The sequence below is a fragment of the Microtus oregoni genome, unplaced genomic scaffold (genome assembly GCF_018167655.1).
Source record: "Microtus oregoni isolate MIOR12 unplaced genomic scaffold, Mior012 000026F_ref0000081, whole genome shotgun sequence".
Classification (NCBI taxonomy): domain Eukaryota; kingdom Metazoa; phylum Chordata; class Mammalia; order Rodentia; family Cricetidae; genus Microtus; species Microtus oregoni.
In genome coordinates, this window is record NW_024543085.1 from 24,399,184 (window position 1) to 24,543,362 (window position 144,179).

The 144,179-nt window shown below is 46.2% G+C and overlaps 3 protein-coding genes and 1 pseudogene across 4 annotated transcripts; 1 reads left to right on the forward strand and 3 right to left on the reverse strand.

The window, feature by feature from the left end:
* Nucleotides 1-9,729: 9,729 nt before the first annotated feature.
* Nucleotides 9,730-11,354, forward strand: LOC121463213 (leptin). Its single transcript, XM_041675323.1, has 2 exons — nt 9,730-9,873; nt 10,995-11,354. The coding sequence occupies exons 1-2, from the start codon at nt 9,730-9,732 to the stop codon at nt 11,352-11,354; spliced, it is 504 nt and encodes a 167-aa protein (XP_041531257.1).
* A 27,347-nt stretch (nt 11,355-38,701) lies between these two features.
* LOC121463278 lies at nt 38,702-39,122 on the reverse strand (annotated as a pseudogene).
* Nucleotides 39,123-68,734: 29,612 nt separating this feature from the next.
* On the reverse strand, nt 68,735-105,151 carry Rbm28 (RNA binding motif protein 28). The gene is made up of 19 exons (XM_041675539.1): nt 104,831-105,151; nt 99,755-99,913; nt 99,397-99,491; nt 98,698-98,773; nt 98,220-98,312; nt 96,872-96,943; nt 95,405-95,588; nt 95,155-95,294; nt 93,329-93,401; nt 86,916-87,025; nt 83,931-84,004; nt 83,113-83,248; nt 82,127-82,191; nt 80,316-80,474; nt 77,634-77,783; nt 77,057-77,131; nt 73,688-73,944; nt 71,619-71,721; nt 68,735-69,208 (listed from the first exon to the last, which is right to left on the reverse strand). Exons 1-19 carry the CDS (start codon nt 104,946-104,948, stop codon nt 69,074-69,076), a joined length of 2,274 nt encoding a protein of 757 aa, XP_041531473.1. The 5' UTR covers nt 104,949-105,151; the 3' UTR covers nt 68,735-69,073.
* Nucleotides 105,152-109,402: 4,251 nt separating this feature from the next.
* Prrt4 (proline rich transmembrane protein 4) lies at nt 109,403-118,193 on the reverse strand. 2 transcript variants are annotated; one of them, XM_041675689.1, is made up of 5 exons: nt 117,542-118,193; nt 117,330-117,434; nt 116,877-117,002; nt 111,443-111,669; nt 110,206-110,408 (listed from the first exon to the last, which is right to left on the reverse strand). In XM_041675689.1, the coding sequence occupies exons 1-5, from the start codon at nt 118,191-118,193 to the stop codon at nt 110,334-110,336; spliced, it is 1,185 nt and encodes a 394-aa protein (XP_041531623.1). In that variant the 3' UTR covers nt 110,206-110,333. The 2 variants fall into 2 exon arrangements, with proteins under 2 accessions (XP_041531624.1, XP_041531623.1); XM_041675690.1 differs by having other exon boundaries at nt 109,403-111,669.
* Nucleotides 118,194-144,179: the final 25,986 nt, after the last annotated feature.

Consider the following 144,179-nt stretch of genomic DNA (forward strand, 5'->3'; position numbering starts at 1 on the left):
AAAGGCTCCTGTCCTCTGTCCACAATCAAGGAAGCCTCCCCAACAAAAGAAAGCATGGTCTATGCAGAGCAGGAGGCTCTGCAGTCCAAAGGGATGGACCAGCAGCCAGGCATCCGCATAGAGAGACTGGCAGGATGGGGACGGAGAAGCCAGTGCAGGTGCATGCGTATGTACGTACGTGCGTGCGTGCATGCGTGCCTGTATTTTGGAATTTGCAGGTTAGCAAACAATTCCTGTTTCGAAGGTCAAGAGGGAAAGAACACTACCTCTGTAGGGGCTTACACAAGAGAAAACAAATTTTGAAGACCAAATTCAGACCTTTAATTGTAGACACTAAAATTTAAATTTCTTCTAATTTCCACATCAGAACTATTGTTCTTGTTTGTTTTCCAGCCATTTAACTAGGTAAAGGTCATTCCTGTTTCTTGGGTGGTACCAAACCAGGTCAGGTCAGGCAGGATTTGGGCTGGTCTGTGTCCTCTTACCCAATGTGACTGTCTGGTTTTTCCTGAGGGTGAGTGATTGTTTCCAAAGTTGTTCTCAATTGGGGTGACCTCCATGGGTCTGATCAATTGTTCGCACCTGGGTCCCTGGCTGTCTCTAATCCATAACAGCTGGGGTTATAAAATGTAAGCCCCGGTACCTGTTTCCTCCTCCTGGGAACCCAAGGATATTCCTGCCCAAATGAAGAAAATATTGAGCTGGAGCAGGCTCCTGTCACCTGTCCCCAGTAACTGGTACAGAACGTTCCTAAAGGCAAAAGTGCTTGGAATAGCGTTCTGTGTCGTCCTAAGGGCGGACATCTCATACCTAGAGATCCGGTGTCTTTTCGGGTACTAAAGAAAGACAACCGTCCAAAGCGTGGTACCTAGTTCCCCCTCTGAGCAGCCAGGTTGGGTATGTAGACTGTCGAAAGCGCAGCCAGCCAAGTCCTTGCTCACTAGCCACCCTGTCCCCAAGCGGACTTCCGTAGTCACCATCCCGGCTTTACTCCCCGCGGAGCTGGAAGTGCCATCCCAAGGGACCGATCCTTAAGCCACCGCGGCGCAGGAGCCGCTGGCGCGACCTCGAGGATTACTGGTTCCTACCAAGAGTCCTCAAACTTGCACTCGAGGGCGCGGCTGAAGTCGTCCCTCGAGGCGCCCACAACCCGGGCTCGTGCATGAAGCACTAGGCCGCCACCAGCACCGTCGCTGCCCGGCGGGGCGGGGCGGGAATTGGCGCTCGCAGGGACCGGGGCTGGTTCGGCAGTTGCGCAAGTGGCACTGGGGCAGCTATAAGAAGGGGCAGGCAGGCATGGAGCCCTGGAGAAATCCCCGCGCCAGCAGCTGCAAGGTAAGGCCCTGGGCATGATTTCTCCTTCTCTGTCAGTCCTTGGTGCACCACAACACCCCACCTAATTCTGAAACCCAGAGAAACTGAGGCAGAAGGGAGGTAGTGTGGACGGCTTGGTGCTTTACTTTAAAGTAGGTAGCTTTACTAGACAGAGGGAAGGCGGCTGGGAGTCGAATTCCGGACTGGACCGGCCTGTGCCCACAGGGCACCAACCTGTTCTTGCAGAACCAGCCAGAACTCTAGGAGTGTGTTTGGTCTACAGACTTGCAATGGTTAGGGAACCGAGATGATCAGATCCCACATCTGTCAGATGGACAGAGCAAGGCTGGGACATGCAAGGACGCAGCATTTCCGGGCTCCGGGCTCCTGGAGGCTAGATACAGCCTGCTTTGCCGTAAAAGTTTATTTTCCAGTGAGGGTCTTGACTGGGAAATGGGCCTACCCACTACTAAAACTACTGTGGGTAGAAATACTGTCAGGAAGAACTCACTCCACCTACCCCCACCTCTGCAAAAGGCACCCGAACTCACTTTATCTGCCCTCAAAGTCATGCAAATTGTCTTCTTCGTGGACTGCCTCCACGAAGAAGCAGATCATGGGAAAGACCTATAGCCAGCACGTTTTTTACTGTTAGGCATTTCACCCAAGATGGTCAAATGCACATTGCCGGCCCGAAGCTCCAGCGTGCCCCTCCTTCAGCTGTCCTTCTCTCTAGGGTTCCTGTGGACTGGATTGTGGGTGTGGCGCTCCTATACTCTTCTGTGCCTCACTGGGGGAAATGGTGCCTTAAAAATGGTCAGATATCAGGCTGTCTTGTGTGAACAGCTACATGAGAGAGGATGGAGTAATTGAGTCATTATGGTTAGAAGCATGATATTCTGGAGAGGGAGACGGAGAGCAGGGACGTGGTAGCACCATCCAGGGAGCACAGGCTCTCTGGGTGCCCTTTGCAAAGTGGAAATGGACTTCCGGGAGTGACAGTAATATATATTACATAATATATATATATATATATATATATATATATATATATGGAAGAGTTCTTGATGGGCAGTGGTCAGCTGGGACTGGGGGAGCATTTCCAACCTTTCCCTAATCTGTATGATGTGTGCAACCAAATTTCAAAGGAGGAATATCTAAACGGCTACCTCACTATCCTGGGGGTGAAAAGACCGCAGTGATTGTGTATCTCAGTGAGGCATGAAGAGAAGCACACACACGCACACACAAACACACACACACACAAAGAATTCTTTTCAGTTCTTTCTTTTCTCAAGCACCCAAGGATGCTGGGCTGAGGGGAACGTGTCCACGTCAGCCAGAGGAGCATCCTTCTCATATTTGGTACATCTTATAGCCAAAATAACAAACTCTTCTCGGTATCTGCGAGAAATACTTTCCTCCCTCTCTGTTCCAGGAAAAAATAATAATAAAAGAGTCAGGGCCAGAGCCAGGGAAGTTGCTCCTTCAGCCCCAGGCAGATGCCTCTCGTGGCTGAGTGACCCATGTGCCATGCAGAAATGGCCGCCTGAGGACACTCTCTTTTCAGAGCCTCAGTCATTCTTCTAGAGGCACAGGGGGCCAGGGAGGGAGACGGAGTTGGGTTTTCGGTGATGTGGAATTCCTGTGGGGTATACATGAGCTTTCTAGCCCTTGGACACAGCCTTGAAATGCTTCCCTGTCCATACAGTTGCCTCCCAGAAATGCAGAGAGAGAGAGGTTAGGTTCTATGGAAAAACAGGATGTCTGGTGCTCAGATACACAAGGCTCCTTTGCACTTGTTCCCCACGCAACAACAGGCATGCCCTGCCCTCCAGCAAACTACATGCTCCCATCTCTCCTGTCGTCTATGAGCGCTCTGAATCTATAATCATGTCCATTCACCTGAACCGCAGACTCAGCCCCCAACTGTGTGCACTCAGGAGCACCAGAGCTCTGCAGGGGAGTCACAATGCTGGTGGGGGGTGGGGGAGCTCAGCATGGGTCCCCAGACAGTGCGGGGGGGGGGGGGGGACAGGCTCCTGAATGGGTCAGGAGTCACTTGCAATGACAGTCCACAGGAAGCTAAAAGACATCAGAACTATGTAGGGGCTGGGGACACAGAAAGTAAACAGAGACGATCCAAAGTGTTGGGAAAAGAGAAAGGTGGACACCAAAGCATTTTAAGACAACTTCGTAGGCATTTCTGTGGGGGCAGAAGTGAAGTCTAAGACAGCAGCATGTACCTGTGATCTCAGCTAGAGGAAGGTAGAGGCAGGAAGACCGTTGAAGGTCAGGGTGGATAGCATGGTGAGTTCAAGGCCAGTCTGGGCTTTATGAGACTGACTCAGAACAAAGAAAGATAATTTTTTTTTCCCAGATGGAAGCCTCCTTAATGATAGGTTAACCTGTTCAGCCAATGGAGATCAAGGATGGAGAATACTTTACTTATTCATTCAACAAAAATTGAATAAGCCCCTGCTCTGTGTCAGGCCCTTGGGAGATGCTGAACCAAGTGCGGGTGTCGCTAATGGATTGTGGCACCCTCTTTCCTCGTGGCAGGAGCTCCAGTTCCCCTCCTGACAGTGCTCCAGGGAGCCACTGAAAATTGATCAGAGGTGATGCAGGAGTTGAAATCTATTTGCTTTCCCTGATGGGAATGGAGAGAGTATGAGCCCCTCACCCACACTGTGCCTACCAGCTAAGAACGTCAGCATGATTTCCCAAGCAAGGCCTTTGGTTGCAGAGAAGAGAAAATTGTTCCTGCTAGTTTAGTGATTTTCAAATCGCTTACAGAGGCCAACATTTGAGGAACGGGCTGAAATCCCCAAGACTGTGTCACCTGCAGCAGAGGCGAATCTCTAAAAACATTTTTTAACACACATGCACACACGAGAGTGTATGGGAGTCAGAAGACAACTTGCAGGAATCAACTGATTCCTTCTACCGCATGGGTCATCGTGGGAATTGATCTCAGGTCATTATTCTCGGTGGAAAGTGGTTTTACCCTCTGAGACACCCCACTGGCCTTTGTTTTTCTAGTTTGTGTGTGTGGGGGGGAGATGCACATGTACCACAGAGAGCATGTGTAGTCTCCGGCATTTAGATCCCAGGGATAGAACTCAGATCATCAGTCTTGGTAATAACTGTCCTTATCCACTGAGCCATCTTGCCAGCCCAGCAGAAAAGCTTTCTAATAATCTGCACTTCAGTAAGGTAACTATAGACCATAATTAACTGGGCAATTCAAAATAGCTAATAAAAAACCATTATTGAGAAGGCAAAGAGATGTCTCAGTGGGTAAAGTGTGTGTGTGTGTATGCTAGTGAACACATGCATTAAATATGTGTAAAACATTTTAAAGATTTAGTTTAAAGAAATAAATGTAGTAAAAACCCCAGTTTTGCTACGTTTAACAGAAGAGAAGAGATGAGAGAGAGAGAGAGAGAGAGAGAGAGAGAGAGAGAGAGAGAGAGAGTTAGGTGCCCTCATAGTCTAGAGGCGTCTGGTCTTCCTGGATCTATAATTACCAGAGGCCTGTAAACAGCTTGGCATGGGTGCTGGGAACTGAACTCTGGTCCTCTGGAGTAGCAAGCAGTATGCTCTTTTAACCACTGAGCCATCTCTTCCACCCCCAGAAAACATTTTTAAAGAAGTCATACTTCCTAGCTAACATTCCCTGTACTCAGTTGCGGTAGCCATCTTTCCTCCCCTCCCCACACTCCTCTGAGCATCTGAGAATTGCTATTCTTCTCTCTCTGCCTTGAGATCAGCATAATGTCCTCCTATTCTATCCGTGTTGCTGTGATGACAGTATTTCATTTATTTTATGGTGAATACTATTTCACTGTGGATACGTACCACGTTTTATTTATTCATTCATACCTCAATGGGCACTTAGATTGATTCCATATCTTGGTTATAAATAGGGAAGCAAAATATCTCTTTCACATACTGGCTTCTTTCCTCTGGGTGCATACCTACCCAGAGAAAAGAACGGGCTGGGTCATAAGGTAGCTCTATTTTTAGTTTCTAGGGCCATCTCCACACTGTTTTCCATAGGGGCTGTATTCACTGACGGTTTCACTAGCAATGTACGAGAGTTCCCTTTCTCCACACCCCACCCCCGGCATCTGCTATCTTTTGTCTTTTTGACAGAAGTCATTCTGAGGTCCGAGATGATATCTCACTGTGGTTTTGATTTGCATTTCTAAGATATTTTCATATGCTCCTTAGCCAAATATTATCTGAATTTAATTCATAGCAGCATACCAAAGATTACCCAAAAAAATCTATAAAAATCTCATGACTCGAGAAGAGAAGAAAGAAGGGAGTGTATTCTGGGTCTCTTGCTAACCTCTAGTATTGGAGAAGCTAGGCTGAGCTCCCTGGTGGCAGCTTAGCCAAGGATGCCTCTGTCACCCAGTGCTCCCCTGAATGTCGTTTCCCCCATTGCTGCATAGTGGGCAGGCCTGACCTTCCAGTCTGGATCTGAAGAGGTGACCAGCAGGTGTATCCATCCCTACCCATCTTGTCCTAAGGGGTCTGCCCGGTTCCCCGGACGGAAGGAAGGAAAGGTTGTTCACATCTGAGGCTACCATATCTTGGGGGAATTAGGGTGGTCTTGTCTGCAGGGAAGGACACGGTAGACGGTGGGAGCATAGAACTGCCCTGCAGGGATGTCGTTGGAGAATCATCTAGCTAAGGTGGGGGTCCAGGACCCAGGTGAGATCAGAAAGAGGAAACTGGTGGGCCGATGATGTAGCCCGCACGTCTCTTGGACCAGTCTTGAGGCTGTTTTCTGAAGACATATGTCAATGCCTGCAGCTGCCTCTGGGCCTCCCCTTTCTGTCCTTTTACCTTTCCTGTGTGCCCCACTGTGGAGTCGCAATCAAGAAGGTAGAATGCGGCAGGGTCTAGATGGCAGGGGAAGGCGGAAGGCCCTCAGAAGAGCTATCAAGTGAGATGTCCTGAGTGTGAAGCGGAGATAGAGGGTGGGGATAACCTATCAGTGCCCAGCCTGCCCTTCTGCACAGTCCCTCCTCTTTCCAGACTCTGCTGCCACGGTCCCCAAGCGAGGGACACAGTGTCCCTCAGCATTTTAGCTATTCCTCTGCCAGCTCTTAGACTATAATCACTCTCAAGTATTTAAACCCACTTAGGAAACTTCTAAAAAGGAAAGGGTTTGTGGCCTCAGCTCCCTGGAACTACACTCATGGCCCCTATCCCCTAAGCTCCAACCACCCCCCAATTCTAACTGATCACACAGGTAATGTCCTAATGTCCTTAGAGTTGACCAAGGCCCTGGAATCTATTTAAACGGTCCAGCTTCCATTGTAATTAATGACATACATTCCTACACCAGAAGGACACTGTTTTGTTCTTTAATTTACTAACACTATTTATTTATTTAGGGTTTTTGTTTCTCTGAGACCATGTCTTGCTCTGTAGCCCAGGCTAGCCTAAGATTTACAAGAAACTCTCCTGCCTCGGCCTCATAAATGCTAAAATCCCAGATATGCATGGGCCACCATATAGTAGCCAAGAGCGGTCACGTGGTACTGCTGCTTCTCTTTGATTGGTCACATTGGGCTGTGCGACCGCACCTGATGGGAGAAGCTGGCAAGTCTAGCGGTTCTTTTTCATGGCCGCACACCTCCCTTAGGACCCAGGAAAGAAAGAAAAATCAAGACGCTGGGAACAACTAACATGGGCATGCATGTTGGTGCGTTTGTGTATGTGCGTGTGTTGCATAAGCGTGTTATGTGCTGTTGGGGTCATCGGTTCTCACCATGGCTTTGATCATGGATGGACCTGTGACCACTTCTCTCTGCAGCGCCCCCCCCATACGTGTCCTAGAAGCCTGGCCTCTCATCTTAGGCCTCCTTACTCAGCAACGGCATCTCAATTCCTCGTTTTCAAAGCACTGCAATTTATTGCCAGAATCCACTGGGGCGTATTATCCATGCCGAGAGAGGGCTTGTAAACCCGTTTGTCCATTCCCATGGTTCGGGGTGGTCATTATGTGAAAATAGCTATGCTATGGCCATAGTTAATCTGGTAGTAAATTTTGTAAGGAAGGAGGATGTCGTCAACACATAAATCTTAGAAATGAATGCCGCACACTCTTGTGCTGCAGGGGAAAAGCCACAAGCACCAGGTACCCCGCTAGGATGCCTGTGGGCCAAGTGCCTGACTCAGAGTCGGCTGCAGGTGTGGTTGCCCAGAGCGCTTCAAGCTCTGCACAATAATTACAATAATTTTTAAGTAGCTGGCATTTACTCCCTCAACCCTGAACCAGACCCAAGCCAAGATAGGCAGGGATATTGAAAATTAATCTCATTTAGCCTTTGGAGCCAGCGCAGTGTGTTAGCTCCATTTTACCGGTAGGATCAGATATTTTGGGACGTTGACTATCCTGCCCAGAGACACAAACAAACAAACACAACAAAAACAGAGCCTGCCATTAAAGCGGGGGGCCTAAGTATCATACTTGGTTCTTTTCATTGAGATGTCAGGGAACTAAGTGGGAGATATCAGCTGACAGCCCCACTAATCTGTGGAGGATACGGTCGATGACTTCCAGGGGACACCTGAAATTTCTGAGAAGGCTAAGCCACTTACAGCCAATGATTCTTCCTATGCCTCGGAGCACAGACCCATAGAATGCAAATTCTTGAATGTTTATGCATCCTTTGGTCCCAGTTCTTGCTTTCGGGTCATTATTAAATTAAATAAAGGTTAACAGGAACACACTGTGATTCCATGATGGTTGATCTGATAACCAAGCAGCTATGTATACAGTGTGGATGCCCTGAATGAGGGTGCCTCACATCCCAGGAGGCACAGGAAGAGACAGTACAAGACTTCATAAGACTACTCAGCATGGCACAATTAAAGGGCGATGAATTATTCATTTCTGGAATTTTCCATCTAATATTTTTGGGTCACAGATGACCAAGGATAGCTAAAACCTTGGACAGCGAAGTTGTGGGTGGGGGCAGGAGGATGCTGTATTTCAATCTGTCCTTCACACATCCCAGCCTGCCATTTATCTTTTTGACTTTGGAAAAGTTGGCTCATCTTTCCGAGCCTCATTTGTTTTCTCTTCTGTAAAGCTCAGATTAAAAAGAGCGTACCTTTAAGCAAGCACTATAAATAATATATAAGCAGCGTGCTCATTTTTGCTGTGCTGCCAGCAGGTGAGTTATACTAATATTACCCGACGGATGGCAGTGCATTACCCGTCCCCACCAAGACCCAGATGAGGAAGGGCACAAACAGGGAAAGGCAGTTTTTTCTACTATCTCTACACTCGGCATCCTAATACTTACGGATATCATTATTATTCCAGCTCATACACACACCCTTAGCGTGGATCACTGGCTACAGACTTGCAGACATTTAACTTTATTACCGTTTTGCCTCATGCATCTCATCAAGCCTGTGTTTTTTAATCAAGAATCTGCATAGTGTTAATTTAAAAGCCCATGGTTTCATGACTGAGATTTCCAGCATCCTAAGTAGACTTGCTGTGTTCTCGCCTTCCTCCACACCGTTACACTTCTGGTCTCTTGGACACATGGGGACACTCTATTATTCCAGCCCCTTCTTGGTCTTCAACACCAGCCAAGGCGACCTCCTCTGGGCTCCTGTGATGTCTCACACTTGCCTTCCTGCACTGAGGCAGCCTATCGCTTGTCTGTCCCTCTGTTACACTGAGGCCCGGAATGTGGGAAGCATCTTCCATCCTTGGTGCACTGTGTGATGGAGAAATGCTGCTAAGAATCAGGTTCCCACTGGGAGAGGAAGGAATTTATAAGTCAGTAATGAAGGTCAGTCAAATGGGACGGCAACAGGCTGTGAGGGAAGAACCAGGCGGCACAGAGTCCCTAGTAATGGAGGAGCGAGAGAAGCACTTCCCAACTCCTCCAGCTCCTTCGCATGCCTTAGCTAAGACGCTTCACTACAGCTCGCTTCACTACAGCTTGGAGACAGGCAGAGTCTCGGGAGAGAGGTGGGGTTTTGAGTGGGTAGGTGATACACCTTAAAGTTAGGCAAACTGCTACATTCAACCCAGATCTTAAGAGTTGGTTTCCCTTGAAACAAGCAACGAAGCCCCCATCATTGTCACATCTATCTGCCAAGTACTGCCCTATAATCTATAGGGCACATCGCTGTGGTTTTATTGATCTATCAATAGCCTCCCCAAGGGGATGCGTTTCATTAATCTAGCTTCCATAATGAACTGTCTTTGACGTTGAGAAGATGGTAGCTGGCTAGGGAAGAAAGCAAATCTTACCCGTCCACTTCGGACAGCAGGCGGGCAACAGGGCGGGTGGATGGATTTACACGGGGCTCTTGAAAAGCATCATTTCTTCTGTTTGCAGGACCAGGAAGATCCCAGGAAGGAAAATGTGCTGGAGACCCCTGTGCCAGTTTCTGTGGCTTTGGTCCTATCTGTCCTATGTTCAAGCTGTGCCTATCCAGAAAGTCCAGGATGACACCAAAACCCTCATCAAGACCATTGTCACCAGGATCAATGACATTTCACACACGGTACAGAAACTCTGGAGGACAAAGGAGAAGTGGGGCTGGAACCAGAGAGAGAAACCCGTTGAACACTTTCTGGGCGCCAGGCACATCCTGGAAGCTGAGAATTTATAAGCCTAGGGTGTCCATTCATTCTGGTAATGACTGTTGACCCCTCTGACTGCTGGAATCCAGAGTTAAGTGATTTTAATTCTAAATCCAGCACCTAGACAGGTAACTCACTGTGGCTCTAATTCTCAGCCACTTCAAGGGATTTGACTCTGTCATATACTCACATGAAGAAATTATAGATTCTGTGATATCATACGGATACTCAGTTCATTTTCACTCTGCCACAGGAAACCCCACCCTCAGTAGCTAGCTGAGTGTGTAAGGCTCACATCAGGGAGACCCATGCTCCCCCTGCTCTATAGACCACTACCTCCCGGTCCCCTCAGCCTTTGGTTTCTGGTTTGTTCTCCTTCCTTCCTGAAACTCCTTCCTGGAATCCTAGTATGCAGGACCGCAGGAACCCCTAAAGGTTCCGGTGTTGCACTGACGGCCGGCCAGACTCCCAGTGTCTCCACTTCTACACAGCAGGGTCATAGGGCTCTAACAATTTTAGCTACAGCTCTCCTGCCTGTTGCTCACCCTCCTTTCAAAGTCACACAGAAGAGCAATCTTCATCATCTTTCCAAAGTAGTCATCAGGGCCACACATGGGAGACCCAACTACCGAAATGTGGGCATCAATGAGAGATGTCCACCGGGGTGGGAAGAGCCCTCCCTGGAAACCAGAGTCAGTGGAGTGGGGAAGGGGCACGACTTTGCCCCCAAGGAGGGAGAACTACACAAGAATCTGACCGGGAGGGTGAGATCCGGAGTGGGGATAAGGAGTAGAGAGCCATGGCGGGTCCCTCACAGATGTCCTTTGAAGAAAGGATTTAGTTAGAAGTGATGGGAGGGGTGGCTGGGAATGAGCAGGAGTCTGGGAGACCAGCTGGGTCAGCTGAACAGAGGCTATAAGGGCCCAGACCAGGAAGGTGAGGAAGAAGGGAGGCAGTCCAGGCTCACAGACGGGATGGAGGGCTTTGGAGATGGATTCCCCTGCCATTTGCTGAGTATCTGCTCTTGCTCTTCTCCACACAGCAGTCAGTATCTGCCAAGCAGAGGGTCACTGGTTTGGACTTCATTCCTGGGCTCCACCCCATTCTGAGTTTGTCTAAGATGGACCAGACTCTCGCAGTCTACCAGCGGATCCTCACCAGTCTGCCTTCCCGAAACGTGGTGCAAATATCCAATGACCTCGAGAATCTCCGAGACCTCCTCCATCTGCTGGCCTCCTCCAAGAGCTGTTCCCTGCCTCGGACCAGTGATGTGCAGAAGCTAGAGAGCTTGGACGGCGTCCTGGAAGCCTCACTCTACTCCACAGAGGTGGTGGCTCTGAGCAGGCTGCAGGGCTCTCTGCAGGACATTCTGCGACAGTTGGACCTTAGCCCTGAATGCTGAGGTTTCAAGGACCATGCTGAGGGAAGAAACCTTGGCTTCCAGGTATCTCGGGGAGAAGACAGCCATGGGTACACACCCTCATCCATGTGTGCACATCCCACATCTGGGACTCTGTCCATCTCTCCTACTCCTCTAGGCCACCCTTCCAAAGGCATGACTCCACAACGCTTGACTAGAGATACACACACAATTCCATGAGCACTAGGAGGGGCCAGTCTACAGAGGTGACTCTCAGTCAGTTCTTCAGCAAGCATAGATAAGAACCGTCCCGCTCCCTCCCTGTACCTGCTTCACTGTGGCCCAGGGGACCAGAGGAAGGGGTGGGTCGAGCCTTTGGATTGTCTCAGAGTCTCTGGGGAGCACCATGAAGGCTGCATCCACACACAGCTGGAAACTCCCAAGCAGCACATGTTGGAAGCACTTATTTATTTATTCTGCATTTTTCTTTGGATGAATTTGAAGCAAAGCGTTGGCTTTTTCAGGTTTTGGGGGTCAGTCAGGGCTAGGGAGGCTCCTGGGGTGCTGTTTTCAACCCCATTGGTGGGTCTGCCTGAGGCAAACCTATTTTGAGAGACTGGAAGGTTGGGCTTTCCTGAACAAGAGCCAGCTGAGGTAGCTCTCAAGTCTGTCCTCTGGTGACTGGTTTTGTTTCTATTGTGACTGACTTTATGCAAACACCTTTGCAGTGGCATTGCCTGGAGCATAGGCTAGGTTATTATCAAAAGGAGATGAATTTTGTCAAGTGTAATATGTATCTATGTGTACCTGGGGGTAGAGGATGTGTTAGAGGGAGAGAGACTCAGAATGTGTTTTCTGAATAATGTATACGTGGTAGCCTTTTCTGACAGGGTGAGGCAATTGCTTCACCTTCTGCAACCACCTAATATGGGTTTTGTGGAAAGACCGGTTTAGAGCACACCAGGCACCCTTGGAGGGGGTTAAAGCCACAGGCCATTTTATTGGCATATCGCTGAGCTCAGGGAGTGAGGGTCCCACAGTCGAGACAGTGATCCCAAAAAAAGGGTCCCTGGTGTGGCCCTCCAAGTTGTCCAGGGTTGATCCCACAATGGGTTTCTTAACGGGGCAGTAACCCTGGTAGGTGTCTGCCTGCTACTAAGCAGTTCTCATCTGATTGGCTCTTCCGAAGTAAAGCCATGTTTCCCACCCATTCTGCGGGGAGTTTTGGTCCAGTGGGAATGAGAAATCATTCAGCTGATGGTCCTGAGGCCTGGGCCAGCACTGCCGAGGAAGTGCCAGGGCCCCAGGCCAGGCTGCCAGAATTGCCCTTCGGGCTGGAGGTCACGTTCCGGAGGATGAACAAAGGGGCTTGGGTTTTTCCACCACCCTGCACCCTTATGTCGCCAGCACTCTGTGTATGGCGGATCAATGCAGGAAAACTTGATCAAAAGCAATTCACTTTAAGACTGAGCGCTACTCCGTGCTCAGCCCTGACTGGTGCTGTGGGCTTGAGAAGCTCACCAAATAAACACAAAATACAGGGGCTCACGTCCCTGCGGTAAGACCCTACTCACAGGTGTGCCAGGGTGGATACTGTACCAGGGCAGCACCACACAGCTGTCTTCAATGGGTGGAAACAGCCTGAGCTGAGGGTGACAGTGCTCAGGGTGACCCCGCTTGCACTCTACAGCATCGGCATACTTTTCGGGGCACGGTAGCATCTGCTGCTATTGTCACACATCCGTTGACACAGGGTGACTGGGATCATAAAGAGAAGAAAATACAGGTTGAGGAGCTCTTATCCAAAATGCTTGGAACTAGGAAGTTTTGGACTTTAGAGTCTTTTCAGGCTTAGGTATCTTTGAGGACATATAATGTGATATCTTGGGGGTGGGACCCCAGTATAAAATAAAGTTCATTTATATTTCATAATATCATATATACACAGCTTGAAGGTGATTTTATACGAAGTGTTTAAATAACATTAGGCGCATGAAACAAGATTTCACGGTGTGGAATTTCCTACTCGTGGCATCTTGTCATTACTCAAAAACACTGGGTTCGGAAGCATTTTGGATCTTGGATTTTCTGTGAAGAGTTATTTAAACTGTAATGTCAAACAGGTGACAGGACCAGACTAGAGACCAGTTCCTCAGCCCTGAAGGGTGTTCCTCCAGCCAGGGAATACACTCTGGAGGTGAACTGGACCCGGATTTGGGGTGCTGGCTAGAAGAGAGGAATCTGAGGCAGGTTTTGAAGGAGGTGAGGGATGTAGTTTCCTGCTAGAAGGACGTCGTTTTACTGGACGTCGGTACATGGAGGGTGGAGGTGTGAATGGGAGGGAGGTGAAGGGAAGACAGACAAGGAAAAACGGGAGAGAAAGGAAAAGGCTGGAAGGAATTTATGGGCCACAAAAGTGGGTATCGAAAGAGTCCCAAGTGCCACAGTCTGGAGCAGGGGCGTGTGGCGGCTGGCGTCCCACTGCTCTGGGGTCCATGGTATGTCTGATCAAGCTGAAATGTTCTGAGCCTTTGCTCAGAAAACCCCGGCACTATGGCTCATTCCCAGATTGTAAAACTTCCCATATGCAAAAATGCTTGGTTTTTTGGTGTTTTTATATGGCAACAACAAACTTGTTTTATTTTGTGTAAACTTAAATAAATTAACAATGCCTCCTTGCTTTGTTTTCTGTCTCCTGTAGTGGAGGGGCTTCAAGGGAGCTGTTTGTGTGTGACAGGGCAAGGCCTGGCTGGCGTCCAGCCATCACCCGGGTCAGCTCCACCCGGGCTTGGCCACAGCCAGCCGCCAGTTATTCAGGCAAAAGGATTACCCTAAAGCCCAGGGCTGGTCAAGGAGCACATTCTATACCAGAGGCTGTGCACTTCTGCAAACCAGCCTTGAGAAGCACCAGGTTATTTTTTAAAAAATCAGAGTCAAAAGTATCAGCAACAAGAGCCCAAGCAAATAATCAAATGACAACCACCTGAACTAAGAACAGATCAGCCGAGCTCACGAGCAGAAACAATGACCTGGGCCCATGGTGGCGGCAGAACAGTGTCCCCTCAGCCCACATCGGATCTGACCTGCTCAGTTCCTGTCCAGAGGGACTGTGGGGCTGGCTCTCAAAGACTACCATTTCCATGGCAACTCAAAAGACCGTTTCCCCACCACAAAGATCAGTGGTGTCTCTGGAGATGAAATGCTAAGGAGGACCCCACAAAATCTGAAGTTAAGCCCTCTCCTCCCTTGCCGTCACAATCAGCAACACCCTTACTTGTCAGTCGTTTGCTGGGGAGTACGGGGTGTCAGCTTACCTACCAGCTGCTACAGCCAAGGACTGCGGGCTGGGAGGTGTGAACAACAGACATCTTCTCTTCAGAATTCTGGGGACTGGATGTCAAGGATAAGATCTGACATGATCAGGTCTAGGGAGGGCTATCTTACAAACTGTAGCTGTCGTCTTTGTTGTTGTTGTTGTTGTTAGAGACAGGATTTCCTGTGTGTAGCCCTGGCTGTCCTAGAACTAGCTCTTGTAGACGAGGCTGGCCCTGAACTCACAGAGATCCACCTGTCTCTGCCTCCCGAGTGCTGGGATTAAAGGCGTGTGCCACCACTGCCTGGCTGCAGCTGCCATCTTAATGCGGTACCCTCACATGGTAGAAAAAGAGGAAGGGGCCTCTGAGGAAGTCCCTTTTAAACAACACTAGTTCCACTTACAGAGCTCTTGTGAACTAATCACTCTCTCAGACTTTCTAATGCCATCAGCTTGGGGGCTAGGATTTCAATATATGAATTTGGGGAGATGCTATTCAATCCATGGACTTGTATGCAACTTAAGGGGGCAATGGGACCCCAATTTCCTGAATGAAGATAGACCACAGAGGGTGGCACAGATGTGGCTTTGGCCTCCTTAGGTTGCTTGAGAGTCCAGGGACGTGGCTGCCAATTGGAATCTATTTATCTATTAGTGTCTAAAACCCAAGGCAAACCCTTAAGGAAAGAGATTAAGGGTAAGAAATCCAGGCCCAATCCATCTCCAACACTTTCCCTTCACTTCTGTCTTCCTCCAGCAGCCTCGCTCTCCCCCAGGGTGTAGCAAAGATGGCCTTCAGCATCTCCGGGCTCATGGGGTCCTTGGTGACCATCATGACAGAGACAGACATCTTTATCATTTAGTGGTGCCATTATCATTTAGTGAATACTGTAAGAGGGCTCTTTAGCAAGGCCTGAGTCACATGATCACCCCATTACTAAGGACAGGGGAAGCCCTGTGTAAACAGCGTTGTCTGAAAATGAGTGAGCATAGGTATAATCCACAGAAAAAGAGAGGAATGGACAAGAGAAACAATTTGGTTTAAAAACAAGGAGACAAGAGCTTTCAAGGTCCAAATGAGGAGCAGAAGGAGGGAGAACATGAGCAAGGAAGTCAGGACCCCAAGGGGTGCGCCCACCCACTGAGACAGTGGGGCTGATCTAATGGGAACTCACCAAGGCCAGCTGGACTGGGACTGATGGAGCATGTGATCAAACCGGACTCTCTGAACGTGGCTGGCAAGGAGGGATGACTGAGAAGCCAAGAACAATGGCACTAGGTTTTGATTCTACTCCATGTACTGGCTTTGTGGGAGCCTAGTCTGTTTGGATCCTCACCTTCCTAGACCTGGACGGAGGGGGGAGGACCTTGGACTTACCACAGGGCAGGGAACCCTGACTGCTCTTTGGACCGGAGAGGGAAAGGGAGGGGGAGGGGAGAGGGGAAGGAAATTGGAGGAGGTGGAAATTTTTAATAAAAAATAAAATACATAAATAAATAAATAAAAAATAAAGATCAGAATAGGATCAAAAAAAGAGATAAAATAGAAAACATACCTGCTGTAGCATTTCAAGCTCTTTCCAGTTCCATCATGTGTATGTATTGACTTGGCCAGGGGAGTCCTGAATCCGAGCCTCTCACTCCTGTTAGGTCACCTGTCATTTTGTACCGCAGGACCCACACCCCGTAGACTGGATTCAGCAACCAGGCCTAAGCCATCACCACACACAAACGCTCTTGAAAGAAAAGGTCATTGGAGATTCTAGTTCTCCATCCTGTGGATTCCTGGAGGTGACATCTCAGGCGGGGAAGGAGTCTGCATGGCAAGATGACAAACTTCTGGTGGCACTGTCTGAGGGTATAAAGCTTCTTGGCCCCAGAGGCCTAGAAAGGTTCAGATATAACATGCCACCATGGGGTAGGTACAGGGACCTGGAGTTGATGCATCAGGTCCTTGGTGGCTGGGATAGGCTAAGGCTATCTTGTTTCTGAGCAGCCATGAGCCTAAAAGGCTCAACCAAAAGGGCTTGGGAAAACTGTCTACACCAAAAGGGGTCCCCAGAGCAAAGGCCTGGAGGTGTTGTTCTGCTCTGTGTGATGGCACTGCCCAGTCCCCAGGAGGAGAGATTACCCTTCGAATTCTCCTTTCTGATTCTTTTCTCCCCTTGGGCATTGTGGTTGAATGAGAAGGGCCCCATACAATGGTGGACGTTCGAACACTTCATCCCAGCTGGTGTTCCATTTGGGGAGATTTACGTGGTGCAGCCTTGTTAGAGAAAATATGTCAGTGGAGGCAGGATTTGAAAGCATAAAGCCTTACCATGTCCGGCTGGGGCAGTTTCAGATGTAAGCTGCCCGCTCCCTGCTCCTGCTGCTATGCCCGTTGCTTGCTGCCATGCCTTCGTACGTCCACTGCAGACTCTTCTCCCTCCAGAGTTGTGAGCCAAAATAAGCTCTCTTCCTTAATTTTTTTGGTTGAGGTGTTTTGATCGTAGCATCAGAAAAGTAAGTAATACAGGTATTTTGTCTGTCTCCCCCAAGACAATAGCTCACGTGGTCACATGCCACATGCCAAACATGTGGCAGAGACTGCAGACATTGGCCACAGAGACCAACCAAAGCTAGGCCTTTTCCCTGCCACATCTCGTGGGAAAAGGCCAGACCAATTGAGAAGCACCTTGCAGAAGATCCTATCCTGAAATGTTTCTGGTTGTCTGTATAGAAAGCAAGCGACCGTCTTCCAAAAGAAGTTTAGGACAATTCACTTCAAGTTTTTGGTTTGTTTCCTTTGGTTTGATGATATGGAGTTTCTCCATGTAGCCCTGGTTGTCCTAGAACTGCTATTGGCCTGGAGCTCACAGGGGTTTACCAGCCTCCGCCTCCTGAGTGTTGAGATGAAAGGTGTGCACCCCCATGCCCAGCTTGACTCCAGGCTTTTTTTTTTTTTTTTTTTTTTTTTATTTTTCGAGACAGGGTTTCTCCGTAGCTTTTGGTTCCTGTCCTGGAACTAGCTCTTGTAGACCAGGCTGGCCTCGAACTCACAGAGATCCGCCCGCCTCTGCCTCCCGAGTGCTGGGATTAAAGGCATGCGCCACCAACGCCCGGCTGACTCCAGGCTTTTTAACATCCGCATCCAAGTCTGCTGATGTCCATCTACACAAATCCAGCCGAGTTCCCAATTCATTATCATCCTCAGCCCCAGGGGGTCTCTTACCCAGGAACTCCACCTCTCAGACTACCAGACTAGGGAGGGCAGAACCAACTGAAAAGACAAAGAGACGTTATCTGCCCCAGGTGCAGCCCCTACTTCACCCCCATTCCCCAGCTCTTACCCGAGATCACTCAACACGTAGGCCAGTTGTCATCTACACAAGGAGATGGGTCTGCAGGCGATGAGATGCTTGGGGAGCCACAAGGTCAGTGACTGAGTACAGGAAGCAGCCGATATAGTATGCTGTCATTAGTGCTAACAAGTCAGCTGCAAAAAGAGTGACATTGCTGCCAGGCGGTGGTGGTGCACGCCTTTAATCCCAGTGCTCGGGAGGCAGAGGCAGGCGGATCTCTGTGAGTTCGAGACCAGCCTGGTCTACAGAGCTAGTTCCAGGACAGTCAGGGCTACACAGAGAAACTGTGTCTCAAAACAACAACAGCAAACTACACATACACACACAGAGAGAAAGAGAGAAAGACACACACACACACACCCTGAGTGAAATTGCTGCAACAGATGCTCTCAGAGCCCTGGCGGACCCATGTCATCGCAGTTGGGGCCAGTGGCTCCTCTGCTCAGTGCTCTCCATGGCGCAGCAACATTGCCCTGGAGCCCTCTCAGCCCCCACACAACCTGAAATCCAGAGTATGTCTCTGAGTAGTAACCACTCAGCTTTCTTCTCTCCCTGGAACAGTCATGGGGTACTGGAGGCATAGAACTGAGCTACCCACTGCAGTAACCAGATTAGTAAAGTACTTTCTTACTGACCTCACTCTCCCTGATTCTCACTCCTGCCTCCTACAGACACTTGCCTAATCCACTTCCTATACCAGAATCGATTCTCTCTCTCCCTATCTCTCTCTCACACACACACACACACTCTCTCTCTCTCACACACACACACTCTCTGACTCTCTCTCTCTCTCTCTCTCTCTCTCTCTCTCTCTCTCTCTCACACACACACACACACACACACACACTACCTCCAACTCTATTACCAGAGTAACCCAAAGTCAGAGAACTGCAGGGAAGTGGGAAAACCAGGAAGCAGAATATCCAGAGCGTTGCAAGGACCACACCCTGGCGCTAAAGGAAAGGTCCCTCATCTCCTGAGGGAAAACAAAAAGAGGGTTCTGGGGAAGGAGGGAGTCCACCATGGCAAAGAAGTGCCCACAACACAGCAAAGACCAAAGAGAAGATAGAGCAGCTGCAGGGGAATGTTTATAAGAAGGATAAATGGGTACAGACTCCTGCAGAAAGTCACACCGTAGGAAGTCACCACAGCAGATCGGGCACCGAGTGCTGCACAGCCCAAGCCTTCTGTCCTCACGCGGTGGCCTAAAGGGCTGAGATTTACCTAAGAAGCCTAACAGCACCTTCCTCAAGGAGTCTGACAGCAAAGCTTTAGTTTCGTATTCAAATTCGAATTCTACTCACTTTTCCTTTTCTCAGAGACCTCCGAGTTCCAGATATTAGTCCAAGCCAGCTGCAGAAGGCAGTTTTGAGAGGAGGGCAATTTGAATCTGAATTCCATTTTAAATGGTGATTAGGTGTGATGATAGCATGGTGTCCAGTGATCTCCAAGCGCCACCGTATACATTAGTATCCAAACTGATGCAGTTTAGATTGAATGGACATGAGGTCTAAGGCTGTAGCAGTCGGAATGAGAATGGCCCCCATAGGCTAATACAGTCTAATGTTTGGTTCCCAGATGGTGGACTATTTCTGTTTAGGAAGAATTGAGAGGTGTGGCCTTGTTGGAGGAGGTGTATCACTGGGGGTAGACTTTGCAGTTTCAAAATCCCATGCCCTGCTCATTCTCCACCTTGTGAAGCAGATGTAAGAGCTCAGCTACTGCTCCAGCACCATGTCTACCTGCCTGCTGCCACGCCTCTGCCATGACGATCACGGATTAGACTTCTGAAACCGTGAGCAAGCCCCATGATTAAATGCCTTAGTTTATAAGTCGCCTTGGTCAGTGCACTTTGTCACAGCAGTAGAACAGTCACTAAGACAAGGGCTTACTTTTGATATCTACTTCAGAAAAATACAGACTCGGGCTTAGATAAACAAGATCAACACAATGCTAGCTGCTGATGAAGCTCAGTTACAGATCCAAGACTGTACTGTGGGGTGGATTTCCCAGATAAAAATTTTCTGGAGAGGTTCCTGGCTGCCTGAGCATCCTGCATTTCTGAGGATAGAGCAGACGGGGGAGGGCAGAGACAATGGGAGTATGATGAGGATCTGAGCTGTGTTTAACTTCACATTTGATTTCCCTGCCTGGCACATGTCCCAGGGCCTTGAGGGGGGACAGCAGGCTGTCAGAGGGGGTGTGAAACAGTGAACCAAAACAGAGATTTAGCAAACCAAACAAGGAGAGAGCAGTGGGAGCCAGCTGTGAGATGCAGCAGAAGGGACGCCTGCAGCTCCCAAGAAGAGTCTACCCAGCAGCCCCCAGGGCCTCAAGCTCTCCCCCCCCTTCTGCCCTGCCAGCCCACTGTGCCCCGGGTGACAATGGAAGGCAGCTCCCCCTGCCCAAGGGGGTCACGATGACCACTTGGCAGCCACCCTATCATATTAAAACTATACAGGAAAGGAACCCCTCAGAGCATTTGTGGGGCGCGGAGTCCTGCCTCCTGTCCTGCTTAGACCATTTGTACAACAAGACATTTTGCCTCCTTTTCAGGTCTTACCCATGGTGATGTGGTTAAAACCTGGGGCAAGCTCCTCCCCACCCCCATCCTGAGTGCTTTAGCTGTTCTCAGTGCCAGAGCAGGTCATTACTCACCCTACCCTCGAGGGAATTCCCTGAAACTTGGGAGCTGTGCAGATTATGGGCTAGGGCAGGCCAAAGACCTGATGAGAAGATGTGTGAGCCATCCATCTTGGGCTTCCCCTTGGTACTGACAGCCGCTAAACCACAGAGAGAAGCTCCCTTACAAAGACCAGTGTACCTTGTCAGGTACACACCTCTGGGAAATACTGGAGATCAGAAAACCTCCCCTCTGCTCAGCACCTCACTACACACACACACACACTTATATCACACACACACACACTCATATACCACACACACACAACACATACACATACCCCAAACATACTTATATGTATCACACATACACATACAACACACACACATCACATCACACATATATAACTCCAAACACACACATATATATACACACACTCATATACAACACACACGCACAATACATACACATACCACAAACATACATATATGTATCACACATACACATACAATACACATCACATCACACAGACACATACAACTCCAAACATATATATACACATATACCACATACACACTCCAAATACACACACACACACACACCATACCACATACAGACATAAACACTCAGGGATTCATGAGGCAACACCTGCCCTCAGGGTATATGTGTGTATAAAATGTATGGATTTCTCTAGGGAGAATAAGCCATAGGCATAGGAAGCATAACCTTTCCACATCGGCCTGTGATAATCAAGACCCCGGCTGCCTCCCTCTTACAGCATTAGACTGTGTTATAAAATACTTGAAATGGATCTGCACACCAGCCCCCCCCCCCATACTTCAGGAAGGCAGGGTTTGTGATCCTTGCCACCCTTGGCAGAACATGGCAGGGTGTCTTAGTGTTCATCCCAGCTATTGGATAACAGAACAGAGGCCTAGAGGCCTTATAAGGTTTGCCCCATAAATCATATCAGAGGATCTGACCTGAGCCTTGTGTCCTATGTCCAGGCCAAGATGAATCCATGGATACCTGACCTGAACCCACCTCGTTCCCGCCCCAAACACACAACCACATTCCCATTAGTTTTCCATTGGGAAACCATTCTGCTTCCCAGTCAGAGCATCAGCTGTCAGGAAAAGCACGCGCTGGCCCCGTCACCATCCTAAGGTTAAGGTCTAGGCCACACACTCACAGTAGGTCAATACTTGTACTGTGGTCTCCAGGTTCATGCGTAGGTCTATCACCTTCCTCACTGGCATGGCCTCAGACTCGCCGCCGGCCCAAGGCTACATCACTTGGGTAAAGAGCTCTTTAATAATTATTTTAAAAACTTTATTGACATCGTGTGCTTATTGTTTGTTTGGGTGGTGTAAACATGACACAGTAAGCCTGTGGAGGTCAAAGGCCCAGTTGGTTCCCTCCATCAATCTAGGTTGTCAGGCATGCACTTCACCTGCTGAACTACCTTGCTAGCCCTGAAGAACTCTTTAAACCTGGTCACTGATCCCCTCCTCCCCTGTCCATTTCCCCCTACATTCATATATTTTGTTAACTGATAGTTCCTCATATACGTGTAGGAAGTCAAGGTTATCTTTTTGACCTGTTTTGCTTTCTTCCATAACCCCAGCCTCTAGGACAGGTCTTGGCACAAAACAAACATCCGTGGCTGAAATGAGTGTCCGACTAACTCCGTGCACCCCCTTCGCATCCAGGCTATTAAGTTTAAAGGCAAAGCGAAAGGCACAGGAGGAGGCAGAGTTGTGGACAGTTTGTCCCCTTAGGCGATCCCAGGGCAGCCGTGGTTTCCAAACCTTTGTCATGTGGACAAGATTAGGGGAATTCTATCAACAGGAGAATTCAGCAAGAGGCAAACTTTGCTTCATCTCACGCTTGCAGAAGCCCCGCGATGGAAAGCTTTTGGTACGTGGCAGGGCAGAAAGACAGAGAAGATGCAGGGGGCATGGAAAGAGAAAGGAGCCCTGGTCCCAGGCTCTTGGTTACACTTCTCCCTGGCTGAGAGTCAAAAATATCAACACAACCGACAAATCACAGAAGATAGCCTGCAGGGACAAAGCCTTTCTCTGGGAGAGATGTCAAACAAGACTTTTATAAGAAGCTGTACTTGCTTAAGGCCAGAATGCGTGCACGCGATGATCTCACTCCATCAGCCCTCCTGTCCCAACTTTAAACCTAACCAAGCACTTTACACCCCACAATGTGTAAAGATGAGGAAAATCAATTCATCCATATTTTAAGACAGCCAGATGTCTCAGGCTGGTCCCAAAGTTGCTACGATATAGACAAGAACAGTCTTGAACTCTGATTCTCTTGCCTCTGCTTCTGGAGGACTGGGGTTTCAGGTATATGCTATCAGACCTGGTTTGTGCCGTGCCGGGGATAAAATTCTGGCCTTTGAATCCTGGGCTTCATGTACATTAAACAAGCATATCACTAACTGACCTACATCTCCAGCCCCTCTTTTGTTTCAAACTTAATTTGTTTCAACTTTTCTTTATCTTTAAACCCAGTTTAAAATCTTGTCCTTTATTGTATCAAAAGCCATACGGTCATATATAGAGATGTTGGTTAGCCATTCGGGATCACTCTTGAGAGAGCTGAACCTATGCCTTGCCTTAGGTGTACACTATCATCCTTTTCTTTTTTTATATATTTATTTATTTATTATGCATACAATATTCTGTCTGTGTGCATGTCTGCAGGCCAGAATAGGGCACCAGACCTCTTTACAGATGGTTGTGAACCACCATGTGGTTGCTGGGAATTGAACTCAGGACCTTTGGAAGAACAGGCAATGCACTTAACCACTGAGCCATCTCTCCAACACCCTCATCCTTTTCTTTTTAAATTCTGTTTACTTCTTTAGAGCCAGAGTCTTGCTATATAGCCTAGGCTGACCCTAGATTTATAATTTTCCTGCCTCAATTTCACACATGCTGGGATCACAGACAAGTGTGTCACGATCTCTGCGTTCACTCATCCTCCCTGGCTCCGTTTAAATCTAATCTTTTGCTCTCCTTTACTCTCATCTTTATTGAATAAACACAACTCTGTTTCAGACTGATCCATCCTGAAATTCTTCTCTGCAATGTAGTCAAGGCCACAGCATGGAAGTCCCTAAGATGGGAGGGGGATGTCCTTGGGTTGCAGCCAGCACCAGGGACTGCACTTCTCCAGTGGGCTAACAGGCAGGTTTCTACAGTGATGGGTTCCAGACAAAGAACCCTTCTGAGGTACACTCCAATCCCCACCGTGTAGCCTGTGTGCTTGGATACGTGACATGCTTTACCCCACAGGACAATGGCCAACAATAAATAACAGAAGCCAGAAAAGTGTTCATACCTGGAGGCTTGTCCTCGCTTGCTGCTGGGACGCTCCACCGCTACCCTGTGAACAAGCCCAGACTGGCCTCTGAGAGAATGAACAGCCATTCTGGATGCGTTCATCATGGTTTTTAATTTTCTGAGGCTTTGACACCTTGAACAACTGATTCTCGTAGAGAGCAAACAGTTCAAACAAAGACCAACCAACCCAGAGCACACGCTTCCAACCACTTCCTCTATTGTGTTCGTCCCCAACCGCCCAGGGCTTCAGGTTAGCCAATCCCCAACAGCCCAGGGCTTCCCGCTAGCCAATCCCCAGGAGCCCAGGGCTTCCCGCTAACCAATCCCCAGAAGCCCAGGGCTTCCCGCTAGCCAATCCCCAGGAGCCCAGGGCTTCCCGCTAACCAATCCCCAGCAGCCCAGGGCTTCCCGCTAGCCAATCCCCAAGCAACCCAGGGCTTCCCGCTAGCCAATCCCCAGGAGCCCAGGGCTTCCCGCTAGCCAATCCCCAGCAGCCCAGGACTTCGTGCATGGCTAGCTAAATTCTGCACCACAAAACTACCACATCTCTAGCTCTTTTCTGACTTTTTATTTAGAGTCAGAATCTGATTAAATTACCAAGGTTAATCTTAAATTCACTCTGTACCCCCAGAAAGTCCTTGAACTTGGAATCTTCCTACCTTAGCTGCCTGGGTGGGTGGGATTTTAAGACTGAGTCAACAGGTCCCGCTTACCGGCAAGGCTCTTATACTCAGGGCCTCCCTCCAGCCACAATCTCGGGGTTAGTTACCAGATAACCAGCTAGGAAACTCTTGTGTACTCTGGCCCACTGAAAACGCTTTAGTTATTCAAGCTAGCTAATCCTAAACCTGATTATTTTATATGATAATGAATATTGTCAACGTGGGAGATGAGTCCTAGGCGTTTTTTGTGAGGGTTTATGTAGATGGGGTTAGCCTGTAGGGAATAATCTAGATTACACTAGTGGAGACAGGAAGACCCACCTAACTGTGGGTGGCATCAGGCCATGGGCTGTGGTCTCAGACTGAACAGAAAGCGAGCACCATCACTCTCGGCTTCCTGACTGGAGACGCAATATCACTAGAAGCCATAAGCGCCTACCGCCATGCCAGACTCTACCCTCAAACTGTGAGGCCAAAGAAACCATTCCTTGCTTAAGTTGCTTTTGCCAGATACTTTGTCAGGCCAAAGAAAAGTAACTAAGACCCCTGGCTTGCCTCAGCTTTCCCCTCCAGCTCTCACACCACGTCACTGCCTCTCTCAGCCCTGATTCTTTCAACGTTAGTTGTACTTTTAGAAGTTTCAAAAAAAAAAAAATCTCTAAGTATTTGCTGTTTGCTTTGACAACTTTGCAGGAGAGAGAGAAACTGCCCTTCCTAACTGCGCCAGCCAAATCAGTCGGACTGGCTCTCATTGGTCTGTTCGGACTTCCTGTCTACTGTCGGAAACCAATCACCCTGCCCAGAAGAGCATAACATTCTGATTGGTCAAACCAGGGCTAATCCCAACTGGAATGAGAAACAAACAGAAGATTTTTGTTCCAAAGCATGGCAGTAATCGTTCCTGCCTGTGCGTCTTCCTGAGCCTGTGCAGGGAGGTGACTCACTTTGACCCACAACTTTCACGTGGATACCAAAACCAACTCTCCAGCTGGATGGTATTAAATAGGTGACATTTGAAGCGGGGCGTGGTCACTCACACCGGCAGGCTCAGCACTTGAGAGATGGGAGGCAGGAAGTTCAGGGACCTGGGCTATAGGAGAGCAGATCTCAAAAAAACTAAAATAATGTTTGATCCCAGAGTTAGGAAAGAGAAGAACAATTGTTCTTGATTCTGACAACTCTTTCTAATGAGAATAAAGAACAGTTTAAAATTTTTGTTGTGGGGGCTGGAGAGATGGCTCAGAGGTTAAGAGCATTGCCTCCTCTTCCAAAGGTCCTGAGTTCAATTCCCAGCAACCACATGGTGGCTCACAACCATCTGTAATGGGGTCTGCTGCCCTCTTCTGGCCTGGAGGCATACACACAAACAGAATATTGTATACATAATAAATAAAGAAATATTAAAAAAATTTTGTTGTGCATGTGTGTGTGCGTGTGTGTATATGTGTGTGTGTATATGTGTGCGTGTGTGTATATGTGTGTGTGTGTATATGTGTATGTACATGAGTGTGTGCACATTTGGAGATCAGAGAATAGTTTGAAAAAGTCATTCTTTTTCTTCCACCATGTGGGTCCTGGGGGTAGAACTCGGATTGCCAGGCTTGGTGGCGCGAGCCTTTACCCACTGAGCCACCTCACTGTCCCTGTTATTGACGATACCTGAGTGGGCCTTATTATTAAATCCTCCACATTGTTCTCCTCTGGGATTATTTATTGATCTCCCTGTTTAGTCTGGGGTCGCTCTTCCACTGGGAAGACGGGCTCTTTTCTTTATCCATCATAATAGAGTTCGTCATGTTGCTACAGCCTTGCTAAGAAATAGCTATTCTTGTCCCTTTACAATAGACGGTGTGATTACAATGATTCCCTTACAGCAGAGCTGCACCTGTCATCGATCAAGGACTTTAATACACATCATTAGTTCTGATCCCCTACAATAACCTGGGTGGAGGAAAGCAACTTGTATTACATTCATTTTCTATAGCTATGAGCACAGATTCAGAGAGGCTAAGCAACTGACTAAAGGTCACAGAGCTGTGTAGCCTTGGGCAGCAGGAAAGTATTGGCAAGGAGTACGTTATTCAAGGCTTTATTTAACAAGATTAGATTTTACTGCCACAAAGCTGGTTAGGGCCAACTCCCCAGCTCCAGTTCGTACTGCAGTACATGGACTCTGATAGCTCAGAAAGAGAAAAACCCAAATACTGTGCCAACCAGAGCCATGAGAAGAAGGGAACACTTGAGCTTGGCCACAGCGGGTACACGAGCTGCAGCGCCAGAGCCCTGGACTACAGCAGGCACCAGGATTAGCACCTCTGGTTCACCCTGATGTCCAACTCTTTGACTATCTATCTTTAAAGGTAGGGCAGCCAGGAGCCATAACTAGTAGGGTTTTGTCACCATCACAAAAGGGACAAGCTGGATAAGTCCTAGGAGGAGCGGGGAGCTCTGGTTTGAAGGGGAAAACATGGGCTGACACACAGGAGCTGCCCTTGTTGAGGACTGTCATCTACTTCCCTCTCACCTCACCCCTGTACCCAACCTGGATCCCATGTTACCTTCCCAGCATCGTCCCGGGCGCATAGGACAGCCCTGCCCTCCCCTGCCCACGAGAAGAGCCCAGTGGATGGTCAGATGTTTACTGCTCTGAGATTTCTATTCCAGAAGGGCCCTCCAGGCAGTGGAGAGAAACACGAATGCCAAAAACTCATTCATCTGTTAAGAATTGTTTTCCCCCCTGAGGAGAAAAGCCCGAGCATACTTTCTCCCAGCTGGAGTAACTGCAATTACTCCCTCATACCCTGAAGTGGGAAAAGACTGTCATGGCCAATCAGACGACATCAACCTGGGAGCCCAGTGCATCCCAGCACCAATCTTTTCGCAAAACCCCGTATGGGAAGCTGCAAATTCAATTTGTCTTGTCTAGAGGGAAAAATGAGGTTTAAATATGTTGAATCAAAAATGATATCTCATGTACCAGACATTAGTGATCTGGAACGAATGCCTTGGGAGAAAAATTACCCTGAAAATGTCAAGTATTCAGGTTACCAAAGAACTGGGAATTTCGGCAGTGACCCAAGCACAGAGAGTCCACACCAGACACTACATGTTCCTCAGTGGACTCTGGAGGCCTGGGTGCCTCAGACAGAGCCCTGGTTTCTGAGGTTTCCGGCCTCAGCAGTTTCCCTCGGGGATACTGCCTACCTGCCTCCTGGGAAACTTGCCACCTTCCTGCTGGGTTGGGCTGCTAAGGCCAGCAGGAAGGAACTCAAGTGTGCCCAACAGAGCCAGCCTTACCATGTGAGCTGGGGGCTTAACGCAAAAGTGAAGGACCAGCTCTCAAGGAAGCCAGCGAAAGTCAGCTTCCTGGAGGGATGCGCACCTGAGACGGGACGTCCAGAGGTCTGAGTCCTAACCCTCACCTCTGCCGGTGCCAAGACTCGTCTCACTAGACCTCCGTTGTTGAAAAACTGGGAATAGGATTTGAGTGATGTCCACTAAGCATCTCGATTTTATGACTTACAAGCTTTTCTTCTTTCTGCTCTCTCTTTCAAGAGTCGATAGAGCATACTGAACAGGAATAGAGTCGTTTAAAGCAGCCTGCCTCAGTTTGAATCCTACTTCAAACTCTCTGATGCTGAGAAGTCCCGTGACCCCTCCCTTCTCACTTTCACAGCATGGAGATAATAATCTTCATCCTCCAACCTGTGAAAGAATAAGAACTCAGAATAGCATAGAGACGGTGCCTGGCTAGTCTTTGAGTGAACATCGCACCCGGCTCTATAGGAGACACCATGGGTACGGAAATGATCTGGCCTCAGACACTTGCGGGACCAGAGCAGGAGGATACCTTTAGTACAAGAATTCAAGGCCAGCCTAAGCAACACAGCAAAACCTCATCCACAGGCAAAAATGACAACAAAAGTGGGGAGATTTCTCAGCTAGCAAAGACACTTGCTGCCAAGCCTGACAAGCTGAACCCTATAACCCAGGGGGTGGAAGGAAAGAGAAAACCAATGGCTTCAAGATGCCCTCTGACCTCCACGAGTGTGCTGTGGCACAGCCCCCAATCCCCACACAAACAAAACAAACAGAAATGGTCCATAGAGCATGTCCCTGTCCTGCAGAACACTGCTGTCTCTTAGTAAGATGTTGCCCAGAAAGTCCCTTCCTGACAGTCATGAGCTTGCATTCCCCAGGGTGTAGTGATCCTGGCACCCCGTCTCTGGCATGGAGTTGGGCATGGTGCCTCTGATGTTTTTTTATTTCCTGCTTTTCCCCTCTGGATACCACTTGAAGTCTAACTTCAAAGAGAATTAGGAAAAACCAAAATCTCTCCAAGAAGTTCCCTCCTCCAGAATCCTCCTCTCTCTAATCTCTTCCACCCCTGTTTATTCTGTTGCTTCACTTGGGCTCACAGCCTCGCCCCACTTGCCCTAATTAGGGAGCCCTGTGATCCCTCAGTGCCTCCCTGCTCTCCTAAGAATACATTCTGGCCTGACTCTTCCTAGAACCAGCCCCAGCCATGATCTCCTTGGCCAGTAAGCACTGGCTGCAGGAACATTCAATTGTTTTCCCCCAGGGGCTGGCTGGGGAAATCACTCAATTCCTGCAGTCAGCAGGGAAGGCAATGAGGAATTATCTGGGCACTGCAGTAGGCAGATGTGTCCCCAACCCAGAAGGGAGAACAAGCAGGTGCTGCCCGAGGAGCCAGCTGTGGTGGGTAGAAGAGGCCTAGCTAGGTAGAGGAATGAGGGGCCCTGGCACAGAACAGGCAGCCCCAAAGAGTTATGGGCAACATTCTGGAGGTGTGGGGCTGCTCCATCCAGGCTGGCCAGGAGCCGAGTGGTGGATGCCTTTCATAGACGTAGCAGAGAGTTGGTAAGCCAAGTGTTTTCGCCTAAATCCATACTAACTGTTTAAGGGATTTCCAAATTCCTTTGCCTGATCCCAGATTATACAAATAAAATAAAACAAACCACCCCTAGAGGAATCCTGAGGCCTTCCTTGCCACTGTGCACATCCCAGAGCCTAGGAGAGAAGGGAGGATGGAGGGAAGGAAGAAGGGAGAGAGGGGGGAAGGGAGAGAGGGAGGGAGAGAAGAAGAGGGGGGAAGGGAGAGAGGGAGAGGGAGGGAGGGAGGGAGGGAGAGAGAGAGAGAGAGAGAGAGAGAGAGAGAGAGAGAAGAACCCTGTGACCAATCCCAGAAGATCTTAGGCCAGGGAGGCTAAATTATAGTCTATGAGGAGCTGGGACGGGTTCTTGATCGACAAACATTCTCTAGTGCCAGGCAGTGTACTAGGGTTCTAAAGTCCAATCAAATAAAGAAAGGCAAGGCCTGGTAGGTATAGTGGAAAAAGGTTATCCCCCTGAGCTACAGAAAACACTACAGTGATCTTTGGGGTTTGGGTGCCTCTGGAACTTTCCCCCTACAACCCCCCTCCTCTCTGCAGGTGCTTTAATCCTCCTGCAGGGTTTGTGGTTAAATGAAGACTTACTTCTGATTGGTACTGGAGAGACGGTTCAGTAGTGAACAGCATATTCTGCTCTCCCAGAAGATCTGAGTTGTGTTCCCAGCATCCATATTGGCCAGATCACAACCACCTCTAAACTACAGGGATCTGAAGTCCTCTTCTGGACTCCACAGGTACCTGCATACTCTCGTGCACGTACCTGTGCAAAACAGCCATATACACACAAACATTTTAAGAAAGAATAACAAAAGTAAAAATAGTTACTTTTTCATGTTTTATGAGGAGATTCACGAACTGTACTATTACCGAGATGCTAAGAGCTGGGACAAGTCAGTGAGCTCTCCAGTGCTCCAAGGGTGGTGTTTCAGTGCCGGTGTGGCATGAAAGAGCTTGGGGGAGCCAGGGCAAGTGGAAATAGTGGGGCACAGCCACTGCTACCCTACCCACTCATTGGCTGTGCCCCCATAGGCTGTGTGTACCTAAGGAAGTGCTTGCTACAGAGTCTGATATGGCCCCACTTCACAATCGTTAACATGTTTCAATAAGACCGTGTTTCATGAGGCTAAACAGAAGACACACTTGTGCATGGTGAACAGTGTAGGAGCCTTTGTAGCACCCACATTTCCTGATGATGTCCCCCATCGGGCCAAGACACTGCAAAGGCAGATTCAGGACAATCTAAAGTCAGCAAGTCAAAACCTAAGTGTCCTCAGCACCGAACAGGAGAGATTATGGCACGAGGCAGCAAATCCTTGAAGCTGTTCTCATCTCGGTTTGTGCCCAGTGCCTGGTGGCTTCCCCAGAAACTGAGACCCATCTTTCTCTCCAGGAGCTGAGGAGCCTCACAGCCTCTGTGGCCTTCCACTTCCGGGCAGTGTTCAGTAAGGAAACCCAGTCCTTAAAATCAGCAAAACACCTGACAACAAACACTGGCAAAGTTATGGAGAAAGAGGAATGCTTGCCCACAGTGGGCGGGAATGCAAACTGGTGCAGCCACTCTGGAAGTCAGTATGGGGAATCCTCAAAACAATTAAAATCAAGTTTACCGTGTGACCCAGCTATACTATTACGGGGCATATGCCCAAAGGAAGATCCTACTCCACAGATACTTGTTCCACCTCAGCATAATAGCCAGGTCGGAAACAACCTAATGCCCTTGAACATGAGGAGATAAAGGAAACATGATACATATGCACCATGGAATACTACCCAGCTGTAAAGAAAAATGAAATCATGGAATTTTTGGGTAAATAGACAGACCTAGAAAAGATTGTATTGAGTGAGCCAGAAAGACAGGTACTACACAGTCTCTCTGCAGCTCCTGTCTCTAAGTCCTCGGAAATAGGTATAGCTCTCACCCCTCATCAAGGAAGCCTTTGTACAGCAAATAGGAAGCCACGACTGGACGGAACGCAAATACCAACATATCAACAGATGATGGAGGCCCAACCCCAACGGATACCTCTATATCGTATAGCTCCTGTGTCTATGACTCAGGGAACATTTCTGAAAAGGATGTGGAAAGATTGTAAGAGACTATCAATTTGAGGAGGCTATGGGAGGGGTTCAAGGGACGACATCTGGGAAGGGCTGGAGAGAGGGAATAGGATGTGATTCTATTTCAATTAAAACATCTAAGGAAGAAAGAAGGAAGGAAGGAGGGAAGGAAGGAAGGAAGGAAGGGGGAAAGAACAAAGAAAGAGAAAGGAAGAAAGAAAGAACGAAAAAGAAAGAAGGGAGGGAGGGAAAGGAAAGAAGGGAGGGAGGGAGGGAGGGAGGGAGAGAGAGAGAGAGAGAGAGAGAGAGAGAGAGAGAGAGAGAGAGAGAAAGCCTGCTGCCAGGTTGAGCTGAGGGTTCTCTGCCTACACAGGGAGATTTTCTCTAGCTAGGCTCCCAGCATGGAGCTGAATGGTGTGGGAAAGTTAACCTGTCCCCCACTAGGAAGGACATTCACTCGCCTGAATTGTCACCCTGATGCCATGTTTAGTTCTCTAGGCTTCCGTTTTCTCCCCAGAAAAAATCTGAATCCTTCACTTTATCGCCAAATTCTCAGTCCCGTATTGGGCCATCTGAAGCCACGTGGGTTCGGACAGGTGATCGGACAGTCAAGGGCTCAAAGATGATCACTGAGAAAGACATTTGCAATCCCAGCATCAGCAATTTACGAGTTGCGATTTTCGCCTGTTTCAGCTGGGTTTCGTGGTAGAAACGAACCGCGAGATTGTTCAGAAAATTCTCACGCAGGGTTTAGAGAGCAGTGGATAACCAGAACGGTCTGCTAAGCGAGTGGAAATCAGGGAGGAGAAAAGAGGCCAATCCTTCAGGTTATCTTTGTCTGAGCTCCCAATCCATCCCAGCTGCCTGCCCAGTCTCTCCCAAGGGGAGGGACCAGGAATTGCCCCGCGACAGAGAGAAGTTGGTGGAAGACACACTATCTAGAACCACACAAGCTGCCGTGCATCTGCGTCCTCCACTCGCTACCCTCAGCTCCATTCTCAGGACTAAGGACCTCTTCTCTAAACTGGAATTGGAGAGATCCTGTTGTCACCAATGCGAGTCTCCCTCCCGTCCGATTCCAACCTACTGCGCGGGCATGTTATCCAGAACGTCGGCGCTACTGCGCGTTGTCTCTGAATGCAGTTCCATGGCTCAGTAAACGTATAATGTTTAATTTTTTTTTCTGTTGGTGTTTTCCAGCCATCTTTTCCTTCTTCTGAGACAGCGATGTGATCTCGGAATAGCAGATGGAGCAAAGAGAGTGAATTCTCGCCCGAGGCGCGCCCAGTTTGCTGTTTGGTTCAGTACCAAGAGACCCAACCACTTTTCTGCCAAACACTACACTTTGAGCCCGCGGTCCGAAGAAGGACAACGGGTACAATGCACCCACTGGGTGGCGCGATTGTCGATCATTGTGTCCATGTCACTTTGCCGTGACGCCTTTTCACTTCTAAAATCCCAGTTCAGATAAAGGACAACTTTGTCTTTTTCAGGAGGACTAGAGTTTTGTTTTGTTTTTGTTTGTTATTTTGTTCTTTTCTCATTTCATTCCATTAATTTATTTCATGGGCATCTCCTTTCTGCGAGTAGATCCTGCAACTCGATGTTATTATCAGTAGCCAGACTAAACAATAATAAAAGTATAAAAATAAAGTATAACAAAGACGGGCTGAAGGTATGATGCTAAGAGCCCTGCAATATTTCCCAAGGACTCTGGTTCGATGGTAAAACAACCCAGCCTCGCGGGCACCAGCTCACATGTTCACATATGCATGAATAATAAATTATTTTTAAAAGTATAGGAAATCCAGCAGTTCTTTAAAAATATGGCATTGAGATTCGAAAAGGAAATTGGAAGGTTTCTGACCACAAAAATGCTACTAACAATTAGGTCTAAACACCGACTGCTTGATTCCTAAGTTTGGATTCATTGCTATCCTTCCTGTCAGGCTTGGGAAACAAGCCTAGCTGCCTGGAGATTATATCAGTGTAAATATATTCCACGTAATATTAGGGATATAGTGAAATTCAAAAGAACCTATTGTTTATCTGACTGCTGGGTGCTGGTCGCACACACCTTTAATCCCAGCGAATTCAAGGACTGACAGGACTTCACAGAAAACAAAGACTATGTTTAAGACAGCCTGAACCCTGGGGCAGTGCTCTGTTGGGGCAGAATCAAGGTTTCTAGATCCCGTACCCTTTCCACTGCACCCCACGTCACCTCCAGCTCCTGTTGGCTAGGAGGTGAGTGCTGACCTGTTGACATTGTCCTGGTGGGGCAGGACAAGGGTCAGACACTCCCTGCTTCTCTGTAAAGTGGCCCCAACTTGCCTCATTACAGTGAGAGTCAGGTAAAGGAACATAAATGTTCCGAGAAAACCTTATGGGTAAGCTCTTCCATGGTTCTGTCTCTCTCCCCTATGGCTAGTAGAGCGACTTCACAGGCAATATTTTCACTCCATGAGAGATGTCCCCAGGAATCCTTCGATAGAGCCTCATACAACAGCATTCAATGTCCAAGCCCCCCCCCCATGCACACGGAACTCTCTGGAAAGAAAGCCTCCAGTTTTGCTTTCTGAGTCATTGCTAACTGACAGAGCAGACATCTCCCCTCTAGGAGAGTTGTGGGGGTTAGTTACATCCTCAAGGTGACAACTGCCTTCCTAATAAAGGGCTTAGGGGGGCCTTAGTCAAGTCTCTAGCATCCCCACTTCTGTTCCTTGTGCCCCAGCTCCTCCTGGATACAACCACAAGGTCCCAGCACCAGAGCAGAGGGATGAAAACCCCAGTGCTGAGGCTGGTCTGCCTGTATTGAGTTCTTCACCAGGCCCTTATAGGACACTTCCTTCTCCACCAGTGCCAGGGTTGGAGTGACAAGAACACACACAGGCCAGCTGGCCTTCAGGAACAGGGCTTAGCCTGAATTTCCTGAACCAAGCACCCTCTTATTCCAGTTGTTCAGAATCTCCAAAACACAAAATTGTGTTCAAATCCCTTTGCTAGCCCCCGCTACATTCAACCTAATGTCACGGAAGGGAAAGAAAAAGTGTCACACTGAAAGACTTCAAGGGACCAGTGCTGAATCAGCTGTACATTCCGCCCAGAAGTCAATGTGCCAATGCAATGTTTGCTGTTTTGGTTTGTTAGTCTGCTAAGATAAACTGTTTCTGTATAGCTCAGGGGATACCTCCAACTCTAGATCCTCCTGATTCTGCCTTCCTGATGCTGAGATTTCAGCCATGTTTTACCCACATCTCACGAACAAATAAATATTAATGCATTTTTTCACATAGTATTTATTTACTGAGGGGCCCTTCCACTGCAGGCATGGATAAGGCTCTGGGAAGTAGGAGTGAGCAGGGTGGCAAGTGCTTTTCTTGGCGGGAAGTAAGCTCGATGAGAAACAGTGATGTAATTTGATGAGGCTTATGCTGGGGGAAGCGGGGCTACCATGACCTAAACAGGGGTCTCATCCCAGCATAAATCTGGGTAAGAAAAAGGCTCTTTTAAAAATGACTAAGACCTGAGAGCTGAGACACTCTGAGCAGACAGGGGGGTGGGTGACACTGAGGGACGGAAGCCGTGATGTTTTTGAAACTCGCACAGAAAAACCAAGGCTCTGGGAAGCATTGCTGAGTAAAAAAATCCAGATCGAAGAGCCACATGCAATGTGACCCCATATGTCAGAATCCAGACTCTATGGAAAGAGATGACTGTTATGAGCACAGGTGTCTCTTGAGGGTAACAGAGGGTTGTGGGATGGGTGGTACACGTCCATCGCAGGTCTAGTGATGATGATCCTGGGGAACAAGCAATGCAGTGGCATTGAGCTTTCCAAAGGGTGAATGAGGTCTAGAGGACGGCTCCATGGGTAAGAGCAGCTACTCTGTCAGTGTGAGGATGCATCTGAGTTTGCTTCTCTGTTGTCGTGACGAAACTCCAACCAATACCAAGTTGGAGAGGAAAGGACTTGTTCGTCTTACACTCTGGGTAACAGTCCATCGCTGAGGGGAGTATGGGCAGGAACTCAGGCAGGAATTTGGAGGCAGGAACAGAACCCTGAGGAACACTGCTGACTGGCTTATTCTCCATGGCTTGCCCACTTGCCTATTTACACAACCGAGGACCATTTGCCAGGGATAGCAACTGCTCACAGTGGCTGGGCCCTCCCACACCAATCATTAATGAAGGAAATGCCTGACAGACATGCCCACGGGCCAATCTGATAGAAGCAATTCCTCAACTGGGGGTTCTCATTCCAGGTGACTCTACTTTATTTCAAGTTGACAAAAAATTAAGCAGCCTATGGCTGGAACGTGAATCCCCAACACTAACATGAAAATTCAGGCATCGTCACAGGATCACAGGATCAAATGCCTGCGATCCCTGGCTAGGGAGGGAGAAACGGGGGATCCCAGAAGCTTGCTGACTACCTGAAATGACAGCCTACCTGAAATAACAAGCTTCATGTTCAGAGAGGGACCCCATCTCAAGGGAGTAACTTGCACACACACACACATGCCACACACAAAGGGATGAATTGTATGTCGGTGGTAGCATGCAACTCTGTGGCCCACTAAGCGACTGAGCAGCGAAGGGCAGGTTGGCTTCTGATAGACCCGATCCTGAGAGCCATGGAAACCAGCACGTGTTAATTCAGAGAGTGACATAGTCAGACTTTCCCTCTAGGAAGCTCACATGGCTGTCACCAGGAGGATACACTACAGAGGGGGACCAGTGGGAAGGCTGATGCTGCTCTCCAGGTGAGAACCAGGGACAGCAGTGAAAGGACAAAAGCAGGGTTCAGAGAGAAACCAGATACTGGGGACTGGAGGGGGAGAAGAGGGAAGAGCCTAGGATGATTGAGGTGTATGGGGCTGGGGTGAGGGTGCCAGAAGAAATGGGATGAGGAGCCACTTATCAGGATGGAGCTTGGAGTGAGGGAGCCACCAAATTGGAGACATCTACATGAAAAACAAGAGACTCATATGATGTGGGAGTGATTTCTTATTAATAAAGAAACTGCCTAGACCCATTTGATAGGCCAACCCTTAAGGTAAGCGGAGAAAACAGAACAGAATGCTGGGAGAAAGAAGCTGAGTCAAGGAGTCGCCATGGTTCTCCCACTCCAGACAGATGCAGGTTAAGATCTTCCCTGGTAAGCCAGCTCGTGGAGCTACACAGAGTATTAGAAATGGGTTAGATCGATATGGAAGAGCTAGCCAATAAGAAACTGAAACTAATGGGCCAGGCAGTGTTTAAAAGAATACAGTTTACGTGTAATTATTTCGGGGCATAAGCTAGCCATGCGGGCGGCTGGGTGCCGGGGACACAGCCCACTGCTCCTAACACAACAGAGTGGCGCCCGACGTGATGAGCTAAATCCACTTAAAAACCTGAGAGGGCTTAAAAATAAGGGAGAGTTTAACACAGATTTTTGCTGTTTGTTGGTGGCGTGCTGTAGAGAGATTTCCTGATTCGGCAACAGCAGCAGAAAAAACACTGTGTCATTTTAAAGCGCAGCTTCCTGGAGCTGTGCTGCCAGTGTGAACTCTGGCTTTAAAGCATTTCAATGGATTTTATGGGACTGGATGTTTGTGTTCCTGCTTGGGATCGGAGGAGAGTGCTCTGAGACTGTGCTGATGGCTCAGCGTTCCCTGCCTGCACCTGGGCAGATGGCCGAATCAGGCTTAGGCAGGCGGAAGAGCATGGCGGATTCCTGCCACCATATAGTGACATGTTTTCAGACTGTGCAGTGTTCTGCGTTTCAGATTTGGCTGTAACTTGGATGAAAAGAATTTCTGTGCTGCACGCTCAGTCTCAGAATTAAAGTGCTGAGTGTCGCTCCTACCTGGCGGCCCCAGAGCTAGCACGAAATGGTACGTCTTCCATTTTGAAATTTTCCTGACTCAGCAGCAGGATAAAACTGGCTGTTTTAAAATGCCGGCTTTCTGGGCTGTACCGCCATTGCAATCTCTGTCTGGCTCCTGCAGGAGACAGAGCTTTTGAATGGAGCATTTGGAGTAAAGTGCTACAATTTGTTTGATGGCAACTAGACTCGCTGTGTGCCTAAAAGGAAGTCATTGTGTGCTGTGGCTCAGAGGCACAAGCAGCTCCACCATGCTACTGGTGCAATGTGCAAGGATCAGAGGCACGAGCGGCTCTGCCATGTTGGACTGGGCGGGGTAAGCAGGCAGTACATGTTTTTGACCTAGGAATTGTCACAGCTTAGATTTTTAAGCGCTTAGTGATTTAAAGGCACAAAACAAAGTGCTCCTGGATAGTAAAAAAAAAAAAATTACAGATTCATAATAAAACAGATTCAGACACTGTTGGATGAATGTACGTAGGTTTGGGAGAGAGAAGAAAAAAATATAAAGAATAAAGTTAATGTCTTTAAAAAAGGGTAAAGTCTTTAAAGAGACAGAGTAAAAGAAATAAAGAAAAATAAGCCACGTGAAAATGGAAAATTCACAGAGAGTCTGGATTCTTTGTATTGTTGTGTTTTCTTTGAATCTTTTGACTGTAAAGGAGCTAAGTACAGAGAGACATTTCATTATATGGGCTGCCAAGTGGAACCAGGACGGATATCATGAGGGTATGACTTCAAAATTTGGGTCTAAGGATATGATGCTTTAGAGAGGGTCTTCTTTTGTTTTCACAGAGGACCAGACCCTGTGGATTGATTCTATCCCAATATGGTATGATAGACCACGACCTCCCGAAAAGTTGCCGTGAACACCCTCAAAAAATTACTTCACTCAACTGCCAGCTGAGATAAACCTGGCACACAGGTTACACCCTAAATGATCTGATTAACAGCACCCCCATTCAGCAGGAAGCAGTTTGGAGAGAAAAAACTGCGCCCATGTTCCCAAAATATTGTTTATGAATGTTCTTTTACATTTAAAGGGGGATATGATATAGATATGAATAATTTACATTCGTATGGATTTTTTTAAGTGAATCCCAAAAGTTTATTTTATTGGTATCTGACAAAGGCAGAGCCTTGGGCAGAGGTAGGAACCAGCCTCTTACTCTCCCAGCAGACACTCCCACTTCACCAGGCCTCAGAGAAAGTGAAATGACTCAAGGACCGGATGTGCTGCTTTCAGGGGAGTCTGCTGATGTTGAGACAGAGGGCAGGGGGCATCTGGAGTTCGGCCTGTTTAGTTCCACGAAAACAAGCACGGGCCAGAAGAAGAGAGAAGACACCGTGGGCTGCACCTAGCTGGGTCTTTATTGCTGTGTCTCTGGATTTGTAGGCCACTCCCCGACTTTTCAGCTCCCGAACAGTTCCTTGGGGCAGGTGACCAGTGACTGACACAGCATATACACCTGGCTTAAAGTTACCCATCAAATGAGGAGCTGGTGCAGTCATACATCATCTCTCTGTTGCCCTTCATTTGCAGGTACACTTCGCAATTGTCACAGCTGTCATATTCAAACTGGCCTATGGTCTTGACTAACAAGCACAGCAAACAAGCCCACAGATGCCGCAGGTCTTTCGGCACCGTCTCCAGGGCCATCCTCACCAATGAGACAAATCAGCCGCAGGAAGTAAACAGATCACTACCCAGAATCCATTGGTATGGATTTTAAGGTCAATTTTGTTATATGTATATGTATTTCTGATATTGATTAAGGTATTGTGATTGTGTAGTTCATTTTTAAAATGTAACGTATAATTAGGAAATACAGGTTGTTGATGGATAATCATAAATAATAGTCAAGTTTGTAGTCATGTTACTTAGATATTCTAGATATATAGAGATATATTTCAGATAGGCATTCTTCATATCTCTCAAAGGCTGCAGAATATGGCATTTAAAATATTTTAATAACTTAGGACTTTTCATGACAATGAGACACTCTGCTCCTGGCAGCACCAATCTACTTCGAGAGGAAGATGGGCATCGAAGAGGCTCCTTATGGAGTTTGATAGCCATTTGGGCAAGAAACTGCTCTTGCCTGGACTGTTGCATAAACTGGACAAAGAGAACCCGCAGAGAGAGAACTGCTGAACTTGCCTAAAGGTGAGATGATCTTTCGGGGTTCCTGATTCATGGAAGAGTCTGCAAGACATTCTGCAGGACACAGCAGATAGTGACTGAACTGCCTTTGAAATTTCCTGCTTCATGGAAATGTCTGCTGGATACTATGGGCCTGTAGGCCGAAGATGGATGCCCCAACGGTACAAAAGAACTTTGGGTAACTGTACAGGCAGCGAGATGTCTCTGTCATTTCTAGAGTTTTCTTATTTCTTGTTTACTTAGGTAATATTATATCCTTCTGGAGTCTTTGATGGAGTTGAAGAATGGATAGATAATCATAGTTTCCTTAATTATGATAAAGGATAAAATAGATATAAATATTTAACTGTAATTCTTGTGTAATAACTGTTTTGCTATATGTAATTTTACTATGTTAAAGTTAAAGCCTTTCTTTTTTGTTTAAACAGAAAAAGGGGAAATGATGTGGGAGTGATTTCTTATTAATAAAGAAACTGCCTAGACCCATTTGATAGGCCAACCCTTAGGTAAGCGGAGAAAGCAGAACAGAATGCTGGGAGAAAGAAGCTGAGTCAAGGAGTTGCCATGGTTCTCCCACTCCAGACAGACGCAGGTTAAGATCTTCCCTGGTAAGCCAGCTCGTGGAGCTACACAGAGTATTAGAAATGGGTTAGATCAATATGTAAGAGCTAGCCAATAAGAAACTGAAACTAATGGGCCAGGCAGTGTTTAAAAGAATACAGTTTGCATGGAATTATTTCGGGGCATAAGCTAGCCATGCTGGCGGCCGGGTGCAGGGGACACAGCCCACTGCTCCTAACACAACACTCATATCTAGGCAGAACCATTGGATTTTCATCACCAACGCTTTGGGAATGGGCGAGCTGCCCTGAGTGTGGAAGGCAAAAGTGAGAGAGCCAAGCAGTGGTCTAAAAACCTCTAGCACGTGAGGGATAAGAAGCCAGGAGTCAACCTGAAGAAAGGGGGGACATATGGGGGCCCAGGAGGGAATGTCTTAAGAGCATAGTGGAGTGAGCTGGGAGATCAATGGAACCTGGGGAAGGATTTGGGAAGAGGTCAGGTACTGGTGAATCTGCATTGGGAGATCCCCAGTGCAGGGCTAAAAGGAGATGGGACAGATTGAGGAAAGCAGGGGGTGAAAGAAACTGAATCTTGGAATGAGTCTATGCAGAAAGAAGGGATGTGGAGGGCAGGGTTGAATCAGGAGAGAAACAAATTTGTTTGAGTTCTGAGGGCCTAGAGAGGAGGGTCACCAGTTGGGTTGAAGTTTCTAAAGGAATGAGTAGAGTCAGAATTCTCAGTGCCAAGTACTCTGGCCTTGGATGCCGGGTGAGGATGCCTTCCTCTGTAGATGAAGGACAAAAGACAAGGCAGGACTGAGATATTTTATTATGGCTTTTATTTTGACACTGAGGCAGGAGACAAGATCAAATACGGAGGCTGCAGGCAAAGCTAAAGGGACTTGACAAAGCACATGTCAAAAGCTACTCTCAGAGAGGCAGCTGTTGAATTTCCAAGAATCTGAAGAACAAGTTGTTAAACACAGCTATTGAAAATCAAGTTCGAATAGTTCCACACAAACATCCCCAACTCCTTTGTGAGGATGATGATCCTGGGGCAGCCAATCTTAAGGCACAGACATGGTGGAAACGAGAGCAAATAACACATGACAAACAGACCGAGCAAGACTCCTCTACGGGGGGGGGGGGGGGGGGGGGCCTTCGGCCTGAGCTTGCCAACCGAAGCCCCAGGCAAAGGAATTCCGCAGCAGTGGAGAGGGGTCAGACGGCTGCGCTCAGCACAATAGACCAGCCAGCTCTTATTGATTTTCTGGGCTAGGCTAAAGTTTGGCAATTGTCCCTTGGTTGTGGGCATGGTTTTAGAAGATGTTTTTCCTTCTTGTGGGTAAACATTCTGACCTTGAGGTTTGTGGGCTAATGGACAGTGACTTGACCCGATATCAGCTGTGTTGCTCCCGTTGCTGGGAATCGTTGTCTTGCAGGGAAGTTCAGTTTATGTTTTGCTTTAGACGCAAGCACAAGGAAGGGGGGGGGTGGGTAGAAGAAATACAGTCCAACTCCAGCAGACAATAGGTCAGGCTAACCCTTTATTGTTATGGTTTTGGATCAACCATTTCTCAAATATTCGGAGCTCAGTGGAGCCTGATCCCAAGGGCGCAGCTGACCAAGGGGACAGACAAAATATGAAGACAGAGATGTCCAATACCTTCGTCTCCCATCAGACATCTGTGGGTTTAAGTGAAGAGTCGGTGCTTTTAGAGAAAGCAGGCTTCAAGTCACTGCAAAGTAACCAAGGCAACTGTTATCAGAGCCCACACATCAGAGGCTTTATCTCTGGCAGGGCTTGTGGGGAGCCAACAATGCGGTGCTCAATTGTGACCTCCGGAATTAGTGATTTTGAAGCCAACCAAAAGCAAATGCTGTGATTCCACTCTGATAGGTGAGCTGACATCTGAGCCGATGTCAGGATGTAGTAATACGGGCGGCGGGGCTGCGTCCCCAGCACCCCGGCTGCCTGGCTAGCTTATGCCCGAAATAACAACACACAAACTGTATTCATTTAATCACTGCTTGGCCCATTTCTATCTAGCCTCTTCTAGGCTAATTCTCACATATTAATTTAGCCCATTTCTAATAATCTGTGAAAGTTTCGGCATGTCTAACCTGGCGGCTTGCTTCATCGTGTGCGTCTGCCCAGGAGAGTGGAGCATGGCATCTCTCTGAGGCGTCTGCTCCCGAGAGGAGAGCTGTGGAGTCTGAGCTCACTTCCTCTTCCTCCCAGCCTTCTGTTCTGTTTACTCCTCCCACCTATCTTTTAACCAATGAGGGCCAAGCAGTTTCTTTTTATTTAACCAATGACCTTCCTCCATCATCAGGAGCTTGCCGAGGGCTTTGGGTGGGATAAGGCTTGTCCTCAGTAGCGTGTATCCTCTGTCTTTGTCACTCGGATGTCCCATCTCAAAGGCCACCGGTTCTAGCTTAGTCCAGTCGCAAAGGCTCCTCGTGTCTGTGAACATTCTGGCCTTGTGACCATTTAATCTGATGTTTTATGACAGAGCAGTTGAAGGCATACCTTACTAGGCAACAGGTCAAGAGCTCAGAATCTATCTGCCTTTTGGACCCTGTTGCTTCCTGTCTCAATGACTCAAATTGGGTGAAAGTTTAGCCTTTTCTGCAAATGGCGTAGCCATTGGACCTCAGCAGAACTGAAAACGTCTGCTCTTGAAAGGGTCTGCTGAGAACGAGGACATGTTGATCATACATCTAACGAAGGACTAGTTTGCCAGAGTTTATGAGGAACCCATAAAATATATCAGTGAATAAACAAACCAATTAGGAAAAGGGCACAAGACATAAGCTGATATAGATGGCACGTGGCATAGGGAAAATGCTCAATATCATTAGTCTTCAGGGAAATGCACAGTGACATACCACAGCACCTGCAGAGGCCAAACCGAAATAAAACATAATGAAAACCCCAAATGCCAGGAAGAACACACAAAGACTGGCTCACTCATACAAGGCCATTAAAAATGCAAAATGACAAGTCACTCTGCATAAGAGTACCAGTGACCCAGCAACTACACTCCTAGACATTAGTCCGAAAAAGTGAAAGTGAATGTCCACGCAAAAACCTGCACTTCCATGTTCAGGGGCTCTTTATTATCGTCAAAACCTAGAAACACTCAATGTCCTCTGACGGGTTAAGTGTTAGTGACCTGTGGTCTTCACCTCATCCATACCTTTAGAACACTACTCAACAAGGACAGGTTTGTAGAGGCACCCACTTGACAACCAAAAAGCCAATCCTAAAAGATCGACAGGTCATGAGATTTTGTTCATCAACCTTACTAAACCAGCGTGATTAGAGAAACGGAGAGCAAACCGGGTGGTGGGGGCACACACCTTTAATCCCAGCACTCCCGAGACAGGCAGGTCAATCCCTGAATCTGAGGCCAGTCTATTCTACAGACTGAGTTCCAGGACAGCCAGAGCTGTTATACAAAGAAACCCTTTTCCGAGGGGGGGGGGGGGAAGAAAGAAAAAGAAAGAAGAAAGGGAAGAAGAGAAAAAGTGGAGAAGAGATCCATGGCTGCCAGGCATTGGGGATGGAAGGAGCAAAGAGGGAGGACGGCCTTGAAAGCAGAACGGGAGGAGTCCCTGTGGCGACAAGCCCTGCGTCTCACCTGTGCCTGATGCCACCACGGAGGAAATGCTGTGTAAGAACATAAGGTACCTCTTTGCATTATTATCACCTGTCTTTTCAGAGATAGTCTCACGCTGTTCTCCAGGATTGCCTGCAGCTCTCTCCATCTAACCCAGGCTGGCTTCAGACTCAGGGTAGTCTCCTAACTCCACCTCCCCAAGTGCTGGGATTGCAGGTGTGAGCCATCACACCTCATTCTTTGTATTATATCTTATGACTCCAGGTGAATCTGCAATTATCTCAAGATCTAGTTAAAGGCATAGTTAAACTGGGAATAGAATTTGATTTATATAGCATACTTAATTGGCAAAATTATATCTTCAGTTCAGCAGAGGTGCAGGGTAGTGGAGGGCAGTAACTAGATCATCAGGGCACAGCCAGAGGGCTCCTTGTGGCAGAACTGTTCCACTTCCTGACTATGGAAGTCACAGGAATCGACATGTGTGAGGACCACACGTTACATACACAGATGATGGCAGATCAAGCACGAGTCTCAGCGAAGTGGATGAGCACATCACTATTAGGCTCCTGGATGTGACTGCTGCTATCCAATGCCATCCTTAGCTAAAGACATGAGACCTCGCCGAGTTCTTCTGTTTTCAGTTTTAATTTATGTGTATGGATATTCTGCCTGCATGTATATATGTGCATCTTATATGTACAGTGGCCTCAGAGGCCAGAAGAGGACAGCAGATCCTCTGAAACTGGAGGTTGTGAGTTACATGTGGGTACCTGGAACAGAACCCTGGTCTGGTCCTCTGGAAGAACAGACAGTTCTCTTACCTGCTAAGCCACCCCTCCAGCCTTCTGTCCTGTTTCTTACAGGTATATGTGAATATATGAGTACCACAAAACTTAAATAGCAAAAATCACCAAAAAATGTGTTTTTCAAAAGTTAGCACTAAAAATACTAAATCTATGCTGTGTAAGCTGCCTCACTGCAACAATGCTGCTGTAACATCTGTAACATCTGTGGTGGTTGGCTAATGCCATACTGGTAGCTTAAAACAGACCCCCAACAGGAGTATTTACACCATGAGAATGGGCAAACACCATGAATCAATACTTTCTCCACAGACCATTGTTACACATTTACCCGTGCACCAAGAGCCAGCCCACCGACCAGAGTCTGAGGAGGCAGAGTTCACTTAGGGTACAGAAACAAGTGTAGTGGGATTAACTGGACACTGTCCATAGTCTGTTTGGTGGCCTGGCCTGCCCTGCCAATCACTATGCACCTTTTGTAGAAGGGTTTGGGGAGGAGCTGAGTTTGAGCTAAGGAATACTCAGGCCATGGGCATCTGAGGCGACTTTCTTGTCCTTCATAATCGACTCTGTCATGCCCACTGACTGCTACAGAGTTGGCAGGTACCCTACAGAGAGTCTGCCTTGCCTGTGAGCCTGTAATCCTCTCTTCCACAAAGAAGTTCGCCAACCCCAGGGAACCAGAAACTCTAAGCAGGGCTTCTGCTGGAGCTACATGTATCACATTCTGTATGGTGGGCATATGTTAACTAAAGGGCTAAGCCTTTGACCCTTGATTCCCCTTCTGCCTGAGACTCAGCCTGACTGTAAGCAGAGATATGGGCTGCACCAGTTACATGGTGTAGGGCACTCTCCCAAAGCTCCAAAAGCAGACGCCCACACTACCTAGTGGGTCTGAATTGTCCTCCCAGTCTTTATCATGTTACTATCTGTCTATGGTGTTAATAATTCTCCTACGAGAGACAGGCAGATCTCTGTGAGTTCAAGGTCAGCCTGGTCTACAAGAGCTAGTTCCAGGACAGGTACCAAAGCTACACATAGAAACCCTGCCCCAAAAAGTTTTTCAATGTGGACATAACAACAGACAAAGAGGAAACCCAGAGAATTTTTAGGTCATATTTTGAAAACCTGTACTCCACAATTAAAGGAAATTGACAATTTTCTGGATAAATATCACTTAACAAATTTAACTCAAGACCAGATAAACAAATTAAACAGACCTATAACTGCTAAAGAAATAGAAACAGTCATCAAAAGTCTCCCAACCAAATAAAAGCCAGGGCCAGCACCAGATGGTTTCAGTGCAGAATTCTACAAGATTTTCAAAGAAGAACTAATACCAATACTCCTCAAATGGTTCCACACAATAGAAACAGAAGGAACATTGCCAAACTCTTTTTATGAGGCTACAATTACCCTGATACCCAAACCACACAAAGACATTACTAAGAAAGAGAATTACAGACCAATCTCACTCATGAACATTGATGCAAATATACTTAATAAAATATTGGCAGACCGAATCCAAGAACACATCAGAAAAATGATCCACCATGATCAAGTCAGCTTCATCCAAGAGACACAGGGATGATTTAACATACGAAAATCTGTCAATGTAATCCACCATATAAACAAAATGAAAAAAAAACCACAAAATCATCTCATTAGATGCTGAAAAAGCCTTTGACAAAATACAACATCCCTTCACAATAAAGGTCCTGGAGAAAGCAGAGATACAGGAGCATACCTAAATATAATAAAGGCAATACACAGCAAGCCAACAGCCAACATAAAACTAAATGGAGCGAAACTCAAAGCGATCCCACTGAAATCAGGAATAAGACAGGTTGTCCACTCTCTTCATATCTATTCAATATAGTACTCGAGTTCTAGGTAGAGCAAGACAACAAAAGGAGATCAAGGGGATACAAATCAGAAAAGAAGAAGTCAAACTCTCACTATTTGCTGATGATATGATAGTTCACATAAGCAACCCCCCAAATTCTACCAAGGAACTTCTTTCTACAACTCATAAACACCTTAACTAATGCATCAGGATACAAGATTAACTCAAAAAAAAATAGTAGCCCTCCTGTCCACAGATGATAAATGGGCTGAAAAAGAAATCGGAAACATTACCCTTCACAATAGCCACATAACATAAAATATCTCAGATTAACTCTAACCAAACAAGTGGAAGACCTGTATGACAAGAACTTTAAAATATTTGAAGAAAGAAATTGAAGATGACACCAGAAAGTGGAAAGATCTCCCAGACTCTTGGATAGGTAGAATTAACATAGTAAAAATGGCAATCTTACCAAAAGCAATCTACAGATTCAATGCAACGCCCATCAAAATCCCAGCAAAATTCTTCACAAACCTCTAAAGAACAATATTCAGCTTCATATGGAAAAGCAAAAACCCAGATAGCCAAAACAATCCTGTACAATAAAAGAACTTCTGGAGGCATCACAATCCCTGACTTCAAACTCTACTACAGAGCTACAAGACTGAAAACAGCCTGATATTGGCATAAAAACATACAGGAGGACCAATGGAACCAAATCAAAGACCCAGATATTAATCCACACACCCACAAACACCTGATTTTTGACAAAGAAGCAAAAAATATAAAATGGAAAAAAGAAAGCATATTCAACAAATGGTTGGCATAACTGGATATCAACATGTAGAAAATGAAAATAGATCCATATCTATCAACATGCACAAAACTCAAGTCCAAATGGATCAAAGACCTCAACATAAAACCAACCACACTGAACCTCATAGAAGAGAAAGTGGGAAGTACACTTGAATGCATTGGCACAGGGAACCACTTCCTAAATATAACCCAGTAGCATAGACACTGAGAGAAACATTTAATAAATGGGACCTCCTGAAACTGAGAAGCTTCTGTAAAGCAAAGGACACAGTCAACAAGACAAAATGACAGCCTACATAATGGGAAAAAATCTTCACTAACCCCACATCAGACAGAAGTCTGATCTCCAAAATATACAAAGAACTCAATAAATTGGTCATCAAAAGAACAAATAATCCAATTTAAAAAATTGGGTACAGATCTAAACAGTGAACTTTTCAACAAAGGAATCTAAAATGACTGAAAGACACTTAAGAAAATGCTCAACACGTTTAGCCACCAGAGAAATGAAAATCAAAACAGCTCTGAGACTCCATCTTACACTTGCCAGAATGGCCAAGATCAAAACACTGATGCTGGAAAGGATGTGGGGTAAAGGGAACACTCCTACATTGCTGGTGGGAGTGCAAACTGGTACAGCCCCTTTGGATATCAGTATGGAGATTTCTCAGAAAATTAGGAAACAACCTTGCTCAAGACCCAGCAATACCACTTTTGGGTATATACCCAAAGGATGCTCAAATGTACCACAAGGATATGTGTTCAACTAAGTTCATAGCAGCATTGTCTGTCATAACCAGAATCTGGAAACAACCTAAATGCCCCTCAACCAAAGAATGGATAAGGAAAGTGTGGTACATTTACACAATGGAGTACTACACAGCAGAAAAAATGACATCTTGAAAATTGCAGGCAAATGGATGGATCAAGAAGAACATCATATTGTGTGAGGTAGCCCAGACCCAGAAAGAAAAATATCATATGTACTCACTCATAAGTGACTTCAAACATAAAGCAAAGAAAAACCAGCCTACAATTCACAATCCCAGAGAACCTAGACAACAATGAGGACCCTAAGAGAGAGAGACATGGATCTAATCTACATGGGAAGTAGAACAAGACAAGACCTCCTGAGTAAATTGGGAGCATGAGGACCATGGGAGAGGGTAGAAGGGTAGAAGGGTAGGGGAGAGGAAGGGAGGGGAGCAGAGAAAAATATATAACTCAAAAAAAAGCAATTTAAAAATAAATAAATAAAACTGAAAAAAATGCTTTTAAGAAATCTCCCCCCCCCAAATAAAAATAACTAAATAGAAAACAAATGAATCTCTTATCTGATACAACAATCTGCCTGGGTGCCTCCCCTTGAATACCACAATCTGAGACATTACAGGGGTTGAAGCAGGGTCTCACATAGCCCAGGCTACCCTCAAGATCACTGGTTAGCTGAGGGTGATCCTAAACTCCTGATCTGCCTGACTCTACTTCCCAAGTGCTGGGATTACAAGTGTACAGCATTGGCCTGCTTAGGCTCATGCAAAGTTTACAGCTGTTCTTGTTGAGGCCAGGGTTCCTCCAGGTGCCTTTGAGGGAAGGTCAAAGGGGAGGGGGAGTTTGGGGCACTTAGGATATGACAGTTAGTGCTTGGTGCCAGCCTTTGGAATCTGAGCTGAGAGAGGCGTTGGTGGCAGCAAGGCTAAGGACTGAGAATAGCATGGTGGCATCCACAGGCTGGTGGCCCCAAGAAGCTGGGCCATCGTGGGTACTAAGCTAGTAGGAAAAGCAGAGGGATGGTGGTCAGAAGCACACTCTAGAAATCACAGCATGGCCCTGGGGATGTGTAGAAGCAGCGAAGAGACAATGAGCCCTGAGGGTGAGGTTAGCAACATCAGTCAGGATCCAGGATCCACTTGGTTTCTTTCTACAGAGCCTGATGCCTCCTCTGGCTGAGGTAGGATTTGGGGTAGACGCTGGAAAAAGGAACAAGGAAAGTAGAGGAGGAAAAAGGACAGTGCAAAAGAAAACACTAAAGAAAAAAGTGTTCATTCTCAGCATAGGCAAGAAAGGAAAATTAATGTTGAAAGCTGAAGGGAGTTGGGGACACCCTGGTGATATTAAATGTCTCTATTTTAATCAAAAAGGCTAAAGGTCTTAACTGAGAGTCTAAATCACCCCAGAGACCAGACTAAATTGCAGCCTTTGTAATTCTTAAATTGTCATAAGAGTCTGAAATTATCAAACTTCTCAGAACACGTCCCAAGTTACAAGACAAAGGTCACCTAGAAAAATGAAGAACGGCCAGGATGCTCTTCTCAATTCACGGGGACCAGCCCCGCTGACTTCCCTCCAGAGCTCCTTGTCCTTGGTGGCTGTGGCAGGGCAGGAGGCAGGGCTGGAGCCGCGGCCCCATGCTGCCACCTGTAGTAACCTCCGTGCAGGTGAGGCAGGATTGTCAACTTGGCTGCAGAAAAGAATTGCAGGAGAGATGGAAGGAATTAGAGAGGGTCTGGGCTGAGCATGGTAGGTTTCCCAAAAGAGAGTCACACGTCAGTGTCTCGACAGTGGCCATGAGTGGCTTCTGAGGTCACATCTCAAGAGGTTCTGGAGAAACTTCCCCTGCCTTTTCCTTGTTAAAGACACCATAAAATGCTTTCTTCTATGCGCTGACTGGGACTGCAGCTGATGATGCAAACCCCGGCTCACAGGGGATGCATTGAAGAGAAGGGGTTTCTACTTGGAACAAAAGTTAATAGTCATATCTGTTCCAGAAAATACTTGGGAGGAGAGTGAAGACATCATACTAACCTTTAGCACGGTTCACAGCTATTTTAACATTCTTGTTTGAAACTCTCTCTCTCTGTCAAAGGAATACCGTCTCTATGTAGGCAATATTCAACAACACATTTTGGTAACTGTGCTGCAGTTCTGATGCTCAGCAAGCCAGAAGCTCCAACCGGGCTCCAGAGTGTGGGGACCCTTTACTTTCCCATGTGCCTTTCACTTACTGTGTCCAGCTGCTCCTGGATGGACTAGTGCAGAGGAGGAAGCTTCCTAGGCAAAGGGGGTTTGATCTAGAAGGCAGGAGGCTGCCTTGAATCTCAGAAAAGTCTGGGTCCTGTGGAGACCCAAACATGGACGCAAGAATTGAAATTGCTTGTGCCTAAGAAGAGAAAGAATCGTGGCAGTCCCTTCAAGGCACAGGAGCTGTGTCTTTCTTCCTCACAAAAGGACTGTGCCCTGTCTCACACGGTTAGTACTTAGTAAACGTCCGCAGGCTAAAAATCCTTAGCGAAGGTTTACGGAATTAAATGGAATATAAAGATAAGAGACAGAGATTTAACCAATCCCCTGGGAATGTGGTGAGCACCCCAGGAGACAGACTCTAAACTCAGTGACCCCCACACCTCCACCCCACCCTGCCTGGCAGGTCACAGCAACCAGCCACGCATATATATAATCATCGCTAGTTACCTCATGAGCACCGGGACCACTCAAGTGTGTTCCCACTAGATAGCCTCCCTTGGAGGAGAGACTTCTGCTGTGTGCAGTGTAAAACCTTGGAGTTCAGAGAGGCCCTAGGGTGACACTACAGGCCCGATGTGGGCCTAAGCCCATCACCTCCCAACTGTCTACCACACACGCCAGCTGAAGCCACCAGGAGCCACTCCCCTCCTCTCACTTTCTTGGTATTTGTGCCCGCTGATCCTTTTAGACGAACACCTGCCCTGTCTGCTCAGAAAGCTTGTGCCAAATCACCGTCTTGTTCTGTAGGGGGAGGTGGAGAGTGGAAAATTCCATAGTTCCCATTTTAAAAAGCGCTCTGTTTTTGGGAGCAAAGGAGGGGCAGCGGGGAGAGAAGCCGAGAGGAGATGATTCCGAAACAGCTGAACTTTGAAAAACGGAAGAAAAAATCTCTTGTGCGCTGCAGAAAAGCGGCTTCTTCAATGAAGCTGAGCCAGGGCCCCGAGAAACTGCTTATGAGCAGAGGACATCAGCTGAGGGAGCAGCCGAGTGACAGGGAGGCCTGAAGAACTGCTGGGAACATGCTTTCTTCAGAGGCAGCAGGGGACACCAGGACATGTGACCAGTCACCACTCTGCAAGAGGCCACCAAGTCCTGCAATCTCTGAATAATGTGACCACCCAAAAGGATGGGTTCCAAATGCGATAGACGCCAAGCTCCACGGCCACTAAATACTGAAACTAAATATTATGTCTCCTAAATACGAAGATAGCAAATGTGCGAGGCCCTGGAAATTCAAGACCTCTGATGTGAAATATTACAGGCAATAAAGAACACTGGAATTAGGTACTTCTGATAACAAGTACTGTAAGCTCTATGTACCACTGAGACCAAATCTCCAGGTCTGGAAGACTGTGTGCTCTAAGTACTACAGCCCCTGAATCACACAGCCACTAACACTGTAGCAATGGAACCCCACAGTGGACTAGTACTGACCCGTTAGTATCCTAATATGCCAGACCTATGGAAAAATCAAGACTATTTGTGAAGAGAGTAACAGTCTTGGGCCCCTGAAGTCTCCTCTTGGGTGCATTGTCTGAATTCAAAGCACAAAGTCAGGAGCCTGGGGTGTACTTGGGACTGGAGGAAAGTAGGAAGAAAAGGCACTAATTAATTCTCTTTCTTGAGAGGGCGGCCTTATGGGGAGATTAAGGCTTCCCTCCAGTATGAGAGCTCTGAACTGGCAGCCGCTTCATAAGCCCCAGCCCTAAGGGTGCGGCTGTGCAGAGAAAAGACTTTCTGAGTAAGGATGGGGGCACATCCCAGGCTTAGGGAACTGAGACAGGAGGATCTCAGGTTCAAGGACAGCACAGACTACATAACGAGACTGTGTCAAAAAGCCAAGGACTGGGGATATAGCTTCGCTGTAGAATGCTTGCCTATCATTCAAAAAGTGCGGAGAAACGCTCGATAAAATATGACTTTCTGTAGTGATAGTTCATGTGTGTTTTAATAGATATAAAGCTTGCCTGAAGATCAGAGGGTAAAACAGCCCCGCTGGTCAGCCTTACCGACCAGGCAGTGGTGGCACACATCTTTAATCCCAGTAGCCACACTAGTTTGCCATAGAAACCAGGCGGTAGTGGTGCACACCTTTAATCCCAACACTAGAGAGGAATGGAAGATGCGAGGAGACAGCTCTCGGACACAGTCTCATTCTGAGATTCCTGGAGGCAGGATCGCCATTTCAGACTGAGGTCGAGGTAAGAGCCAGTGGCTGGCTGTTTTGTTTTTCTGACCTTCATCTTGAACCCCAATTTCTGTCTCTGGGTTTTTATTAATTGTGCTACAATTTTCGGTTATTTATTTCTCATGATTTTATGGATCAAGAAATGGTGGGGTTTTCATCCATACAACCTTGCCAAAGGTTCATTTGCTTAGCTGTACTCAGCCATTGGTCAGGCTAAAAGGCTTCCTCCCCATGCCTACTGCCTTGGTTCTTTCCCATGTCCTTTCCACAGCATGGTCTTCGGATAGCTAAACCTCTTTATTGGACTGGATTCTCAGAATGTTGGTCAAAGAGTCAAAGGCAGATAATACCTGTCAAGAGCATCCTCAGAAATTATCCAAAGGCACGTCTGCCACATTCTCTTGGCTAAAAGAAGGCACGGAACTATCACATATTTAACAAAAGGAAGGCTGGGCCTGGTGGCGCACACCTTTAATCCCAGTACTCAGGAGGCAGAGGCAAGTGGATCTCTGTGAGTTCGAGGTCAGCCTGGTCTATACAGAGAGTTTCAAGACCACTAAAGCTGCCAAAAAAGAAATAGAAAAAAGAAAAGAAAGAATAAAAAAAGAAAAGGAGAGGGACGCTCTATTTTTTTTTTTTTTTTACTAGAAAGAAGGGGTAGCAAAGAATCTGTGGTCATCTTTAACCCAAGGCGCAGGTGCAGTGAACACGTGACTACCTGTATCCTCTGGTGGATGGAAGCATTTGCTTCTCTGAGGGAGTACTGGCTGCTTACAGCTGGACCTTTGCCCAGTAATGGTTTCCCTCTGAAGGGAAGACATTTCCTGCAAGAGTAAAGCCCAGTTCCCTTAAGTCAATTTATGACCACTAAGGTGTTGTGCCAGCTCTGGAGTCCCCGAGATCGGTCACAGTTGATAGGAAATTTCTGCTTCTTCAACTTACCCTAGAATGTGCTCCTGAGAATCTTCCACAGCCGCTTCCCACGTTTGGATCTCTGCCCTAAGCGTTTACCGAGCGCCGAACCTCAGCCATAGGCCTGCATCATAGTGGAACACCGAGTGGGTAAGACAGCGAACAAAATAGGACCGGGCTTCAGCAGGCAACAGAATATATTAAGGATAAGGCTCAATGGAGACGAGCGGGCCTTGATGGAATGAGCAGAGCGAGAGGCAGCTGAGGCCCGATCCAGGCACTTTCTTACCCAACCCGCAAACGCGAATAATCGGGACATTGTCTGCAGCTGGCATCATTATAAACACAAAGCATTGCGACGCATGTCTTGAGACTTTAATTCTTCTACTCACAGCTCTGGTTGCTTATTTCGGGATGGATTTTGAGCAGCAAACACGATGAATTGAAGAATGTGACCGTACTTAAGGCTATGGGGATGCTCCGAGCCCTCCCCCACCCGCCCACGGTTTACGCCGCCTCTACGTGGTGTTCTCCATCAGCCAAATTCCTTCCATTTACGAGAGACCTGATTTAGGTGAGGTCATTGATTCAGCCGCAGAGTTAATTATTCATTTGAATTGGTTTGTGCAAAAGGCTCCAGAGAGCCCACAAGAATAAATTGAAAAGCTATTAGAACTAACAGGAGAATTTAATAAAGTGGCTGGATACAAAATTCAATAGCTTCCTCATCAACTAGCAACAACCAATTAGAAAACACAATGGGAGTGAGAGGCAGAGGGACCGAGATAACAACAATCACAAAAACACCCGGGACGCACTGGCCCAACGAGGCGGGAGCCAGGAAATCCACGGCTCCAAAGTTTTTAACTGCGAAATCTCGTGGCGTGATTAGATGGGAAAGCTTGTCATGTTCAAACATGGGAAGATCGAATGAAGATCCCAAGGAGCTAACACGCTCCAATCAAAGAACAAGGGAGCTGAATAGGAAGTTAATAGGGAGTCTGGCATGATAGTGAAGCACACCTTCAATCCCAGCATTTGGGCGGCAGAGGCAGGTGGATCTCTGAGTTAGAGGCAGTCTGGTCTGAACACAAGTCCAGGCTAGCCAATGCTGCCTAGTGAGACCCTGTCTTAAACAAATATCGATGGAAATAATTAAGGAAAACTAACAAAGGTGAACTAGAAGGACCCTCGCCTTATCAAATTAGATACGCAATGATGTGGAAATTATGAAATCGCATGATGCAAGAATTGGCAGACACACTGGGGTGATACCTACCAGTGGTGCCAGAGTATGAGAAGATCCTGTCCAGTGCGGTTGGAATCATGGCCCTGTGGTCCGTTATTTGTTCCATGGTTAATGACAATCGGTTTGTGATTGAGAGGGAACATACCCTCTCTCACTGTCTCAGTGAGGGTTTCTGTGGCTGTGAAGAGACACTATGACCACGCAACTCTTTTTGATTTTTTTCTTCCGAGACAGGGTTCCTCTGTGTAGCCCAGCCCAGGCTGGCCTCCAACTCAGAAATTTAATCCCTGCCTCCCGAGTGCTGGGATTAAAGGCATGTGCCACCACTGCCTGGCTCCATGGCAACTCTCATAATGAAAACATTTAACTGGGGCTGGCTTACGATTCAGAGGTTTAGTCCACTATCATCATGGCAGGAAGCCTGCCAGCATCCAGGCAGACGTGGTGGTGGAGAAGTAGCTGAATTCTGTGTATGTATCTGAAGGCAGCAGGAAAAGAAAATGACAGTGGACCTGGCTTGAGCTTCTGAAACCTCAAAGCCCACCCCCAGTGACACACTTCCTCCAACAAGGCCACACCTCCTAATAATGCCACTCCCCATGAGTCTATGGGGGAGGGGGCAATTTTTATTCAAACCACCAGACATACTATAAGCCCAAATAAATCAATTCTGCGTGGATTGTGTCATTCCCTCAAGGAACATGTCAAAGTGCTAGCACACCCAGCACTGTGGATGTGACCTTATTTGCAACAAGGTTGTCACAGATGTAGCAAGTAAATCTAAGATGAGATCATCCCAGGGTAGATATGATGGAAGAAGAGGCATATTGAGGCATATCAGGCTGAGGAGTAGCTGAGTTGGTAGAGTGCTTGCTTAGTGTGTCTTAGTCAGCATTCTGTTGCTGTGAAGAGACACCATGACAGCAGCAACTCTTATAAAAGAAAGCATTTAATTGGAGTTTGAACATATATGATGTTTTATAATCAGAAAAAAAAGATCTTTTTTTTTTTTTTTTTTTTGCAGACTGGAGGGGATGCTAGATGTCCCGCTCTTGTGCTTGAAACAGGGTCTCTCACTGACCCTGGAACCAGGCTGGTAATCAGTAAGCCCAAAAGCACTAGAATTATAGGCATGCGCACACCACATCCTGCTTTTTATGTGAATGATGGATGCTGTGGATTTGAACTCAGGTCCTCATGCTTGTGAATCAAGCACTACTACTGAGCCATCTTCCTAGTTCCTCCCGCTTTGTCCTCGCTTTCTTCTTCTTCCCCTTCCTCCCTCCCTCCTTTTTTCTTCCTTCCTCCCTCCTTCCTTCCTTCCCTCCCTCCCTCTCTTCTTTCTTTCTTTCTTTCTTTCTTTCTTTCTTTCTTTCTCCCTTAGAGATTCACGGTGTAGCCCAGGCTAGAGCTCCTGCCTGAGCACCCCGGGTGCTGGAATGACAGGCATGAGTCAGCACAGCTGCTCACCCATCTCCCCCTGCTCCCCTATTCTGTCCTCGGGATCCGGAGTCAGAGTGGCTGTATGCAAACGATGTGGGTGCTAAAACCAACCTGGTCCTCTGAAAAAGCTGTGTATGCTCTCAGCTGCAGGACCATCTCTCCAGGCCCACAACTGTGTCTTCTAAATGAAGGCTATTATTTACAATCTCCAAGAAAAGAGTCAGCTCAGGGCCAGATGGGGACACGCAGGGACACACGTGAGCACGGGAAGCAGATAGAATAAGAGAAGGCATAAGCCAGAGGCACACACACACACACACACACACACACACACCTCGGAATGACTAGCTGGAACAAGTTCAACTGGCTCAGACTAGCAGGATAGCTCCTAGAAGTCAGTACCTAGCCTTGGGCAGGGAGATTTGGGGCTGGGAGAATATTGGCTTAATGCGTGAGTGTCAAAGGAAGTGACTGAGGACCTGACCTCAGAACTGATTTCTGTATACGAAAGGCAAACTCACAGGCAAGTTGTTTAGTCTCTCAAAGTCAGCAGGCTCTCAACCTGTGAGTCACAACCCTTTTGGGGATGATCACAGAGGTCGCCTAAGATCATCAAAAAACAGATATTTACATTATGAATCACAATAGTAGCAAAGTTACAGTTATGGAGTAGCAACAAAAATAATTTTCTGGTTGGGGGATCACCACATACACGAGGAACTGTATTAAAGATCACAGCATTAGGAAGGTAGAAAACCTCTGCTCTCGGTGTTAGCTGGTCAGGTGGGGGTTATCTCCCCAGGATAGCAAGATACCAGATATCAAAGCACAGTAAATAAAAACAGGTGGTTAATATAAAGATACATGTTCAAGGTCATTCTTCACAGAATTTCTAATACCAAAGGCCAAAAAGTGTGATGATTGGTGTGTTGTCAATTGGACAAAATCTAGAGCCAGCAGAGATGGGTCTCTGTGCTTGCCTATAAGCGATTTTCTTGACTATGGGTCTTTGTGCTCGCCTGTGGGGGATTTTTCTTAACTGGGCTCCTTGAGACAGGAAGACACATCCTACCTGACAGAACTGCTTCATGGGCTGGGTCCAAGACAGAACGAAAAGGAGACAGTGAGCTGAACCCACCATGCACGCATTGCTTGGTGTAACAGCGCTGGCCGCCCTCAAACGCTCAGAGATCCACCTGCCTCTGCCTCCCAAGCACCACACCTGACTGTGGAAATATTTTGCCACAGCAGCAGGAAATGAAAGCTGAGACAGCAACAAGGAAATATCTAGCATAGATGGAGCTGCTCGAGTAGATGATGGCACAGCAAACCCACCTAGTGTTGCGTAGCCACAGAAAACAATGTATTTTTAAGTACCCTTATTTATAGCTTTGTTTTCTCATTCTGAAAAACTGTTACCACACAGCATTTGGAGCAACCAATATCTATGTGCCCAAGGCACTGTTACTCATATTTTGTTCCAGAATAAACTATGTCTTATTTTCCCCAAGATGTGAGCTATATTTTTGCACTGACAGTATTTCACACCCAATATGGGACCTCAAGCAGATCCAGTTCATCAGAAGAATCACCTAAATTATTATCAGGTACCCACATGAGGCACTGTGCCCATTGTTCGCATTGCCTCCTTGAGTAGATATTGATGGGCTCTTTCTGGTGGTCAGACCACCCTTGGTTTAACCCCTGGCCCGCTGGTTTATTCTGGATGGTTACTTGGGTCTTATTTTATTTTAATGTATTATTGTCTTGCTTTCAGAGCATTTGGTTTACTTTTGTTTTCAAAAAGTTCATTTGTTTGCTAGCATTCGATCTTTCTTCTGCTACTCCTCCAACATACAATTCTGCATTTGAATAAAGATTTTTAAAATGATGTATATGTGCGTGTTTCTGTGTATGGGTCTATTGCAAGTGAGTGAAGATGCCACAGAGACCAGGAGAGAGAGTCAGATCCCCTAGAACTGAAGTTCAGGCAGTTGTGAGCTGCCCAATAGGGCTGCTGGAAACTGAACTCAGGTATTCTGGAAGAACAGCTAGTGCTTTAAACCACGAGCCATCTCTCCAGCCCCATAAGTTTGCATTTTTCTATAGCTTTTCATGCTTATTATAACCTTGCTGCATAGAATTACATCACCAGATCATAAAGACACTAAAGGGGCATTTGTTCCCTCTAGTCTAAGAATACGGAAGCGTCAGAACAACCCATGGTCTGCCTCGTAGAGAAGCCCAACAAAATTTATCTTTTCTGGGCTGGAAAGAGCTTACTGGCCCAGTTGGAAAAAGACACACAGGGTTGGTCATCCAGTGTCTTGAGCTCCCTTATGTTTCAGTAATGTGCAGGACAAGTCCGAGACACAGTGGGAGGACCTGACCTCAGGATGGAAGACAAGGATGTCACTCCTAATGGCAGCGTACAAACCAGACCCCATGGCAGCATAGCTAACCATCTGATCTTCAGGAGAATGAAATACAGAGATTCGGGGAAAGAATGTTTGGAGAAGAACCACCATTTATTTTAACTGGTTTTATGCTTGATAATTTGTGTTATTTCATAGTTGAAGTATTTGGAAAATGAGGAAATGTAACTAAAGATAAACCTTGTTTTACACTTGCCTCAGTAGGAAACCTATGACATCCCTAAATTGGGTTTGGCATGCTACATTAAACTTTTTAGGTTGTGCATGGTGGTGCACGCCTTTAATCCCAGCACTGGGGAGGCAGAGGCAGGCAGATATCTGTGAGTTCAAGGTCAGCCAAGTGAGTTCCAGGACAGCCAGGTGTTATACAGAGAAACCCTGCTTTGCGAAATCAAAAACCAAACTGAAACAAAAAAAAAGCAAGCAAACAAACAAAAAACATTGGTAGTAGAATTTATTTTTATTTTTTTCTTTTGTTTTTCTTGTTTTTGTTTGTTATTTGTTATATAGAGTTTCTCTATACAGTCCTGGCTGTCCTGGAACTCACTGCGGAGACCAGATTGGCCTCAAATTCACAGAGATCCTTTTGTTTCTGCCTTCCAAGTGGATCAAAGGCACGTGCCACCACACTCACGAGGGAACAGAATTTAAAGATCTTAAATGGGCATTTTACAAAACAGTGAGAGTTTTATAAACTAGATCTAAGCTGAAAAGCAATGTTAAAAACAAACAAACAAATGACTCAGCAGGTAAGTCTGCTGCCAATCTTGAGGGCATGAGTCCAATGCCAGGGACCCATACTGTAGAACAGAACCAACTCTAACTGCTTGTCCTTGGAGGAGCTCCATATGATAAACACACACATACACGTTCACACACACTCACCACACACACACACACACTTTTTAAAATAAACAAATAAATAGGAAACTATTTTAAAATGTAGATGTTGTATCAGAACTTGAGAAAATTAGTTTTTTAAAAGGAAAGCTCAGATGCTATCCCCACTACCGCAGACATGCAATCGAGTCTCCTGCACTAGGAGAGATCGCAGGAGCCAGCATACCCAGAGTGCCCTGGAGGAGCATTGCCAGGGAGCCATCACCTCACACTCTTCAAGCAGAGGTAGGCACATTTGCCTTGAGCCCAACTTTTCTGACCAATGTACTTGCTAGCAACATCCATTTCTGGACCTTGTGGTGAAGATAAAAGATGCCAATGCCGGGCTGGAGAGGTGGCTCAGAGGGTAAGAGCACTGGCTGCTCTTCCAGAAGTCCTGAGTTCAATTCCCAGCAATCACATGGTAGCTCACAACCATCTTAATGAGACCTGGTGCCTTCCATACCAGCAGTACATTGTATGCTTAATAAAAAATTAAATATTAAAAAAAAGATGCCAATGCCCCTGAAACTATACCTACTAACTCAGCATAAGCCTAGTAAAAGGCAGTGGTAAATGGCATCTTTTGTTTTGGCAAAGAAGGCTATATACTCTTTTGGCAAGATTGGCATAGGCCAACTGCAAGTGTCTGGTATGGTTGAACTGTTTGCAAGGACGCTGGGTCCTTGTCTTGGTCTAAGATGATCATCTTAAACAAACCTGTTGGACCTGAAAATGGTCCCACAAATAAAGAACTGTGGGCTCCTTGCTGGAAGAGGTACAGTGAGCATGGGGATGGGTACCGATACTCCTGAATACAGACATTGCCTTACGCAGGTCACACATGAAGAGAGCACAACCCACTCTCCCTGCAGTGATGTGGGGAGCTGCGCATCTCCCAGGGGTCCTGGACTGCATGCCCCGGCTGGAGGTGGGGCTAGCAATACCTCGGGACAAACAGCCTTCCCAAGACTCCGGTTGTTTATCCCTGAGGGTAAGCTCTCCCTACTGGAGCGGAAGAAGGCGGACAGTGGTCCATAGCCGTGAAGATGAGCATCACCCTATCTGGTTATCCTCTCTCATTTCTGGTGAATTCGCTGAGTACTGGGGGCAAGGAGCAATAAAGACCCATTTCTCACATCCTCTTGTCCCCAGTATCTCTAAGATCTTTACCCCAGACATTTTACTAAGAACTTGCTAACAACTGCCATCTGGGCTTTCTTGCTCCCTAGCTCATACACAAAAAGATGGGGAGGGGTTGTCTAACACCCCAACCCTTAGAGACCCTGTGGTCTCCACCATAGCTTCTTGGGGGAGGTGGGCTATAAAGGTGGGCAGAGGGTGTGTCAGTCCCAGGACTGGCAGCCCTACCCTGCCTGTCCAGGAAAGGACACAGTTAAGACCCAGTATTTAAAAAAAGAAAAAAGCCAGGTGATGGTGGCACATGTCTTTAATCCCAGCACTCGGGAGGCAGAGGCAGGCGGATCTCTGTGAGTTCGAGGCCAACCTGGTCTACAAGAGCTAGTTCCAGGACAGACTCCAAAGTTACAGAGAAACCCTATCTCGAAAAACCAATAATAGTAACAACAATAATAAATAAATAAACTCAGTATCGCTAAAAGGCTCAAAATCTAAGAGGTTCTGTAGCAGGATCCTGGGAACACATTCAGGCCCTGTCCTGATCTGAGATACAACACTCTAGCCTATATATGCTCCTGAAATGTCTGGGTGCCCAGAACCCCTGTACTGGGGCCTCCCGTGGAGACCTATAACACTGCACTGCTGTTAAGGGCCTGCTGTTTCCAGTATACTAAGTTGAACAAGAACAGTAGGATCTTTTGCAGGGAGAGCCGGAGTCGACAAATGGCTCTGCAGAGGGTCTTTAACCTCTGCTAATTAGTTGAGTTCCCCGAGTGTGGGAAAACATATGAGGTACCTGGGCAGGGCTGTAGTGAGTTCCTGCCACAGAGGGAAGGGGTGGGGTGGGGAGACTGCCTGCTTTTCCAGACATGGCTTTCTGTTCTTTTCTTTTGACCTCTGGACATGAGGATGGGGGTGGGCAGGCAATTTGCTCAATGAGATAGTCCTAGCCCATGCCACAGCAGGCAGGGTAATTGCGGCTGCTGCTAGTGACTGTTGAGTTTGCAGGGCTAGCCTCATGTGAAGAGTGAGGAAGTAGACGCCAACGGTTCTTCCAAGAGCCTGTCTCCTTCCATGGCACTTGCTCCCGTGGCTGGGTGCCAGCAGCACCGACACACAGCCGAGGGCTAGAGAGCCAGACTCCCAACTGGCCAGCGTTGGCAGCTGTCCTACAGATCTTGCAGTAGGGTTCAGAGGTATGTGATTCCCTGTGCTGGTACTTGAAGCCTGATGTCCCTTTAATAGCCCTTGTCAAATGGCCAAGGCTCGCCCTGTGGATTTTCATGACTATGGACACCGGCCATTATCTGACCTCAAGGGGAATGGAGATGTCTTCGGATTTTGGATTCTGGGAAGCGTTATAAAAGCAAGTGGAACCGATCCACACCAGCTGTGCATGAGCAACTCTGTAGTGAGCCAAGGTACAGAGCCTGGCCACGGTGAAGAAAATCTTTAAACAAACATATTCTGGCTCAAAGACATCCTAAACACTCATGTGTATCATGTACACACACATACACACACACACACACACACACAGAGTTTGACTTCTGAAAGCATAAAAGAAGGGCAAAAAATGTAAAAGTATCTGTAACTGGCACCTTTTGACTTAAGGGAGGGAGAAGAGGGAAAAAAGCTGACCAAGCAGAGGGCTTAATTTTTAAGTTGAGAATTATAATAAAAACTTTAAGTTAGTTACATATGGGAAGTTTTCAAAGGCTTTACCAGCTGAAGAACATGGCATTGAAAATGGCTTTCCCGGGGCTGAGGGTATAGTGCAGTTGGCAGTGTTCACTTAGCACGCATGAGGTGTCCTGGGCTCCATTCTCAGATATGTTGGAGCATGCATATGATCCCGCCACTTGGGAGGATCTGAAGTCCAAGGTCAGGCTAGCACAATGCCAATCTTTGAGACCTCGTCTCAGAAGAGAAGTGTCTCCCTTAGTACCTAACTTGAAAGAAAAAGCACTTAAACCTAAGAGCATTTGGTACTTAATAAGATGTTCTTTAAATAGAGACAACACCCTAAAGGCAGCGGGGCTATTCTAGCCCAGGTAGCACAGCTTGAGGACTAGGGCACCAACCTCTTCTCTCCTTGCTGTATCATGGGAGGGAAGGCTTACACCATCAATGTCCTTTGCTAGGCTTGAGGCCAAGTGCTCCCAAGATGAGGGATGAAGGGCTTTAAGCCACGCAGCCCTATTCAGCCAGGTTTCACTGAGCTCAGCACACATCACAGAGACCTTGCCTTTCATGCCAAGGTGAGACTACACCAAGCCCCACCCAAACCCTTCCTGACTGGAGGTCTCTTTTGACATCAAGGCATCTCACTTGAACTTCCTCTAACAGTGCGTTAAGAAGAACCTGTAAGGAAAAGGGCTGAGCCACCACAGGTTTTACCTGGCAGGGTCAACTCTCTCCTCTAAACACCCAAGCGCATGCCAGGAGCTAACCTCAGAAAGCCAGGGCCCAATCTGAAGCCCATAGCTAGGAAATACTTCAGCAGAACAAAACACTCTTTCCCCTTGAGGAGTTGCAGATTGAAACCAGGGGCTCCATAAACAAACTAGGGATGCCCAATACCTCTGAGCCACACCCCAACCTAATACAACAGTCTTGAGTGAAGAAGGGTAAAAACCATCTGGAGGGCTAGGCAGATCTCCACTTGTGTAACTAAAAATGGAAATGCTGACACCCCAAAGCAGTGGGTTGGTCAGATCCAGTGCGAGCAGAAGACAAAAATGTCTACAGGCCAGCTGTTGGTGGAACATGCCTGCAATTCCCACACGCAGGAGGCTGAGGCAGGAGAATCATGTTTTAAGCCACGGGCCCTACATAAGACCATAAATAAAATAGGTGTTTAAAAAGAGACTCTCTGGGGTTAAAATGCATGCACATAAATTCATTGTAATTTTAAACATATTTCCATAACATTTTAATTTTTAAAAGACTATGTTGCATATAATTTACAAATAATATACAGTTATTCATTTAAATTTTGTATAATTTGTCAATTTTTACAGGATGCCTTTGTGATTTGCCATTCTTGTGACTGCAGGGAGCCTGTGGATGCAATTCATCCATGACTTGATACAAACAAACAATGTTTGGTTACGACTGCATTTAGACTCGAGTCCTGGAATGGATGTGGGCTATCTATCGGTCAGAAGAGGACATGGGAAATGGTTCAGAGCTAATTTGCCTTCTGGAAGAAAACCCCAGGAGTTTCCTTCTCATTGATAAGTCAGAATCAGAGGTCCCATCCAGGGGGTCCAGCTGGCATGGAGATGTCACCTCTTAACTGCTGTCCTGTGAAAGGCAAGGCATGTGCCTCCAGGGGCACTCGCCAGCTGATCTGGTGAGCTGTTCATTCTCTTGGTAGCAAAGGCCCCTTTTGAAATAACCTAAGCCTCCATGTCCCCAGACCCCTGATGCTAAGATGCACACTTGGAAGACTGGGCGACCTCTGGCCAGTGCTTTTACATGTTTCTTATTGGGAGGGAACACCTTAACGTCATCCTTTGTGAAACTCACCAGGGCGTGCACTGCTCCAGATCTGTTCATCTGGGGATGGCACGTGCTATGACAGCATCTTTGCCACACAGACCGGAACACAAAGCATGTTTTCTGTGGTAGCATCCAAAGCATGGCTTCTGAGTCTCTCATGGCTGAAGTATACGGTGTGTGTTGACAGGCCCAGGGAAGAAAAGGACAAAGGAAGAAAGAGCTGGGGAGACTAAGAGGAGGGACACTTGACACTTGGCACTGAGCTGCCTGCAGTCAGCCCTCACCATCTAGCCCTGTATTTAAGGGCTGGCATTCCTTTCGGTGGCGGGAAGACAGAAACAGGACGAACGTTTTGGACAAATTAAGCAACATCTGAAGGAGTTGCTGGTAGACTGGGGCCCAGACAACAGTGCAGGAGAGGAAATGTTTTAAAAGTACCTAATACGAGGGGAAAGAGACTGAGTAAGAAGAGAGAAAATACACACAGCATACAGTGTGTGTGTGTGTGTGTGTGTGTGTGTGTGTGTGTGTGTGGAGAGAGAGAGAGAGAGAGAGAGAGAGAGAGAGATATTATGTGTATGTGTGTAAAAGATTACTGCAGCACCTCAGTAGCCATCCTTAGTAATCTATCACTATGAACAGCTATGTGTCAGGTGAGTTTCCATGGGACAAACCTAAAAACAAGACAAGCAAGCCACAGTAGCAATTGCTGTTGAGGGACAGGCCAACCAGGAAGGAAGCCAGTGACTTAGAGTGACTGATGGTTACACCCTGGGATAGTTGAGGTCCCCGGAGAGGAACGTGGGCCTGAACTAGAGCGATGAGTGGGATTTGTGAAGACGCTGCTACAAAACCATAGCAGGAAGGAAGCAGGCGGCCTAGTCAAGCTGTGAGCAGTGCACCATTGCGGCTCACTTTACCCGGGCCCTTCTGCTTGTATCACATTAGGAAATGATCCCGCCATCCTTCACAAGCCTAAGCAGTGGAGCGATCGGCTGCTAGAGATCTCATAGAATCACAGGAGCTCCTACCACGTCAGTGTTTGTAGGGAAGTATGAAATATAACCCTTGCCTTTGAGGACAAAAATAACGTCCCTATCAACGTCCAGTGAGTTTTCAGGCCGGCCCTGCAGCAGTGAAGACTCACTACTGATAAAAGGGAGTGAGTTCTGGGCAGCAGACATGTCTTAAGGATCACCAGATCTGATGTTTATCAAGACTCTACATTTGGGATGGACCACAAGGCCTTTTTCGGCAAATCAGCAGTTTCTTCAGAACTGGTTCCCAGGGAGTGTCTAACAGTCTTCCCAGCATATTCCTTCATCAGCTTGGAAGCATTATCTGTCTACAGCCAATCACCAGCTCAGAATCAGAAATCAAAGTAATTGTAGACCATATCTTAATACCACCCAAAGTGGGCTGCCAAGTAACACCCCATCCAAGGTATCCATCTCCGAGAAAGATTGCGGAAACAAGCGGAACCAGGATAAACTGAAAACAAAAGCGACATAATCTGTGTGCACGACCTCTAACCAGTCAAGGAGAAATCTGAAAATCTGTTTGGCTGGAGGGAAATTCCATCCCGGCTCTTAACACAGCGGTTAGAGGTGAGGGGAAAGCAAGAGCTGAGTGAGACAAACGGAAACACAACCTTGTCTCAGCTCCTGCAGTCCCATGACAATGTGACTTCAGCCACGAAGGACCCAAGTCGTATGGGCAGACCGGCTCCCTGTGTGACGGAACTGACGGGTGTCTGTCTGCCACACTGAGTGGTTAACTAGGGCAGCTGGGGAGCCGAGACCGCAGACTTGCATTTCCTAAGGTGACAGCGTCAGCATTCTCTGTGGCACATTTGGCCGTCAGCCTCCTCCACAAGAGAAAGCCAAATGGATGAGAAGAAGCTCTTTGGAGCCGAGGTTCTGGGCTCTGAACTATAGTTAGAAAAACTTATCTTCAATACAAAAACAGACAGGCGGTGGTGGCACACACCTCTAATCCCAGTACTTGGGAGGCAGAGGCTGGCAGATCTCAAGTTCGAGTCCAGCCTGGTCTACAGAGCAAGTTCCAGGACAGCAGGGCTACATAGAGAAACCTTGTCTCCAAAAATGATGGGGGAAGAGTCTTCTGTTTTGTGTTAATTTCATTGGTAAAATAGACTGCGTTGGCCCTTTAATAGGACAGAAAATTAGGTAGGCGGAGTAGACAGAACAGAATGCTGGGAAAAAGAAGCCGAGTCAGGCAGTCGCCAAGATTCTCCCACCCACAGATGCAGGTTAAGATCTTTCCTGGTAAGCCACACCTCGTGGGGCTACACAGATTATCAGAAATGGGTTAAAGCAAGATGAAAGAATCAGCCAATAAGAGGCTATAGATAACGGGCCAGGCAGTGTTTAAAAGAATAGTTTCTGTGTAATTACTTCGGGTAAAGCTAGCCGGGTGGCGGGAAGTGACCCGCCGTTTCCTACTACACAAAAACAAAAAGAGAAGACAAAAATATCCAAGGATGTTGTATAGCACTTAACATTTCAGTCAAGGAAGGACACCCATGGCATCAGTCCCAAGGACTGTACTACCTTACATCGTCATGGCTGTCTAGGTTCGTTTAAGCATGCTCTGTGACGACATTTGAGTGACAACAGACTGACCAAGCACGTCTCGGGGCCACTTTGTTCAGACATGTTTCTGTCTTTGAAGGAGTCACATGCTCTAGGATTCTAACAGAGGGAACTGTGGCTCGTTTCTACAATAGCTGAAGCATATTCTCTGCCACAGGCTGACTCCAGAGAAGCAACATCAAAACCTCCAGCTAACAAAAAAAAAAAGGCACATAAAAAAGCTGCACCCCACTTACAGGTCTTTCTCTGTCTGAGGCAATCTAGTGCATAAGTCCAACAAGAGTTCCATGAAGCTTGGTTATTCTCATGATGACCTTTGGTCTCAGATGTTAACAAAGATGCTCACCCTTACTGACCAAGCAATGTGGAGCTCAGCCCTCCTATTAATGAGAAACCCATTTCCTCAAACACCCAGCTAGGAAGTGAAGCAGAAGCACACTGCATGGGCACTCACGTGGCAAGGGGGCAAGGAGCTGACTGAGGAGCCCATGGGAAGGTGTCTCAGAGGAAGACACCACATATGGAGTCGGATCGTTGGGAAACAGGATAATCCGTCCTCACGACACTCATTTAAAGAACTGTGCAATAACTTGCCAAGCAACTGACTAATGTTTTAACACACAGGGTTGCTAAAGACGTTAGAGAAATATCTGGATCTAGGAGAATCTGCCAACACTCTGAAAGAAGAGCAATTTTTGTAATCTTAAATGTTAAGCTACACTTTCAAATATTAAGGATATATGTGTGCTGGAGGAAAAGTGTCTAGCAAGTCGGCAGAGTCAGCCAAGGAAAAACAGATCAACTGACTGGCAGGTTGTGGCCATCCGGACCCTCTTCATAGGCTTTCTATCCCCTCTCTTGGACAGATGTATTGTATAACTCCCATCACTCCATCTCGAACTGACCCTAGAGACGGTACCTGTCCGTGGATACCTCTCCAAAGGGTCTAACTACTTTCATGATTCCCCCTTCACTACCTCCACCAGCAAGGGCATTCTGGACACTGACTGTTTTCCCGAGATCCTGTCATGAAACAGCTTTATGCCTGGCTCAGAGATGCTCTGGGAAAGCATCTTTTAAAGCACTGCAGTAGACCTGGCGATCAGAAGGCTGAGCTACGTCCTCAGCCACCTTCTTCTAGACGAGACAGAGCACTATTGCTCATTCCCCTTTCTAATTTTTTTCATTCAATAAGTATTTATTCCAAACCCACCATGTGTCAGAGTCAGCAGTAGGTGCTATCTGAGTATGGTGGACAAGAGAAAGTCTCTCAAAACAGACATTTTAACAGGGGAGACAATTTTACAGGACAGTTACAGCCAGCAGAAAACAAACAGGGTAAGGAAGTTCAGCTAGGATAGGACAGGGGAAGGAAGAAGAGCCCACTTCAGATACTCAAGGAGACACCACCAAAGCTGACGGCTTGGTGGGGATCCGAGAGACAACAGGTCCTAAGGAAATGCCCTCCAGGCCAAGGGGACAGACACAAGGCTCTGAGGTGACAGCAATGATCTGCTCCACACCTTGTGTCAGAAGCTGTGCAGCACAGGGACTTATGTGCCTCCACCGATCTTGCTCTTCAGACACCAGGACCACGGGACCTTGACTCTAACATTCACACCCTCCACCCCAGCTTTCTTCACAAAAGAGAAAGAAAGCATGGTTAAAAAAGAAAAAGAAAGAATGCTTAAAAAGTATGTAGGGCAGGGAACAAGCAGGAGAACATTTAGTTCGGCTCCTTATTTAGGATGCCTAAACTAAGACTTCCCACCTCCTCGGCACTCGGGGTAGCACCTCAGCCTCACGCTCACTGCTTTTGCCCACATCGTCCCTAGGACAAGGTGCTCCTTGGTCACGTAGTGTCTAGCCACTGCAATCCGATTTCTAGACAGCCATTGCCCTTCCTGGGGCAGACCCTTACCAGGACCTTCAGTTGTTTATGAGTCAAGTGTCCCCCACATTCAGAGACTATGGTAATAAACAGTTTTCTCCGTTCTTAGCTCTTGCGGACTATGCAACTGAATTAAAAATGTTAAAAATGTTCAATTATGAAAAAATCTCATAAATAATGTATTTGTGTATATTAAAAATGAGACACATCCAAAAGTCACAATTCCTCATTTACAGACTCCATAACAAAATATGCATCTTAAAAATTCAGTACTCTAAAACACTTTTTTACAATAGTTTCCATCGAAGAAGAAAATAGAAGGAATCACAATTACACGTAAAGCTTCAGCAGTAATCTGGGGAGAATGTAAGAACTCATGGTGTTCTTCAGGTATTTTTCCTTCCACACTGGAGAAGGGACCAAGAATGTACAGAGCTACAGAGTCCCCAAGCACAGGGCATCCTCTGGGATGCTTTCCCTCAGTGAAGACATGGCTTTCTGCAGGCGGCATCAGGTATCAAACCATTTGCTTCTCTTCATCAGGGGTGCCCCTTTAGAAGGCCCCAACAATTTCTGCTTATACTGTTCAAGCAGTTGGTTGAAGTGGGATTCTGCCTTACTTTCCTTAGCCTTTTTCTTCAGCACCTATGAAAGAAAGAAGACATAAAACAATCATTTTTTTTCCTTTTCCTTTCCCTCCCTCCCTCCCTCTTGCTTTCTTGCCTGCATGCATTTTTTTTTTCCTGCACACCTGAAACTTTCAATGCACTTGCGGACAACCCTGAACTCCTGACCTTATCTCTCCTCCTTCCAAGTGCCACCACCATACCTAGTCAACATCAAACACTAAATATCACCTTCCTGCCAAGACACCCCAAACAGAAACTAAGTAGGTACATGAGGAAGATGATTTCCAGAGAGAACCTTAGTTTGGACATCTTTGCTCCTGCCCTGACAAGAATTCCGTTTATGAAATTTCAAAGTTAGATCTTTACAGTATAATAAGATACAGTCAGAGATGTCCCAGACACAGACTTGAGTAGGGCAGATGCTAGTGACTCCACTCTTAAAGGGAAGGGAGATAAAAGTTTGACCTTGAATGTGCAAGAACCCAGGACCAGAGCTGGAGAGACGACTTGGGGGTTAGAGGCAGTATGGCTCTATTTCCAGTCCCCACACTGTATCATGAAACCAACTCAACTCCAGACCTAAGGGTTCAATGCCCTCTCCTGCTCTTTATGGGCACCACCCATGTCTGTAGTACAGACACATGCATGTGGGCAGGAGACCCATACATATAAAAGAGTACAGGACCGGGGCTGGAGAAATGGCTCAGCGGTTAAGAGCACTGACTGCTCTTCCAGAGGACACGGGTTCAATTCCCAGCACCCACATGGCAGCTCACAACTGTCTGAAAATCCAGTTCCAGGGGATCTGACACCTTCACACCAATGTACATAAAATAAAAATAAATAAATCATAAAAAATTAAAAAAAGAGTACAGGACCATTATCTTCTATTAAAAAGAACTAGAGTGGGCTGGAGAGATGGCTCAGTGGTTAAGAACATGTACTGCTTTTCTAGAGGATCTGAGTTCAATTCCCAGCAGCCACATCAGGCAGCTAGGAACTGCCTGTAACTCAGCCCGGAGGGAACCTGACACTGTTGGCCTACACAAGCACCTGTACACACTTACACACATATACACAGATTTAAAAAATAAAATAAAAAAGAACTAGAGCTCCTTGGGAAAATGGCTATTGCCAGAAACTGGGAAAGAAACATCATGTACAAGAAAGTAACACTACCAAAGACAAAGTCATTTCAGAAGGATGGGGAGCTGATCCAAAGATGCTTCTGCTGTCTTAGACAGGACAAGAATAATGACTGCATTTGACTGAAACACAGGGAGTTATATAAAAATTTGGGATTTCATATATATCAGTCTCCCAGGCCACAGAGCAGGTTGATAATAGTTTACTACTCTGAAACTGATACAGCAAGAAAAGGAAAAAACATCAATCATCTAACCTGTCTTTCATAGATGTAAGACTCTCCTTTCTAGAATCCTTACAACTCTATTTTTAAGCACAAAAGGGTTGTCTGAACCGGAAAGTCAGCATTCTGTAACCCGTAAAGAAATATCAGACAATACACTGCTTTTGAAAACCAAAGGTAAGCAGCTAGGGATATCGCTCAGTAGCAGAGCACTTCCTAAGCATGAAAAGGCCTTGGGTTAGATCCCTAGCACTACAAATCTAAAAACTAAAAAACAGTTGAAAAGCTGGTAGGAGATTTTCTACATAGAATACAGTGGAGAATTCCGACACCTACTGACTGATCCTGGCATTACTAACAGTGAACAACCAAAACGCAGCACTGAACAGGCACCACCTAGGAAGTGCTCTTTCCAGGAAAACTACATCTGCTACACCTCTGGACTGTACACCAGCTGACAGCCAACGTGCGGTGCCATGGGAACAAGTTACATGACAAACGACCAATGTGGAAAGGAATGTGCTAAGACAGAACAGACAGCACAGATGAAGAGGGAAGGAAGGAGGGAGGGATGCAAATGTAATGTGTGAACTATCAACCAGCATTCTAACTGGTACTAACAAAATAAAAACCATTTTTGAGGCAATGAGGAAAATATTAATTTGGGCTATATATTAGAGAGTATAAAGAGCTCTGATTAATCTCAGTAGATATGATAATGACATTGTGTGTTTGTGCGAAGACTGGGCCATTAGAGATGTAGTCTGAAGTTCTGAGCAATCTGTCTCTTGAGACCTATTTACATGCAAAATAGGATTTGCTTCCATACACTATAGTGGGGGAAACAGGTACAGGAAACACAAGACAGCTGCTCAAGCAGCTGAAACAAGTCACAGGGCTTACTTCCCTCTCCACTTTTATTTCTGCACCTCGCCCTCTGAAGAGCTGCAGCCCTGCATGGAGAAGCCTTACCATCTACCCAACTATCCAGAAAGTTCACCATCTGCTCGGCCCCACAGAACCAAAGCACCCAAACCACATGCCCCACCAAACTCACTTGCAGGGAAGAAAGTAACTGCTGCTTCTTCTGCTTCCGGTGGCCTGTCTGGGGCTTTGGCTTCTTAGGAGGAAGGGATTTCACTTTGCCTTTGTCCCGCAACCTGAAATAAGACAGCCAGGTTAAATTCTTTCTCTGGTTAATGTCTTTAGTGTCTCTCTCTCTCTCTCTATCTCTCTCTCTCTCTCTCTCTCTCTCTCTCTCATTTATTGACTAAATTTAGTTTATTTTATGTACATTGATGTTTTGCCATGGGTGTCAGGTCCCCCAGAACTAGAGCTTCAGACAATTGTGAGCTGTCACATGGGAAACGGGAACTGAACCCAGGGTCTTCTGGAACAGCAGTCAGTGCTCTTAACCACTGGGCCATCTCTCCAGGCCCATCCTTGGGATCTCTTAAAGAGCTTGAAAGCCAAATTCCTTCTCTATAAAGCTGTTTATTTTGTTGTTGTTGTTGTTGTTGTTTGTTTTTTTCAAGACAGATTTCTCTGTGCAGCCCTGGCTGTCCTGGAACTAGCTCTATAGACCAGATGGCCTCGAACTCACCTGCTTCTGGGATTAAAGGCGTGTGCCACCACTGCCCAGTTTACATAGCTGTTTCTAAGCCTAGTAGTCACTCTTTTTTTTTTAAAACTTTTTTTTTTAACTTTTTTTTTATTGAGAAAAGGAGAAAAAAAAAACAAGTTTCCTCCTCCTCCCAGCCTCCCATTTCCCTCCCCCTCCTCCCACCCTTCTCCCCCTCCTCCCACCCTTCTCCCCCTTCCCCCACTCCTCTCCCCCTCCCTCTCCAGTCCAAAGAGCAGTCAGGGTTCCCTGCCCTGTGGTAAGTCCTAGGTCCTCCCCCCTCCGTCCATTTCTAGGAAGGTGAACATCCAAACTGGCTAGGCTCCCACAAAGCCAGCACATTACGTAGGTTCAAAACCCCGTGCCATTGTCCTTGGCTTCTCATCAGCCCTCATTGTTCGCCATGCTCAGAGAGTCCAGTTTTATCCCATGCTTTTTCAGTCACAGTCCAGCTGGCCTTACAAGAGCATATCCTAAGTCACAACAGTTATATATTCGTTTGTCTCTGTATTTATTTATTTTTGCTAAGACTTCAACAGAAATCACAAAACCCTTCAATTACCAAGATTTTCTTTTAAAGATACACAGCACTAATCCACTGCACAGCACTAATGTACACAACACTAATGTACACAGCACTAATCCACTGCACAGCACTAATGTACACAGCACTAAATGTACACAGCACTACTCCACTGCACAGCACTAATGTACACAGCACTAAATGTACACAGCACTAATGTACACAGCACTAATGTACACAGCACTAATGTACACAGCACTAATCCACTGTCCAGCACTAATGTACACAGCACTAGATGTACACAGCACTAATGTACACAGCACTAATCCACTGCACAGCACTAATGTACACAGCACTAATGTACACAGCACTAAATGTACACAGCACTAATGTACACAGCACTAATGTACACAGCACTAATGTACACAGCACTAGATGTACACAGCACTAATGTACACAGCACTAATGTACACAGCACTAATGTACACAGCACTAGATGTACACAGCACTAGATGTACACAGCACTAATGTACACAGCACTAATGTACACAGCACTAATCCACTGCACAGCACTAGATGTACACAGCACCAATGTACACAGCACTAATGTACACAGCACTAATCCACTGCACAGCACTAATGTACACAACACTAATCCACTGCACAGCACTAATGTACACAGCACTAATGTACACAGCACTAATCCACTATCCCAAACAGCGACAACAGGTGAACCTCAACTGACATGAAAAGGCTTTGAAAGACAAGAATGGCATGGAGTCTGCCCTGACAGTTCCTCCAAGGTTCCCTCCGCCATCTGATCCATGGTACATTTCTGCTGGTGTTGAGACCTTCCTGTTAACTTCCCATGGGGGACTAATGCAGCACCAACACCCCCTCTATCAAGTGCTACAAAGAAAGAGCTACCTCAAAACAAATGCATTTAGACGCACCCTCTCCTGTATGACTCCCCTTATCTTACCTAATTTTGGGGCCTCGGTGTGAAGGGAGCGCCAGGACCTTTCTTCTCTTCTTCCCATCAGGCAGCTCCACCTGCTCCACTTCAGCCTTGGTCTGGAACCCTGTCCACGATGTGGGGCGGCCATTCCCTTTCTGCTCTCCAGAAGCCTGACTTTGATCCTGTGTAGGGCTCACTGCTTTTTGTTGCTTGTCTTTTCCAAGTTCTTTTTGCCCCTTTTGGGGCTTACTGGTCACATTAAGCTTAGATTCCATTTTTTGCTGCAGAAAACAAGAAATTGTCACCTGGTTTCTGGATAAGGTTTACCTGCTGAAAATCTCAGTGGAGATTGAGCCTCCTTGTAAGTTTGATGAAAGAGGAGCGAGCGCTTCCCTCACACAGCTGGAGACTCCAGCAAAGTAAATACAAGCAGTTTACAGGCACTGCCTAGTAATAGATGGCTACTAGGCTGGAGACACATGTGTGCAAGCGCGTGCGCGCGCGCGCACACACACACACACACACACACACACACACACCAAAAAACAAAAACACCCAGAAACAGCGATCAGTAGCCCAAAATTCAAAAACCAGTAGGAAGGAACAACTATTAAAGGTGAAACTTGGGCCAGGCATGACAACACACATCTAGAATCCTAGTCACTGGGTAGGAAGAAAGGATCGGAATTATTTAAGACCCTTTTTCAAAAAACTCCTGCTCCCCTTCCCCCCAAGTGTCACAGACAAAAAAAGTGAATGCCAGCAGCAGAAACAAAGCAATTAAGAAATGCTTAACATAATACAGCTAGGAAATTCAAGACAGTGAAAGACATGAGTCAGAGATCTTAGAGCAGAACAAAACCTGACAAAATAATCAGCCCAAGTTCCACAACTAGATTTCCAGTACAGTGCAGTAAATCATGAGGTGGCTGAAGTTTCAAAAGACAACATTATCAGCCCAGAATTCTCTAACCAATGAAATTATCTTCCACAAAAGTAAGAAACTTTCTCAGACTTTAAAACACAAACACACAGTTACCAAGAAATCTGCTTCACAAGAAATGCTAAACAAATTCCTCCAGAGAAGGGAAACGGCGCAGATTGAAAACACGGGTCAGCATGAAGGGAAAAGCGCCAGGGAAGGGGTCAGTGAGGGAAGGCAGGCAAGGGGAGACCAGAGCTTCAGATGCAAGCAGAAGGATGCTGAAGGTTTACTAGCACTGACGCGGGGAAAAAGACTCAAGTAAAATTCATGTGAAAATACATATTTGTTATTTTGCCCTAATTTAAACAGAATGCCGATACAACATTTACTAAATGCAGACTATGCTCTAGTCTGTTCGTAAGAGGTTAGATACAGTTACAAACAATAAAATGTTTACTTTTAGGACTCCTAGCCTAGTGGAAAGAAAAGACAGGTGATGTAATGAAAATGTCCCCCACAGACTCATGTGTTTAAATGCTTGGTCCCTAGTTGGTGGTGCAGTTTGATGTTGTAGAATATTATTTTAACTAGGCAAAGATGTGTTGTATTTGTTCCACCTTGCCTGTCTAAGGCACCTGATTGGTCTAATAAAGAGCTGAACAGCCAATAGCTACACAGGAGAAAGGATAGGCAGGGCTGGCAGGCAGAGAGAATAAATAGGAGGAAGGAAAAGAGAGAAGGAGGGACACACCTGAAAGCAGTGAAAGTAAGATATACAGAAGAAGGAAGCTAATAAGCCCCAAGGCAAAAGGTAGATAAAGAAGAGACAGGTTAATCTAAAAGAGCTAGCCACAAATACGCCTAAGCTAAGCTGAGCATTCAAAACTACTAAGTCTGTGTGTGTGATTTGCGAGCTGGTTGGTAGCCTAAAAGGAAAAGCATGCTACAGTTTGGGGAGGGTCAAGAGGTAGCGCTTGAAGGAAGTGCATCAGTTTGAGAGTCCACAGCTCTGCCTGGTTCCATCTTGCTCTGAGCTCTCAGCTTCCTCCTCTGTGGCCATGCCTGTGCTGCTATGCCTCTCTGCCACGATGGGCTCTTACCCTTTGGAAGCCTGAGCCCAAATAAACTTCCTTTCCTAAGCTGCTTTTGTTCGCAACGTCTTATTACAGCAACAGAATACTGAAACAAGACACATACCTAAACAAAACAACATAAAAAACAAATAATCAAGATAATCAAGGAAGTTGATGAAAGCCTATGTAATGGGGAAGGTTCAGTTGCTATCAGTGGGCAAAGTAAGAAATATCCCTGAATCAAGAAAAAGGACCACTTTTATAATGGAAGTGCAGTATGAACATAAACAGAGGCAACAAAGAATTCAAGAAAATGTGGAGGCAGCTTCAGAAGCACCCCTGAAGCAATGCTAAAGGCAGTTAACCTGGGGTTAAAAAGTTACATTGCAAAAGAATAAGACCCCAGGTTCTCAATTAAAGCCACAGTTTTAGCCACTGCTGTCATTTATCTGTTTGTCATGCTCTTAGTATACATCAAACACTATGGATGCTCTCTGCACATGCAAATTGTAGTGATGAGCACTGTAAGAACTGAGGGAAGCTGGGGGAGAGAGTATTGACTACAAGCTGGGCAATGGTTTATCTGCTCTTTTCATCCTTAGAGGAAGAATGAAGACCTTGTGATTAAACCCACTGTACAAACTGAAGTCAGAGAAGAAGTAACTGGCCAGGGAACCTGTAGCTAAGAAAGAAGCAGAGACACAGCGCCTGTTCTTCCTCTCTCCACACGAATTAAAATGGTCTAAAACCACCAATGTCATGCTGAGACTAGAAGACTGAGTTCAAGGCAACTTGGAGGACAAAGAGGGACCCTATCTCAGATGATGACGATTCTGGAACAAAACCTGAGCCACTAGGTTTGACACGGCCCCTACACACCACACAGGAACTCATGATGGATCAAAACACTGGTTTCTGTTTCTTCTTTTTCTCTTCTCCTATGCAGCTCCCGGGAAAGGGAGAGCAAAGAGAAAACACCAGGGAGTCTTAGGAAACGGAGTAAAATCCTACTTGGCAGAAGCACAAATTAAAAAAGGGGAATTTAATTAAGCTCCTTTAAAAAAAGAAAAGAAAAAAATGCTGGACATGCTAGCATACACCTTTAATCCCAGTAGCCAAGGCAGAGGCATCTCTGTGAGTTCGGGTTAGTCAGAACTACACAGTGAGAATCTGTCATAATCAACCAAAGCCAAACAAACAAGGGCCAGCAAGATGACTCAGCATGTAAAGGCACTTGCCACCAAGTTCAATCCCCAGGACACACATGGCAGAAAGAGAGAACCAACTTTCCCAAGTTGTCTTCTGACCTCCAGAAGTAATGGCACAGACACACAGGCACACACAGGACAAAACCAAACCCAGTAGAGCATTTAGGTTCAGTATTAGGTTCAGTACCAGGCTGCGTTGGATCCTCAGCTCCTTTACTTTAAGCTTCCTTCGATCTTCTAACGAGAACTCCACTATTGGTCTCTGTGAGGGAGACAGAATGTCATTCATAAGACTTTGTAATCTGTCGAGTCCAATAAGCCTAGCTGTTCCTTCCATCCACTCCTCTTCATGAACAGAGGCTGTTTCTTGTGTCTTCTTTTTTTTTTTTTTTTTTTTTTTTGGTTTTTCGAGACAGGGTTTCTCTGTGGCTTTGAAGCCTGACCTGGAACTAGGTCTGTAGACCAGGCTGGTCTCGAATTCACAGAGATTCACCTTCCTCTGCCTCCTGAGTGCTGGGATTAAAGGCGTGCGCCAGCATCGCCCAGCTTCTTGTGTTTTCTTTAACAGCAGTTGGTTCTGCAGGCAGGCCATCCAGTCCACATACCTTATAAGCATCTTCTTGCCTAGGATTACCATCTGTCTTCCCCACCTTTTGGTACTTTTTCACCCAGTCCATTTGGTACTCTTTCCCATCATTAAATATCAGAAACACTAGATAGTTAAGCTCTCAGAAAATGGGGTCTCCCTGAAGGATGAGGCTCACCTTCTGAGACCCAAATATTTCTGGGTTGTTGTTGATGTGGCGGAGGGCTCTGAGGGCATGCTCATGCTTTTGGAACTCTGCAAAGGCATAGCCCAGGGACTGACCCTTCATTTTTCCATGAACTGGTTTAAGGTCCCGCATCACTCTACACTGTGAGTAGAAAAAGAAAAAAATAAAACAGTAGTTAAAAATAAGAAATAAAAATTTCCAGAGAAAAATTTCTTTGTTTTTAAAATACTGCATATGTGTGTGGCCATGTATACCCATGTGCACCTAAATGTAGTACCCATAGAGTCCAGAAGAATGTGATGCACTCCCTGGAACTGGACTTGGAAGCAGTTGTGAGCTGCCAGATATGACTGTTGGGAAGCAAAATCAGGTCCTCTGCAATACGTGTCATAACCACTAAGCCATCTCTCCAACACCCTGAGGAAAATTTGTACCAGCTAACTGTTCAGAACACATATAAATAAAAGATACATGATTCTCTAGAATGTCAGCAAGTTATTGCTGAGAATGGAGAACTGTCCAAAGATTCTAGCACTGAAGAAAGTCTCCATAAAGGAAATTAATAGAGCTGGGAGGAAAGAAGACCAGATGGTTTTAGATGAGAAAGATATATCCAACACGGGAAAGGCCGTCCCTGTACCCTCAATAAGCCTCAGAACACAGCAAGTGTCGGCTCTCTTGGGTTGGGGTCAGAACTCTTTCATACACATTTTTCTCTAAAGCACTAGACAGGATACAGTAAGCATCCTAGGGTCATGAGGAACATAGAAGAACATTGAGAAAATTCACCGTTTACACAGTATTTCTCACCAGAGCTGCCATTCTTTTGTAGTGGAGGAGTATGAAACACACATTCACACTGCGCCCTACTCTGTGTGTAGACACTACTCTTTCCACCGCAGAGGAGGAAGAGAAGAGTGAATTCCTTACTTCAAGATGCTCATTCACTTAAAATGTCACTCAAGACATTTTATAAAAAGAGACACGGTGCTTATACAAATAAAAGAATTAAGAACAAAATTCAAAATAATGCTGTTGTGAGGCATGGTTCCTGGGAGACATGAACAAATATCTACTCACCCAACATAGGGAACCAAAGAGAAACAGCAATGACCCACAGAAAGCTGCAGCACCAAAAGTCCCCCTTTCCCGGAAAAAAAGCTCACAAGCTGGACGCCTGTAGTACACTGTACTCCTGCACGCAGCTCAACAGGTTAGAGTATCTTTCCCAGGTAGCCTCTTCCAGGCAGCTCATCAGGTCTCCAAGTAGCCTGGCTGGTCTGAGCCTCTTCTATGCACATCAGCCTGCTTGAGATCATCTCTCAGTAGCTCTTACTTCTTATATATGTTTGAGGAGCGTGTATCTGGTCAATTTCAAGGACTTCTTGAGCCTTTGAACTGTTTACTTCCTATGCTTACCAACCAACCTTCTCTCTAAAATCGAGGTTTTATCTCGGAGGAAATGGCCACACAACCAATGCACACATGGTACAAAGTACAGACGTGCATTAAACTGCAATGGGCTCACATAGGCGCACAAGAAATACTGTAGGTACTCATTGCTAACAGTGCTGTCAGACATGTTCTGAACATCCTCTCATGTTATTTCTTCAATATCAAGGAATATATTTTAAAGAGGCTTCGGGTATTAGGCACACAGTTTAGTTATGAATCAGCAAAGTACACCTAAAATATTGGCAATGGCATTTTTAAATATAAAGATTAATAGACTACTCTATGCCATGTGCTACATCCAGGATTGGGGATAATGAGGTATTTATCCTCAAAGAGTTCAGTCTGTCTGGAGAAACAACCAAGTTTCAGGTCAGTATAAAGGGAAGGAGCTTCAAAAGAGACAGAGCTGAACCAAGTACTAGTGTGAACCCTGAGTTTTCTAATAAACTGAAGACATGCATAGTTCTCTGTGCTTACTGCGGAGTACTAAGAGTCTCAAACAGTTAAATGCTGTTTTAGGGGCCAGAGAGATGGCAGAATGGGTAAATGCTTGCTATGTAAGCATGAAAACCAATACAGACGTCTAGAACCCATGCATGTAAAAGCCAGACATGACGGTGCACCTCAGCGTTCCTATGGTGGGATAGAAAGACAGTAGGATGCTGTGGGAACAGCAAGCATGGGTGTGCAGTAAAGAGGAGAGCCCACCTCAGACAAGGTGGAGGGTGAGGTCCGATAGAGACGAGGCTGTCCTCTAACAGCTACATGGACAGGCATGCCCTGGCCCTGGCACGGGCTCTCGTGTTCTCTTCCCCCTCTTCTATTCTCTTCCATCTTCTCCTCTCCTTCCCCTTCCCCTCCTCCTCTCCCCTTCTCTCTCACATACGTGCATGCACGCATACACGCACAACATTCTTTTAGGAAACAAACCACATAAATTGTATTCTTTCCAACAAAACTCACATTACAGCACCTGTATACTGCTGAGGACACAGCAGGTACTGAATAAATGACTGCTAAATCATTCAGGACAGAGATTTCCTCACATTTTGCTGCAAGTCTGCCAGGCAGTTCCCAAAAGAAAAAATAAAAATAAGAAACCAGCATAACTCAACTTTGCATGCTGATGTATCCAAAAGAAAATCTGTTGGCAGGCTGGCACCATGGCCTGAAATGACAGCTCATGACTGCAGCTGCGCATGGCAAGGCGTCTCTCACCTCCTTGATGCGCACGCCCTTCTCGTCTCCAGTGGCACTCAGCAGCAGCTTCCTCAGCTGCTTGTCATCCACGGCCTTTGGCAGATTGTGCAGGCAAAGTCTGGTCTGGGAGACAAAGATATTCTGGTTCTTGAGTTTCTGATGTTTCAGTAGCTCAAACTGGGAGAGGAGAAAAAGACACACTCTTAACATACAATACACCCATGAGGCAAGCTCTAATTCTCTAAAAGAAAAGAATCATAACCCCACCCACAGCCACAGGTGCACTGGCTGCCTTAATGCCCAGAAAGGCAGGCTCAGGGAGGCAAGTCAGAGATGAACCAAATGTCATCCAACTAGCGAAATCAAATTATTTAACTCTCAACACTGACGTGAAACCAAATACAATTTAAAAACTGCATAGCTCAAAATGTGGTCCAGCACAAGTATTCTTTATTTTAAAAAGTTTATTTTATTTTTATTGGTTTTATAAGATAAGGTTTCTCTGTACAGGCTGTCCTGAAACTCACACTGTAGACCAAGCTGGCCTTGAGCACATCAGAGATGTGCTGGGGTTAAATGTGTGCAGCACCACCGCCCGGCTTAGCACGAGGATTCTTGTCAGTAATACTGAAGCTAGCATCTATGCTCAGTCCTTACCCACCCAACAACTAAGTCTAAGAACTTCCTTCCTAAAGAAAATAAACTTACTTTTTATAATGCACATAAATAACTTAGCAAAGTTAACCCTAAAATTCAGTACATCTTATTGCACTACTTCCCCAAACATGGTAACATTGAGAACACTACTATAAAGCCATGCTGGAAAGACATTATTTCTACCTATCAGTAACGTGTATTTGCTGCTCACCATCTCCTGAATCTTACGGTCCCAGAGCTGCTCTGTATCTTTACCATTCTAAGCTGGCTTCTGATCCTTTAATTTGTAATTTTATTATTAGGTGTGTGACTGTGTACACACTTGTGCATGAAGTGGGCTCAAAGGACAACTTCAGAGGGGTCAACTCGGGTCAGCAGGCTTGTTCAGTGGCACTTTACCCACTGAGCCAACTCAATGGCTCTAGGCTGCCTTAAAAGGTGAGCTGCATGAGCTGGCTATAGCGTAGCTGGTTAAGTGTCTGCACTGCACACACAGCTTCTGAAGTTCAATCCTCAGCACATGTAAACTGGGAATGATGGAGCCTGCCTAAAAGCCCAGTACTCAGGAGGTAAAGAAGCAGGAGGATCAGGAATTCAGAAGTACTTGATACCCAATAAGGTCAGTCCAAGCTATGGGAGACCATCTCAGAACAAAAGCAAGCTCCTATATGTACAAAAGGAATGACTGCTGAGGGCATTACTAAGCAGCCAAGGAGTCGACAGCAGAAAACCTATACCATCAAGTTGTTCTACAGTAACTGTATAATTTGGGGATACTAAGCCCTCCCAAATGACATTGTGGCTACTCTTTCCAAAACCCCCATGTCCTCCCTTTCCTAGTAAGCCCAGCCCACAGAGCTTCCTTTCTACATTTATGCTAACAATTACATACAGCCCCTCCTTCTCCACATCCTGCATTGTCCGGCAGCATGTCACTCACCATATGTGAATACTAGAGAAATGAAGAAAAAGACTAAGTTTTTGCAATGGAGCAGAATGCTCATACAAAATTAGGAGTGATGTCCAGTTACTTTTTCACCTGTGTGCTTCTAACAAGGTAAAATACGGTCTTTCACACAGCTCTTCACGAGCAAAAGCAGCAGCAATCATTGTTTCTGATTCATTTACAGAACCATGGGGAGAAGCTTAAGACTGGTGCCTAATCTACCCACCCGCTCTCGTTTGGCCATATCCGCAGCACTCACACCCTCGGCAGCCTTCGTCCCAGCGCGGATCACTGCAGAAAGAAGGAAAAAGGCCAAGATGTCACCAAGGGAATGTTCACTGAGAAACACGAAGAATGTGACTTGAATGATGCAAACTCTCTGATCAGGGCCCTGAGGACTGTGCTGGCCAGTTAGTTAGGTCCAAAAATAGCTGCAGGGCTAAGTTCTAGACTCAGACTTGCTCTAAAGACAACCTCTGAACATTTTGTGATTTTGTTTCTTTCTGCCTGAAAAACAGCATCATATTCATGCCACAAACTGAACGGTATGGAAGAAGTTCTGAGAGTGGCTCTAATCCAGGTATCGGGAACACAGATGTCCCAACAACATGCCCGGAAACAGCTGCTCCTCATGTACTTCAGGCCAATCCCTCAACCATCAGAGGGCCACCATAGAGAAGAGCTACGGACTCAAGGCCTTCACACCAGAGGCCGACGGCCTAACATCAACAGTTGCTACTATGCATCTACATGGGGTAGGCTGATAAACACCGGGAACGCTACAACTGTTTGTAACTTAAAGCAAATTTTAATTATTTTCATTAAGAGAAAGGTAGGAAGTAAACATTTAAAATCTATCAATAATCCAAAAAAGTAATTTCAGTTTTATTTCTCAACATCTTTTAAAGAAAAAAACTCATAAGAAATGAAGACAAAAAGGAGGTAATTTCAGTTTTTCCCCTTTGTGCTTCTAATGCTATAATGGAAATACATAAGGCAACCAGACAGAAGAGAGAACGGGACTGATCAGTCTGCAAAACGAATAAAGGGTCCTAAGGAAGCCACACCTACTGAAGTGGAATAGCCATGGAACACTGCAAAGGAGGAATTTCACTTTTTATTGGAAACACATCTCAAAATTGAATTGCTAGCTCACTCATGCACCAAGGACAGCTACTTAGATGCCTGGTTCCTATCTCTTCCACTACTCACAGCCTTCTCGGGCCAGATAGAGGTTCCGGGTTCCAGTTGGCTTCTTCACCTTCTTTGTCTGGAGCTTTGCTGCCTCATCACGGGTCACAGCCAAGTCAATCTTAAGCAGTCGGCCATCCAGTTTAAGCCCACCACCCTGAAACATATTGTAACCTTCTCTTCAAATCTTAGCAAGCAGAAAGCACAAAACAGGAGCATCAAGGAAAGAGAATCAGCACACTGTAATCGTGCAGTGAAAGCCAGGCCACAGGACGCAGCTGCCTGGAGGCTACATGTGGACCTCACACTAGTTTGTACAAAATGTACCGTGTGTGTGTACTTAAGACAATCAGCTGTAAGGAATGTAATTTAGAGCAGTTCTAAAGCAGGCCTAGGCTGAGGAAGATGTTCTATAAACAGATGTTTAGTATTCTAAAGCTAGTAAAACAAGAGTATTTAAGAGACAATAATAATACAGGAAAAAAATCTCAAAAACTACATACTTCATTTAAAAAGCATAGGAAAATTCTCAGTACCTACACTTTGTCTATCAAATGTGCATTAGTGTCCCAGATGGCATTAATACCTTCCTTCAGTCTTTCATGTCAATAGCGTAGACTAGAGGTTGATACACAAACAGCAATGAATACTACAGATACCAAACCTGTTTCCTCACTTAAGAAATATGGGTAATTTCAATGGATAAAGAATTAGGCAGCACATACAAAGCTCAGTGCTAAATACACACTAAGTGCTCAAGTCTTCATTTTATTAATAATAATAAAACTTGGTGCAAGGGTGAGCTCTTCTAGGCATAGGGAAGAACATACTCTCCTTACCTCGGCCTCTGGAGAGGCAGCTGCAAGGCATTTCTGAGCTGCTTCCTGAGACATGAATTGTGCGAATGCACAGCCTGCACCAAGACAAGATTCAGTCAGACATTCCTGGCTTCCACAGCGAGCAAGGACAACACTGAAAGTATCCACAGCCTGGCACATGGAAGGGCTAAGCAGTGTCTACGGGGCAGGAACTATGTCAAGTGGAACAGGATCACAGCCACACACCATAGCATACACACCTTATTCTTAGCGTTTGGTCTCATCAACTACCTCCTTAATAATAGCCACATGAAATGACAGAGGACTCTAGCTGACCACTTGATTCAACATCACAGAGTCCCTAGTAGTAGTGTAAGAGATGAGGCAGATCTATTTAACCTTGAAATTACATCTCATGGTCTTAGAGTCACCTAGGAGGCATCAAATAACACCAGATATGCCTGTTGGGGTTAAAAAAAAAAAGCTTCTATTATATGAATATCACAGGAAAACAGCCATGAGCTCAATCGTTGGCTTCTGTTCTAGAATCTTTATAAAGCATGCCTTTCACTGGTTAGATGCAGGGCCAGTTATCTAAATGAAATTCTACTGTGGATTAAAAGAAACTCTGCACAAGTTCACCTCACAGTAAATTTCAAAACAAATGTTTCATAATACATTGCTAATATACTTCAAAAAAGAATTCTCTCAAATGACAACACTACATGTCTCCCAGAGCTAGGGCATTATCTTCTGCCCTGTGCTGGAATGATTCTAGGCAGATTAATCTAAAACACATACACAATAGGTTAACCCAAGGGCCACCATCTAGAGAGATAAGTGTTCTACTTCTGGGCTCCCAACACCTCCCACTCTCTATCCACATCCTTAGGCACTGATGAGGTAGCATCTTCTCCAAAATGAGAACTTCAGGAATCTAGACTACTCTCTACAGCACAGCGCACTAACAATATAGTCAAAAGAAACAAACACAGTTCAAGCTCAGAACCCATGGGCTATGCATTAGTGAAGTCAGCCGTGCACAGAACAACAACAGTTGGGAGGAAACTCTATACGGAACACGTATGGACTTAGCATTCTCTACAAACAACCTAACAAAAACTTATTTTCTTGGGGGTATGTGTATATTGACACATTGTCTAACAGCATCTCTTGACATCAAGGAGAACGAGTGGAGTCAGCATGCCTGAGGTCGTCTAAGACTCTGCACCTACCCCCCTCTCCTACTGTGCACTCAGCCTCTGTGAGCTTAACCACCCTGAAGAAAACAGGCAACAAACTTTCCTATGCCTTGGATTTCCTACACACACAGGTTTTACAACCTAAGCTAGATGCACAGCTTTAATCCTAAATTACGTTTTCTTCCATAGCCTCGCCCAGAACAGTGTCTGTATGCACCGTACTAACCCTTGCTGGAAACAGCCAACAGGCTGGAAGCAACCGGCAACAACAACTAGGTCACAAAGCAAGAGACCGTGTAGATGTAGGCCGATAACATCTGCTGCAGCTGTCGCTACACTGGGTCAGCTGGAAGGAATAGAGCTACTTTTTCCCTGTCAAGAATTTCAGTAAGAATCCCCCACTGCTTCCCCAGGCCATGTTTTCTGTGCTGTTCAAAAAGTACAAGGCGAAGTTCTTTATTAGGAATAGCCGGCAGACACAGGAGAGGTGGAGAATTTATACTGGGCTTATTCTTGGCCAAACTAATCCAAAAGGAAGTTGCTTTATCTTCATTCCTTAATGCATGTATGTGATCTAGAGAGTAAAGCATATGGGAAGAGCCAGGCTGTGATGACACATGACTTTAATCCTAACATTTGGGAAGCAGAGACAGGCAAGCTCTGTGAGTTCAAGTCCAGCCTGGTCTATAAATCAAGTTCCAGGACAGTCATGCCTGTTACAGAGAAAGTGTCTTGAAAAACAAAAACCAAACAAAAAGTATAAGAAAAAAAGTACATAGGCTATGTGCAAACACTTGCCACTTTATATCAAGAACTTGAAAACTCACAAATGTTGGTATTTGCCATGGTCCTGGAATGGGTAATGGAGGACAAGTGTGATGAAAGTAATACAAGGTGGAATAAAATAAACAATAAATAAAAATTTAAAAAAAGAAAGAAAGTAATACATGATAGAGGATATAAAGATTTCTAATTTGTAAATTAGCCTAGTCATCCTATATCAAGAAAATCAGGTTAGGTGTGGTGGCGTACACTTTCGTACACTTTTTTTTTTTTTTTGATTTTGGAGCCTGCCCTGGAACTAGCTCTTATAGACCAGGCTGGTCTCGAACTCACAGAGATCCGCCTGCCTCTGCCTCCCAAGTGCTGGGATTAAAGGCGTGTGCCACCACCGCCCGGCCAAATCCTGCTTTCTTTATGCCAGGTATTCTGGACACAATAATGGAAAGTTAAGGAATACGTAGCTTGAGCAGAGTGAATGCAGTCTATGAAGTCAGAGACTGTAAGTGGGTTGATGCTATGGATGTGTCTACATTCACATTCTAATACACGGCAGCGTGCTAGAATGAATATTTAACCCTTCAGAGTAGAAAATAAATAGCATTGGGGAAACTATCTCATGCACCACTCCTGCTACATACTTTTCCTTCTGACTGTTGCCATGCAACAAAGTTTCTGTCGATGTTATCTCTAACAAAAGCATCAAAGAAAAGAAATTCCCATTAATTTTGAGCAGTGTAGAATATTAATACCCAGGAGATGCTATCACATTTGAAATGCAAAGGAGAACAACAAATGGAATCCATTATCTTAAAGTAAATAAGAAAGAGCTTTAAAGGCTGAGACAAAATTAAGGCTGGCAAAGCCATTAAATTGCTGATTTTCACATCATGGAAGACAATTTTGGAGTGTCCTTGGGTTTTTATGGAAGCCAAGAAAGAGACTAGTCGGACTATGTAACACTTAGAATGGCCTAATTTATGCTCTTTCCTAATGTTGGGCTTGGTCAGCTGAGGATAAATACCTTTAGAATGCTCCGTATCTGGATGCAAGACAATCCGGACATACTTCAGATCACCAAATTGCTGGAGGACCTCCCCAAGATCTTCTTCTTCTGAGTCAAATGAAAGGTTTCTATGGAATAAAACCAGGCCACAAATATTTCAATGAGAAAGTAAGATCTTGAATTTTAATATGAGGTACGTGAATTAGACATCAACTCTGATGGCTCCCTGTTCACAACCATTCTCCCTTGTTCAAATATAGCACCAGTACACAAGAGTGACCCCTAGTGGCTAAGCCTCTGCTATATGATTCTGTCCCTTTCTTCCAACGTACTAATTTAAATTCCCAGATTCTCTCACCGGGGAAAATAAAAAGACTAAAAGTTGCAGATACAGATTACCTTCGGACTAGAAGCATCAAGGCTGACCCAGGAATGATTCAGACATGCTGTATTGTGACCTGGTAGTTATGTGAATATACACATGAACTCTGCTTAGCTGTACCCTTAGCATAATATACTTTACAGAAATACCTTGTGCCTTTACTTTTTTAAGATGATATCATAGAGAAAAGACCTCCAGCAGCAAAAGTCTCACAACTGCCCAGATTTTCATCGCCTACTTGAGATTTGCACTTTGACAACACTGACTCTGTGAGCAAACCAGTATTCATCCAACCGTGCTCTCTTCCTCTAATGTGGCTAAAATTAGTTTCTTACCACAACCAGAAATTTTCACAGCAGGCTAGTAAGAAACATGTCTTTCTTTTATTGAATTAGACATATTCCTCTCCATGTTAATTATAAAACCTGGGTTTCAGTTAAAATTCTCCAAGAAAATCCTTCCAAAACAATATAAAAGAAAAACATGGTAAAGAAGACTAGGCAAATAAATGAGAGAAAGAGGAGAGAAAGGGAGGGAGGGAAAAAAAATGAACTATACATTGAATAGCCTTAAACTGAGAATCTAAGGCTTTTTTAAATATATTTTTAAAATTTTCATGTGTATTAGCACGTGTACCATGAGACACGTGTGACAATTGGAGGACAACTTGTAAGAATCTAGTTCTTCAGTTCTACCATGTAGTCCTGAATATTAAACTCAGGCTGTCGGTCTTGGTGGCAAGCCCCTTTTCCCACCGAGCCCTCTCACTCACCAGCCTGCTTGCAATGTGTTAAGGCTAACCCAACCTATAAAAATGCCCATCTAATAGTAGGGCTGAAACAGCAACAACTGGCTACACACACACACACACACACACGTATACCCCCCGCCGTGAAACAAGGCATGACTTTCTGTATTTGGACATTACTTTAAAAGAAGTTAGGTTTGCTGTATATTGCCTTTATTATGTTTAGATACGTTCCTTGTATCCCTGCTCTCTCCAAGACTTTTATCATGAAGGGATGTTGAATTTTGTCAAAGGCTTTTTCAGTATCTAATGAGATGATCATGTGGCTTTTGTCTTTCAGTCTGTTTATATGGTGAATTACATTGATGGATTTTCATATGTTGAGCCATCCCTGCATCTCTGGGATGAAGCCTATTTGGTCATAGTAGATGATTTTTCTGATGTGTTCTTGGATTCTGTTTGCCAGTATTTTATTAAGTATTTTTGCATCAATGTTCATGGTCTGTAATTCTCTTTCTTAATAGTGTTTCTTATGTGGTTGAGGTATCAGGGTAACCATAGCCTCATAAAAAGAGTTTAGCAATGTTCCTTCTGTTTTTATTGTGTGAAACGATTTGAGGAATATCTGTATTAGTTCTCTGAAAATCTTGTAGAATTTTGCACTGAAACCATCTGGTCCTGAACTTTTTTTTTTCTTTTCTTTTTAGTTGGGAGACTGTTGATGACTGTTTCTATTCCCTTAGAGGTTATAGGTTAATTTATCTGGTCTTGATTTAATTTTGTTAAGTGATATTTATCCGGAAAATTATCCATTTCCTTTAAGTTGTCCAATTTTGTAGAGTATCGGTTTTTGAAGTATGACCTGATGATTCTCTGGATTTCCTCTGTGTCTGTTCTTATGTCCCCCCTTTCATATCTAATTATGTTAATTTGGATATTCCCTCTCTGTCTTTTGGTTAGTTTGGATAAAGGTTTGTCTATTTTCCTGATTTGTCTATTTTTTCTGATTTCTCACTGATTCTTTGTACTGTTTTCGTAAGTTTCTATTTTGTTGATTTCAGCTCTCAATTTGATTATTTCCTGTTGTCTAGTTTTCCTGGGTGAGTTTGTTTCTTTTTATTCCAGAACTTTCAGGTATTATGTTAACTCGTTAGTGTGGGATGCTTCCAGCATCTTTATGTAGGCATTTAGTGCTATGAACTTTCCTCTTAACACTGCTTTCATTGTGTCCCATAAGTTTGAGTATGTTGTGTGGTCATTTTCATTGAATCTTAGGAAGTCTTTAATTTATTTCTTCTTTGACCCACTGGTGATTCAGGTGAGCATTGTTCAATTTCCATGTGTTTGTGGGCTTTCTGAAATTAGTGTTGAGTGTTGAATTCTAACTTTAAGCCATGGAGATCCGATAAGATACAGGGGGTTATTCCAATTTCCTTGAGGTTTTTTTGTTACCAAGTATGTGATCAATCTTCAAGAAGGTTCCATGAGGAACTGAGAAGAAGGTATATTCTTTTATGTCTGGATGGAATGTTCTATAGATGTCTATTAAGTCCATTTGAGTCATAACATCTGTTAGTTCCCTTATTTCTTTATTAAGTTTCTATCTGGCAGACCTGTCCAGAGATGAGCATGGGGTGTTGAAGTCTCCCACTATTAGTGTGTGGAGCTTAATGTGTGATTTAAACTTCAGTAATGTTTCTTTTACCTATGTAGGTGCCCTTGTATTTGGGACATTTATGTTCAGTACTGAGATTTCCTCTTGGTGGATTTTTCTTGTGACAAATATGAAATGCCCTTTTTTGTGTCTTTTGATTGATCTTAGTTTAAAGTCTATTTTGTTAGATATTAGGTTAGCTATCCCAGCTTGTTTCTTAGGTCTATTTAATTGGAAATTTTTTTCCCCAACCCTTTACTCTGAGGTGATGTCTGTCTCTGAGACTGAGGTATGTTTCTTGTATGCAGCAGGATGGATTCTGTTTTCATATTCAGTCTGTTAACCCGTGTCTTTTTATAGGTGAGTTGAGTCCATTTATATTAAGGGATATTAATGACCAGTGATTTCCAGTTCCTTTCATTTTAGATTTTGCTGTAACTGATGCTATTGTGTGTGCTTTTCCCTTCTTTGGGGTTTGCTGCTGTGAGATCATCTACTGTCTGTGTTTTTGTGGGTGTAGCTGACTTTCTTGGGCTAGAGTTTTCCTTCTAGTACTTTGTATAGGGCTGGATTTGTAGCTAGGTATTGTTTAAATCTGGTTCTGTCATGGAATAGAGAAACTCAAAGTGATCCCACTGAAATCAGGAACAAGACAAGTTTGTCCACTCCCTCCATATCTATACAATATAGTACTTAAAGTTCTAGCTAGAACAGTAAGACAACAAAAGGAGATCAAGGGGATACAAATCAGAAAAGAAGAAGTTGAACTCTCGCTATTGTAGACGATATGATAATATACTTAAGTGACCCCAAAAATTCTATCAGGGAACTCCTACGACTCATGACCTTCAGTAATGTAGCAGGATACAAGATTAACTCAAAAAAATTAGAAGCCCTCCTTTACACAAAAGACAAATGGGCTGAAAAAAAAAATCAGAGAAACATCACCCTTCACAATAGCCACAAATAACATAAAATATCTCGGATAACTCTAACCAAACAAGTGGAAGACCTGTATGACAAGAACTTTAAGTCTTTGAAGAAAAAAAATTGAAGACACCAGAAAATGGAACGCTCTCCGATGCTCTTGGGTAAGTAGAATTAACACAGTAAAGTGGCGATATTACTAAAAGCAATCTACAGATTCAATGCAATGCCCATCAAAATCCCAGCAAAATTCTTCACAGACCTCAAAGAACAATACTCAACTTCATATGGAAAAGCAAAAAACCTAGGATAGCAAAAAAATCCTGTACAACAAAAGAACTTCTGGAGGCATCACAATCCCGGATTTCAAATGCTACTATAGAGCTACAGTACTGAAAACAGCCTAGTATCAGCATAAAAACAGACAGGAGGACCAATGGAATCAAATCAAAGACCCGGATATTGATCCACACAACTACAAACAAAGTTTTTTGGTTTTTGTTTTTTTTTTTAACAAAGAAGCTAAAAATATAAAATGGAAAAAAGAAAGCATATTCAACAAATGGTGCTGGCATAACTGGATATCAACATGCAGAAGAATGAAAATAGATCCATATCTATTGCCATGCACATAATCCAATAAAAAAAAATGGGGTACAGACCTAAACTAAGAACTCTCAATAGACGAATCTCAAAGGGCTGAAAGACACTTAAGGAAATGCTCAACATCCTTAGTTAGAGAAATGCAAATCAAAACAACTCTGAGATTACATCTTACCTGTCAGAATGGCCAATATCAAAAACACTGATGACAGTCTATCCTGGAAAGTATATGGAGTAAGGAAAACGTTCCTCCATTGCTGGTAAGAGTGCAAACTGGTACAGCTACTTTGGAAATCAGTATGGCAATTTCTCAGAAAATTAGGAAACAATCTACCTCAAGACCCAGCAATACCACTGTTGGGTATATACCCAAAAGACATTCACTCATACCACAAGGACATGTGCTCAACTATGTTCACAGAAGCATTATTTGTAATAGCCAGAACTTGGAAACAACCTAGATGTCCCTCAACCAAAGAACGGATAAAGAAAATGTGGTACATTTACACAATGGAGTACTACACAGCAGTAAAAAAATAATGACATCTTGAAATGGATAGATCTAGCAAACATCATATTGAGTGTGGTAACCCAGACCCAGAAAGACAAATATAATATGTATTCACTCATAAGTGGCTTTTAGACATAAAGCAAAGAAAAAGCAGCCTACAGGCCACAACCCCAGAGAAACAGGACAACAAAGAGGACCCTAAGAGAGACATACATGGACCTACATAGGAAGGTGAAAAAGGCAAGATCTCCTGAGTAAATTAGGAGGCATGGGGGTCACAGGAGAGGGCAGAAGGGAATAGGAAAGAAAGGGAGTGGAGAAAAAAAGTGTAGCTCAACAAAAACAATAAAAAAAAAAAAAGAGAGAGAGAAGTTAGGGCCTAGGCATGTAGCTCAGCCAGCAGAGTGCTTCCTAGTGTCCTAACTTCCTTTCTATTATTGTGATAAAGACCCTAACCAAAACCAACTTAGGGAGAAAGGACAGCTGGCAGTTCACCATTGAGGGAAGCCATGGCAGAAGCTCGTGGCAGGAGCCTGGAGCCAGAAACTGAAGCAAGAATCATGGAGGATGCTGTTTACTGCTTTATTTCCCATAGCTTGCTCAGTTTGCTTGCTTTCTTCTAAATTTATTTATTTTTATTTTTAGATGTTTTGCTTGAAAGTATGTCTGTGCACCATGTATATAAGTGCCTATAGAGATCCAAATTAGGTGCCCTGAAATTGGAGCTATAAACTGTTGGGAGCTACCATGTGGGTGCTGGGAATCAAACCTGGACCGTCTGGAAGAGCTGCTAGTGTTAGAGGCACTGAGTCGTCCCTCTAGCCTTGCCAGTTTGCTTTCTTAATACAACCTAGGACCACCAGCCCAGAGGCTGGGCACTTCCACATCAGTTACTAATCAAGAAAATGCCTCCAAATATTTGCCTGTGGGCCAATCTGATGGAGGCGATCTCTCAAATGATGATGTTCTCTTCCCAGATGATTCTAGCTTGTGTCAAGTTGAAAAAACCCATTCTGCACATCTGGTATTAACAGTCCTGAGTTTGATCCCCGGCACCACATAAACTAGGCATGGTGGTATACATCTGCAGTCCCAGTACTCAGGAGGTGGAGGCAGGAGACTCAGAAGTGTAAGGTTATCTTTAGCTACTTAACAAGTTTGGAGCCAGCCTGGGATACATGAGACCCTGTCTCAAAAATATAAAAAAACAAAAAGGAGGAAAGAAAAAGAGAAGTTAGGCATGAAGAGAGAATTACCCACGGCAAATGGCATCACCTCAGTATGTCTCCTAAAATAAAGGTCAGGACCAGTTAAGAGCTGAAATGTTCCAAAAGCTGCCACCAAATTATAAAACATGAACTCTAAAAAGGATAAGGACCCTACCTACCAGTTACCTCCTGTTTTAAGTTCTTGCTCTTAAATTTCTCACTGGTTTGTCCCTCAGATCAGATGTGTTAGACAGTCTCATAGTGTCTAATTCAGTGCTAAGGAAAGGAAAAGAGGAAGCCAAGATGAAGGGGAGGACAGGAGAACCAGGGGCCGAGGGAAAGGCAAGGTAAGCAATGAGACCCGTGAAGGATGCCCAGTTCCGCACAGGCAGGCATACCTGATGAAAACAGTTTTCCCTTCGTTCACATCGGAGGGTAATTTCCTCTTCTTTTTCTTTGAGACTGGGACATCTAATGTAAAGAACAACACAACAAAACAAAAAACAAAAACAACAAACTCATAAGACAAATGCAAGTCATAAGACAAAGGGCTAACATTTGATACGGGTTTTTAAAACTATGTGGACAAAGGGTATAACAACTAAATATATTAAGATACTCAAACTCAAAGAAAAGCAAAGCAGAGGCATTAAGGGTATAGCTTAGGGGCAGAATGTGTGTTTAACAAAAACAAGGACATAGAGGTTCAATTCCCAGAAGCAAGAGAGAAAGAAAGGGGGGAAAGAGAGCATAGTTCAAGGAAAAAAAGATAATAATTTTTACCTAAATTGGCAAAACAAGAAAGACCAATAGAATCCAATGTGGTCAAGGTATGGGAGGAAAAATCCCCATATAAATGAGAGCCCCTGAGGAGACAGCATGCACACACAGACTCACTACTACACTATACTGCATGGATATGCATGTGTCTCTGCTTTTAAATGTGTTAAAATATTCTCTAAGTGCACAAGAAACAGAACAATGACTTAAGAGTTAATGATCTGGGTGGAAAGCAAACTCATAGCTTGAAGAACAACATTAAGGTAGATGTGGTAGCACATGCACATGCTTGGAACCCTTATATGCTATGTGTATACAAACAAATTTCTGAAAAAAAAATGATTACTTTGGAGAATCGTTGGATTGGTGAAGAACTTTTGATTTCTACATTAAGCTTCTTTGTACTATATTCTTTAACCTCTTATTTGAGTTCCACTAGGTTTTCAGACTCAAAAAAGAAAACGACAGAAGGCAGATGAACCCAAATTGTAGGTCTCATTGTACTCTCAATATAAAAGCCTTGACTCCATCCTCATGAATTAAAAAAAAAATTATCTTTCTCTTATGTGGCCAAACCAAAACACCAAACTTATAGAAATGTAAGCAAACAGCTAAGTAAAAACACCCACCCCGACAAAGCAGTTACTGGGCATTTCTCACTGTAATATATCCTGTTTATCCAGTTATTCATTCAACTTAGACAAGCAGAAGTAGCAGCTCCTCAATATTAAAGCTAGGTTTTTAATTCCCTAATAAAGACTCTAAATTCCCAAATATTCCAAACTCATCTTTAAAACAGAGTGAACAATAAAGAAACAAAAGACTCAGAATGTAGATCACTTGGTAAATGTTGGCCTAGCATGAATGAAGTCCTGGGTTCAAACCCCAACACTGCAAAAACCAGACACAGTGTGGGGGAAGGGGGGGCCACACCTGTAATCCCAGCATTTGGGATTACAGCAGTCACCACAGGGGTTGGTTCAAGGTCATTCTTATCTACATACTGAACCTGAGGCCACCCCAGGCTATAGGAGACCTGTCTCAAAAGAGGGGGCAGAGGGGAGGAGAATGCAGCAGTTAGTAGAGTGTTTGCCTTGCATGCACAAGGCCCTTCCTGTGTCTGATCCCCAGCACCTCATAAACTAGGAGTGGTGGTGCATGCCCATCACTCAGAAGGGAGAGGCAAGATCACCAGTCCAAGCTCATCGTCATCAAATCAGCCTGGGCTACATGAGATCCTGTCTCAAAAGAGGGAGAGAGGGAGAGGGAAAGGGGATATAGGGATGGAGATAAAAAGCATTAGAAAAAATAAAAATACAGGTTCCCTTTTTAGTAGTTAACAAAAATTTGATAGAAAAGCTTTTTGAAAAGAGGCCTGGGCAGAACTGGTGTACGTCTCTAATTTATACAAAGCTGAAAGGCATTTATGAAGATCCCAGCAAACCTTCATCCTCCTGTTCCTCAGCACTGCTCCCACTCTCCAGCGGTCCCTCGCCATCAACGCTCCCTCCTTCCTCCAGGTCACTGTCCTCATCAGAATGGTCTTCCTCAGTGCTTTCCTCAGGAGCTGCTCTCTTAACTGCTCTGCAACAGCACAGTTCAGAGCTCATCATCTAGGCTGACACATCAGCAACCGAGCTTTACTACGTACACCAAATTTACAGTGAAATGGGGACAGAGGCGAGTGGGCCTACCTCTTCTGAACTTTCACACATGTCGTCACAATTGATTCTCTACCTTCCTCCTCTTCTTCATCACTATCATCATCATCTTCATCACCAAAATCATCATCGTCTTCATCATCTTCTTCTTCTTGCTCTTCCACCCTGCCATTTTTACCTGATTCCTTATGCTCATGTTCACTGTTCTTCTTTTCATCTGTGGAGGAAGATAAAGAAAGGAATTTATTTAGTATCTAAAACAAGGTTATGTTAACAGGAAAAACTAATAACTCAAGTCCCTGGTTCCTTTAGTTTTTCAGGACTTCCTATTTTTTCTTGTCATCCAGTCAAGCTTTCATTTCTATCAGTTCTTCATCCTCAGATTCAATCACCCACAGATCAAAGAAGACTTTTTAAAAACGCTGTGTCTGTACTGAATATCTACTTTTGTCAACATTCCCTGGACAATTCAGTATAATAACTATTATGCAACTTTGTATTATATTAGGTTTACAAATAATCTAGAGAGGAACCAAATGTACAGAAGGATTGCATTAATTCTATACGAGATTGGTGCACCCAAGGATTTGGGTATCTGAGCATCGTCTGTAAATCAATTCCTCAGAGACCCCAAAAGATGAGAGCATTTAATATCAGCAAATATGAGAGAAAAAAGCAAAGCTGCCACCACTTAGATTAGTCACTTCTTTTTCTTGTCCTCATCAGAAACCCCAAGAGAGAGAAACAGCAACCAAAACTCTTCAGACAGGCCACCACTTACACACCACAGCAGACACACTGCTCTCAGGCCCTCCGTGAACTTTAGCTTCAATGTGCAATATTCTGACACTCTGGTGACTTAAAAGCATTCTAAGTTTTCTCTCTCATTTTTAATTAAAAGTATTAATTTATGTATGTACAGAGAACATGCAGTGCCCTTAGAGGTCAGAAGGGATCAGATCCCTGGGACTGGGAGCCACCATGTGGGTGCTCAGATCCCCTAGAAGAGAAACCAGTGCTCTTAACCAATGAGTCCTCCAGCACTGCTCTTTCTTCTTAAAAATTCATTATAATGGGACAAGAAGGGAGTAAGTAGAGGGAAGAATGAACAAACTCAGGCTCCTCCTCACTCATGCTCAAAAGATCTTGTGTTTTGGGATCAGCTCACCAGACAGTCCAATGTGAACCGACAAGCAGCCCTGAGACCAGAGGAATTTGGAGATTTTCCAGGATGTTAATATTGTGCTTTAGGTATCTCCAGCTCAATATTCCCACTCTACATGAAAGCTCCAATATGTGTCAGGCAGGGCGGCGCCTACTTTTAATCCAGTACTTGGGAGGCAGAGGCAGGTATATTTCTGTGAGTTTGAGGGCAGACTGGTCTACATAGCAAGTCCCAGGTTACATACAGAAAACCTGTTTCAAAATCAAAAATCAAAAAACAACACAAGAATTGTTTCCACCTGCCCAACCCTCCTACCTAACACTAACACAACTTACCTGGGGCAAAAGCAGGCTGGGTATCTTTGTATTTGTCCTTTGCCACAGCCCAATCCACAGCCACAGTCCGTCCTGTCAAACAGAGGTGGCATTAGGAAGACTTTCTTCTACTTAATATCCCTACTTCCCACCCATCAAGAGATAGCTACAGTCTTAGTGGAGAAAAGAAAAGCCAATTCTGAGACTATTGGTGTTTCTGGATGTGAGCCTCGTCTTTAACTGCTGAGCCATCTCCCAGCCTGAACACTGGTTCTTAAAGATAGAGAGGCAAGAAGATCTACTTCCAGACCAGCCTGAACTACCTTTAAGATAATGTTTCAAAACAAAAAAAACCTAAAAATGCTCTCAATAACTTGCAGTAAAACAATCTTTTTTATACTATGAATATTTGTGGCTTTCATTGTTCTAATAAAGGGCTAAATGGCCAATAGCTAGGCAGGTAGAGGTTAGGTGGGACTTGTGGACAAAAAGAGAGAGCAAGGAATAAGGAGGGTGGGGTCACAAGCCAGACACAGAGGGAGCAAACCATGTAGAAAATGAGGTAACAAGCCATGAACCACATAGTAGCACACAAATTAATAGAAACGGGTTAACTTAAGAGCTATTAGCCAAGCATTTATAATTAATAAGTCTCTGTGGGGTCATTTGGGAGCTGGTGGTCCCAATCAAACTCTGCCTACAGGAGCTCTTTTCATTCCTTTAACAACAGAAATTCAGCTTTTTCACACAGCCATCACACCTTGGAGAATACGAGATAAACAAAGCATTGTGTTTCCAGTTACACTGGCAAGAAGCAAAACAGACCTTCGGGAAAATGGAGATCCTGCTCGGAAGTCAGGAAGGAACTAAACTGACCCTTCCACCAGCCTGGAACCTGGTGGCACCAAGGGCAGACTGTCAGTTTAATAGCCATGGGTACTGATAAAGCGGGTCCACCCGAAACAGGAATGGAGGCACTAACATGCATTTTATCAGCAGCTCTGCCCAGGACAGTCATTAAGAACTTCCAAAAGACACTCAAAAAAATGAAGGGAAGGCTCCTGGTATGAGTTCTTTCAAGCTTATCCTAAGATAAAATACTAAAAATGTTCACCAAAAATTGTGTGGCGATGCATGCTTGTAGTCTCAGAACTCAGAGGTGGAGGCAGAAAGGTCAGCTGCTCCTCAGTGAGTTAGGGAACTCATGGCTACCCTGGGCTATATGAGCTACCATTTTAGCAATGAGAGTCTACGCAGTAGAAACATTTTTTGAACATACCAAAAAAAAAAAAAAAAAAGGCGGTTACTGTGCTAATTCACTCCAGCACCAGACATAACTAGGTCACAGTATGAGGTGTAGAAGACTCACCTTTTATTGCTTTCATATTCATGCCTTTGAGAGCTTTTCCTGCTTCAAGGAGATTTTTGAACTGCACAAAAGCAAAACCACGCATCTTTCCATCTGTGAGAAAATGTACAAAAACGTTAAAGGTAGCAGGAGGTAGCCAACAGAACAGGAAGATCACAGTAGTCAGGCTGACAAGATGATTCCACAGCCTGCCCATCAGCCAAGAGGTCCCTGCCCCAAAACAACAGTTTATATCCTCTATAACTCCGGCTTTAGCAAAGCAATCAGTCAATACCAGAGGAACTAAGTTTGAGCTACCTAAAAAAAACAAGGGACTAACACTAGCATTTGGGCTTTACTGCTTGTTAAATACTTTACAAATATCACTCTCTCGGGCCACAGAAAACATGACAAAAGGTTTATTTTTGGTTGAATAATATGGGAACATTTACATTACATTGTCTTCATTAAATCCACACCAAATGAAGGTGCAAAGTACCTGGCTTCCTTGGAATATTCACTTCCAGAACAGTTCCATAGGGTGTAAATACTGTTTTCAAGTCATCTTCTGAACACTAAAGCCAAAAGGAAAACAAGAAGTATTATTATAGCAAATAAATATGAAACATCAACTAAGTTCATTTCCTAGAGGGAGTCTGAATGACATTGTGTCCCACTCCTGCAATCCCATACTCAAGAGACAGAGTCAGAAGAATCAGGAGCTAAAGGCTAGCCTCGGCTAGAAAGTTGGAGCTATACATGAGCTACAAGAGACCCTGTTGCAAAAAGGGAAGAAGAGAGAAGCTGAATACACAGATCTCTTTCTCGACGGTAACTTCCTCCAAAGGAAAGCATCTTCACACTTAGTGGACTTAATACATTCTTTAAAATTATATGGATTGATTTTACTTGGGGGAAGGCAATGCAACCTCATGTGTGTGGAAATTAGAGGACAACCTGCAATGGCTAGTTTTCTACTTCCACCATGCGGGACCCAGAGACAAAACTCAGGTCATAAGGCTTGGCAGCAAGAACCTTCACCCACTGAGCCATCGGCTTGCCCCTTAACAAACAGTCCCCCCCCCCCCCTTTTTCAATTTGACATGCTAAGGTTTATTCCCACTGTGGTGAAGAGTTCCACTGATGTGCACGCCTTGGTTCAAGCGTCCTCTGAAACAGACACTTAGCTCCATCTTACCTTAAAGCTGAGGTTCCGGATAATTAATCTGGCTTTCTTATCTGCCACTTTGGCTTTTTTGAGCTTTGGTTCCTTCTTTGGGGACTCTGAATTTTCTAAAAGGTAAGAGACACAGGATAAGTCTGCAAACCCACTTCTAGGCTAGACCTAAGTGGAAAAGGTACCAATACAGACAGTATTTGCCATGGGGTCAAGTGTGTAACATCCTGGAATAACCACATTTCCCAGCCTGAGATGCACAAATGACTATCAAAGCATACTGGGGGGGGGGGGGGAGGGATTAACAACAAAAAGAAAACTCCTAGCTCTCTGGCCACCTCTCATTCTCCTTCCTCTTGGAGAATTACTAGAAACTCACCATTATTCTTCTTTTCCTTGGACTTGTTCTTCACTTTTTTCTTGGCAACAGTCACGTTGATCTTGCATCCTTCAAAGGTAGTGATCTCCGTGAGCGCCCTCTGAACATCTTCCAGCATGGAGAAAGTGACATACCCAAAGCCTCGGCATGCCTTACTCCCTAGAGCAAGACAAGTGAGGGAACAAGAGCGAAGGCCTGTGAGCAGGCTATCTAAGATACAGGTCTCAAAAGGAAAAGAAATAAGGCAGGGATCTTTCCCTACTTTATTTAGAACTATAAGGCTTCCTCTCTCTTCCAATCTGATATCTTGATGTTATTGCCTCTTCTTACCCCAGACTTGATAATCTTAGGGATATGGAGGACCCTTGAAAAACATTAGGCCCTCAAAGAATTCAATATTAACAATGAAAGATAACCATAAAGGGTAGGAATAATACATATGGTAGATTTGAAAAATCAGATTATAATAATACAATCTTAGAAGATATTAGCAATAAATAAGAGCCTAAAAAATGACATCAAGACTTTAACATTTCAGTATTGAATTAAATATTTCCAAAGAAGGTAGAAATTCTTGACTTTATTTTATCTTCAGAACACTCCAAGATCGGTAACTTGGATATTACCACTCCTTTCCAAAGAATCATCTGAGATAGAGAGAAGTAAATGAATGTCAAAACAGTAATAAGAACTAAACTAAAGCAGGAGGTGGTGGTGCACGCCTTTAATCCCAGCAGAGGGGGGTAGATCTCTGTGAGTTCAAGGCCAACCTGGTCTACAGAGTGAGTTCTAGGAAAGGCTCCAAAGCTACACAGAGAAACCCAGCCTGGAAAAACAACAAACAAAAAGAAACTAAGTTAAGGGGCTGGAGAGATGGCTCAGTGATTAAGAGCACTAACTGTTCTTCCATAGGACTGGGGTTCAATTCCCACTACCCAAATGGTAGCCCTTAACCATCTGTAACTTCAGTCCCAGGGGATGCGACAACTTCTGGCCTCCAAGGGCACCAGGACACCAGGAACACACATGGTGCACAGGATTACATACGGGCAAAATACCCAGGCACATAAAATTAAGAAATCATTTTTAAAAGAACTATGTTAATTCCTCTTTGCAAGCCTCATGGTCTTTCATGAGACCCCACACAGAAGAATATCAGGACCAAAAAGACAGATAAATACTCGTCATGGCCCTTTTTCTGGGGTTGGGGTAGTAGTAAAACTGTAATTAGTTTCTTGCAGAAAAAGGAAAACAATACCAATAGCGATGTCTACCCATGACCTGCAGAAGAAACAACTCCTGCGTTCTGTTCCCCTTTAAACACTCTCACACCTCCTTTAGAGCACATACAACACAGGACAGTAATCTATATAAGGTGGCTGCACAGCGGACAGGTGGCACCAGGAAAGCAAATTGAGACATGGAGACTGATTTCTTTTCTCCTGAAACGTCCAAACTCACCCTTCAGGAAATTAGAACAACTACAACAACAATAAAAAAAGACCCTCCTCTCAATCAGTACAGCCAAAACAAAGCTGCTCAAATGTGTAGTTCAGTCAGGCAGTGGGGGCGCACGCCTTTAATCCCAGCACTCGGAAGGCAGAGGCAGGCAGATCTCTGAGTTTGATGCCAGCCTGGTCTATACAGTGAGTTAGTTCCAGAATAGCCAGTTACACAGAGAAACCCTGTCTCAAAAAAAAACAAAAGGGGGTGGGGGAGTTTAATGCCCCAGTAAAGACATAAACAATAATTATACCTCCACAAAGAACTGTGACACACACAGAATCTTGACAATCATGAGAGGTGGCATGCTGACACCATCAGGGAAAACCCCACCTCACTTCCATGCCCTCTCTTCCTCTACTACTGGAGTGCAACACTCATTTCTAGTACACTTCACTTGTCTGGATAGAAAAGTCCGTAATTTTTCTTAAACAGGACAAGAGAGATTGTTAAGGATTTAGACCAAGAGCACGAGTTTAAGGTAAGGGTACACAAAACTAATATTCCACACAGAGGGACTTGGCACTTGTCTAAGGCTTCGGCGCAGCATGTGAAGCAGCACGAACGTCCAGTCCACCTCCAGCAGCAATGCCTTCCTCCGCTGTGCTGCAGAACCTGGAATGCACCTGAACTCATCTCCCTGAAACTCAGCAATGGCTGCAGGAAAAAAGATATTTATGTTTCTTTCTTGTTCTTGTTTTATTTTTCTTAAGACAAGAGTCTTATATAACCCAAGTAGGCCTCAGCTTCCTGATCCTCCTGCCTCCACATACCAAATGCTGGAATTATCCACACACCACTACTCCTGGCTCAACATTAGTGCTTCTTAAAAATAAATAAATTAGGTATTATTCATTTACTTATGCACATGTGAAAGGAAAGGAACAACTTGCCAGGAGTTGGTTCTTTCTGGTTCTGGTGATAAAAGTCCGGTTGTGAGGCTCAGTGGCAAATGCTTTTAACCTGCTAGGCCACCCTGCCAAGCCTCAACATAATTTTTTTTTCTTTCCTTAATTTTACTTCATGTGCATTGGTGTTTTGACTGTATGTATGTCTGTGTGAGGATGTCAGATCCTCTAGAACTGGAGTTACAGACAGTGTGAGCTACCATGTGGGTGCAGGGAATTGAACTCGGATCCTCTTGAAGAGCAGCCAGTGCTCTTAACTGCTGAGCTGTCTCTCCAGCCCTAATGAATGTTTCTTTTAACTTTATTTTTTTAAGTGCATTGGTGTGGACATGTCAGAGTTCCTGGAACTGGAGTTACAGACTGCTATGAATGCCATGTAGTGCTGGGAATTGAGCCCAGATCCTCAGGAAGAACAGCCAGTGCTCTTAACCACTGAGCCATCTCTCCAGCCCCAGATGAATGTTTCTTAAATTCCAGATTACTACCCAGTAGCAACTGACTAGAATTTAAAAATATAAAAGTACATCCATATATGGTAAAGTAGGAGTATTTGTAAGAATTTTAATTTTATTTCAGTTTATTTGCTTTCCATTTTTTAAAGACAGGTCGGGTCTTGCTCTATGGCCCAAACTAACATTTTTCTGTGCTTGCAGCCAACTGTGATGAGCCTACGTATGTCAAAGTAGTGGAGGCCCTTTGCACTGGGCACCAACTCAATGACAAGGAGAAACTAGGGGAATGGGTAGACCTGTAGAGTGGCTGGCTACAACGGCTAAAGGACTATGGCAAATCTCAGGCCAACGTGTCATTGAAGAGTACTTAAATGCAAGAAATGAACAAAGAAATCTGGGTCATTCTTTAAAAAAAAAGGTAACGTACAGCACTCTCGTTCACTCCTTCTGCTGCATCTATACATAAAGTGACAAAGAATTAGGCAGATGCTGCAGCTTACACAGCAGTCAGAACCACATTGACAACCCTAACTGTAACTTCTGTTCTGAAACAGAAGCTAAACATGGGGTGGTTATTAGCATATATCAGGTTCCCTAGTCACATACTCAGAAACCATGGAGGGGAAAGGGGAGTCCACCAGATGCCAGTTCTCACCAGTTACGGTGCTGAAAGGCAAAGATAGCTACCTACACAAATGCCTGCTGAGTTCAAATGGAGGTAGACGTATGTCCCGGGTAACAAGGTTATCTATCCAGGTGTCCCAGGCAAGTCTTGTTGAGAAAGAAATGCTTCTACATGAAAATCATTAAAATCCCTTCACTAGTCAATGCCAACTCTCCATACTGGGTAATCAGTGCATGGCAAACAGAATGGGAAGCATATAGCAAGCTGGTGAACCCCTCCAGTGACTCAAGCCAAAGTCCTCGGAATCAGACCCGACTCCCTTACTCCTCTTTGCTCATACTCCGTATCTAATGCTTGAGCAGATCCTACTTTACCTTAACAATGTCCATATACAAAACTATTCTCCCCACTTCCCTTGCTATTATCTTGGTCCAACACCACAATTTCTCCCCAAATTATTCTTAGAGCCTACCACCTGGTCCTCTCTCTTCTATCCGCTAAACATCGATTCACCACACAGCAGCCAGAAGCTTTTCAAAACCTAAGTCTAAAAGATCAGCCATTGCTCTCTGCTTAAAACCAATGACTTCCCCAGAGAACAAAAATCTGTAAAGGTCGCAAGGTCCTCTCTGACCTGGTTCTCTGGTCCTCGTTTTCTAATTCTCTCCCTTTATTCACTTCCCTTGTCACCCTGGCCCCTGCTCTCTTCTCCTACAAGGACATACCTGCTTCAATATCAAGGTTGCTGCTTCCTGAATCCAGACTGTTCTATCCCTTGGGAATTCTAAGTTCAATCTCTCCTCAGACAGGTCTTTCCTAGCCACCACACACACACACACACACACACACACACTCACAGAGACTCCCTACCTCCCCTTAACTTTATTTTTCTCCTTAGCATTTATCACCATTATCAACATACAATTTGGTTTTTTAATTTGTCGTCCCAACCATAAATATATAAGAACATGATTTCTGATTTAATGATTTACTGTCACACATTTGCTGTACCCCAAGGACAGCCAAAAATGTTCTGGAATAGTTAGCATTCAAGAAGTATTTGCCAAATAAATAGATGAATGAACAGCATACTATGTAATCCAAGCTGGCGCTGGCCTGAACTTTCTACATAGACCACGCTGTCCTGGAATTCCCAGCAATCCTCCTGCCACAGCCTCCCAAATGCGGGGAGTACAGTCATTACGCCAGACTAACAGGTTAGCATTTGAACATTTGAATACGCGGGGAAACGCAACAGAAACGTTAAGTGGGTGTTTTGTCTTTCATAAATCGACCTTACTGGCCAACATACAGCAGAGTCAGTTTAGAGAAGAATTAGTTCCCGGCCCCGAACCTTCGGAGAGGGACAAGAATCGCATGCCTAGAGCCGGGTTGGTTCATGTCATTTACTCAGAGGATTCAGAAGGCTGAGGCAGGAGAGCTAATGGTAGCGAATTCGAGGCCAGTCTGAGCTACATAGTGAGATCCTTGCCTCAAAACAAGCAAATCGTAACTACATAGCTCCCTGAAACTCGGCGTGTTCTAGCTCCCAGGAGCACCCAGCCCTCTCCGCCATCCCACTTCTTACCTTTCTCAGTCACCACGAAGCACTGCTTCACTGGACCCACCTGACTAAACAGCTCTTCCAGCTGCTCACTGCGAGCCGAGGGCGGGAGACGGCCCACAAACAGAGTCAGACCGGCCATAAGACCGGGAAACAAGCGTTTGAGGCCACGAGGGAACCTCACCGACACTAGCGAGTCCAGAGATGAGCTCCGGCAGGAAGACCCCGTCAAGTTGCCGGGAGACACCGGAAGCACTCGTTGCTCAAAAGAGTCCGGGGAGAAAGCGTAGTGGGGAAGAAAAAAGTTCCGGAATGAAAAAGAAGGAATGACGTCTTGGGGGCGGAGTTTCTTGAGCGACCATCTGCACGCAATCCTAGCACCGTCCCTGACACTAAGTGAAACGTGACGTCAACAATTTACCCTCTCTTAAAAATCTTTCTTTTAGGAGATCGAAACCAGATTCACCAAAACAGGCAGAAGTCATTTTCCCTCGAAGCCTTGCCTACATCTGACTTAGAGTGGGTGTTCAATACATTTGTCTGAAGGGTCTCCACAGTTTCCCAAATTTCACACAAAAACCTCAGCCAAAACGTCATAGACACAAAAATGTAACATGCATTATTTGAACAATTTTTATGTCCTCAGGAAACATGAGACAAAAGGTTTCCTGGCCTCAGAGATAAATTGTGTCTACTAAAATTCGAGCAGAACAAATGTTACAAAATTATATTTTCAATAATTATTTTTATTGAGCTCCTACTATATGCCAGGCTTTAGGGATAAAAACCGGTTGCCTGAAAAGAGGCAGGGTCTCTGCCTTCATATAAAATAGTTTGGAACGAGAGACAGATTTTTTTTTAACTCTTACAAAAAATGTCTGCAAGATCACATCAGAGCACACCCAAAGCAAACATAACACCCAGCTATAAGCACAGACCTAGAACACACTGCTGCCCAGAGAAAGAACATCTTCCTTCAAGTCTGTTTCTCAGACAGAGTCCGGGCTAACCACAGGATTTGATACTCAAGTGTGCTCACTGTCTGTCCTACATGGAAAACTGCCGCACTGGCTAAATACCTAGCTGCAAAAAAAAAAAACCCGAGGTACTTTAAAAAGCTCTACTTTTAAATTACAGCCATATGGTAGGTAGAAAACACCACAAAGGATGGAAGGTACAGTGAAAATTCCCCCAGAGACACCCACTTTCAGTATATTTTGGATAGATGAATAGATGATTTATTGGTAGCGATAGGGGGGGACACTAAGCATGAAATTATGAAGCCTTAGCTAGCTTCAATAAATAATATGTGCTTTTGGAAAAAGAACCCATACCACAGTTAAATTTAAATAGATAAATCAAGAGAAAAGACATTGAAATACAAAAACAGATTGTCAAGTTTATTACTAAGCCAATCTTATCCAATATAAACAGTAAAATGGGCAAAAGAAGTAAGTAGAATCTTTTAAATAAAATTGGTTTGAGATTCCATATTCTTCCCCCCCCCATCCCACCACCGCCGTAAGAATCGAAATTCTATCCTCAAATACTAGATTGTAAATTTTGGGAACCAGTCATTGCTGCTGTAGCTATAGGGGAGTTTCATATCCACTTGAACCTCTTCCCCCAAGTGTTCTAAATACCCTAAATACAATTTTTCCTTAAAGAGCAAAGACTAAACGCCTTATGTCCATCAGGGGGCAGCAAACACCCATACTGTAGGTCTGTGTCCCTGGGGGAATACACAGTAAAACTGACTCTGTCTTCCCCTTTGCTCAGATGTGAACCCCTGTCTGTTTCCTGCTGCATCCCCTTCTATCCGTTCATATCAGGGAGGGCGCATGGTTCTTCAGTCAGGAATATTTGCCCATCCATCTGCTCAGGACACATGCAGTGTTCTTTATTAAATAGCAGGAGTCACGGGACCCTGCGAGGTGGCTTCCAAGGGAAATAAACTGCCGGCCTATCCCTCATCCATCAATGTGTTGAAGACTGCGAAAAAGGGAAGAGAAGCCTGGGCTGTTCTTAGCCAGCCTTTCTCAGACCCCATCCCTCTGGCTCCACTCCTCCATCTCCCCATAAGCCAAACCTTCTAAAATATTAGCGCTTGTTCTTCCCACTTCTCACAACTTTAATAATCGCTTGTGTTATTAATGACTTCCTGTAACTAGCTCTGGCCTTTCCTCCACGAGACCTCAAGTGTCACACCCATGGCTTCTGCCCTTGTCTGCTCTTTTGTTCTCATTACCTGACACACTGTGAGCATTTGACAAATGCATTTTGTTGTTGTTGTTGGGTTTGGGGGGGGGTTGTTTTGGTGTTTTTGTTTGCTTGTTTGTTTTGTTTCTCGAGATAGGGTTTCTCTGTAGCTTTGGAGCCTGTCCTAGATCTGGCCTCGAACTCACAGAGATTCGTCTGCCTCTGCCTCTCAAGTGCTGGGATTAAAGGTGTGCACCACCACCGCCCAGCTTGACAAATATCTTTGGATATGGAGTGGATGAACTCATGAATGAATGAAAGTTTGTCTCTCAGTACCTCCCAGTACCAAGAGTTGGAGCTGCAGGATGTCCGTATTAGGATCGACCTGTATTCCTCCTGAGAAGCCTGCTTTGGGTAAGGCTTGAGGCCCGAGACAAAAGGGTGGGGCTTACCGAAGTCTTGGCTTCTTTGTAAATGAAAGGGCTAAAGGAAATCTTTTTCATGTGAGTGTATGGGTGTGTGTGCATAAAGAGCTGCTCACGGAGGTCCGAAGAGAGTGTCAGATCACTTAGAGCTGGTTACTTTTGATTGTGAGCAGCCCAACGTGGGCACTGAGATTGGAACCCAGGCCCTCTGGAATAAAAGAAATTTCTCTTAATTGCAGAACCATCTCTCCAACCCTAGAAGTAATTCTTCTGTAGGAAAATCAACAAAGTGGGGTGAGTAATGAGAAATATTCCTTTGGCCCCCTTTCTCATCAGCTGCATTCAGAGCTTTCAGACCAAAAACAAGTGCCTGAGAGAGAGAAACAGAGACAGACTAATGGGGAAGCTCCAGATTTGGATGGCTGTGCTCAGGGGAGGAGAGTACATGAAGCCAGTCGGGTTCAGTGAGGAGAATGAGCAAGAGAGAGCAGCTGGAGAGAATGAGCATGAGGAAGAGATGACGACGGGGAGCTGGGCAGATGCAGACGAGAAACCAGCAGCTGGAAGAGGAAATGGGGTGAGGAGACCAGTTTCCCCGAGCAGCAAGCATTCCTTGCATGACATAATGCAGTGCCAATGCTCTGAGCCCACTGCAGCCACTATGACACCAGTGAGAAATGCCTGTAATTAGGAAGCTGGCAGTTCTCTGGGCCATAGCCCAGAGTGAGGATGCAGCAAGAATTTCTGAGCCCTGCTGAGCCGGGTGATGGAGCAGGCATGGTCGGGAGCACTCCAGGTTCATGCCTCAATCTCATCTGCACCACTGCCTCCATTTCTCTCCACCAGGACTCGTACTCTCCCTCAGACGTCCCTGTCTTCCTTCCTCCCTCTGAGGACCTCCACAGAGGTCTGGGACCCTGATGCTCTCCTCAGTCAGGACAGATCTTTGTTTGCAGGGAACAGAAGCCTCCGGGGCCTCTTCACCTCCCTTCCTGCTTCTCTCTTGGCTCCTTGCCTTTTCTCTCCAATCCCCATTAGTTGATGATCCAAGTTTGGGGGGGGAGGGTATATGTGTGTGTGCACGAGTGTGTGCAATCACTAAGATTCCTGGTTTTTCCCACTTTGAGCCTAATGTGTATGCCCCTGCAGGTCTCTCTGATATGCAGGAGGTCTGCCAAACACTGCCAGCTTTTCACTTTCAAACCTGATCCAAGACCCTTTGTGCCACTACGAGTCATTACATTTTAGCCAAATGACAAATGCAGAGGCTAAACGCTCCAGGGAGGGATGCTTCCTTCTGGTGGCTGGATGTGCTCACTGGCCTCTGCGTCCTGAGCTCTGCTTTGAGGACTATCCTGGGGCAGTGGCAAGAGATGGGCAGTGGAGACAGACTTTCTTCAGAGGATCAGAGATGAGAGCTCTGTGGGAAAGGGGTCCGGGGTTCTCCTGAGCCCAGCTTAAGAGGCCCTGTTGATGAGAAAAGGCAGTTTCCTCTTTGTAAATTCTCAGGGGAACTTGTCAGGCAGGTTGTTGGATGGCTTAGCCTGAGGCACTCGGCCTTTAACAGGTGTGGCCATTTTTCCATGAAGGTCTTTATGGTTCACTAGCTCAGAGGAAGCTGTCTCCCAAAACCTGACTCCAGGCTCTGAGGATCAAAGGCATTTCACCAAGGGCTCAAGTGCCCTGCCCCCACCTCTCAGGACGGTATTCTCTAGGAAAAGACTAGCCTGGCAGTCAGATGGGCAGCTTCCAGGGGTTGCTCTCAGGACTCGCTCACCACAAGAATCCTCACTTTTGTGGGAAGGTCCCCGGGAGTCTGAGGCAGACCCACTCCACTTCCGCTTCTGGTGGAGCTGCTGAAGTTGTAGCTCCCTTTAAGCGCCTCCAAGAAGGTGGAAGCAATGTCCTCTGAAAATATTTTATTGATACATCGACTCTGAAAATGCCCATTTCCCACCCAGCTGCTGTAAGTTCTCTTGGATGAGCTACAGGGGATGGTACCATGAAGGAGGATGGCACAAGTGGGTACGGAGCCCAGACAAGGCCCTCGGACTTCTGAGGATCGCTGTCTCACTCAGCACCGGGGTAGGAGTGGGATTGGTCAGGAGTGGAGCACCTTGGAGCTTTATTGCTGGTGAAGGCCAAGGAAAGTGAGACCCTGCCAGCCTAAAATGGCAGCTGAGGGCATCAGCACCCACGGCTCCAGAGAAGTTGGCACTGATTCCCAATCCACAGAACCTGGTTGCTGACTCACCCACCCAGGGGCCCCTGGATGAGGAGGAATCAAAAAGAGGTATCTGAACCAGGCAGAATTGGGGAATGATTACAGTGTGCAGGTCTTGGGCAGATTAGAAGCCAAAAAAAAAAAAAAAGCGGGGGCAAACGGGTTGGCTGTGAGATAGCCGCCTTTTTACAGGTCTATGGTGTCGCTACCCACGCTCAGCTCATCAATCTGTCGGCAGGCATCCAGGAATTGCTCATGCAGCAAAGCCTCCTCAGCCTGCAACTCAGAAGAATGTTCAGGGGAGTCACGGGAGGGTGGGGACAGGGCCTGGTAGGATCCTGAGGCTGGGAGGCTGGGGCTGCTTCCCGACGGCCGCGGGGGACTGAGAACGCAGACTAGCGGACAGCGCGGAGGCCTGTCGGGGCTGGAACACAGAAGCATGGAGGAGCTGTCCCGTGAGAGTCCACACAGAGAGCCAGATGAGGCGCTGCTGCCTGCGGGCCAGGCCCCAGGAGAAGGGAGCTCAGGAGGCGCTGGGGATCCAGGGACCTTCTCCGACCTCTCACTGGGTCCGGCTCCTGTCTTGTTCCCCAGTGAGACGGTGCGGTAGAGGCCGAGTCCAGGTAGGGCTTCCCCAAAGGCAGTGACTCCCTGAAAGAGGCCAGGAGCCAAAAGCGCCTCACTGCAGAGGGCTTCCTCGATGCTGCGCCGCAGGTTGATCGGTGAGGGCGGGCGGAAGTCCACCGTGCAATCGCTGCTAGGGGAGGAGGCTGGTGACTGAGTTGCGTTGGCTCCGGCACCTTCGAAGCCCCGGCACCCGCCACCCTGGAGTAGGAGGTCGGGCCCCGGGCCTGCTAGGGCACACAGCTGCAGCAGCTCTGCGTCCCCACGCGCGATCGCGCTACCCAGGGGCTCCTTGTCCCGGGCCCCAGGGACCCAACGTCCTGGCAGCAGCGGAGCAGCGTGTCCTGGCGACAATCGGAAGAGTTTGGCCCAGCAGCGCCTTGGCACACGCGGGTTGCAGAGCGTGGGGTAGAGGCCCAGCAGTGCCAAGGGGAGCGCGACACCCACCTCGCCCAGACGCAGCCCTAGCTGGAAGGCCCACCAGGGCCAAGGCCCCTCCAAACCTGCTTGGGTGCCGTAGCCCAGGGCGTGAAGCACCTCGTAGCCCTGCAGGGCTCCGCTCAGCAGCCCAAAGGTACCGGCCACCGGGGCTGTGCGCGCCGCGCGCCTCCAGGACTCCCGCGGGGCGAAGGGGCTGCGCACTTGCGGGACAGGCGTAGCGCCTTTGAAGCCAGACCCTCCCAGGGGTGCTCCGGGTCGCCGCCGGCGGCCGCCCCAGCAAGAGAGGGCCAGCAGGAGCGCCGACAGGAAGGCAGCGAGGAAAGCGTGCAGCCCGCGGGAAGCGAGCCGCAGCGGCCACAGTGGCCGGTGCACGGCGCTTCCCAGGGTGGCAGCGGCCGCCAGCCCCAGCCCCAGTAGCAGCAGCGCAGCCAAGCCGGCCGGGCACCTCGGCGTGCGCGGCCGGGCCAGCAGCAGGCAAGCCAGCCCCAGGCCTGCGGCTAGGCAGGGCTGTGGAAGGTCCTGCAGCAGCAGCCAGGCGAGGGTCGGCAGCCGGTCGCGGTGCCCGTAGGCGTCGTAGAAGAGAGGGAAGGCCCGAGTGGTCCCGGCCGAAAGCAGCAGCAGATCCAGCAACGCCAGGCAGGGGGTCCCGGGAGGGCAACGCCAGGGCAAAAGGGCCAGAGCCAACAGAGCCAGCAGGGCCACCAGGCCGAAGAGCGCTCCTGCCCCATATACATGGGCTTCCCAGGCCAGGCCCCAGCGAGCCTTGGCCTCTGCCCAATCGGCCTCCAGGGTCAAGAAGAAAAGTGGAAGAGCAGAGGCAGGAGGCTGCCCCAAGTCATCGGGCAAGTCTGGCTCACGACAAGAATCTGGCTCACATTCAGGCTGTTCTGAAGGGTTCCCGGAACTGGCAGGAAAGGGTTCATATGGAACAGAAGTGGAGACAGTGGAGTCTGTGGACAGAAGATATTTGTCTGAAGCCATTAGCAGCCTGCCTCCCCCTCCCCACCCTACCCCCGCCCCAACACACACGCTGCCAGCCCTCAGCTAGAAATCTGAGTACATCTTTAAGGAGCCTGTTTTTCATCTTTTCCCCTTCTCCTCCCAGAACCCCACCCTCCAGGCTGAAGCTTTCTGCGATCACTCTCCTCCCATCCATCCACTACTCACCCTCCCATTGCTTCTTGATTTTACTGGGCTGGGGGAGGGGTTTTCTTAAGAAAACCTTAAGAAGTTACTGAAGTTTGCAACTGGAAGGAACTGTGTGGCTGCCCCCTCCAGAACAATCCCCACGAAACAAAAGAAGTTTTCGTTTCCTTCGCACACATATGAATCTCCACGCTTAAATGATTGGCGGCATGTGGGAGACACTGAGTCGTTTTCATTCACTAATAGAATCCTCTGTCTACCAAACGAAGAAACTGAAGTTCTGCAAAAGGACTTTCCCAAGGTCCCAAACAGTCATAGTTCCAGAACACAGATCTGAGCATCACCCTGCATCCCTTCCCACAATACACTCTTCCACAGTGCCAATAGGCTTCTCTTCCCCCAACACACACACACACACACACACACACACACACCTGACTCCTAACCACGTCTAGGACTAGAACAGTCCTTCACCTGTCCCTATTCAATACTCTTTTGTCCCTGTTCACTGAACATGCATGAACACATGCGTGCACATGAAGAACGGGAAGAAGACTCCCCTGCCCTAGTATTCTAAGGAGAACACAATTTTTTACTAAGTGTCCTTCCCACAGACTACACTCCAGTGCTTAGCCAGCAAAAGGCAGTAACCCCCCTCCCACCTGACTTATCCACAAGACTTTTTTGTTGTTTGTTTTGTTATTTTTATGAGATAGGGTCTCACTTTGTAGACCAGGTTGCCCTCTTAACTCACAACAATCATTGTGCCGCATCTTGCTGGGTGCTGGGGCTACAGCATAAACTACTAAGCCAGGCTCATGTTAAATACTCTCTCCTCTGATCCCCATGCTCTGCCACGGAACCACATTCATACCCTCTAGTGTAAGGCTCTTGCTATGTATGTCTCTTTATCCTACTCCTATTTTATACAAGATAGTATGGGATGAACTCCTCTGGGTCTCAGAGGGTGGCCTTGAGCTCCCCAAAAGGAAAAATCAGGGAGATCATAGTGGGGTAACATGCTATCTAAATAAGTGAGCTCCTTGAGCGTGCTGGGGTCTGCTAACTCATGCTCTAGCCCCTTCATCTCCCACCTCCCTTGGGGGAAGGGAAGTCAGTGAAGAGGGGAAAGGATTGAGACCCTTGGTTCTGCTCTCCTGCTGCAAAAGGAGCTTAAAAAAAAGTTAGACTCAGAGATCATTCCATGGCCAATCAGAAAGGGAGGCAATAAAAGTTGATCTCTTCCTGCACCTCAAAGTTTCAGCAGGCAGCTGCAGGCAAGAGCAGTGGAAGAAAAAGGTAGCATTGAAGGACAGGGGCAGCGAGGTGGGGATGTAAGGCGGGCAGGAGATAGGTGTGTGCTGAAGAGTAGGGGCTTCTGGTAGCTACACTCTACCCCCAGCCGTGCCCAGGCTGATGATAGAGGGAAACCAGGAACACCCACCCCCGACTCTTATCCCTCATGCTGGGAATCACAAAACTAAACCGAAGAAAAATGAGTGAAGTCCCAGGCAGCTCAAGAGAGAGAAGGAAAGAAGAATTGACAGCTAGGAAAGGCATGGAGGTAGCAACCAGCAAATTAAACCCTCCCTGCCAGCTACAAGTGGCAGCAGGCACTCTGGTCCCCATTCCATTCCATGCCTCAGATGGGAACTGGGGACAACTGCCTATTACACAGAACAGCCGTGAAGGTAAATGAGATGTGTACGGGAAAACTTTATCAGTACGGAATTCTGGCCAGCGTCATGAACTAGTTAGTGTTCACCTCTGACCAATCATCAGTTTATGTTTGCGTGCAATCAGTTCTGGCCTCGAATTAGTTCTTTTCTCGGGAGCTATTTTATTTGTAATTACGTGTGTTGGGGGTTTTTTACAGTTGAGTACATGTGCCCACAAAAGTCAGAAGAGGGTGTTACATGCCCTGGAGCTTGAGTTATGAATCGTTGTGAGCTATCCAGTGTGGGTGCTGGGAATCAACCTGGGTCCTTTACAAAAGCAGTATGTATTTTTAAGTGATGAGTTGTCTCCAGCCCTGTGGATTAGTTCTTGGTTTAACAACTTAAGGTTTTGATCTATGTGGAAAGCCTTAGCACATCCTTTTTTAAAATTTATTTATTTTTATTTTTTGCACATTGGTATCTTGCCATGGGTGTCAGGTCCCCTGGAACTGGAATTAAAGACAGTTGTGAGCTGCCATGTGGGTGCTGGGAATTGAACTCAGGTCCTCTGGAAGAACAACCAGTGCTCTTAACCACTGAAGCATCTCTCCAGCCCCGCCTTAGCACATACTAAATGTGCTTAGAAAGACAGAAGTCCAGGGAGTTAATGTCAATCTACTATCTCAGTTTGAGTTGCTTGAAGGACACTGGGTTGAGGATCTAAACTCTCCCCAACACCCACTCAGTTGGGAACAGGTAGCTGGCTGGTCAGAGGAGGCCTCAGCCTTGTGTCGGTACATCAAACTAATAAACCCCTCTCCTCATTTTCTGGCCCCTTCCCATGCCCTGATCCAACCAGCTGCTACTAAGTCACCGGATTACTTTGGTTTCATTTGGCCCTTCCCTGCCCAGGAGCCCATAGTGGGCTCCAGCCTGGCATCCTCAGCTTCTCCCCTGCTCACCACACAGAGCACATCCACTTCTCACTTACGGGCCACACGAACCCCATGTCTCACCCGTGTCCTCAAACACGATGGTCAGTAGGGCAAATGTCAACGTTTACAAAATGCAGCGCAGAAAATCAAAGCACAAGGACAGCTCAAGTGACAAGACAGACTTCTGGGTTTGGAACAGCGTTCCTGAGGACCAGAGTTTGCCCAGAGAGCCCACTAGGCCAAGTGTAGATGGAGGCAGGTAGGAGATCACCTAGCTTCTGCCTGTGGAGAGTCCACTTGACCTCATCTCTTTTCTCTCCAAGTGTATCTCCCTATGAAACAAAAAGCCTTGAGTGTTCCCTAAAGCTCCCATATTCCCTGCATTCCCAGGAGATAGATCCTGAGCAGGCCACCCCTTCAGGGGAGGTTCCACCCTGTCCTTATGGCCCCTTGACCTCAGGGGTGAGAGAAAAGCAGAGATGGGATGTCAACATGAGTAATCGGTGAGGTGGGGCTGGCCGAGGTGGGGGATGGGAGAGGATAAGCTTGGTCCTGGAAAAGCCAGGTCTGATTATCCACCAGGCACCAAGATCAAAGGGCCGAGGAATCAACTCTGGAGGCTGGAAGCTGCAGCCCATTTAAGGGTTTGGCTGCGTCTTTCTCCCTACCCTCAACCCCAGCATTGTGGAGACTGATACTCTTAGCAGTGACACTGGAAATATCTAATAAGTAGATGTCCCAGGGATTAGCCCAGGTCTGCTTGTATGGTCAGGGAGCAGAGGGAGAGAGAGCAGGGAGGACTTATCAATGGGCCTGAAATCCTTGGATACGGTAGAACCCATAATTGTCAATGTGTAGGTGGGTTGAATATAAGCTATGGTCCAAGAAAAGGGGGCCCAGTGCAAAGCAGCCCTATGTCTATGTGGCACAAGGTAAATGTCACTTCAGTTAGAAAGATCCTTGGGTGCTTGGTATGGTAGGACACACCTGAAATACCAGTACTTGTGAGGTAGAGGCAGGAGGATCAGGGGTTCAAAGCAAGCCTCAGCTACAAAGCTAGTTTGAGGCCAGTCTGGGCTACAAGAAGCCCTATCTTAACACACACAAAAAAAATGAAGATAACCCCCCCCCCTCTGAGCAAGGATTGACCCAGGCTTCTGGGTTTATGTAAGAGAAGCAGCAAGAAGAGCCTGGGTTCCTGCAGCCACCAGTGAGGCGGGGGTAGGGAGATGGGGTTGTGAGGTTGGACTGCCTCTGATACTGTCCAGACTCATTAAACCTGCCTGGCCAGCACTGTCACCCGGGCTGACAGAATGCCAGCCAGCATCTATCCCCTGAGGCATAGAACTGCCCCCCACCCACAGCAGATCCTGCCACCGCTCCACTCTAGCTCCACAGGGCAGTGGCCGTTCCTTCTACACTTCAGAGGGACCACTGTGACGATGGCTGAAGACAGCCATAAAATACAGTGCATGGTCAGGAAGCCAGGGCATCCATAACTGAGCACAGTACAGGGTGGCTTAGATGCTTCACAGACACCAGAAGTCTTCAGCAGAGCAGAGGTGGGCTAGGAGTCCCTCCTCGTGGTGCCCACGGCCTCATTTATCAGAGCCTCTCTTTGGGCACCTGTGCCCTCTGCCCTGGGAACTCTGTTAATCCCATCATCAGGTGGGGTCAAGGCCGGGGTATCTGAAAGGCTGAGTCTGAGTGTGTATTTGGGGTGCAGTGCAAGTTAAGAAGCTACTGTTTAATGAGTTTCTACTTGGTATCCAGCTAGGGTTTACACAGTCTTGAGACATCAGTGTTTCTAAAAAAAAAAAAAACAAAAACAAAAACAAAAAACCCATGTACCATTATCAGACACTGGATAAGTGAGAAGACTTGGGCTCAAAGAAAGAGGGCAAATGCTTCCTCCACATCCCCCTGTCTAGGTACCTGTTCTGAAAGGCTCCCTGACCGCAGGTGGCATCTGTCTGCTCATGGTCTCCTCTTTAACGTGTCCTCTGTGAAGGGTTCAGCTCTGCCCAGGTCTGACAGCATGCCATGGCAGATCAAACAGCAGAGGAGAAAACCCCAAGGCTGGGTGGAACGGTGGTAGGAAGGAAGATCAGGCACCCAGCGTGGAGGCTGGGATGAGTGGAAATGCTGTGGAAATCATGAAGTAACTCTTGTGCTAGCAGCCCTGGCTTCTCTTCCTGTCCTGCTCTGCCTATGGCAGCAATCATCTCAGAGAACCTCACCTAACGCCATGTGGCATCTTCCCAACCAATCCTTGTTAGATCATTAAGGTATAATTTCTCATGGTGATGGTGAAGTGAACTGTGGTATGGCTATGGAGACAATGACACAGAAAGGCCCCGGGACACTGCTGAGTGTGTGACATGTAGCGTGTCTATTTCAAATGGCTTGTGTGCTTACCATGTTGCGTTGGTGATGTCTTGATGGTGGCAGAGCTTGCAGAAGCCTCTGAATCTGGCAGGCTTGAGTTTGAGAACTCTCTTTCCAGAAGAGGAGGGGGTAGGGACCGAGTGGTACCAAAGAGTCCTGTAACAGGAGCATACAGGGCTCAAGTGTCATCCTACCAGCCGGCAGTGGCTTTGGGGGCTCTGGAGAAAGTTCTATCTTCCTCCAGAGCTTGTCCCAAGGAAATCATTGCCCCAGGAACTGTAGCCACATGCAAACCATGAATTAAACTGCAGGCACCAAATAAGAGTCAATATAGCTGAGATTGCTTCTCCAGGGAGCATTAGCCCTTGACCTAGAGTAGTGGTTCTCAACCTATGGGTCTCGACCCCTTCCCAGGGGTCACCTAAGATCATTGGAAAACACATATATTTACATTACAATTAATAACACTAGCAAAATTCTCACCTGGAGAATCTGACACTTGAGAAGCAGAGCTTGGCTGTGCTGTTGAGCCTGGGAAATTGTGGCCTGAGAAATTCCGGAGTGGAGACAGAGTAGTACCAAAGAACCCTGCCAAAAAGAGTCCGGGCTGAAGCTGTCTCCTGTCTACTAGTGGATAGCGGATATTATCAACTGATGCCCAGTAGGGATTCGCCTCACATGGGGTGGCTACTTACCAAAGGGTCCCAGGCGCCCAGCAATCTCTGCCAGGCTGGCCCGCAGGCTGGGCAGTAGGGGCAGTGACCGATGACCCAGAGTGGGGGCTGCACCTGCTCTCAGTGCCACACCAAACTTCAGTTCGAGCTCACTCTGATGAGGCCTGGGAGGACTGCTTGGAGGTGCTGTAGCTGTCAGAGCAGTCGCCCAGGTCACAGTGCCCAGCCTAGGCCGAGAGGGAGCAGTGGGCCGCTTGGTGGGCCCTGACAGGGGGGATATGGACTCAGGAGGTAGGGAGGAGGCCCAGGGTGTGGAGCTGCCATCAGCAGAACCCCACTCGGGGAGGTAGTTCCCAGGAGAGCCCACCAGCAGTTCCCAAAGGGGATCAGTCCTCAAGTCGCCTTCCACCTCTCCCTCAGACTCCTGGCCTAGCCCAGGAGAAAGAGGGTGAGTCTCTGTGACAGGGCTCCCCCAGACAGCAGCAGGTCCCCGAAGATGGAATTTGAAGTTCAGTCCCAGGTTGATAGACAGAATGGAGGCCTCACTCTGGGGTGGTGGGGTCAGAGTGCTGAGAGGGCCACCGGGCGCAGAGGAAGCAGGCTGGGGACCCACAGGAGCAGCAAGCAGGACCCAGCAGAACAACCCCAACTCCAGGCAGCAGTGGGCTGCCATGGCTCCACCTGGAGCAGCAGCCTGGGTGGGCAGGAGGCTCACTTCTTAGACACTTGGTGAGCTCAAGGGTCCTAGAGGGAGGAGAAGTCCTGTAAGCCCGGGCCTCTACCACCCTCTTCCTTTCCCAGATCAGACGCCCTAGGCAGAGGTTCTAATCACAGAGAAGCAGGCACAGGAGCAAGAGGCAAAAGGTTCTGCTGAGAGGAGCAACTCTTTTTGCCAGTCCTTTCCACCACCTGCAGGCTCCAGTACAAAGCTCTTCTCTGCACACCCCCCCCCCCACATGTACCCAGCCTTCCCACAAGGGGGACTGAAGTCTGACTATAGGCAGTATAGGCATCCTTAACCAGAGCCTAGAGAATCAACTTGGCCTCTCAGATGCAGATCCACTCCCCCCCCACCTTCCCCCCTACACCTCCCCAGCGCCCAGCTTCCTTCCTCCCTCAAACATCTACAGAGACCCACTGTGTGCCAACCACTGTTCCAGTAATACGGCGGCAAAAAAAGCAAACCCTCCCTGTTGAGTCCCCCATCTCCAGTTCCAGTGAGAGAAAGCACTGGAGCACAAGGCCCTCAGGAAGGGTAGAACACGAGCCAGAGTGATCTGAGCTGGAAGGCTACTCAGGCTATGCCAGGGAAGCAGGGTGACTAGCTGGCCTTGATCTTGGGAGCCTTTTCTGGGGGCTTGGCCTGCTGTTACCCTCCGCCTGACCCTAGGAGTATTTGAGGGAGGGACCAGTTAACCCCTTCTGGCTCCCTGGGAGAGGATATCAGGCAGGCAAGCTGGGTAAGGGCAGCTGCGGAAGGCTACTGCCCCCTCCCCAGAACACATCTGGTGGAGGAAGGGAGGGTGAACCAGGGACACACGTGCACCCAATAACCTTACATCACACACACAGCCTCACCTAGCACCCGTGACACACTCACCCACACACCCTTCACACACTCTTGCGCGCGCGCGCGCGCACACACACACACACACACACACACACACACGCTCCACCCTGCTGAGCCCCTTTCCCTCCTACATGGGTTCTCTCTCTCTCTCTCTCTCTCTCTCTCCTCCCTCCCTCCCTCTTTCTCTGCTGTCAGAAGCACAAACAACCCTACCACACTGTACTGACACACCACACACCATCATCTCCATCATCCCCCACGCCCCTTACACACCCACCCCTTGCAGGCACACATGCACACGCGCTTGCGCACACACCACACCCCCGCTCCCCCAGTCCGGACTAACGGACCTGCTCCTCTCGCTCCGGCGGGTCCTCGGGGCCAACTCCCGGGAGAAGGGGCGTTCTGTCTCAGCGGGCCCCAGCTGGGCAAGGCTCTGCAAGTCTCGCCCTATCTCCGCTGCGTCCAGTGCGGGGATTCAAGCCCAGAGCCTCTGACTGCCGCGCGATCGCAGCCGACCCGAAGCTCAGGGACTGTCCCCGGCCGGTCTAGGACCCACAGCGGTTCTCAGCAGGCGGTGGGCTGCCCGGCTCCGCTCGTGCTCCGCACTCCGCTCCCTCCCCGTGGCGCCGCCTCCTGGCTGTGAGCCCGGCTTCCCGGCCCAACACCCGCGCCGGGGCCCCGCGACAGCCGGGCTCTCACGGCCCTCCCCGCCGCCTCCCGCGCCCGCCCTCCTCTCCCTCCTCCCAGCTCGCCTGCGGTCCGCTGCCCGAGGTCCGCCCCTACCCCGGTCGGCAGGCGGGCGCGCACAGCAGCGCGGAGCCACCGCTGCCTTGCTGCCCCGGCCCCACGCGCACTCATTCACCCAGCGCTGCCAATCAGCGGCCGGAGAACCGGCGCCTGGTTCTCAGCCAGGCGCTGGCAGCCACACGCTCAGAGGGCCGCCCAGCGCACACACCCACAAGCTCGCCATTCTGGGGAAACACCCTCCGGTGAGGGTTCTGGGCGAGCACGCGCGCGCGCGAGCACACACACACACACAGACACACCACATGCACACGCACATACATACACACATGCACACGTGTGCATGCACACATGCAACGGTAGCCTTGCAATAAAATCCTCTCAGCTAAGCCTTACAATGGGTAAAACACTGCATCACAACACTATGTTCCCATTTTAGAGACAGATAAAGAAAGTCCTCAGAATTTACCAAATTTCCCAAGATTGCTCAGTTCTATGCTCGTCTTCTCCACCACCTGGTGGTTTGCAAACATTATACAACCACCGAGGGTGGCCTCCTACGCTTGGTAGACCAACTGCCAAATGTCAATTCAATTCCCATTCATAACATCTCTCTCTCTCTCTCTCTCTCTCTCCCTCAAATCTCTTCAAAATACTCAGCTTCAGAAACGACTGTGAGAAAGAATAGTGAGACAAGTGCGAGATGGATCACAGCTTGTCTCTGGTAAGAGAGAGGAGACCACCCAGCCTCACATGAATGCAGGAGAAGCCAGGTAGAGGCTAGCTCAGTGTGGGGACCAACACTGAGCTGTCACTAAGCCAGAAAAGGCTGTAGTACTGACTAAATGATTGCGGCTTGTTTATTTGTCTGGAGTCTCTAAATCCCTTCACGTTTTCCTTCTCCCAGAAGTGTCGGAAGACTGAGCACCTGCATGGGATGTTCAGGCCAATCCGGACTACACACATTATCCAAAGTTTCTGTTCTGCAGACATCAGTCCTACTGTGTGCCAGGCACCACGGAGAATTTAAGTCTTTTCCCTCATCGGGGATCACAAGCCACAGAGGGAAAAAGTATTGTGGGGTCGCAGTCCTGAGTGTGACCCCAAACCTCCTTTCCATTTGCCCCTCACTCTGCTTTAGAAGGTAGACTGGGCGAGGTGTTTAAGAATTACCTAGGCAGGGGCTGGTGAGATGGCTCAGAGGTTAAGAGCACTGACTGCTCTTCCAGAGGTCCTGAGTTCAATTCCCAGCAACCACATGGTGGCTTACAGCCATCTATAATGAGACCTGGCACCCCCTTCTGGCTTGCAGGCACACGTGGAAGGAATGCTATACACATAATATAATAAATAAATAAAAATAAAATAGTTTATTCTTTAAAAAATAAAAAAAAAGAATTACCTAGGCAGCAAGGAGAAACTGCATGGACATTAAGTAATCCTAGTTTCTCAAGAGGGTGAAAGAAGGAGGAACCTAAGTCCAAGACCAAACCAGACAACACACAATGAGACAGACAGACAGAGACATGATAACAAATTCCTGTAATTCTGTCACTTGGGAGACAGAAAGACTGAAAGTTTGATATTAACCAGATCTACAGGTTGAGAATCTCTCAAAAACTAAACCAACCAACTAACCAGACAGAGACAAAAGCACAAAAGAATTCCCTATCCTGCAGGGTATGATGATAAAGGCCTGTCACCCTGCCCTTTAGGAGGTAAGGGTGAAAGGACCCAAGTTCAAGGCTAGCCTTGGTTGGCTACATAGGGATTTTGAGACCAGCCCAAGGAACATGAGAACCAGTCTCAATAAAAAAAAGTTAGACAGAATCATCTACTCCTGCCCTGGGAAGCAGAGACCTAGCATAGTAATTTGGCCGGGGGGGGGGGGTGATGGGGTGAAGGGGTGGTGGGGTGAGGAGGGGGTGGAGTGAGAGGAGTGTGGGGTGAGGGGGTGTGGGGTTAGGGGGTTGGGTGAGGGGGTGGTGGGGTGAGGAGGAGGGGTGGGGTGAGGGAGTGGGGTGAAGGAGTGGAGTGAGGGAGTAGGGTGAGGAGGAGGTGGTGGAGTGAGGAGGGGGTGGGGTGAGGAGGAGGTGGGGTGAGGAGGGTGGTGGGGTGAGGGGGTGAGGGGTGAGGGGTGGTGGGATGAGGGGTGGTGGGGTGAGGAGGGGGTGGGGTGAGAGGTGGTGAGGTGAGGTGGTGAGGGGTGAGGGGGTGGTGGGGTGAGGGGTGGTGGGGTGAGGAGGGTGGTGGGGTGAGGGGGTGGTGGGGTGACGGGTGGTGGGGTGAGGAGGGTGGTGGGGTGACGGGTGGTAGGGTGAGGAGGGTGGTGGGGTGAGGGGGTGGTGGGGTGACGGGTGGTGGGGTGAGGGGTGGTGGGGTGAGGGGTGGTGGGGTGAGGGGTGGTGGGGTGAGGAGGGTGGTGGGGTGACGGGTGGTGGGGGGTGGTGGGGTGACGGGTGGTGGGGTGAGGAGGGTGGTGGGGTGACGGGTGGTGGGGTGAGGGGTGGTGGGGTGAGGGGTGGTGGGGTGAGGGGTGGTAGGGTGAGAAGGATGGTGGAGTCGGGTGGGCAATGTGTCACATTTCAGAAAAGCATCTGAGACTCATTTTCTGATCACGGAGCTCATCCCATCAACAGATACCAGATCAGAGCAGGCCTCCAAACATGCTCTTACAGTCAGCCAATGGTGGAGTCTGGGATTTATTCTGAGTCCCCAAACAAAACACTGGGAAAGACATGCCGCCTGCATCCCTACGGGAAGGCAGTACTCTGTTCCCCGCTGCCCTGTCCACTAGGGGCTGCCTAGAGGCGACATACTAAGATTCTGCCTCTCCTTTCTTCATATGCGTAATAATAGTTGTCCCACTGGAGACATTTTCTTTAAATTTCCCTCGCAGAAAGCCTATTTCTTGCTAATCATGTTCACTTAAAAGCTTCTAAGTGAAAAGGCAGAAATAAACATATTCCAGTACATTCAAATTGCAATCCTCCATGACCAAGTAGGGTTGGTCCCAAGAATTATATTTTTTACAAAGATATTGAAAAGGGAGGGTAGGACTCTTGGTTAAAATGGTGACCGAATTCATTCCTCTAATTTCATTCCCTCCCAAAACCATACTAAAACTTTAATAAGAAGATTTTAGGATGGAAAGAGCAAGAAAGGAGATAAAAGCAACAGGACTCTTGAGGCAGGACAGCAGGCAGTCATGCGTTACTGACTTAGCTGTCCTGAGCAAAAAGCTGTGTCTAACTGGCAGAAAGGAAACTGAGAGTCAGATTGATTTACATCACATTCTTCTCTGAAGGCACAGAAACTGGCAATCCAAAACCCTCAGGAACTGTGGGAGCCTGGACTGAAGGAAAGACCAATCAAACCACAATTAGATCCCTGGGTCTCTTCCCTAACTCTGAATCACCAAGAAACGGTCCATCCTTCCCAGTAGGGCCTGTGGAGTTGTCCTCTGAGAAGATGCACTGGACAGGCAGAGCCCTGGGCATCCTAGGAATTTAGACACCATTCCCAAAAGAAAAGGATTTAGTGCCCAGGTGTCATTGGAATGCTGAATGCAGAGATCCTGAGGCTTCTCATACAACCAGATCCCTTTCTCTTCTCATACAACCAGATCCCTTTCTCTTCAGGCTGGAGACTGGAAAACTCTGCTCTGGAGCATTCCACAAACCAAGAAGAAACTCAATGATGCTGACCTAGGAGTTCTTCAGAGACTCAAAGTCAGCCCAGCTGGATCACCATACAGTACCAAACTCAACCTGCGAGCTCAGAGGGCTTTTGTTTTCTTTTGTATTTTAGAGACAGGGTCTCTCTATGTAGCCCTGGCTGTCCTGGAACTCGCTCTGCAGAATAGGCTGACCTCAAACTCACAGAGATCCACCTGCCTCTGCCTCTTAAGTGCTGGCATTAAAGGCGTGCACCACTACACCCAACCAAGCTAAGGGTTTGTGATCAGCATTTCACCCCGACCTTCCAATTTTAGGCATGCTCAAAGGACTTCAGAGAGCAAAGCAGGAAGGCAAACACAGATCTTCACCTCCCCTCCAGTCATATCCCCAACTCTGTAACAGACCACCTGCTTCAGCAGATTCTACCCAGTCCCTTCTCCATTGGATCACCCAGATCCTCCCCTCCAAACTTCTCCCTATTCATTCCCAGCTCCAGCAGGCATTCCCTGAGAAGCTGCAGCAACTTCAGCCAGGGAAGCAGCTAGACTGCCTGTAGATCTTCACTTCTCTCTCTGTCACTCAATATAATCTCCGAGTCTCATCCCCAGCTCTGTGGGATACCACCTTCTATGTCCTTTCCTTCCTCGCTGTCCCCATTCCAAGGGGACTGAGCAGATCCTGGTGGAACATCCTGATTTCCTCCCTCCTGGGGACCTCCTCAGCACCTCCCCTCCTAACCCATTCCTGTAGTAATGAACGGCGGGCTGTGTTCCGCCATCCGGCTAGCTTTACCCCAAAATAATTACACGGAAACTGTATTCTTTTAAACACTGTCTGGCCCATAGCTCTAGCCTCTTACTGGATAGCTCTTACATATTGATCTAACCCATTTCTAATAATCTGTGTAGCCCATGAGGTGTCTTACCAGGAAAGATCTTTTTTTTTTTTGTTTTTGTTTTTCTTCGAGACAGGGTTTCTCTGTAGCTTTGGTGCCCGTCCCGAAACTAGCTCTTGTAGACCAGGCTGGCCTCAAACCCACAGAGATCCGCCTGCCTCTGCCTCCCGAGTGCTGGGATTAAAGGCGTGCGCCATCACCACCCAGCACCAGGAAAGATCTTAACCTGTGTCTGTCTGGGGTGGGAGAATCATGGTGACTGCCTGACTCAGCTTTTTTCTCCCAGAATTTTGTTCTGTCTACTCCGCCTACCTAATTTTCTGTCCTATCAGGGCCAAGCAGTTTTCTTTATTAATTAACCAATGAAAGCAACAGATAAGATACAAGACCCACCTCCATCACATCCTCAATCCTTAGTATCCGCTCCCAATACCTAGGAACACATTTTACCTGGGATCCCAGTGATGATCCCAGAAGAATTTCCTACCAGACAACACACAGCCATCACTCTCTAAGAACTAACAGAAATCAAGGAAGAAAAACAAACAAAAAACCCCTCCAACAAAGACAAAACCAGGCATCAGCACCTAGAGTTACAATCTTCCCAAACTCAAATGCCTAAATACCAATGTAAAAACATAATCAATGACAGGCCAAAATCTCCACTAGAGCCGTGAGTATTGAAACATAGCAGAAGCATAAGAAGTAGACCTTAAAATAGCCTTTATGAATACGATAAAGGTCCTTGAAGAGGAAATTAATAAATCCCTTAGAGAAATCTATGAAACATACACAAACAGTGGAAGGAAATGAATAAAACAGTTCAAGATCTGAAAGTGGAAGTAGAATCAATAAAGAAAACCCAAATCAAGGAAAATCTAGCAATGAAAATTTTAGGAAGTCAAACAGGAACCTCTGAGACATGGGTCACCAATAGAATATAAGAAATGAAAGAAAGACTCTCAGGCACTGAAGACACAATAGAAGAAATGGATACTTCAAAAAAATGTTAAAATCTTAAAAAAAAATTCCTGGCACAAATCATCCAGGAAATCTGGGACACTATGAAAAGATCAAATCTAAGAATACTAGAAATAAAGGAAGGAGAAGAAACCCAGATCAAAGACCCAGAAAATATTTTCAATAAAATCATAGACGAAAACTTCCCTAAGCTGAAGGAGGAGATGAGCATATCAAGGTGCAACAGCAGACGGTACACCAAATACACTGGACCAGAAAAGAAGGTCACATCAGCACAGAGTAATCAAAATACTGACCATGCAGAACAAAGAAAGAATATTAAAAGTTGCAAGGGGAAAAGACCAAGTAACATGTGAAGACAGCCCTGTTAAAATAACACCTGACTTCTCAGTGGAGAGTCTAAAAGCCAGAAGGGCCTGGACAGACGCTCTACAGACTCTAAGAGACCATAGATGCCAGGCCAGACTACTATACCCAGCAAAACTATCAATTACAAAAGATGGGGGGAAACAAGACATTCCAAGACAAAACCAAATTTAAGCAATATCTGTCTACAAATTCAGCCCTACAAAAGATACTAGAAGGAAAACTCCAACCTAAAGAGGTTAGCCACAGCTAAGAAAATGAGGAGAATAAATAGTCCCAGACCAGAAAATCAAAAGAGGTAACGCAAGCGCGCGCGCGCGCACACACACACACACACACACACACACACACACACACACCACAACCACCACGACAGCAACAATGACAAAATACAAAATAACAGCAATCAACATCAATGGTGTTAATTCCCCAATAAAAACACACAGACTGGGGGCTGGAGAGATGGCTCAGTGGTTAAGAGCATTGCCTGCTCTTCCAAAGGTCCTGAGTTCAATTCCCAGCAACCACATGGTGGCTCACAACCATCTGTAAAGAGGTCTGGCGCCCTCTTCTGGCCTTCAGGCATACAGACAGAATATTGTATACATAATAAATAAATTATACATAATAAATAAATATTAAAAAAACACACAGACTAACAGAATGAATTAGAAGACAGCATTCATTCTGCTGCATCCAAGAAACACACCTTAACATCAAGGATAGGCATCACCTTAGGGTAAGAGGATAGAAAAAGATATTCCCAGCAAATAAACCTAAGAAGCAGGCTGGCATAGCCATTTTAATATCTGACAAAACAAAAAACTGATCAGAAGAGACAGGGAAGGGCAGTACATACTCATCAAAGGAAAAATCCACCAAGAGAGGATGTTGCAGTTCTTAATGTGCAACAAACACGACACTCAAGTTTGCAAAAGAAACACTACTGTACCTTAAATCACATATTGGCCTTCACACACTGATAGTGGGGGAATTTCAATACCCACTATTGCCAATAGACAGGCCATCCAGACAAAAACTAAACACAGAAATTCTTTTTTTTTTTTTGAGACAGGGTTTCTCTGTAGCTTTGGTGCCTGTCCCAGAACTAGCTCTTGTAGACCAGGCTGGCCTCGAACTCCCAGAGATCCACCTGCCTCTGCCTCCCGAGTGCTGGGATTAAAGGCATGCGCCACCACCACCCAACACAGAAATTCTGACGCTAACTGATGTTATAAACTAAACGGACCCAACAGATATTAACAGTACATTTCACCCAAACACAAAACACTGTACCTTCCTCTCGGCACCTCATGGAACTTCCTCCCAAACTGCCACATACTGCAGCACAATGCAGGTCTCAACAGATACCAGAAAGCTGAACTAACACCATGTATCCTGTCTGACCACCGTGGCTTACAGCTGGGAATCAACAACAGAAAGCTTACAAACTCATGAAAACTGAACAACTCGCTAATGAATAGAAAATGGTTGCCTTTCTTTCATTTCCTTTTTTTCTTTTCTTTCCTGAAAGAAAGAAACGAAAGACTTTCTAGAATTAAAAGTGAACCCACAACATCCATAAACTTAGGGTACACAATGAGGATGTTTTAAGAGGCAAGTTCCTAGCACTAAGTGCCTACATAAAAAAATGGAGAGATTCCATACTAGTAACAGCACACCTGAAAGCTGTAGGACAAAAAAAAAGTCACACCCCAAAGGAGCAGATGACAGGAAATAGTCAAACTCAGGGCTGAAGTCAACAAAATAGAAACAAACAAGCAAAAGCCAGTACAAACCATCAATGAAACAAGAGTTAGTTCTTTGAGAAAATCAATAAAATTGACAAACCCTTATCCACATTAACTAAAAGGAGAAGAGAGAAGATTCAAATTAACAAAACTAGAAACAAAAAGGGAGACATAACAGCAGACACTGAGGAAATTCAGAGAATCATAGGGACATACTTTAAAAACCGAACCCCACCAAATTGGAAAATCTAAAAGAAATGTGCAGCTCAAATAATAAAAACCCAGAGACAGATACTAGGGTTCAACCTGATGATCAGAAATACAAAGCAAGCCGGGCGGTGGTGGCGCACGCCTTTAATCCCAGCACTCGGGAGGCAGAGGCAGGTGGATCTTTGTGAGTTCGAGACCAGCCTGGTCTACAGAGCTAGTTCCAGGATAGGCTCCAAAGCCACACAGAAACCCTGTCTCGAAAAACCAAAAAAAAAAAAAAAAAAAGAAAGAAAGAAAGAAAGAAAGAAAGAAATACAAAGCAGCCAGCTCTTACTTCTATGAAATCTTCAGATTGAAAGAGAACGAGTTCCTTCTCATCCCATCTTATATTTCTCTCTAGTACTGGGATTAAAAGCATGCACCACCACTGCCTGGCTTATTTGTTTGTTTGTTTTTTGAGACAGGGTTTCTCTGTAGTTTTGGAACTTGTCCCGGAACTAGCTCTTATAGACTAGGCTGGCCTCGAACTCACAGAAATCCACCTGCCTCCCGATTGCTGGGATTAAAGGAGTGCACCACCACCGCCCGGCTCACTACCTGGCTTCTGTAGCTAACTAGTGTGGCTGCTGGAATTAAAGGCGTGTGCCACCACTGGCTGACCTGTATGGCTGACTAGTGTGGCTGTTTTGAGTTCTGATCTTTAGGCAAATTTTATTTATTAAAATGCAAATGAAATATCACTATAGAGCTGGATAATTTTCTCTCTTTATACCACTTTCCAAAGTCAAATCAAGATTAGCCATTAGCAATTTAAACAGACCTATAACTCTTGTGAAATAGAAGAAAACATTAGTCCCCCCCCCCAAAAAAAAGACAAGGCCAGATGGTTTTAATGCAGAACTCTAGCAAAATTTCAAAGAAGAATTAGCATCAATATTACTCAAATTATTTCACAAAATAGAAGCAGAAAAAACATTGCCAAATTAGTTTTATGAGGCTACAGTAACCCTGATACCCAAACTTTATCATAAAAACCCAACAAAGAAAAACAATTAAAGACCAATATCCCTTAAGAACAAGATGCAAAAAATTTCAATAAAATATTTAGAAGCCAAATCCAAGACCACATCCAAAAGATCATCTGCCATGATCAAGTAGACTTCATCCCAGAAATGCAGGCATGGTTCAACATACATAAATTGATAAATGTAATCCACCATATAAACAAACTCGAAGACAAAAACCACATGATCATCCCATTAAATACAGAAAAGGCTTTTAACGAAGTCCAACATTTTAAAAGTCCTGGAGAGTGTAAAGACATACCTAATACATACGAGAGACAAAACTCAATATAATAAAGGCAGATTATGGCAAGCCCATAGTCAACATTAGCTTAAACAAGAGAGAAACTCAAAGTAATTCCTCTAAAATCAGGAGCAAGATAAAGTTGTACTTGAAGTCTTAACTAGAACAATAAGACAACTGAAGGAGATCAAGGTGATACAAATTGGAAAGGAAGAAGTCAAAGTATCTTTATTTGCATATGATATGATAGTATACATAAATGACCCTAAAATCCCCCTGGGAAACTCCTACAGCTGACAAACACTTTCAGCAAAGTAGCTAGATATAGAATTAGCTTATAAAATAGAGCCTTCCTAGATACAAAGGACAAACAGACTGAGAAAGAAACCAGGGAAATAACACTGTTGTGGGATATTCTGTTTGTGTTCTGACTAATAAAGCTTGCCTGGAGATCAGAAGCTAGCCAGGTGGTGGTGGTGCACACCTTTAATTCCAGCACTTGGGAGACAAAGGCTTGCAGATCTCTGTGAGTTCAAGGCCAGCCTGGTCTACAGAGTGGGTTCCAGGACAGGCTCCAAAGCTACAGAGAAAACCTGTCTCAAAAAAGAAACAAAGAAAGAGAAAAGGCTGTCCTACCAAAAGTAATCTGTAGATTCAATGTAGCCCCCATCACAATTCTAATACAATTCTACACAGATCTTGAAAGGACACTATTTAGCCTCATATGGAAACATAAAAACCCAGGATAGCTAAAAACAATCCTGAATAATAAACTAATTGCAGGAGGTGTTATGGTTTTGGTCCCTTTAAGAGACAAGCCACGTCCACTCCCTCCCCCATCCTGAGGCAGGCTGATCTTCAGCTTCCAGCCTGAGCTCGCTCTCTTTTCCATCTTCCTCTCCGAGAGGCATCTTCACTTCTGCCTCTCTCCCCACTTCTCTGCTTCCCCCCTTCTCTGTCTCTTTCTCCTCTTCTCTCTCTCTCTCCCTCTCTCTCTGTTCCCCCCTTCACCCTTCCTCCTCTATAACCCCCTGAAAAAATATTCAACTTCACCCTGCATGTCGTGTCTATTCATGTCTCTGTCTCCTGCCCGCCTGCCATGTGTCTCCCTGCCTAGGACCAGCCACTGCCGCCACATGGCCCACCACCACCACCACCACGGCTCGGGCCACCACTCTGGGACTGACAGCCGTCGTCTCTGCCTGGGACTGGCTGCTCCCAGGGCCCGCTGTCTGCAGCCACATGGCCCGCTACCAGCATTTCTGCTGCCTATTGCCGCCGGGGATCTTGCAGCATTTTTTAAAAAATAATATTAGGAGGTATCACTGATTTGTACTACAGCTATAGTAATAAAAATAGTGTGGTATTGACATAAAAACAGACATGTAGATCAATGGGATTGAATTGAAAACCAGACATAAATTCACATGCTTATGGACACCTGATTTTTGATAAAGAAGAAATACAAAGTGGAAAAAAGACAGCATCTTCAACAAATGTTTTTGGTCAATCTGGATGGCTACATGTAGAAGAATCTAAGGAGATCCATACTTATCACCCTGAACAAAACCCAACTCCAAATGGATCCAAGACCTAACGATAAAACCATGTACACTGAACCTAAGTAAAGAGAAAGTGGAGAATAGCCTTGAACTCATTGGCACAGGAAAAAACTTTCTGAACAGGACACCATTAGCACAGGCACTAAGATAAACAATTAAAAATGAGACCTCATTAATATTATGTCCTTCTGGGGTCTTTGATAGAGTTGAAGACTAGATAATTATAATTATAGTTTTCCTTAGTTGTGATAAAAGATAAGTTATATATAAAATTTTAGACTCACAAAGATAGGATAGATGATAGAGCATTCTCCTTAATTTGTCAAATGTAGATGAACTAAATAATGTAACTATAATTCTTGCTTTAAAACTGCTTTGGATATATAATTTTACTATGTTAAAGTTAAAACCTCCCTTTTTAGTTAAACAGAAAAGAGGAGATGATGTGGGATGCTCTTCTGTATGTGTGTTGCTTTAATTGGTTGATGAAAAAAAGCAGTTTCAGCCAATGGCTTAGAGGAGTAAATCCAGGTGGGAAAATCCAAACAGAGATATAGATAGAGAGAGAGTGGGCAGAGTCAAGGAAACACCATGTTGCTGCCAAAGAAAAAAGATGCCAGAACGTTACTGGTAAGCCACAGCCTTGTGGCAATACATAGATTAAGAGAAATGGGTCAATTTAAGTTGTAAGAGCTAGCTAGAAATATGCCTGAGCCCTTGGCCAAACAGTGTTGTAACTTAAAAAAAAATGGGACCTCATGAAATTGAGTAGCTTGTGCATGGCAAGAACACCATCATCTGAACAAAGCAGCAGCTTTCAGAATGGGAAAAGATTTTTACCAACTCTACGTCCATTATAGGATTAATATCCAATATATAAAGAACTCAATAAGCTAGCTATTAAGAAAACAAATAACCCAATTTAATAAATGCCTGGTGAGCCTGGCCTTGACTCTTATTAGTATCAATCTGTTATGAAATAGAGTTTCTGTTTAACTAAGCAACGATGTGTTACATTTGTTTATGTTGCAGAATTGTTTAACTATGTAAAGATGTGTTTCATTTGTTTTTACCTTGCCTGCCTAAGGCACCTGATTGGTCTAATAAAAAGCTGACCAGACATTAGCTAGGCAGTAGAGGGATAGGTGGGACTGGCAAGGAGAAAGATTAGGTAAGAGGAGGAATCTAGGCTCAAAAAGAGATCAAGAAAGAGAGAGAGAGAGACAGAGAGACAGAGAGAGAGAGAGAGAGAGAGAGAGAGAGAGAGAGAGAAGTATGTTTGGGGCCAGTCAGCCAGACACGGAGAAAAGAGGAAAGTAGGACATACAGAATGAAAGAAAGGTTAAAAAAAAAAACCGGGGCTGGAAAGATAGCTCAGCGGTTAAGAGCATTGCCTGTTCTTCCAAAGGTCCTGAGTTCAATTCCCAGCAACCACATGGTGGCTCACAACCATCTGTAATGAGGTCTGGTGCCCTCTTCTGGACTACAGGCATACACACAGACAGAACAGTGTATACATAATAAATAAATATTTAAAAAAAAACCCTGAAGCAAAACATTTGATGAAGAGAAACAGGTTAATATAAGTTATAAGAGCTAGTGGGACAAGGCTAAAGTAAGGTTGAGCATTCATGACTCTTAATATGTCTGTGTCATGATTTGGGGGCTGGCAGTCCAAGAAAACCTGCTCATCTACCTTTCCTTGACCAGGAGTTACAGGGTCCTTCTCTCTCTGCCCTAAACCCATGTCCCCACCAAGGGGGAATAGCCACTTCTTCCTGCCCTTTTCCACTCAGGGAATGGTTTTCTTGATGTGTGCACGCACACACACGTGCCCGCGTGCATACACACACACACACACACACACACACACACCCTTAATGGTTTCCCTAAATTTGTATGCACTTCTAGCAACACTAAGAAGGAGGCATGGCCCAACCACAAAAGGAAAGGACAGTGTACTGGATGTTGACCTCCACAGGAGAAGACGCTAGACAACGCCTTCACGTTCTGGTAGTTTTTGGTAGCTTCCCTTAGAGGTGCCTGGCAGCATTTCTGTGGTGGTCAGTGGGTAGTGGGTATAGTCCTGTGGGAGTCCTGGGAGCGCAGCGCTCACTGCAGTAAGGCCTTATGGGCCAAACTTACTGTGGGCCAGACCTTGGACATCCAGATGGAATATAGTAGGGGCAGTGGGGTGCTCTGTTCATCCTGCTTCAGAACACTTGCTCCTCTCTCCTCTCAAGAGCGTATCAGAGACGGCTCAGCAGGTAAGATCGCATACCACTCTTGCAGAGGATGGAGTTCAGCTCTGAGCACCCATGGCGGGCTCACAGCCCCCCTGGAACTCCAGTTTCAGAGGAGTACCTCCTTGGGGACTGCAGTTACAGCACAAATTCACACTCAGACACACATACACACATAATTATGAAAGAAAAATATCTGGGTGTGGTGGTGCACACCTTTAGTAGTACCTTAGTCTCAGTACTCAGGAAGCAGAGGCAGGCAGATCTCTGTGAGTTCGAGACCAGCCTGGTCACATAGTGAGTCCCAATACATAAAGAGATCTTCCAAAAAAAAATAAAAAATAAAATAAAGCCGGGCCGTGGTGGCGCATGCCTTTAATCCCAGCACTCGGGAGGTAGAGGCAGGCGGATCTCTGGGAGTTCGAGGCCACCCTGGTCTACAAGAGCTAGTTCCGGGACGGGCACCAAAGCTACAGAGAAACCCTGTCTCGAAAAACCAAAATAAAGAATAAATAAATAAAATAAAATGCATAAAGAGATCTTGTTACAAAAATAAATAAATATGTGGGGCTGGAGAGATGGCAAGCACTTAAGAACATTAGTTGTTCTTTCAAAGGTCCTAGCTTCAGTTCCCAGCAGTCACATGGCAGCTCAGACTGTCTGTATCTACAGTTTCAGGGTATCTGACATCCTCACACAGACAAAACACCAATGCACATAAAATTAAATTAATTTAAAAATAAATAAATAATATGAAAACTTTAAAATAAGAATAAGCATATATGCTTTTCCCGTTTTGCATACACTTATATATGCTCTTCTAAACGCATTTACTTTCAACAAAATGCAAATGTATTAATGTAATATATTATATCAATTGGCCAACTATCAATTGACCAATATATCAATTGGAAAATGGTTATTTTAATAGACATTCAAGACAGTCAAAGTTAATAAAGGAAGATAGTTCCTTAACTGACTTTCCATTCTAAAAGAATAGCTAGCTCTGCCCTGAGCAGCTAAATCCAAGAGGACTTCTTCCCACTCTGTTAGAGGTGGAGATGGTTGCTGTCCATGATGATTTTTACCTTTGTGTTGCTGGTTGCTGCCAAAGCAATAGAATGAAAGAAGCAGGAAAGAAAGGAAGATCAGGAAGCCATGGGGAGAAGACTGAGGAGAAAGACTGAAGCAGAATATCACCCGAGATGGTCTGTTGGCCTCTTCACACATGTAGACAGCAGAAAAACAAGGAAAAAAAACAGCAGAATTTCGTGAAACAATTGGAAAATTACTAGAAAAGAGTAAGCTACTTAAGAATTTGAAGAAAAATATCATTCAATATAGGCAATTTAAAGAAATAAATTCACCAAGATATATATATTGGGATTCAAGAAGACCTGATAAAGTCAGGCCTATTGGTCTTTAATCTCAGCCTCTGGAAAGGAGAGGTAGGTGAATCTGAGTTCAAGGCCAGCCTGGTCTATAGAACAAGCTCCAGATCAAACAGGACTGTGCCCTGAGACCCTGTGTGATGGTTGTCAACTTGACTACATCTGAAATTAACTAAAACCTAAAAGGTTGGGCACACCTGTGAAGGATTTTTTTTCTTAAATCATTTGAAACAGGAAGACCCACTTCCAATCCTGATCCTTTAATCCAGACCACGCCTTCTGGTGACAGCCAGCCTATGTAAAGGATGTGAAAGAAGGAACCTGCTTTCTTTGCCTGCTCTCCTCACTGGCAAGCCCGTTTCTTCCCTGGCATTAGCATTTGCTTCTTCAGGATTCCAGCATATACTGAAGCCCAGCTGAGACATTCAACCTCGTGGACTGAACAACTACTAGATTCTTGGAACTTCTGTTGGTAGACAGCCTCTGTTGAACCACAGCCTGAAAGCCATTCTAATAAATCTCCCTCATATATAAATATAAACACACACACACACCACATTCATCCTATAAGTTCTGTTTCTCTAGAGAACCTTGACTAATACACCCTGTTCCCCCAAAAGAGAAAGAGAGGGAGAACTTGATAAATGGAGGAGAGGGAGAACTTGTTCCTGAATAGAGCACTTCAATATTTTATAAGGTCATTAAGTCTTTCAAATTTGATTAATATTTTAATACTATTCTAATTAAAACATCAGGGGGATTTTATTTTCTGTGTATGACTATTTTGCCTGTGTGTCAGTTTGAATGAGAATGGCCCCTGAAGGCTCCTATATGTGAATGCTTGGTCCCCAGTGGGTGGAACTGTCTGGGAAGGGTCAGGAGGTGTGGCCTTGTTGGAGGAACTGTGTCCCTGGGGGTGGGCTTCGAGGTTCCAAATGCTCACAGCATTCCCAGTTAGCCCTGTCCCCCACCGGTTGTCTCAGCCACTTTCCAGCAACCTGCTCGCTGCTGTGCTTCCCACAGTGATAACCACAGGCTTGTCCTCTGAAAAGGCAAGCAAGTTCCTCAGTTAGGTGCTTTCTTTTCTACACAGAGAAACCTTGTCTCCAAAAATAAAAATAAAAAAGAACCTTATTTTATAAGTTGGTCATGGCACTTTACCACAGCAGCAGAAAAAAAAAAAACAATAAACTAAGACAGCCTACATGTATGTCTGTGAACCATGAGCATTCCTGGCTCGAGGAGGCCAAGAGAGGGCATTGGATCTCCTGGGACAGGAGTGACAGACTGCTGTGAGCTGCCATATGGTACCAGAAATCAAACCCAGGTCCTCTGGAAAAGCAGCCACTGTTCTTAACTGCTAACCCATCAATCCAGCCCTCAATATGATTTTTTAAATTTTTGAAATAATTTTTCCAAAACTCATGTATAATATACACAGTGAGACTCCATTTCTAAAAAGATGAACAGTTGGGACTGGAGAAATGGCTCAGCAACTAAAAGCACTTACTCCTCTTGTAGAGGTTCTGGGTTCAGTTCCCAGTACCCAGATCAAATGACATTGACTAATTTACTAACTCCACTTCCAAGGGATCCTCCACCCCTTCTGGCCTTAACAGGCTCCTGAACACATACAGCACACATATAGACAAGAAGACACACACATACATAAAATAAAAACAAAAATCTTTAAGAAAGACACATTCTGGCTTCTGGGCATATCCGACTGGAAAAGGGATGAGAAGCCAAATGTCTGTGGTAGGATAGAAGGGAAGAAGTGAAGACAAAGGCAAACATGGAAGGCTAGACACTAGATAAAGTTGTCCACACTTGTTACAAGATTCTAGCTAAAGCCAACATTGTGGCCATAGCCCAGAGGCAGGACGATCATGAGTAGAAGCCAGCATGGTCTCAAAAACAGGGCCAGTGAGGTGGCTCAGCAGGTAAAACTGCATGCTGTGAAGCCTCCTGAGTTCAATACCTGGACCCACATAAATGTAGAAGTCAAGAACGGACTTTGCAGGCATACCTTCTGACCTCCACACTCATGCTTTCTCTCTCTCTCTCTCTCTCTCTCTCTCTCTCTCTCTCTCTCACACACACACACACACACACACACACACACACTATAAAGTGAAAATGAATACTTTGAACAAACAAACAAAAAGAAGAGTCTGGAGTCTGGGTGTGGATGCATGTGTCTGTGAGGTAGCAAGAGGCACAGGAGTTCAAGTCCAGCCTCGGCTATATACTGAATTCAAGGCTAGCCTGGGTTGCACAGTGAAACCCCGTTTAAAAACAAACAAACAAGCCAGGCGGTGGTGGTACACACCTTTAATCCTAGCACCTGGGAGGCAGAGGCAGGTGGATCTCCATGAGTTTGAGGCCAACCTTGTCTTCAAAGCAAGTTCCAGGACTGTTACACAGTCAAACCCTGTCTCAAAAAACAAAACAAAAACAAAAAACAAACAAACAAAAGGCCCACATCATTTCTTCCGTCCAATCACCACTTTTCGTTAGTAATTTTCTACAAAATATGGTGCATTTCTGCTTATGACTGGGGAGGTTTTATATAGCACAATATAAAGGTAGCATTCTGCAACAGACACTAGGACCTGTTTTCAATTTCATACTTTTAAAGACATGAGGTCACTATGTAGCCCAGATTTGCCCCAAACTCATCACCATGGCTTCTCCAGAATCCTGGCATTACAGACATGCACCAAAGTTCATACTCTAGTAACCCTTTAGAAGTTAACTGAGTGTCAAAAAGCAGTTCCACAGGAAAAATGTGTGTACAAGGTTATCAATGACAGCACTGTTTCTAAAAGCAGGACCCTGGATATTTATTCAGGTCTAACAATAGAGAAATAACTAAGTAAATTAAGGTACATCCCTAATACAATTGCTAAAAGTAACATCCTAAGGAAATGGAAAAGCCGTAATTCTGTTACAATGTTAATTTTTCAAGTTACATAGAAGCAAAACAGAGAGAAAACATATAAATGTATACAAAAGAATCACAAGCTGCTTCAGTTGTCTGTTTGGCATATATGTGCCTAGAGACAGGGTAAGGAGAGAATATTCCATAGTTATAATGGTGATTATCTGAACTTGTTAAGATCATGGCTAGTTTTTAACCTCTTCTTTGCACTTTTCTGTTTCACCAATTTTTTGGCATAAGCAATCTTCTTTCTCAGCATGATATTCTTATTGATTATTTGGGAATTTCACAAAGTGCACCCCAATGACACTCATTTCCCAGGCCTCCCAGGCCCACACATAATCTTTAAAAAAAAAAAACAGGATTTACTTATTTATTTTTTTATTTATGTGTATGTGTGTGAACCTGCATGAGGATGTGTATGTGTATGTGAACACGTAAGTGCAGGAGCCCACAGAGGCCAGAAGAGGGCATCTGATCTCTTGGAACAGGAGTTACAGAGAGCGGTGAGTAGCCATATGGGTACAGGGAATCAATACCGTCAAAGCAGCAAATGCTCTTAACCACTGAATAGTCTCTCCAGCCCCTAGATTATAGTGTTTGTCTATCATGAAACACTATCATATTTGTGTATATGCTTTTAATTAATTTACATGAACAGTGTTGGACAAGTGACCTCATCTCCTTTCTCTCCCCCCCCACTCAATTGTGTGTGTTTGTGTGTATGTGTGAGCACCTGCACTTGCACTTGTGCAAAGATGTGTGCATACGCAGAGGCCAGAGGTCAACATTAGGATTTGCTTTAGTTAGGGTTGCTACTGCTGTGAGGAAACACTGTGACCAAAAGCAACCCGGATGACTCTAGCTTGTGTCAAGTTGACATAAAGCGAGCCAGCACAGGACTTCCACCCCTTAATGAGCAAGTGATGGAGGAAGGTCATTGGCTAATAAAGAAACTGCCTTGGCCCATTTTATTGGTTAGAACATAGGTGGGTGGAGTAAACAGAACAGAATGCTGGGAGGAAGAGGAAGTGAGCTCAAACTTGACAGCTCTGCTCTCTGGAGCAGAGGCCATGCTCCCCTCTCCCAGGCAGACTCGCGATGAAGCTCCGACCCAGGATGGATATAGGCTAGAATCTTCCCCGTAAGCACACCTTGGGATGCTACACACATCATTAGAAATGGGCTAGTCCAGGTGCGAGAGTTAGCCAAGAAGAGGCTAGATATAATGGGCCAAGCAGTGTTTAAAAGAATACAGTTTCCATGTAATTATTTCGGGGCATAAGCTAGTAGGTGGCAGGGGTGCTGGGGATGCAGCCCCGCCGCTCATATTACAACAAGCAAGGCCACCTCCTAGGAATCGACTAGAGCTAAGTTACTTCTAGGGAGCAGCTGGTGGGACTCATGCCCATGTTAGCTGAGAGTGGAGTTTGGCCTGGTCCCTGGAAGTGGAGGGTGTGAGGACAAGGTGGAAGAGCTCCTGGCAGGAGGAGGAAGAACAGGCAGGTGCAGGACAGAGTCCCCTCAACCCAGTTCCAGGGTCTGCCTCCTCCCAGGCTCCCACATGCCAGTGCCCAATGTCAAGAAGGCTGGCGTGAGTAACAAGTGTCATGGCACAGAGAAGGGACATGAAGAATGGAGGCTGGCCCCGCTTCGTCCTCACTCCCTCGTCCTTCTTCCGATCTAGTGGAAGCTCTGGTTCAGAGCTACCGGAGAACAGCAGGAGTCTCGCAAAAGAACTGAACACGTGTGCTTTGTGATATACAAAAGGTAGGTGTTTATCCTTTTGACAGAGACAGTCGCTCCCAACTGCCTTCTTTGGGGGTCTCTAGTGCCTGTCTTCAGTCATTAAAGTGAGATTTCTCTTTTGCATAATAATAGTCCTCCCACAAATTAAGGGGCCATCAAATGAGTCACCACACAGTAGACTGTTAAGACAGTCCCGACACATAGAAAGGCCGTATAAGAGCAGGGGCTGGGGTTTGAGCATGTGCCTAGCATGTACATGTAGAAGGCTCTGCTTCAGTCTCTGAGAGGAGGGGGGAGAGGAGAGGGAGAGAACAGTGCAAAAATGCTGGCCTTAGTGGGAATGAGGGATGAAGGAATTTGGGACAGTGAGCAGAAGGAAAGGGTGTCAGGAGGGCTACAGCAAGGTAGATGACCTGGTGAATCGAGAAGGCTCTCTATTATGGAACGGGCTCCAAGGTGCCCTCTCCCCAGCAGGAGATCTAAACAGGCTGGTAGGCAGCAGAGCTGTTTTCCTCTGCAAGGCTGATCTGTTTAAATTTTTTAGGGCAGAGCAAGCCCCAGGGAAACTGGCCCTGCTTCTCAAGTCGCTGGAAGAAAGGACATTGCCTTTCCATGGAGAGCAGAGCTACCCTGTCTCTCCCTGTGCCTGTTCCCTGCCACAGAACCAGGGACAACCCAGGCAGAGGATGGAGGGAGGGAGGATACAACCGTAGGGAAAGAGCTCTGGGGCTTCTGGTCAGAGCCCCTCCTGCCACAGGAAATCCAGTTGGAGAGCAAGCGGCCTGCATGTGCACCTGACTGCTTCCCACAGTTGCCCGGCACTCAGCTGCTTCTCACTTCCCAGGCCAAACCAGATTTGCTGCCCAGGACCTCCTCTCCTGGAAGTGACCCCAATCCCTCAGATCCGTAGGGGTCGAAGTTGATCCTTGTCCCTTCAGACAAGGGAGGGAGGATGGGTGATAATGGAACTACCAGGTCAGCCCCTATAAGAGGCTTCGTCAGGATGTCCATGGTTGGAGGAAGCCACCTTCCTGTCCCTTGATGCCATGTACTGGTGCCCTAGCCCTCTACAAGCCTCCCGTCTCCTGACTCCAACAGGTGGTAGTGGGGAAGACGGGGCATGACAAATCTCTAGTCTTTTCTCTTTTTTCTTTTTTCTTTTTTTTTGGTTTTTCGAGACAGGATTTCTCTGTAGCTTTGGTGCCCGTCCCGGAACTAGCTTTTGTAGACCAGGGTGGCCTCGAACTCCCAGAGATCCGCCTGCCTCTGCCTCCCGAGTGCTGAGCCTCCTGCTCTCTCCCTTTTTCTCTGAACCTGAGGCTTCCGTTATGGTTGGCCGGTCCTCCCTCCTCCTAAGCAGGGACTGAACCTAGGCCTCCTGCAGGCTAGACCAAGTGCTCTACACTGAGTAATATCCCTAGCCTTCATGACATAACAGCACATTCTCCTAGCAATGATATGGATGCTAGGAGTACCTCTCTACACCCCCCCCAACTGGAAGAAATGAAGAGCCCACTGTACTTTGTCCTTTGTCTCTCTGCCCACCCCCACCCACCCCGCAGTTGTCGGAGGATTCTGGGCAATCCCTTTGTAAATCCTAGGCTCAGGGTAAAGGGCAAGGCAGAACACAGAAGTGTCTCCCAATATTCAAAATGCAACTCCTGTTCAACAAAACAAAATCAGCCTTCCACCAACTCCCAAATTCTGAAATCCCGGCAACATGTTTGAAGCAGGCTTCTGTAGGAAGAGGAAGAGCTGATTTCCGGTCCCACCCGGACAATGCTGTGGCGCACTCCACCCAGTCTGTGAGGCTGGCCTCAGCTGATAGGAGAGCGAAGCTAGGCTTTGGATGCCAGCAGCAGGAAAGGCATGCAGGGTGGGACTACCACAGAGATCTGGGGCAGACACGAACATGGAAACCCAGAAACACGGAGAGCTCATTCTACGCCAAGGCACTGGACGATCTCAGGAATGAGAATTTGGATCGATGCGGCCGCTCAGGTCCTCACCGCCAGCATCGGAGAGTGAAGGAGGGGCGAGGGGCTGTAGAGAGCCACACACTGTGCAGAAATAGCGCCCAAACCACTGCATCCCTGAGTAATCCCAGAGGTCCAGATGACCTGAGTCCTCCAGGTCTTCGTGTTCAAAGTGTGGTCCAGGGTCCCCAGGATTCTCGGCTTCCAAAGAAGCTCAGTAGAGAGGTGGATATGGCACACTCAGATCTACATGCCAGGAAGTGATGCCTCGGATTGTGGCACAGCCCTGTTAGACCAGGTGGCAGTATCAGAACCACTTTTCCCTTTTTTTTTTAAGATTTATTTATTAATTATGTATACAGCATTCTGCCTGCATGTACCCCTGCGGGCCAGAAGAGGGCACCAGACCTTATTACAGATGGTTGTGAGCTACCATGTGATTGCTGGGAGTTGAACTCAGGACCTCCGGAAGATCAATCTGTGCTCTTAACCTCTGAGCCATCTCTCCAGCCTCATTTTTCTCTTCTTGCAGACATCCAGCCACCTTGATGACCAACTTTATCTCAGCCAATCCCAGAAAGTTCCGCTGCCCTGTGGTCAATCAAGCCAGATGAATGCGTAAGAACAGGAGCACATGGCAGTAGGGACAGCCCAAACCCTCTCTGCTCCCTCCCCTGTGCTGAGTGACCTAGGTGACAGGCTGGCCAAGAGAAGGGGGCTCCCCTTCCAGGAAAGGCCATTCAGACCAGGGTCTCTTCTTTTCTCTCCTCCTCTTCTTGTCCCCCTCCCCTTTCAAAGCAGGGCCACGTTTATACCAGACTGGCCTCGAACTTACTAGGTAGCCAAGGATGACCTTGAACTTCTGACCCTTGTGCTTGGTGTTATAGCACCAGTTCTAGGTTATGCTTAGCATCAAACCAAGGGCTCTGCTCACTAGGTCAGCACTGTAACATCCCCAGCTAAAACAGGTTTTATTGTGCCCCTAATGGTGGGGTCCTACTCTTCTTCCCCTCCCCAATAGATAAATACACAAAAGAGTTGCAGTCACACAATGGGGTGGATTCACAGAGACCCCCCCCAAATACTCAAGCGGCCTGCTTCCGACCTGCAGTGGCCTGAAAGTGTCTCTTCCTCCCTGCCTAACGCCAGAGGCCCTGGAACTGAGACAGCGTCTGACTCACCTGGAGAACTTGCAGGCATACAAAGAGGCAAAACACACAGGTTCTGGGAGATGCCTCAGGAGAAAAAGATTTGTTTCTAATCTGTGAAGGGGGCCTTAGGGTGTGGTATCAGAGGTAATCGGGTCCATATGTGCAGTAGGGATCCGCACAAAACTTCCTAAAGATGATGAAACAGGTGGCGTCCATGCTGTTTAGCTTTTGTTGAGCATCCCATAAACCTCTCTCTAACTGCATGGGGGTGAGCATCCTAGACGGGTGTGACAAGCCAAGTAACGGCCCTCTGAAAATGTTTACAACCTGACCCCTAGAACGTGTGGTGTCCAACATGACAAATGGGACATTTGCAAATATGATTAGGATATTAGTCTGGTGATGGGAAGACGACAGTGGGCCCTTGAAAAAGAACCAGGGATGGAAAGCCCAAGAGGTCAGAAAGACAGGCGGAGCTGAAGATACTGCGTTCTGGCTTTTAGGGGCTATGATGAGGCTATGAGCCGCAGACTGCAGACCGTCTTCAGAGCTCTCAGTGCAAAGGAATGGATTCTCCCTCAAGCCTCCGGAAGAAAGACAAGTGGAAGGAAGCACGAATCCTAGACCTCTGAGCTCCACCACAGGAAGACAGGAAGCTTATGTTGTCTTAAACTATACAATTGTAACTTGTTACCACAGCAACGGGAAGCTGGTGCACGTAGACCTTGCCAGGGAGAAACCAGTGCCTGCTGGGCTGAAGTCATGGACAATTCTGCAGCCAGCAGAGCAAAATCTGAGCCTGGGATGAGAGAAACGGGGGCTGGGCATAGTGCTCAGCCTGTGACCTCACCCTTGGCTGCCCTGGCACCCTGATGCCTGTCAGCCCGTGGTTATATGCATGACTGGGCCCCAAAGGGATCCTTGTGTAGTCAATGTTGTACCAAAGGTGGGGGTGTGGCTAGTGGGCTGGTGGCCAGGAGGGAGCCCAGTCAACCCCAGGCTGCAGGCAGGAGACTGCCGACTCTCTCTGCTGTACCTCAGGACTCTCGCTTTATTTATTTATTTATTTATTTTTTATTTTTTATTTTTTATTTATTTAAATCTCTCTCTGAACTCTCTTGGCTTCCCCTGGGAGAGTAAGAAGGGACTTTGGGGCTGGAAAATGGGAACGGGAACACAGCCTCAGCTCAGTGGCTGAGCAGCTAGATGGCCTTGGGCAGATGACTTTGGCCCGCTGAGTCTGTACTCTCCTCTAGAAGGGAAATCATATTCTCCACTTCACAGGGTTTTATAGTGTCATAATGCGTGTACACAGTTCTGGCATTGAGCAAACGCAGCCAGGACTGCCAGTATTTGCATCATCTTGTCATGGTCCTGAATTGCTCACCAACACAAATCAAAGGTGATCTCTCCTGCTTTTTTTGTTTGTTTGTTTTTTGGGTTTTTTTTTTCAAGACAAGGTTTCGAGACAGCTTTGGAGCCTGTCCCGGAACTAGCTCTTATAGACCAGGCTGGCCTCAAACTCACAGAGATCTGCCTGTCTCTGCCTCCCAAGTGCTGGGATTAAAGGTGTGCGCCACCACCACCTGGCTTAAGTGCTGAGTTCTTCAAAAGAACGTGTGCTCTGTCCATCTCTGCATCCCCAGCACTGCTATAGCTACTGGGAAGCATCAGGTGAGAAATGGGCTTTATCTGTTGATTCACTAGCTTGTGGGTGACTGGTTTAGAGATACAGTCATAGAAGGAAAGCAGACAGCATACATATAGTGTGTGTGTGTGTGTGTGTGTGTGTGTGTGTGTGTGTAAGGCCTATAAGATACCCTTGGGGTAGACACCTGCAGGAAGGGAAGGAAGCAGACAGAAGAGGGATATCTGGGGAATATAGACAAAAAAGGCCCGATGGGAACATGGGAGGAGAACAAGGAGGCCAAAGTGGCTGCACACAGGGCAAGGAGAACACAGCAGTTAACAAGGTCTGCAATGAAGGGGTCGGATCACTAAGGGCCTTAAAGGTCACAGTTTATTTTTGGCAGAAAGAAAACACTGCAGGTCCTTCATATGCTTCACTTCCATCTTGAAAGGCTGTAGAAGGAGGTACTAGTGGAAGCTGAGACCATCTAGGCCCATTGCTGTAA

What these genes read in the sequence shown, in the direction of transcription:
- LOC121463213 (XM_041675323.1), top strand. Translation starts at nt 9,730, where the DNA reads ATGTGCTGGAGACCCCTGTGCCAGTTTCTGTGGCTTTGGTCCTATCTG. An exon ending in TCAATGACATTTCACACACG is followed by an intron (nt 9,874 to 10,994) that starts GTACAGAAACTC and finishes TTCTCCACACAG; the next exon opens with CAGTCAGTATCTGCCAAGCA.
- Rbm28 (XM_041675539.1), bottom strand. Translation starts at nt 104,948, where the DNA reads ATGGCCGGTCTGACTCTGTTTGTGGGCCGTCTCCCGCCCTCGGCTCGC. An exon ending in TGAGGAACAGGAGGATGAAG is followed by an intron (nt 93,402 to 95,154) that starts GTTTGCTGGGAT and finishes TCTTTACATTAG; the next exon opens with ATGTCCCAGTCTCAAAGAAA. An exon ending in AGGGCGTGCGCATCAAGGAG is followed by an intron (nt 77,784 to 80,315) that starts GTGAGAGACGCC and finishes TTCTACTCACAG; the next exon opens with TGTAGAGTGATGCGGGACCT.
- Prrt4 (XM_041675690.1), bottom strand. Translation starts at nt 118,193, where the DNA reads ATGGCAGCCCACTGCTGCCTGGAGTTGGGGTTGTTCTGCTGGGTCCTG. An exon ending in TGGGCGCCTGGGACCCTTTG is followed by an intron (nt 117,435 to 117,541) that starts GTAAGTAGCCAC and finishes TCTTTTTGGCAG; the next exon opens with GGTTCTTTGGTACTACTCTG. An exon ending in GACATCACCAACGCAACATG is followed by an intron (nt 111,670 to 116,876) that starts GTAAGCACACAA and finishes TTCTGTCCACAG; the next exon opens with ACTCCACTGTCTCCACTTCT.